Source organism: Chiloscyllium plagiosum, unplaced genomic scaffold (assembly GCF_037043375.1).
Source record: "Chiloscyllium plagiosum isolate Xiang-an unplaced genomic scaffold, Cpla_swu_hap1 HiC_scaffold_31, whole genome shotgun sequence".
In the NCBI taxonomy this organism is placed as follows: domain Eukaryota; kingdom Metazoa; phylum Chordata; class Chondrichthyes; order Orectolobiformes; family Hemiscylliidae; genus Chiloscyllium; species Chiloscyllium plagiosum.
In genome coordinates this window covers 32,152,619-32,296,797 of record NW_028270169.1, presented here as the reverse complement: position 1 = coordinate 32,296,797, position 144,179 = coordinate 32,152,619, and the positions used below count along the sequence as shown (strand labels likewise).

The 144,179-nt window shown below is 41.8% G+C and overlaps 2 protein-coding genes and 1 long non-coding RNA gene across 5 annotated transcripts in view; 2 read left to right on the top strand and 1 right to left on the bottom strand.

The window, feature by feature from the left end:
- The window catches only part of LOC122564217 (acrosin-like), a 15,193-nt gene extending 7,610 nt beyond the window's left edge, over positions 1-7,583 (top strand). The window contains exons 4-5 of the mRNA XM_043718913.2: positions 5,785-5,927; positions 7,190-7,583. Of these exons, the coding sequence (XP_043574848.2) occupies positions 5,785-5,927; positions 7,190-7,570 (524 nt within the window). The 3' untranslated portion in view covers positions 7,571-7,583. The remainder of the gene's footprint in view (positions 1-5,784; positions 5,928-7,189) is intronic.
- A 10,507-nt stretch (positions 7,584-18,090) lies between these two features.
- On the bottom strand, positions 18,091-57,284 carry asl (argininosuccinate lyase). Its single transcript, XM_043718575.2, has 16 exons — positions 57,049-57,284; positions 52,122-52,316; positions 50,092-50,175; positions 44,061-44,117; positions 40,970-41,067; positions 35,854-35,931; positions 34,760-34,837; positions 31,795-31,847; positions 30,166-30,228; positions 27,965-28,079; positions 26,171-26,255; positions 22,382-22,441; positions 21,415-21,498; positions 20,699-20,779; positions 19,523-19,629; positions 18,091-18,591 (listed from the first exon to the last, which is right to left on the bottom strand). The coding sequence occupies exons 1-16, from the start codon at positions 57,061-57,063 to the stop codon at positions 18,444-18,446; spliced, it is 1,401 nt and encodes a 466-aa protein (XP_043574510.1). The 5' UTR covers positions 57,064-57,284; the 3' UTR covers positions 18,091-18,443.
- A 23,735-nt stretch (positions 57,285-81,019) lies between these two features.
- On the top strand, positions 81,020-143,559 carry LOC122564071 (uncharacterized). 3 transcript variants are annotated; one of them, XR_006315807.2, is made up of 4 exons: positions 81,053-81,132; positions 95,341-95,449; positions 98,547-98,663; positions 140,319-143,559. It is a non-coding gene; the product is annotated as an uncharacterized LOC122564071 (long non-coding RNA). The 3 variants fall into 3 exon arrangements; XR_015752349.1 differs by lacking the exon at positions 98,547-98,663; XR_015752350.1 differs by lacking the exons at positions 95,341-95,449; positions 98,547-98,663 and having other exon boundaries at positions 81,020-81,132.
- The last annotated feature ends 620 nt before the right edge of the window (positions 143,560-144,179 follow it).

The following is a 144,179-nucleotide window of genomic DNA, read 5'->3' as shown; positions in this document are numbered from 1 at the left end:
CCAAAACAAACAGCGTACATCATAAACTCAGATCAGTGTTCCTCACAATGTTTCCACCGTTTAACTGCCGATGGATGGGCAGTTCAAGACAATTCTTTCTCTTTTTATTCTGCTCTGCTGGAGGGTGAAACTCTATTAATAGAGTCATACAACACGTAAACAGACCTTCGGTTCACCCAGTCTGTGCTGACCATAATCCCAACTACACTGACCAACTAAACTGGATATAAAATTAGTCTTTCCTGATTTGTATAATTAATACTGCAATTATGTATATATTTACATAATACATAATTGTACTTCATCTAATAGGAAAGGTAAGCTTTTTGGTTGACTACGTTATCATCTAATTTGCACTTAACTGCTTGTGCTTGGCCCATATCCTTCCAAATATTTCTTATTCATGTACTTATCCAATTGTCTTTTAAGTGGTGAATGTGAGTACAATTACAGTACTTAAAAGTCGTTTGGACAAGTACCTGAATAGGAAAGGTTTGGAGGGATTATGGGCTGGGAGCTGGCAGATGGGACTAGTTTATTTTGGGATTATGGTCAGCATGGACTGGTTGGACTGAAGGGCCTGTTTCCATGCTATGTGACTGTATGATATTGTAACTAACATGCATCCACCACTTCCTCTGGAAGTTCATTCCACACATGAACCACTCTCTGTGCCTTTCATGTCTTTTTAAAATCATTCTCCTCTAGCCTTAAAAATACACCCCCTCGTCCTGAAATCCACACCCTAGGGATTGCCATTCACATTGCCTATGCTTCTCGTGATTTGAATAACCTCTATAAGGTCATCTCTCCAGTGAAAAAACTCCCAACCTATCCAGCCTTTCCTTCTAACTTAATCTTTTATTTACAGAGTGGAATGAAGTCAGAAAATAGCTCCGCTGGTCTTCATTCACTGATTACCAAAACTAACTTTCTGTGATTGATCTTTTTTCAAATGTGAGGTTAATGGGGTCATGATGTTATATGACTATGTCTTTAAGTTGTAAGATTAGCTATAGTTTGGGACGATGCCTAAATTTCAGGGAAATGAAAGGAGTCAGTGACTTCTGTTGGGAGTCTGCCTGGTGATAAGGCTGGGGTTTTTAATTTGTTAAAATCATAAAGGGTTTGACTACACTATTGAGATGGAAGTGCTGGATTTTATCACCTCACAGGTGTTTTATTAATACACAATGAAGAGGCTCAAAGTCTCCTAAGTTCCAGAAAGGTGTTTTTGATATCAAGTTGGAAAATGTGGTGCTAGAACCTGTCCTTGTGTTTCTAAAATAAAAGACTACTGTGATCAGAGATAGCTAATCAGCTTTCTATGCAAGTAGAAATGTTAATAAAGTTCTTATTGAAGTGGGAAGTGGATAGAGAATGCTATTTTGAGATCAGGTTATTTGTTTCACTATAAACCCAAAATATCACAGACTGAAGGGAATAGCAATTTTTCCCTTAAATGATTTTCATGCAGAATTTGGGAGGGGGTGGTGGAGTTTTTGGTCAAATTGAAAACCAAGTTCATGTGGATTTCAAACCAGGTTAGAGGGCTCACCTAGCTGAAACTAGAGGAGAATTCCCTGGGAAATGGTCACTGGAAGATGGACTTGAGGAAGGACAAAGAACAGAAGTTAAACTCTAAGAAGCTGTAAAACAGTTTGGATTGGTTCCAAGAGAAGTGAAAATTTCCATTAACAACAAGACTAAGGTTTTTGCTTGCCAGTAAAGTAGACAAGAACAAATTCACTTTGGCAACTTCCATTTTAAACATCCAATGTAAAGAATGTAGTATTTAATTAATAGTGTTTGATACTGAGTCACTCATAATAATGTTCTTTTGAAGCATAAAATCTTGATGTGTCATCCTTTCAGTTTATAACAAAGTTAAAATTTCTGTTTAAACTGTTGCCAATCTCCATAGAGATCATAATAAAATCTGACTTTTAATGATGTGTGTACTATAGCAGAAAGAAAAAAAAGCCAGGTTCACTCTCTAAGAAAAACCTGTAATTTTTACCAGTAACTGGGAGAGTTATTGAGATTATTTTTTGCTACTTGGGTATTTACATTTGAGGAATATAGGAATCGTCCAGAACACCAGCCAACAACAGCTGCCTGCAACCCCCACACCCACATCAATCTTCATTAAGTTGATCAAATCCAGGAGGCAACTGGACCATTGACTCTGCAGGTTAAAGAAAAGAGAGAATTGAAGTGTACCTAGTGTTACCAAATTGCTGTATAGAAGTTATGAAGTGTAGATGAAAATAACTGCAATTGTGAAAACTTCACTGCACTCCTATCAGCATCTGGAACAAAGTGGAGGAAAAAATTAGTTACATTGTAGGCACGAGCAAAATCTGACTTCAAGGGACTGTGCAAATATTCACATTGACAAACCTGTTTATATGCAACATATTTATTCTATTTTTGTTACTTTTGGCAAAAAAGAAAGGAATTCAATGTCCATCACCAATTTTATTTGACATATTCCTTTAATTATGAAAATTGTAGTGGGAGATGATAACAACCAAACACTTAGAGTCATAGAGTCATAGAGATGTACAGCATGGAAACAGACCCTTCGGTCCAACCCGTCCATGCCGACCAGATATCCCAACCCAATCTAGTCCCATCTGCCAGCACCCTGCCCATATCACTTCAAACCCTTCCTATTCATATACCCATCCAAATGCCTCTTAAATGTTGCAATTGTACCAGCCTCCACCACATCCTCTGGCAGCTCATTCCATACACGTACCACCCTCTGCATGAAAAAGTTGCCCCTTAGGTCTTTTTTATATCTTTCCCCTCTCACGCTAAACCTATGCCCTCTAGTTCTGGACTCCTCAACCCCAGGGAAAAGACTTTGTCTATTTATCCTATCCATGCCCCTTATAATTTTGTAAACCTCTATAAGGTCACCCCTCAGCCTCTGACACTCCAGGGAAAACAGCCTCAGCCTCTCCCTGTATCTCAGATCCTCCAACGCTGGCAACATCCTTGTAAATCTTTTCTGAACCCTTTCAAGTTTCACAACATCTTTCCGATAGGAAGGAGACCAGAATTGCACGCAATATTCCAACAGTGGCCTAACCAATGTCCTGTATAGCCGCAACATGACCTCCCAACTCCTGTACTCAATACTCTGACCAATAAAGTAAAGCATACCAAACGCCTTCTTCACTAACCTATCTACCTGCGACTCCACTTTCAAGGAGCTATGAACCTGCGACTCCAAAGTCCCTTTGTTCAGCAACACTTCCCAGGACCTTACCATTAAGTGTATAAGTCCTGCTAAGATTTGCTTTCCCAAAATGCAGCACCTCGCATTTATCTGAATTAAACTCCATCTGCCACTTCTCAGCCCATTGGCCCATCTGGTCAAGATCCTGTTGTAATCTGAGGTAACCTTCTTCGCTGTCCACTACACCTCCAATTTTGGTGTCATCTGCAAACTTACTAACTGTACCTCTTATGCTCGCATCCAAATCATTTATGTTGTTCAACCTCTAAATAATTAGCATGTTTGATTCAGGAGAAAACTTATCAGAGGAGAAGAATTTGCATCGTGAAGATGGCCTTTAATGCCAAAGAATAATATTATGACAATAGAATGTCATGACAATGAAGAAGGTAGAGTTATACCAAAAGGAGGCAGTTACATGGATTTTTTTCTGTATTCTATATTCCTGTGAAATTATCCTGTGAAGCAGCGGCTCTAATCTAATTACATGGACCCACAACATTAGATCTGGTTGGATCAGTTGTTTCTTATTAGGGCTGATGTGGGAAGCGTGCTTCAATATGTTGACGCTTTGCCAAGATTGTTGACAAATTCTATGAATGGCCATGCCATGTACCCATGTACTATGCATGTGGAACTGCTACAGGTTGTCATGTTGACTTAGAGTAGCAAAACAGACAATGACATTGATTGATCTGTAGATATTGTGTCAGTTAACTCCAGTACATAAAGTTTGTTATTCTGGCATCACTTTTCTCTATGGAAGAAGAGTTATGCTATCTTTGAATGATCTTTGATGTGAATTATTATTTTGTAAATACCTCAAATACCTCTGGCAGATAGCCTCCAACACCTGAAGCAATTTAACAACCATTCAACTGGCTTCATGCCACTTGACATTATTTGGACATGTTTTTGAGGTTAACGGAGACAGCTTGATAGAGCTTCCTGGGATTGAAGTGCATGCCGAATATTTTAGCTGCTGTGCTGTATTGGAACTTCATGCAGTGTCTGTGCCAGGTCAACTATGCCACTAGATGGAGCAACTGCAGCTGTTCTGGCATCACAGTCAGTTATATCATGGAAATGACTTTCACTTACTTTTGAAATGGAAATACGGCAAAATCTGACAAACGGCATCTTCACTTACATCTGGCAACAAGCTGACACCAATCAGAAACCAGTTGGAGTTATCTGAATCCGAACACAACAAATATACCTGACCTAATAGCAATGAATGGTGGCAAATGGGAAAATGGAGATTAGTGAAACATTGACTGTCGTCGACAGAGATGAAATTGCTCACTGTACAGAAATGATTCCTGGAAGCTAAGAATATATTTCATTGAATGAAGTTAATACTGCAGACCAAAGAATGGCAAAAACATAACCTGACTTATACATCACAAATCAGAACAAAGATTTCAAAGCATCACAGATAATCCACACTGTGCGTAAAGGAAGACGAACCTGAACAATGACAAAGAAAAATATAATACAATAAGTAAAGATTGACAGCTGGTTTGCTTAATTGACATTAACATGAAAGAACTCCAGCTGCTCCTACAGGGAGATATAGTTCCTCAACACTTCAGCAGGCTTGTATGGCTATAGTTCAATTCCTTTATGAAATAATCACTTTTTACCACAAAGTTAATTTACCTAAATACATTTGTGCACGAGTTATCAATATTTCATCTGGAAATTATATCACTTTAAAGAGCTTTGTGTTTGAGTCCTGTAAGTAAATATTTTGAGTAATTTCCTCATTACACGCACAGGTGAATGTTCTCCATCTGGGCTAAGCTGCCCCATGGGAAGACAGTAAAGAGGAATTGATAAGGTGATGGGATGGGATATTCACTTATTTGATGAGCGGTGAACAGTGGACATACAGATAATCGAACATCCGTATCATGATGTTGAACCAGGAGGGGACACTGATTAGTATCTTTGGTTCATTATTGATCAGAAGCTTAAGTGGAGTGGCCTTTCAAATGTCAGAGAATGGAGGAAGCTGGAGATTTTTTTTCACTATTTACATGTTTCAAGGTGGAATCCTCACTATTTCCTTGTATGGGCATAGCTGCAACAACACTCAAGAAACTCAATATCACTCAAAGAAAGAAGTTAATTTGTTTAGTACTGCTCACACAGGAGACTCAATATCCATCATATACCACCCAGGGTGAATGTCATCAACAATTAGCAGAATCACATCTCTGCAGAAAACCATCAAGGCCAAAGCCAGATGTTCAGACAAATGAGACTTACATGGAAAGGGTTCTATGAATGTAGTGAACAGAGCAACAAAAAAACCTTAATTGCTATATATATAATGTCATCTTGAATTATGGAATTTTTGATGCTTTTGTTTTGTTTGATAGTCTGTTTTGGACAGTGAAAATGGAGGTGGAGGTTTTTTTTATCATATTGTAGGTAGATCATTCATTTATACTGCACCAATGCTAATTTTTGTTGGCATATGCAAAACGTTTTTCCACAAAAATGAACATATCCTTATTTTTGATTAGGTGCACCAGCACGTATACTTCAAGAGGCTGCAGTTAAATTGATTCCTTTGGAAACTTGTCAACAGGTCAATTGGTACGGCAGCCGCATAAACGATAAAATGATCTGTGCAGGTTTTGCAGGTGGAGGCATTGACGCCTGTCAGGTAAAGTCCAGTTTCCTCGGTTGATAATTTGAGAATACCATTTCATTGTATAACTGGAGCTCGATGTACACATACAGGCCACAAAATTCATTATATGTGATTAACCTGGCCCCATTTTGTTTTTCAAATGTAGGCAGAATGCAAACGTTGCGTTGCCTTTTATTCACATGATCGTAGCACACAGCCAGTGGCCAAGCTGCACACCTTTGCAGTTTGTATGGAATTCTGAGCAGCTTGCACAAGTTAAGCTGACCTGTACTGTGTAAAGCCAGCCAATAGCTCTTAAATGAGAGATGCATTTTACTTGGAACAGTGATACTAGAATGACGTTTTGCCTGGGATTGGCACAAGAATGATACTGCCCAGTACTGAGTGGCTTTTAAGCTTTTCTGAAACAGCAACAGAGGGTTTATTACAGCAGGCAGACTGGAGGAGAGCGTCCCTTCAGACAAACACTGTCAAGGCAGGGGGTGGGAGTGGATAGCCATCACAGTCAGTCCCAGCGAGGAGTGCTGCAAGAAGTTCACTGACATTACACAAGCAGTCAAGGTCAGTGAATACAGTTTCAAATGTCATAATAATTGCACCAGTAGCCTCGGCAGTCAGCTCCATGCAGCACATCTCCATCACTCACCTCACAACAATCTCCATTTCGGATTTCCACCCAAAATTCATAGCTGTGAAGGAGAAGCTGTGGAACTGGAGAATTGATATTGCATCCACATTGGTTACCACCCACTTCCGTAGGTGCTCACCAAATGGTTGCGCCTTCATCAAGGGGAAGTTGTTTGGATAAAGAAGATCTTGGCAAACTGTAACCGTCATGCTAGAGATGGCAGAATTCCTTTCAAAAGGTCTAGGCAGCAGGAATGTTTCTTTAAGCACTCCGGTCGTCTGCTCAATTAATATTTTGCGTGACATTATAAATCTTGTTTATGCTGTCTATATTGCAAATAAAAGCACCTGAATCTTAAAGTGCTGTAAGCTGCAGGGCTATGGGCCATGTGCAGGAAGATGGGATTGAAAAGGGCACCTGGGTGTCTTTTGGTTGGCATAGACAAGACAGGCCAAATAGCCCCCTTCTGTGCTGTGTCATTTCTATTGTTCTAAGGTAAATTAATGTTCAAATACTCAATTTTATTGCATTGTGCTTTCCTCCACATTGCGTATAAAATAAAACAAAATGCAAATATATAATGCCTTCTTTGTGCTTGCAAACAGGCAACATATAGTAATACGGGTCTGCCTTTATTTTTCCTTAGGGTGACAGTGGTGGACCCCTGTCATGTCAGCTTAAAGGTACAGATCGGTTTTACGTAGTTGGAGTTGTGAGCTGGGGACAAGGCTGTGCACAGCGCTTTAAGCCTGGTGTTTACACAAGTACAAGCACATACGGTGATTGGATTGAACAGAAAACAGGAATATTGATTTCCCAAAGTGAAGACTCTGGTGTGGAATTTGAAATTGACAATGGTGATGCAGGAACAGAGAGTTTAACAGGAAAACAGTCAGTGCCCCCGACTGTACCTAATGGTCTGGTGAAGCCGATCTCACTGGTGCGCAGAAACACACCAGGACGAGCAACTCCCCTTTTAAATTTGATTATTATTTCGTATCACTTTTATATTAGTTGTTGTTCCTGAATCAAAATCTTTCTTTCTTTAATTAAAACACTTTCCTTAAAGAGACAGACAATCCTTGGTAAAATTCATGAATGTATAAGGTTGCCAGATAAGTGGGTTGTAATATACTGAATAATGTGGAGAGTTTTGATACTTGTTGGAGCTGCACTCATACTTAGCTGACATGTACGTAGTACATGATTGACAGGCTTTGCAAAATTAGGAGATGAGTTATTTCTCTCAACTCCCAACATTTGACCTGCTTATGTTGCCACAGTGTTTTGATACTGTTTAATTAAAATTCTAATGATATAATGAATAGCAATGCCATTGAAATTCAAGGAGATGTGATTAAAGACTGTCTTGTTGGAGATGGTTATTGTCTGACATTGTGTGGCTCATTTGCTGTCTAGCAATCCTGAAGAATATTGTTGCTCCTCTGATGCATATGAAGATGGATTGCTTCATTATCTAAGTGTGACCAGACTCTGCAATTATGTTCAACATCCCCAATGCTGACCATTTGCTGGATGAGATGTCATTGTGAAGTCTGGGGAGATTTTAGACCGAAAACATTGTCCTGAAGAATTCTTGAAGCAATGTTCTGGGAGAGATTGACCTCCCATAAAACCACAATCATCCTCCTCTATGCTGTGGAGCGTGTACACCTGATTGCTACTGTGAAGCCTCTTTGAAACCAAATTTGGCCAAATGCTGCCTTGATGTCAAAGGTCAGTGTCAGGCTCAACATTCCTCTGGATCTTTTGTTCAAGGCTGTAATAAAGTCTGGAGTTGAGTGATTGTGGCAGAACTCAAACTGAGCATCAGTGAGCAAGTGCTGATTGACAGCATAGTCAAGGACATGCAATTTTCTGATAATTGAGAACAAACAGATGGGGCGATATTGGCTGGATTGAATTGGTCCAGATTTTTGTCGATTGGACACACTTGGGCAATTTTTCATGTTGTCAGATAGATAAGTGTTGTGGCCAAACTGGAACAGCTTGGTGAGAGGAATGGCTGGCCAGTTGTGGATTACAAATCCTCAGCACGACAGCTGGTGAGTCATTAGTGTCTGTAAGCTTTGCTTTGTCGAGTGCACTTAGCCATTTTGAAGGTAAGCAGTTGATCCTCATGTGTTGGACAAGGAGAATTCTTCCTCTGGGCCCCAAAGATCTTTCAATTAAGTCATCATGAAAGTTGGGAATAATGCATTTCTCACCTGTCCTCCAGAGTCTGTTTTCATTTCCATAAATCTCCAGGCTTTTAAGATGCAAGTTTGGCTTTACCTAACATCTGATGTGCTGTGGCTTTTGCAATTTTGGAGAGATTACTGGCATCATTCAATAAAAAGGCACTTTGTCTTTCTTTCATTTTGCATTTGAAAATGAGGAAGAGACTAATATAAATTTGTATTAAACTGGAACATGACAAGTTCACCAAAGGGTTTGAAAGCTCCTGTTGTTGTTTTTTGAGCAGTTTACTAATACTCGATACCTGTGTTATGTCAGACCTTTTGTTTACAAAATGCATGATCTATTCAGATTATACATATTATCATTTATTTGTATATTGCTCATACAATCTTTCAAATAAATCAAGACATTTCTATAATTTGAAGCCTACCAGCCATGGAGATGTGTCAGTGATGTGCTCACCATAATGTGCTCCTATATTTAATGTAATTAACATACCACCGAGGCCTTAGTATCTGAGTTTGGGAGGGCAGAGACAGCCTCTCTGCTTCCTTTTATAGAGGTCTGTGATTTTTTTTCCCTCTGAAGTGGAGGAGAAAGTGTTTGCTGGAAAGGCTTCACAGCAGAGCCTGTACAGATACTACTGTGCCTGAAGAAGACAAGAGGTGGAAGGAGTAGCACAATAAGGCTAAAGGGAAAACAGTACAACAGGTTGTATCATGCTTGGTTTAATGGGCCATAGGTATCTCAGCACACCTGTGACACTCTCCTGCATGCTCAAAAATCTCTTTGCAAAGGATGAGGAGAAAAATGTTGTGCACTGCATCGCCTATCTTAGCCCTTTCTGCCCTGAGACAAAGGGAGGGATTGAGAGAGATGGAAGTGGCTGGCATAGCTGTTGTGTTGGTGCAGTTAGGGAAAGCTGGTGAGTTACCCCAAGTGAGTGGGTAGGAAGTGCAGAGGCTTGCAGGGTTAATATTGGGGGGTGGAAGGGGATGAGGCGTTTGAGGGCAAATTGAGGGAAGATCTTTGTGCAACATGAGCCTTGATGAAGGGATATGCATTAGCCAAGTTTAAGCAAGTGTGAGGCATCCGAGAGAAGATGGTGGCACTTACCTTGTGAAGATAATTAATCTTGGGCATTTCTGAGTGTTCCTTCAGCCTGTGGACACTGCACGTAGTTACTACAGACCAGGCTGGCAAGGTCTGGCACTGATGTCTCCCTTAGGAAACAGGATGACCTTACTCCACACCACTCCATACATCAGGACCTCTAGTAATGTTCAAATTTGCCTTGTTGGCCGTTTCTGAGGCAATTCTTCCCACTGCCTTTATGGTAAAGGGCATTTCTTGGCTTATAGTGTTTGAACTGGTGCACAACTGGGATTTAAATATGATATTAATGTTGGGATACATAGGTATTCACTGTTACTGGGATATTCTATCTATTGCTGCTGAGCCTAAGATAGCGTGAATGGTGCTATCAAACATGGTGCATACTGAATGATGTGAACAGTGGAAAATGGTATGAGAAACTCACTAAAGTATACTGAGAGAAACCATCTATGAATTTAAATTTAACTGATTTTTGGGAAAACTTCCATCCCTGGTCGAAAAATTGGAGACCCACCATGCAGGAGTGAAGATAGGAAGCATGTGACAATGAAAAGATGGTAAATGTTTGGAACTCTCCTACAAACAGTGGTCGATAATAGAGTTGGTTCTGCTATAATGCACATTTCTTTAATGTGAATTGGCTATAAAACAATTTGAAGAATTTAGACCATTATTTACAGAATGTGAATTTTCCTTATCTGTATTGGTTGGAACGCAATTCTGGCCCCATTCATTTAAATGGTGCTGCTATTATGTAATATTCTTCTCGCTGAAACAGAACTATCAAAACCAATTGTACTCCAGCAGTTAATTTTAAAATTGAGATTGACGGATTGGTGTTAACCAGAAGTATTCCTAGGTTTGGACACTGACTGATATATGGAATCATCACCATCATACACCATCCCTTGATATTGAATGTTAGTCTCAAATACTTAAATGGCATATTTCTGTTCCTGTTAGTTCTTATAATCTTTATTTTCTTATTACTACAGAAATGTATACTGAAACATTGATTATCAAAAAATCTCTTTTATGCTTTGATTACTGTTGTGTTGTGAAGTTGAAGGCACGTACTATACCTTTTAAGGGAGAATGAATGCAGACACTTATCATGTGACTGACTGCAGGCTCAAAGTGGACTGGACAATTTGAAGGTGTCACATTTGAGCTGTAACTCAGATGCTGAGTTGTTTTCACACCAATTCTAATTCAACCAGTTTAAATTATGCCCTAAGATACTAAAACCCAATTGAATTTGAATTTTACTGTTTTGACAACATCAAACTAATGAGATGATCTGATGGTTTGGGGTATAAAAAGCAGGCATTCTGGACAGTTAGTTATAGAAAGAGCACCATCCGCCATTTGAACAACTGCCCGCAACCTTTCTCTCTGAAAGGTACTTGTTTCATATGAAACATCTGTGCAGCAGAAGACCGAAGATGACCCAGGGGAATCTACAAATAGACGAAGTTCAACACCCGAAATGACAACTGGCTTTGAAATTGATTTCCTGTAAATTTAATAGGAGCTTTATCAGGTCAGAGTATTGTTATAGAATGGGAGGTAGATAACAATTTTTTTAAGAGAAAGGTTTTCATTAGTAGATAGTTGTTCTTTAATGTTTTCTTTAAAGTTGTTATTTTTTTCCTTTTAATGGTGGAATTTGGGTAGTTTTCTGTAACTCATACTTTAACAGATTACGAGTTGAAGTGAGCTTTTCTGTGTTTGGTTTAATTAGCAGAAGGGTTTACCCCGTGTTGTAACAACATGAGGTGGATACTTCCAAAATGAAGCTCAACCCTGATAGCAGCAAGTGTTTTAATTTGTCAGATATTTAGCAAGGTGCACTAGCTCCAATTGTTAATAACATAAAGTTGACCAAAGCTTTGCACTGCTGCTTTTCATAGTTAAATATTTATCTAAATCTTAATTGGATAGTGTTTGGTGATATTTAAGTACTTATCCTATCAAGATTAGAATTAAAAGATTAAAACTAATCATTTCAAGATTTATCTGTTTAATGCCCAACCTTTCTTAGTCAACATATTTCCAGAGCAATTGCCAAACATATTGACCTGCTCCATTTAAGTTCACTAGTGTCAACATCAACAAAGAATTTAATAAATCAAGTTCCTATTTTCAACTGAGAAACATCTCTTTGTATCATCCAAATAATTGTTATGAAGCTGCATTATCATTAACTATCATTTTTGGATATTATTGGACTTGTATCCAGATCTTGAATTTTTTTTGTAAGAGTACTTTGGCTACAGAAATTATAATGTTGCCTTTACAAAGGACACACCTGTTTGACTGAAGTCGCCAAGTCTACGATATTTTCAAAGTGAGGTCACATGACACAGTTTGTAGGTGTCATAAAACTATTGGATTTGAACATAGTCAGAGGTAACTTGTTTAGTGCGACATCTCTCTCTTCCATGAAATCTCTCTCATCAAAGTTTGAGAGTTGTAAATGCACTGGAAAACCTCGTCATAAGTGGAACATTTGCAAAGGAGAATTTCAAGTCCAAACCACTGTCACCAGAAATGCAATTCAGCCAGCCATTACCATCCAGGAAAACACCCCATGTAAAATTGAGTTTAAATTACAATCAATTGCTGTAAAATACTTACGTACAATGATCAAGCAGGTGAAACAAAAATTATAACCTGTTTAATTGTGGTCAGTGTAATGCACTAATATCAATCCTGTCAACCCTACAAAGTCCTCCTCACTAATATCTGGGGGCTAGTGCTAACATTGGGAGAGGTGTCTCACAGACTAGTCAAGTAACAGCCTGATGTAGTGATACTCACGGAATTATATCTTACTGATAATGTCTCAGGCACCACCACCACCATCCTGCATATGTCCTGTCCCACCAGCAGGACCCAGCAAAGGTGGCAGCACAGCAGTATTCAGTTAGGGGCGAATTGCTCTGGGAGTCCTCAACACTGACTCTGGACTCCATGAGGTCTCATGGCTTCAAGTTAAACATGGGCAAAGAAACACCCTGAAGAAAGGCTTATGCCCAAAACGTCGATTCTCCTGCTCCTTGGATGCTGCCTGACCTGCTGCGCTTTTCCAGCATCTCAGCATCTGCAGTCCTCACTTTCTCCAAAGAAACACCCTACTCCAAAGAAATTACCACACACCATCCTCCCTCGGCTGATGAATCAGTACTCCCCCAGTTTGAACAACACTTGGAAGCTTTGAGGATGACAAGGTCACAAAATTGACTCTGGATGGGGGATTTCAATGTCCACCACCAGACATGGTTCAGTAGCAGCACTACTGATTGAGCTGGTCAGTCCTAAAGAATGCAGCTGCTATACTGGGTCTGCAGCAGGTGGTGAGGGAATGCGCATTAAGGAAAAGCATACTTGACCTCATCTTTACCAATGTACCAGCTGCAGATGCATCTGTCCATGACTGTACTGATAAGAGTGACCACCACAGTCCTTGTGGAGACAAAGTCCCAACTTCACTTTAGAATAACCTCCATCATGCTGTGTGGCACTAGACAGACTTCAAATACATCTAGCAACCTGTGCATCCAGGACACTCTGAGGGCCATCAACAGCAGCAGAATTGTGATCCAGCAAACCTGTAACCTCATGGCCCGGCATTATCCCCCATGCAGCCAGAGGGTCAACCCTAGCTCAATGGAGAGTGCAGGAGGGCATGCCAGGAACAGCTCTAGACACATCTGAAGATGTGGTGATAAAGTCAAACAGAGTCAGCATAACTTCATGAAAGAAAAAATCATTCCTTTTTAAATTCAAATTACAGTGTGATGGTGTGACCAGTGGAGGAGTGGAATAAGGAAAGGGATCAGTGCACCCTTCCTAACTCTGTTGTATTAATGGAATTTCAGAACTCAACTTGTGTAGATTACCAATGTGTCCAAGTTAATTTAGTCAGTGCATTTAATGTCCATACAAATTAAAAAAGGCAGTTAAAACTATATAATCTCTTAATAATATGACCAACCTGACAATTAACAGCGTGAAATTTAATTAATTACAAATGTTTCCAAATTATGGGCCTGGATTTTTGCTTCAGTGGTGTTGTGCCATCAGGAAAATTCCCAGCTTGCTGCATCCACCCCAGGAAAGGTGCTCCTAATAGCAGGATCTTTGTCCTGGGGTTTAAGGGAGGGTTAGGGAATTCCTGCATTCAGATTGGAGTTGGCCTCAGGGACCATTAAATGCCAAAGCAAGCCAATTCCCAAATACAACTTGGTCTGTAAGTATTCCTTCCAGTTGCTTTGTTAAATATTAGGCCCTTTGAACCTCACCCCTGAGCCATTCCTTATGCCGATACATGTCGACTCTTGTCAAACTATGTTCCCAGACACCATCATGGACCTCCCAATTCACTATGTCAAATTAGTGCCAACTCATAACTATCATGTCATCACTTTAAGAGGGAATATGGTAGCGAGTAAGCATGTAAAAAGAGTTAAGACAATGACTGCAGATGCTGGAAACCAGATTCTGGATTAGAGTGGTGCTGGAAAAGCACAGCAGTTCAGACAGCATCCAAGGAGCAGGAAAATCGACATTTTGGGCAAAAGCTCTTCATCAGGAATGAGTAAGTATGCAGGATGTAGAACATGTGACCAGCAGCCAGTGCACAATTGAGTTTGCAGAAGGTTGCGTAACGGTGTGTAGTTGAACTTTCCTATGAAAGTCAGTGAACCTCTGTGACAACTCCATCTACTCAGCAACCCTCTAGCACCTCTTGAAACAAGCAGTGTTTAGGATACCTGACCTTGTTTCAGATTGGTAAGCTTGTGGAAGCAAACACAATCACGATAATGTCCTCCCACCAACCCCTGTGATCCCATATTGGCACCAGATAGCCAAGTTAATGCCAATTCATCCCCCACACCCACCACCATATAGCCCTGTGCTAACCTAGTGCCACTCCTACTAAAACGTGCCTCCCCACACTTTACACTACCTCTTCCAGTATCCACAAAGGCAGGAGCCTCACTGACATGAAATACAATACACTAGTTATCTACTTCAGATATCACTATATTAAAAACCCTAATCCAAAAATCATTCAATATATTTACATCCATTCATATGCTTAATCCCTTTTATATAAAGAAAAATTAACTCCTCATCAAGGACACAAAATCCTTTAAAACCCTGTTTCAGCTGCCAATAACATGGTGAATATACAGCCCCCACCTCCTGACCACTCACCCATGATAATGAGGTGGTGTGGAAAGCAGCCAAGCTGTAATAATATGATTATTAACTATAAAGGTATAACTTGGGATATATTAAAAAACAGCTACTGAAACTGTACGCACTTTTTTAAAACTCAGTCACTGGCTTGCTACTTTCTCAATTTTTAAAGGGCAGGTTATTTAAATAACTTGACAGAGGTGATGGAGGAGAAGATCAAGGGGACTCAAAGCACAGAGTGTGGAAAGAAGTGTCTGGTGGGGCCATTACATTAGAGCTGGTAAGGTAAAAGGTGTACTGAGCTGTAAGTTACTGTATGCATTACCATCGATCAAAGAATTTTAAAGTGGATTGTACTGCTTGCACCCATGGTAAACTTCTAACAAGTTGCAAACAAACAGCTTATGCTCTTTTAGTTGGCAGGGGGGAATGCTGACCAATTCCATTGCTGGATCAGTGAAACACTGGGCTTCTTGTCCATTTCTGCCTCAAACTATACCTGGACCTTTATATCTTCCATTAGGGTTGACTCCAAGAGAGCAAAAGGGTCACAGTGCATGCTTAAACCTCCATTACAAGAAGACTAGAATCGGAAAGTCTCTTCTCTCACATCACAAATTACACTTTCACTGAGAGATTTCTTTTCTTATGGATGGTTTTCAACAATAAGTTAGATTAGTAAATAGGTGTAGGCAAAGTTGGAGGCAAATCTATTTAGGAGACAATTGACATAATCCATTCCACCAGTTATTGTTACGTTAAACATAAAGCTCGAAACTGATCCTAGAACAAGAGAGATAATTAATGTTTGTTCCATTAAAATCAAGATTAATATTAATATTTCTTTGTCACCCAAGTGTCTTCTTATTGAAAGGAAAATATATGGGTAACGTCATGGCAAAGGGAAAATTATTTGGAGCTTAGTTCAGGTTAAATAAATATTCTATCTGCCAATTCAGGTGCATTTAAAATCCCACAGTTCTGTTGAAGCAGCACAGGGCTTTTGTAGTGAAACTTCATCCATCAATGAACACCTCCAAAACACAAATCTCATTTTCTGGTGCAACTTTGATTTGTGTAAATGTACCTATAATATTAGCTAAATTTGAAAATTAACTCATAGGTTGTGATAGGATTTGAAAGACACTGGCTGAATGGAAGATATTGGTATGGTGGCTCACTGGTTAGCACTGCTGCCTCACAGTGCCAGGGACCTGGGTTTGATGCAGTCTTGGGTGACCATCTGTACGTAGTTTCCTGTTCTCCCTGTGTCTGCAGGGTTTCCACCAGGTACTCTGGATTGTGAGAAGAAACCAGATTTGGAGGTTAGGTGAAGTAGCTATGCTAAATTGGGAGAAAGTGAGGACTGCAGATGCTGGAGACCAGAGTTGAAAAAGTGGTGCTGGAAAAACACAGCAGGCCAGGCAGCATCCAAGGAGCAGGAGAATCGACGTTTTGGGCATAAGCCCTTCTTCAGGAATGAGGCTGGTGTGCCAAGCGGGCTGAGATAAAAGGTGGGGGGGGGGGGGGGGGAGGAGGGAATTTGGGGGGGGGGCGCTGGGAATACAATAGGTGGAAGGAGGTGAGGTTGAGGGTGATGGTGATAGGCTGGAGAGGGGGTGGGGGCGGAGAGATCGGGAAGAAGATTGCAGGTCAACAGGGTGGTGCTGAATCCGGGGGTTGGGACTGAGATAAGATGGGGGGAGGGGAAATGAGGAAGCTGGAGAAATCTATATTGATCCCGTGTGGTTGGAGGGTTCCTATGCAGAAGATGAGGCGCTCTTCCTCCATGCTAAATTGCCCATAGTGTCCAGAGATGTATAGGCTAGGTAAATTGCGATGATAAGTGTGGGGATAGGGTGGTGGTTCTTCGGAAGGTCAATGCAGACATAGTGGGCTGAGTGGCCTCTTTTTGCACTGGCAGCATTCTATGAAAACCATGTTTGTGAACAGCAATTTTGAGACTTCGTCCAACTGAACAATCTGCTGTGCAACTGTTACTAGTCCTTGACTTGGACCACAAATCCTCCTCGGATGGATAGTCAACCTGATCTCCAGTTTCTGTCAACGTAATTCTGAAATGGGTAACAAGACTTGAGAAAAACAGAGGTGGACTAAATAGATTTTGCTGTGAAATGGATCATTGGCCAAAAGACCTACACTGCCACCTGATAGAATGATTTGGAGGTGCCAGTGTTGGACTGGGTTGTGCAAAGTTAAAAGTCACAAAACACCAGGTTATAGTCCAACCAGGTTATGTGCTTCCAAATAAATCTGTTGGACTATAACCTGGTGCTGTGTAATTTTTAACCTGATAGAATGGTTTCAACAGAATCCAGGCAGAGATCAGGCATTAGGTCACCATGACACTATGTAGAGACTATATAGTTGGCCTTTCTTTTAAAAAAAAACAGATCAAATGGACCTACCTTTGTCTTTAAAATGCATTCACTGCAGCACTCAATAATGTTAAACGTATAAAAGGTTCTGTTTTTTTTTTATTTGCTCCAGGTGTTTTCCACTGCTTTGTGCTACACATTTGAATCCCCTGCTACTGATATTCTAGCATTTTAACCATAGAGAATAGGTATCCCTATAGCATAGATGGTGATCTTTCTCTCAGCAGTGAGGTAAACAGTAATATGACAAGAAATAAGAAAAGCTGGTTTGAAATTATTTTCAAAAGAAAGTGCAGATGGATTCCTGTAGCTGTCCTTGGTTACAATCTGTGTGAGGGTGCTTATCAATGCTTCAGTTTATATTAACTATTATACCCCGACTTGCCCATTGTGCCTATTGTAAAAACCATCCTCAAAATGAACAGGACATTGTTAACAGCAGCCCACATATAAAGCAGCATTCGAGCATTAAACCAGGATGGATATCTGCATTCTCAAAATGGTTAATAACTGCATCAGTTTGAGATTCATCGTTCACTCCCAATGGGCAATAATAGTTGGCTGAGCCAGAGATTAAGCTGGAAGTGCATGTCTGTGTAGCACACTGAAATCAGTCTCAGACTATCCCATCAAGGTTTATTTTGAGGAAGCTTTTATCATAGAGATCAATTATGAATGATACTAGAATACAGTAGCATAGTCTAATCTTTATCAATATAAACATGCCCCAGTTTAAATGTAGATTTCAGCTCAATCCATTGTCAATTATCAATACTCAATTTGACACTAAGGCCACAGCAACTTGCCAGCTCAATTTCACCTCAATTAAAAACATTTGCTATTTAGCAGCAGTTTCTCCCCCAGTAGAACTTTGCCCATATTTAATAGCTGGAAAGATTTGATGTACATCTGATACAAATTTCTTGGATGATCAAGTCATCTACTGCTGGCACAAACATGCTCTGTCTTCTTTTAAGTGCTCTGTCTTCCTTTTAGCCATGCTCTCAGTTGCTCGATCTGCGAAGTCACACTACTGCGTGCAGTGCCACCAGCTGCTGCATACTGCTCCACGCTGTTCTCGTAACTCCATACCTTTGACACATCGGTCTCAAACAGAGGGCTTTATAGAAAAATAACTCATTTTATCAAACACTTTTGTTTCAATATACAATGCAAAGTAACGTGAACCAAACACTTATGGCAAAAGCTCAACGCACGCTTGCCCTAAACCATCATTGGAATTACTCTAGATGGTCTCTTTCTGTTTAATTTCACACCTATATCCCCATTTTAAATGGCAAAATTATACTACAGTGGGCACACAAAGAACAGAGAGAATTCAAATGAATTGTAAAACTTTTCATTGAGTGTACAAAGATTTTCCAATATTGGAACAGCCTATTTTGTGCCTTAAATCTAAAATTATTTCCTTCCTTATTGTGATACTTACAAATAAATACAAAATAAGATCTTTAGCCAATAAACCTTAAGCTATGCTAATTGTTTGAAACAATACCAATTTATAGGTATAAAAGCACCATCGATATACTTTTCCCACAGTAGATCTAAATAAGTATTAGGAAAACTAATAAACAAGTTATCCCTTCGAATACAATGGAAAAGCATTCAGTTTGCTTTCAGGCATCCATTGTTTCTCGAATTGCAATGGTCAGATGCAAACAAGAAACATTGAAAATAGTTCATTTTTATCCTCTCCCTACTGATGGTGTTCCACCTTTTTCTCATCACTCCCGTACTTTCATACAAAATGTTTTCACCAGCACTGTTTCAGCCTATCCTGGACTTGCTGCTGCTCCTTCTCTGCCTAAAACAGCTGCACAGCATTAACTGCCTACCCACCCTTAGGCTACCCCATTCGCTCCTCACATTACCCTCTTACACATGTTTACTGTCTCCATTCTTTAATACCAAGGAATAATATTGAAGATGTTCTAACATGAACAGTGAACTCATTGGGACTTACTACTTTTCGATGTATTGATATCTATTCTTACCAATAAAGGCAAATTCAATAGATTGATAATGCATACCTAATGGTCTTCAAATCAGCCAAGGACAGATCTTTTACTTCAATACCTTTCTTTTCTGCCAAATAGACAGCTCTTCCAGAAGCACTGTGAGCGTCTCTAAATGGCATCTACAGTGAAACAAATGTAGTCAAGAATTCAGGTGTAATCACAAACATAACTAAAGGATATGCCCATGCGAGCAGGCACGTGTGCACATACACACACGTTTAAATAATTGGGGAATTTCTAACTATAAATGTACAATAATGTCACCATCACTTGTGGACTTTTTGTGGTATTTAACAAGACTAGGTAGCACACTTCCATTCAGAGTAACTTTAGAAACTAGAATAAGAGAGTGTTAACCAGCCTGAGCTGAAAATTCTGAATCATTGAAACCGATTAGATCCCTGTAATAATTTACTTAATGCATGATAAACAATCCATCTGAATCTGTATTTCTAGGGATTATTTTATGTAAAAACAAAGAGTTAGTAGATTTTAGTCTATATCACTCCTGAGGTACCATCAAATGGCGTGAGGAACAGAGGAATCTGTGTATTCAGAAAAGCCTAAAGGCATATGGAACATAGATGCACACACCAAGTTTGTTAATGGAATTGATAATATTTTAAAAATTTCTTAATTAAAATTGGCATGGAGTAACCCTTTTGAGAAAGAAATAACTTTGTGACTTGTGTATTTGTTAATTAGTCACAGTAATTATTCTAATGAAGTAGATTGGATATATTATAAGAGATTATGCAAACTAATCACAATCATCCTCAGTAAGAGGCTGATCAAATAGACAGTTCTGTGGAGTAGAACAGAGTTGTACAGCAAAGCAGCGAATCTTAATATTCAAATCAAAAACTGAGAGGCAACTACTCATTTTACTGTACTAGATATTCAGTGGCTCCTGATATAACAGCACGATGGTAAAACTAAGAGCTCTAAGCTGCGATGCATTAGCTGATTGTAAACAGAATTGTTTGGAATTGACCAATGCAAAGAGCAGATGAACTTAACTTTCTCAACATTGTTATTGACTGGTTTCCTTCCTAAACTGCAATGTCTTTCTTGCTCAAAGAATACCAATTGCTGGATGTAGACAGCTGCTAAATTCACTGAGTATCGCTTTTGGGCATTTAAAAAGGACACACAGCTTCAGCTTTCACATATCGAATAAATACTCACTTTCTTTCGAACCAAGTAATAGGCCAGATCAGTAGCTAGCATGTCTGAGCTCAAAGCCTTCCTCATGGCGTCTTCATGAACCTTCAAGGAAAAGTCGCATCATACACGATTAATGGAAGTATCTTCTCCAAGGGGTGAGGGGGTCAAAGGTTCCTCCCACACCATTCACATAAGATATTAGCCTCAAGTAAATTTGAAATGATGATTAAAAAACATTAGAACTAGAAGACTGTCAAGGACTTGATTAATATTCTCAACATAAGATGTTTGTTCCTGATTTCTAGAAATATTTAATAAAAAATTAAAATATTTTCCCAAGCATAATGTAGCACCTCGACAACAATGCCCAAAATACATGGGGTAGGGTGGGGGGCAAATGAGTCAGACAAGTCTGATATGATACAATATACATTTGGGGCAACCAAGGTTATTTAATAAGAGTCCATAATGTTGGTTGTGTTACATCAGCATTGGTAGAGGATTGGCTAACTAATAGTGGGGGGAGGGACAAGGGGGGACAATTTTAGGATGGCAACTTGTTACTGGTGGAGGGCCACAGGGATTACTGCAAGCACCACAATTTGTTTTTACTGTTTATGTTAATGACTTGGATAAGGGAAGTCAATGTACTATCGCCAAATTTGGGAATGACACAGAAATAGGTGGAAAGGCAAGTGTTGAGGATGACAGAAAGAGCAAAAGGAAGAGACCATTACCTTTAGTGTAGAGAATACACCTGATGCTACTTGCAGTACTGCAGTGACTGCATCAATGGCTTCAAACATTGCCTCCTTGTCTTCCTGTAAAAGACAACCAGATTCTTACAATTTTTAAAGGGGGAATTTCCTTCTGTACTTCTATCCTTCCTCATCCTAATTTCCTCCCCAGACTGGTCAATATATTGCTGATACACAGGAAATGGCTTTAAGCACAGCACAGGAGAGTGGAATTTGGGCTAGTGCCAAAATTGGGAGAGTTGTTTCACAGACAGTCATACACACTGAATCATACCTTACACACAATGGCTCAGGAAACACCATCACCATCCCTGGGTATGTCCTGTCCCACTAGTGTGACAAATCCATCAGAGGTGGCAGTGGTGTGATATCCATTTGCGGTGGGGTTGGCAGTTGCCCCAGGAGCCCACAACACTGACTCTGATCCTGGAAAGTTTCATGGCATCAGGTCAAACATGTGCAAGGAAAGCTTCTGCTAATTAGCATGTACTGCACCGCCCCACCACTGTCCACCATCAGCTGATGAATCAGTGCTCACCTCATGTTGAGCAGCACTTGGAGGAAACCCCGAGGGTGACAAGGATACAAAATGTACACCTGGATGGGGGATTTTAATGTCTACCCACCAAGGGTGACTCAACAGCAGCACTACTAATCGAGCTGGTCAAGTCCTAAAGGACCTAGTTGCTAGACTGGGTCTCCAGTATGTGGTGAGGGAACCAAGACAGAATCGGTCAAAGTTTGGTATTTAGAATATGAAAGAGCTCTATGAGATATTATGAAACATTTACCTAAAATATTTCTTTGACATTATATTTAAACACTAAATTTCATCTTTAAATATCACTGTAAAGTCCATATAGATATTGAAGAATTAAACCAAGTTATACAAATGTCTGCAACTTTACTGAAGTAGAGTGAATATCCTGAATCAGATCCTGTATACCTGCAAATCCTTATTGTATGTGCTTGGCAGTCCTTTAAGACTCATTAAAAATCCAGAGCACTGTAAAATAGAAAATAAAAAGTTCACTTCAATAGGAAACCAGATATGGGGATTGATGTCTTTCAAACGTTGTCATATTGAGTGAGTTGGTTGGATACAGATACACAAGGGCTGCTGGCAAATTATCAATTTTACCAGTGCACGTGATATCATCCAAATCAGTAAAAATTGCACTGAACCTTCAACTTATGCACTGGCGCTTTATTGAAAATGAAGCATTGCTGTGAGACAGAATCAACTAAAAACTTTCTTTACACAATTCGCAATTGCATCAGCCAAATCATTCATTGAGATGTCTCTTCAGCCAAGAATCTACAGCTGGTTACAGTGAGCCTAAGCTGGGACAGGCACTAACATGAGGAGAGATTGTGTTCATATAACAGCTGCTGAAAGTTTACACAAGAAGCAGATTCAGCTGTAATGCCTGTAGTGGATGAAGAGTCAGCCAATGCTCATTCCTATAGTTCATGTGAACCATGGACACTTGGGTATGGTATTGGAAGTCAAGGTTGCTATGAAACTGGAACTCAGCCAAGAGCATGGGGGTGGCAAATTTAAATTGTAGCTTTCAATAGGGAAATGGGTAATTATCTGATGAGTAAAAACAATCCAAGACCACGGGGAAAGGGTGGGGCAGTGGGACCAGCTGAAATGCTCTTGCAGGGAGTTGGTATGGACAGGGGGTTGAATAGCCTTTTTCTGTGCTGTAACCAATTTTCTATGCCTTGCTGCTGAATTCAAGTTCTAATGAAAGAAATTAAGTCCACATGAACCCACACAAATGCTGAGAGACAACAGTGCTGAGTCATGTAAACTTTGCAGATTGGAGTGAATGTATGTGGAAATAGTAAACATTCCCATGTCTGATTGTGACTAAACACACACGTGGTTTAGAATGTGCAGTGATTTCTCAATATCTTGGTGACTTCTCCTTTTAAAAAGGAATGCAATTTAGAAATTGAACCACTATATTTCATGAACAAATTCCTCTATGACACAAATACCTAAAGGGAAAGGTAAATGAGCTGTGAAAGAGATCAAAGGAAGTGGCTTTTAAGAATGCCAGAAATAGTAGTAAGCCTGAGGATGGGAACAATTTATAACCCAGCAAAGGAGAGCCAATGTCTCCTGAACCAGGAGAGCTTCAATCCAGAGTGTGGAAGGATATCACAATAGGTTATCTATAGATTCTGGAAAAGTTCCTGCTGAATCAAAACGTAGCAAATGTTACGCCACTAATTAAGAAAGTAGAAAGTGGAAGAGAAGAGAACTGTAGACCTGTCGGTTTTATGCTAATAGTGGACAAAAATTAAAAATCTATTATAAAGGATGTGGTAACTACTATTTAGAAAAGAATAACAAAATTGGACAGAGTCAACATGGATTTATGAAAGGGAAAGGGAAATCATGTTTGACAAATTGGAGCTTTTTGAGGATGTCATTTGCAGATAGAAAATAATCAAGAAAGCTAATGGATTCTGGCCTTTATATTTAGAGAACCGTATAAGAATGAAGAAGTTATGGTGCAGTTATGCAAAAACCCTCATTTGACCCCATTTAGAGTACTGTGAGCAATTCTGAGCACTACATCTTAGGAAGGACATAGTGATCTTGGGAGTAGGTTTACAAGAATGATACCTGGACTTCAGGGGTTCAGGTATGAAGACAGACTATACAAATTAGGCCGGATTTCTCTAGAATTTAGAAAGCTAAGGGGCTTTCTGATTGAAGTATTCAGGACATTAAACAGGAAAAGACAGGATAGACAAAGATAAATGATTTCCACTTGAACTAGGGGGGCAGTGATCTCAATTTTTAGACAGACTGTTCAGGAGAGATGTTAGAAAGCACTTCTGCACAAAGGGTGGTTGAGTTTGGAACTCTCTTCCATAGATATCAGCTGATGCTCAGTTGTACATTTTAAATCTGAGATAGTATCTTTGTTTAACAAAAGAAAACTAATGGATGTGGGCCAAAGGCCACTGTGGAGTTAGGCCACTGATCAGCCATGATCTTATTGAATGGTGGAACAAGTTCAAGAGGCTGAATGGTCTACTCCTGTTTTTGTTAATCTTCCTGTAGACAAAAACCAGTGGTTATGACGTATTTGGATTTTCAGAGGCTTTTGAGAAGATCCACACAGGTTAGTAAATAACACCACAAGAGATTGCAGCAGGTGGTGACATGTAATGATATGGATTAAAAATGAGTTAATGAAAGAAAGCAGACAGTAGGAATAAATTGATCATTCTCAGGATTGCAGGCTGTTACTCATGGAGTATCATAAGGGTCAGCGCTAAATCCACAATGGTTCACAGTCTATGTCAATTATTTGGACGTGGGACCAAGGGCAATACTTCCAAATTTGCTAATGACACCAAATTGAGTGAAAAGGTAAGAAGAGGCTGCAAGGAGACTTGAAGAGGACTTGGGCAGGATAAGTGAATGGGTTGGACCATGGCAGACAGAACATTATATCAGTAAGTCTGAAGTTATTCACTTTGGTAAGATTATACAGAAATGCAGAACATTTTTTACATGGTGGGAGGTTGGGAAGATCTGGTGTCCAAAAGGATCTGAACATTCTTGTCAATGAGTTACTAGCAGACAGGATGCAGGTGCAGCAAGTAATTAAGAAGGTAAATGCTCTGATGACATGAATACAGAAATAAAGATGTCTTGCTACTGTTGTACAGAGGCTTGGTGAGACCTGGATTACTGTGTACAGCTTTGATCTTTGAGTAAGGAAGGATATATGTGTCGGCAGCACAATGGCTCAGTGGTTAGCACTGCTGCCTTACAGCACCAGGGACCTGGGTTCAATTCCAGCCTTGGGTAACTGCCTGTGCGGAGTTTGCACATTCTCCCAGTGTCTGCGTGGGTTTCCTTCAGGTGCTCTGGTTTCCTCCCACAATCCAAAGGTATGCAAGTTAGGTGAACTGTCCGTGCTAAATTGCCCATAGTGTTCGGAGATGTGTAGGTTAGGTGCATTAGTCAAGGGTAAATTGTAGCATAATAGAGTAGGGGAATGGGTCTGGGTGGGTTACTCTTTGTAAGGTCGGTTGGACTTGTTGGGACGAAGGGCCTGTTTCCACACTGTAGGGATTCTATGATACTTACTACAGAGAGAAGGCAACAGAGATTCACCAAATTAACCCCTGGAATGACAGGACTGTCTGATAAGGGAACAGTGAGAAAACAGGATCTATATTCTTTAGAGTTTTGAAGAGTGAGAGTTGACCTCATTGAAACTAACAAAATTCTTAAGGGACACAACAAGGTGAATGTAGATAGGATGCTGGTGACATGAGAAACAGGCAACATAATCTCAGGATAAGGGGCAAGCCATTTAAGACTGGGATAATAGGAAGTTTCACATTCACAGTGATGAATCTTTGGAATCCTCTCCCCCAGAGCTGTGGAAGCAGAATCACTGAACAAGTTCAATAGAGAATGCAATAGGTTTCTGGAGACTAATGACATGAAGTAATATTATGGTAGTGCAGAAAAATAACACTGAGGAGATGATCAGCCTGATCTAGAATGGTAGGATAGATTCGATGGACTGAATGGTGCACACCAATTCCTATCTTTAGTTTGTATTTGAACCTGGTGTTGACATTTGAAAAGTGCAGCTCAGTTATAAATATGCATGGAGTCAGAGTGAAGAAACAGCTGAATGAATTAGGGGCCTCAATTAGGCGGTCACAGACATTCCAACATACTCACCCGTCCAAACACACGACCTGCCTTGCCTCGGATCAGTTCCAGACTGTCTGCATTCTTCTTCTGGGGCATCAGGCTACTCCCAGTGCTGAAAGCACATGAACATTTTTATAGCAAGTATTTAAAAAGTACCCAACCCAGCCACATAGACACACCTAAATGAACCTTCTAAAGGAAAGTGACAGAAGCCTTTCAGATAGTTTCATAACTAATCATATCGAGTGAATGCAACTTCCTCTAGAGGAGTATGCATACTCAACAACTACTTGAGGAATCAGTTCTCTAATATCACTGCCATAGCTTAGAAATTTGCCTCAAATCTAAAGCAGATAGGTAGAGCCAGTCAACATTCGAGCACTGAGTGCCCAATCTCCCAGTATAACACAGAGGGTAGCTCCTTTGCGTGCCCCGCACCCCCATTTCCCTACTGATCCTCTTCCTAGATTTCCTACAATGCAGATACAACTCAGCCCATCGTGTTGACATGGACCCTCTGAAGAACATCTCACTCAAACCCACACCTGCACTCTATCCTATAACCCTGCATTTAGCGAGGCTAATCCACCTAACCTGCACATCTTTGGACTGTGGGAAGAATCCAGAGCACCCAGAGGAAACCCACGCAGACATGGGGAGAGTGTGCAGAATGTCACCCAAGGCTGGAATCGAACCTGGGTCTCTGGGGTTGTGAGGTAGCCGTGCTAACCACTGAGCCACTGTGCCATTCTTATCAGCCATGTAATCCTCTGGAGCAGCCAGAACTGGAGTTCTACCCACCTACCTCAGCGGAACAGTGGGTGAAATACATGCATCCCCTTTAAAATTCTAAGTTCCTCTATCTGCCAGACACTAATGAAACACACAAAGCATTTAGACGCAACAGCTGAGGCAGGTACAGCTGACATGATCTACTTTGATGACACATCACCCTACCCAAGAGTTTCAAGACCCTCACAAAAGGCCAGCATCAATGGTAAATTCAAACATCTACGAAATATAAATTAGACTCAAGTGCAAATATTGAAACTGGGAATGAACTCTAGCCTCCTTGTTAGCTGTCGTAACAGTAACTTTTCAATGTTCCACTAGACTGACCAGAGTGACTAACTGAGCTAATGAAAAGAAAATCAACTACCTCTTCTTTTTCTGTATTAGTTTCTGTGTAAAGTCACAGTTTCACTTTACAGAAAAAAATCTTACAGGAAGGCAAACATCTACATTCAAACCAAAAGCATAACAGGAGAAATATCAAAACAGTTACCCAGAAAGAAATTCTATGAGAAATAAATGGCAGCAATTTTTATACCTTGAACAATGAGATGAAATAGATTCAGGCCTCAGATTGAAATGCTGTTATTTAAAAGACCACAAGATGTAGGAGGAGGCATGGGTAATTAACCCATCAAGTATGCCGTGCTATTCAATGACATAATGGGTGATCTGATAATCCTCAACTTCACTTTTCAGGCTTTTCCACATAACGTTTGATTTGCTGACAGATTTAAATCTGTGTCTCAGCCTTGAACAAACACAATTACCCTCATTATAGCCCTCTGCGCTCAAGAACTCCACAGATTCGCTAACCTCCGAGAGAAGAAATTCTTCCTCACCTGTGTCTTCAACGTGTGACCTATTAATGGATTTTCGTTTTGCACATTACCAGGACCTCTTTCTATAAACCGTAATCATAATTCTTCAACTGCCAAATGCACCCATGAAACGTTTACACATTTAATTCTAGATAAATTTTTTAGCAAACCCAAACGTTGGCATCAACAGAAAGTATGACTAAATTACCTATAGGCATCAGACAAGGTTATGAATCCAAATTCTTTGGTGCTGTAAATGATGAGATCCTCAGATACTTTGCTCAAGTGTATCAGACACAAGGTGCACCAGAAGAGAATCTCACCTTTAATTAATCAGAGGAAAGTATTAAGCGCAGAAACTATGAAAACACACACAAGTACAAATGCACACATGGACATTTTTGTTATGACATTATTTATTTCAAATATAATGGGACAAGTTATTGATATTTGTCTGAAAAAGGAAAAATGAGGAAAGGGCAAAGGTCCAGTTGAATGTTCCTGCAGGGAACCAGCAGTCACATGATGGGCCAAATGGCCTCTGCACTGTAGCCATTCAATAACTCTATTGTTCTATTCTGCTTCAGAGGCCTCATTGAATTTCCTCAGTTCCTATCTGACCAAAATTACATAAAAACACATTGATTTAAACACTGCAGATGCAGGAAATGAAATCAGAAAATTCTCGAAAGGCTCAGTAGGTCAGGTAGTATCTGTAAAGAGAACAGAGGTGCAGCCTGTCCTTCTACTGACTGTTTCCAATGCTTCAGTTCTCAACTTGCAGCCAATCGTGCAGTTAAGATAGATATCATTACAGGTCACAACATAGCTTTAAATGAAGGTCATTTAATCATTCTAGCTCATTCATGGAGACATGACCATCCCAGCCCCATCTTCCAACTGTTTGTGAAATAACACTGTCATTTTTGCTTCCACTACCATACTCAGAAGTTCAATTCACTGCTTGAAAAATACTAGTTAAAAAAAAAATCTGGTTTGTTGACTCCAGGCCTAGTGTGATTTGGTTGACTCTTCATTGTCTTCTGAAGTGACCCAGCAAGACACTTGGAGGGTAGTTAGGGATATGAAGTAAATACGGGGCCGTGCCAACAATTTTCACATGCCAAGAACAATTAAAATAACATAATCTTGCAAGACTTCTAAACTTGCCTTTTGTTAGTATATCAGTATTATTATGTTTTACAGATAGTTGATATCTTTCTGTATAAAATTCCCAAACAACAATCCTCACATGCCCTTCTTTTTTTTTTTAAATTAGCATTAGTACCAACAAGCCCCCATACAGAGAAATTTGCCAAAGAAAATTCCTCCCACTTCATATCTCTAGTAATACATCCACTTCATGCTTCTCCTGTAATTGAATCTTTATCATGCTCCATTATTCAGTTTCACATTCTGAATGCTTTCCTTTGACATGTTTAGTTATTGTAAACCTTCTAATCCCACAGAAATTGTTACTCAAAATCATCTAGTTCTCTTTTTGTCTAACTTGTCTCGTTTGAAATATTGGGCAGACTCGGAAGCCCATGATGATCTCTTGTGCACTTTCCACCAATCCCTGCTCCCATCATTGTTGGAGACCAAATTATATTTCCAACCTCTTTAATCATTAGAAGTCAACCATCACAAAGAACACCCAACCTGACAACACTCTCAGAAAGAACTCCCCCTCTTTCACCCTAACGTCAGGCAAAATTCATTTGATCCATTCCCATTCATAGACAGAAATGTTAAGTCACAAGACAATCATAAGATCATTTACCCCGTAAATAGCTAATTTAAGTTTTTAACTTTGTCCATCCCAGTCCAGCATCGGCACCTCCACATCATAAGGTTTTATTCATATTTAACATTTCAAAATATGAAGATAGACAAATAGAATATATATTATAGCAACAATCTACATTCATATAGTGTGTTTGATGGAGTAAGGTCCCACCATTGTTCAAGAGCATTCTTAACACTGGCACCAAGTCATAAAAATGAACTAGGACAGGTGCCCAACCATAAAGAGGTCGGTTTTAAGAAGAGTCTTGAAGGAGGAGTGAGAGGTCAAGAGTTTTAGGGAGAAAGGTTGAGATTTCATAGCCTTGGCAACTGAAGGACAACAGGTCAGAGGTGAAGGGTTGTAATTTAAGTCTGTGTAAAATCCAGACATGAAGGGTGTAAAATACTGGAGTCGTGAGACTGTAGAAGATTAAGGCTACCAGAAAGACTGAAGCCATACACAGTATTTGAAAACAAGAAACTTAAAAGTTAGTCAAAAGACAGCAACATCCATAAGAATTCCCAAAGGTTAATGGATCAGGTGATGCCACGTTACAAAATCAATTTACTCTTTATATACTCATTTACAAATTATTTACTTGGTGAAGTGACTGTACTTACAAACAAAGTCTCGTCCACTGGTTGCGTCCATGCTGTTCAAACTGATGGCATCGAACTGCAACTCTGAAAGTCAAACAAACAGATCAACAATTGGTTTAATGCAGTTTAATTCTCGATGGAAAAAAAACAAATTCATTGAAGATCCATTTTAAGCATTGTATATCTCTGACAAATTAGATGAGGAAGATGACACAACATATTGGGTTACTTCTCAAAATAATTGGCAGTCAGATGTGAGTCATTCTTCTCTCCATTGCCTGATTGCTTTGGGTAATCTGTAGCGGATAGCACGCAAACTTCCAGCCTAATTACTCAAGAATATTTAAATACCACTAGGTCAATTTAGGAAAGTCAATAATTTTATTTCATACAGTCATAGAGTCATAGAGTCACAGAGATGTACAGCACAGAAATAGACCATTCGGTCCAACCCGTCCATGCCGACCAGATATCCCAACCCAATCTAGTTAGGATCCTATTCATATACCTATCCAAATGCCTCTTAAATGTTGCAATTGTACCAGCCTCCACCACATCCTCTGGCAGCTTATTCCATACACGTACCACCCTCTGAGTGAAAACGTTGCCCCTTAGATCTCTTTTGTATCTTTCCCCTCTCACCCTAAACGTATGCCCTCTAGTTCTGGACTCTCCCACCCCAGGTAAAAGACTTTGTCTATCTATCCTATCCATACCCCTCATAATTTTGTAAACTTCTTTAAGATCACCCCTCAACCTCCGACGCTCCAGGGAAAGCAGCCCCAGCCTGTTCAGCCTCTCCCTATAGCTCAAATCCTCCAACCCTGGCAACATCCTTGTAAATCTTTTCTGAACCCTTTCAAGTTTCACAACATCTTTCCGATAGGAAGGAGACCAGAATTGCACACAATATTCCAACAGTGGCCTAACCAATGTCCTGTACAGCTGCAACATGATCTCCCAACTCCTGTACTCAATACCCTGACCAATAAAAGAAAGCATACCAAACGCCTTCTTCACTATCCTATCTACCTGTGACTCCACTTTCACGGGCTATGAACCTGCACTCCAAGGTCTCCTTGTTCAGCCACACTCCCTAGGACCTTACCATTAAGTGTATAAGTCCTGCTAAGATTTGCTTTCCCAAAATGTAGCATCTCGTATTTATCCGAATTAAACTCCATCTGCCACTTCTCAGCCCATTGGCCCATCTGGTCAAGACCCTGTTGTAATCTGAGGTAACCTTCTTCCATGTCCACTACACCTCCAATTTTGGTGTCACCTGCAAACTTACTAACTGTACCTCTTATGCTCACATCCAAACCATTTATGTAAATGACAAAAAGTAGAGGATCCAGCACCGATCCTTGTGGCACTCCACTGGTCACAGGCCTCCAGTCTGAAAAACAACCCTCCACCACCACCTTCTACCTTTGAGCCAGTTCTGTATCCAAATGGCTGGTTCTCCACGTATTCTGTGAAATCTAACCTTGCTAATCAGATTCCCATGGGGAACCTTGTCGAACGCCTTTCCTTGTCTTTGTTTTGCATTTCTTGAAGTTAAGTAAACTGGCTTAATTATCATAACTAATTAGCATAGTCCTGACCAATTACAAATACTTGAGCATTTTTATATGTTTGGAAACTTACCCTTAGAAAGGAATTCTCTGTCAATCGGAAAGGGGTTTCCAGCAATAGCACCACTAGGATTAAAACAATAGCTTTCAATAAATAGATTGTAAAACATTTCTAACATTGATGTAGTTATTGGACCACTGTTCTGGTTTGCTAGTGAGGAGATGAAATTATCACACGAAGAATTACTTTGAATCCCTACAAAATGCATTCATGTAAAAGAGATGAGAGATGACTTTCTTCACTATAAAACAGCAACATCTCTTGATTCCCCACTGGTATAATGAACAAGGCATTTGATTCATACCAAGTCATTCATGTGTCGTCCATCTGTCTGTGGTTTTCTATCAGTTCAGTGGATTGAGAGAGTTAATAGAGCTTTGTGTTTAAAAGATAATAACTTGATTTCAAAAAACTCAATGCAAGGCACCACATGACTAAACTTATTGCATTTCAAATAAAACACTCATCACAAAAATATGAAGACAGACATTTACTTTGTGTTTTCAAATGGGGAATAAGTGCCTGAACTTCTTGCCAGTCAACTTCAGAGGTACTTTTGAAAAAAATAGAACAGGAAACTAATCCCTGAATAATAGAATGATGGTTAACTCCCAATCTTAGTTTGGTTGGTTGACAATGAGGAACTAAGCTCTCAGTTTTGTGGCAAAGATCACCAATGCAACACTGAGGGACAAAGCAGAGAAAATTAAAGGAAAAAATGTACTTGGCATTCAAAAATACAACAATCCTGATGGTTTTATATTCAATATATCTGTGCATTACATAACTAATGGAAATTTTGCTAACCCTGCACATTGTTCTTTTTCAAATAATCTAATTCCCTTTTGAATCTAATTCAATTGAACTTCTCTCCAAGACACTCTCAGGCAATGCTTACCAAACCTGAATACGCGGGATTAGGGCTTTTCCTCATCTAATGTTTGCTTCTATTATTCATTATTTTAAGTACGTGTGGTCTCATTCTCAATTCCGTCTCTCTCAAGTGGGAATATTTTCTCTATAATTACTGTGTCAAGTTCCTCATGATCTTGAATACCTCAATCAAATTGCAACATAGCTTTCTCTTCTCCAAGAGATATCATCCCAACTTCTCGAATCAATCTTCATAACTGAAATTCCTTGTCCCTGGAACCATCTATGTAATCCTTTTCTGTATTTTCTCCACTCAGAACTGGATACAACATTCTAGCCAAAGCCAAACTAATGGTTTATGTAAGATTAGATTAGATTAGATTCCCTACAGTGTGGAAACAAGCCCTATGGCCCAACCAATCCACACCAACCCAGACTCATTTCCCTCTGAATAATGCACCTAACAATGGGCAATTTAGCATGCCCAATTCACCTGACCTGCACATCTTTGGACTGTGGGAAGAAACTGGAGCACCAGAGGAAACCCACGCAGACACGGGGAGAATGTGCAAACACCACACAGACAGTCACCCGAGGCTGGGATCGAACCTGAGACCCTGCTGCTGTGAGGCAGTAGTGCTAACCACTGAGTCACTGAGCCACCCGTAAATTCAATTTAAGTCCTCACTCAATGATCTTATTAATAAAGTCTAGGATGCTGTGTGCTTTATTAACTGTTCTTTCTACCTCTCCTACCATGTTTACTGACTTCTACATATATAGATCCAACTCACTCCAAGTCATTTTCGAGATGTACTAATCACTTCCTATTCATGTACCCATCCAGATGCCTTTTAAATGTTGTAATTGTACTAGTCTCCACAACTTCCTCTTCGCATATGGAATGAACTGCCAGAGGAAGTGGTGGAGGCTGATACAAGTACGGCATTTAAATGCATCTGTGATGGGTACATGAATAGGAAGGGTTTAAGGGGATATAGGTCAAATGCTAGAAAATGAGACTAAATTAATTTAGGATATTACTTGGCATGGATGAGTTGAACTGAAGGTTCTGTTGCCTTGCTTTACAACTCAATGACTCTTTATTTTACATAATCTCTCTGGGTTCCTACCAAAATGTATCTGCTCACACTTCTCCGCATAGAACTTGATCTGCCATCTACCTGTCCACTTACCAACTTATCCACATCCTCTGAAATTCTATACCATCTTCATCACAATTTACACAACTTATATGCACCAAGGTGTACATGATTAATTTTGTCAGGAAGATTAATGGGGTTGTAATGTTCAACACTGAGAAGGAAAGCAACAGTTACAAGATATTAATGGACTTGCTGAGTGAGGGTGTATTTGCTAAAGTAATTTTAGTATCGATAAATGCAGGATATGAATAATAAAGTTATATTTTACTTGGAAAATAATTTAAATGGGGTAGAACAGCAGAGATCATGGATCAAATACAGAAATCAGTAGAAGTAGCAATCAGGATAGACAAAGGCAAATCAACCTTCAGGATTTAGTTGTAGAACTGAAAGAGAGAGAGTCTACAATCACATTATATTGGAACTTGGTTAGACCTCAGTTGCATTTAAAAGGACACAGAGGCACTGGAGAGATTGTAAAAATATATTACAAGGATGATAGAAGTCATATCTATAACGAAAGAATTAATAGGTTATGTCTATTTTCTCTTGAAAAGTCTAAGGAGCAGTCTGACAGAGTTCTTTAAAATCACGAAAAAGAGTTTGAACCTTGAAGACACAGTGACAATATTCCCACTTGTGGGTTAAAGCAAAACTCAAGTTTACAGACAGTGTCCAAGAAATCAAAGCAGTGGTTTGGGCAAATAGTAAATGTGCATTTACAGGGTGCTAGGTAAGTTTAAAATAGAGAAGGATTAAAGGATTATGTTTAAGAGACAGATAAGGACAAACAAAAGTGAGGAGGTTTGAATAAAAAACCAATGCAGGTTAGGGTGAACAGACTTTTTCCTGCGCTGTACATTCGACATAATTGTATATATTATTTATCTCTCGAAGGTAATAAAAGGAAATAGATATATTATACATAAATATCGCACCTTCCCAATGGCAGGACATTGGTTCTTTTCCTAATTTCCTCAAGTCTCTCGGCATCACGAGACAAGGCAACAGCATGGCTAAAGCACAAAACAGAAATTATCTTTTCACAAAAGGTATCAACAAAATAACTTCTTACAGTTCTGTAGTCAACACCATAGTTCACTTATATTAATGTTTTTCTGAAAACTGGTGTTAACCATGATGGGTAACAGTATGCTGGTGCCAAATTAAAATCAGTTACATTACCGTAACACTTTCAAGATGCCTCACATTGATGCCAACTTCGATCACTGTCACGTCATGCAGCATCCCACCAACCACAGAGGAGCCAATCGTTCATTTTTAGCAGCGAATGCCAGAGATACTCCTATTGGTCAGCATGTCAGAAGAATTCACTACTCCTCTTGGAATAGTGTCACAAGATCTTCTTCCATGTATGTAGACAGGCAGAGTTTGATTGCACGTTTTGGCAGGGGCTTTTTAAAAAATATATACTCTTTATTGGAATATGGGTGTTGCTGACAAGGTCAGATTTTGTTGCTTATTACTAATTGCCCTTAAACTGTGCAGTTTGTTAGGCCATTTCAGAAGGCAGTACAGCTAAATGTGAATCACATTGCTCTGGGTCTGGACACTGATGTAGGTCAGACCGGGTAAGGATGACAGATTTCCTTGCCCAATGTCAAAGTAAGATTGCAACCACCTATTGCATAATCTTTAAACATTTTTATTCGGCTGACACCGAAGAAAATCCTAGCCTTCAAATTGGAAATAAAAACTAACTCCAACCATCCCTAAGTAACATTTACCCATGTCTCAGTTGAAATCACTGAACTTCACCTACCACTTTAAAAAAAGACCTGTAGTCTAATTCTAGCTGTTTCTTTACAAACCTCTGAACAGATCGTGTGATATTACAGAAGTCATTAGAAAGTAAGTGTTAATGCTGTGAAAGCACCACATAGTATGTGATGGTTTGATGACTTTTTTTTGTCTTAACAAAAATAACTGTGGACCTGATAAATATTCTCACTTGCCACGTGACTTCCAAGTTTCAGGTGTTTAATTTAACACCAACTAAAATAGTGATCACCTCAGAATCCAGTGACTCCATCGAATTGGCTGTGCTCTTTGCATATGAGTGTATCCAGGAAAAAGGATATCAATTTCCCTAATGGATAAAGGATACATTATTATTAACACATGGAACAGAAACTATTTTAAAAATTCAGTAACAGAATAATATGCTTGAGGGACAGACAGAAAAAGTAGTTGGCAATTAACAAAAGAAAAGAATTGAAATGAGCAGAGACAACCCATGAAGAGGGGAATCATTTAACTGTACATGACAGCCTGTGATAGACATTTCAATAAGGCAAGAAAAGGCTTAGAGATTTGAAACTGTTTCGTTGCAAATTTATTGTTTAACACAAACACCAGTTTCCACCTTTCCCTTTTAGACCATTTCCCTGTCCACAAGCTAACTCCTCACTTGGGAAGGTTCAGCTCTTTTTTTCCTTTTGTTAAAATCAAATCTGTTCAAAGATGTTATTACCTACTTTGGAGCAGGTGGGACTTGAACCCTTGCATTCTGGCTCAGAGGTACCATAACAGAGCCTTAAGAACCCAGCTCTTTTTAAAGAAATATCCACAAATATTTATTACACACAACCGAATGGCTTTTTCCCATCACCAAAACACATATGCCTAGGTGAGGAGCACAGCCTTCAATGCTGGGGCTACAGATATTTGCAATATACATTAATCTCTAACTTTCACCTGTTTGACATCCTCCAATTTTGAATTCCTTCCAACTTTGATTGATATTTGCTTTCTCCAATTCATTGGTGCCCCTCACAAAAACAGCATAATAATACCGTAAAGTTTTCCATTATAATACCAACAGAACTTTTATGGGTCTGCCTTCAGTTCAGAACACACTAATGTTAACAGAACTACCCTTACTGAAAAACACCACACCCCAATGTCATGGTCCATTGTCAGTATTTGTGGCCTCAGCACTGATCCCTGTGGCACTCTACTAGCTGCAAATTTCTATACAGGAAATTGCCTCTTTAACCTAACTCTGTCTTATAATAGTTAACCAATCCTCTACCAGTGCTAATATACTACACCCAACACATAGGCTCTTACCTTATTAAGTTGACAAACATGTGATACGTTGTTAAATGCTTCCTGAAAATCCAAATACATTGCAGTACATCAACAGCTTACAATTTATATATCCTGCTTGCTCCTTCCTCAGAGGTTCTAATGAAATGTTCAGGAACGATTTTCTCTTCAGAAGGCCATGCTGACTCTTTGATTCTACTATGCATTTCTATATGTTCTGCTCTTACATCCTTTATCATACTTGCTAAATATTTTCCAATAACAAATACTAAGCTTATTGGTGTATAATTTCCTGAATTTTGTCTCCTTCCATGTTTGAATTAAAAAAGTGATCCATGGGCACTTTTCCAATCCTCCAATTTTATAGAATCTAAGAAGTCTTGGAAGATTGCCATCAATGCATCCACTGTCTCTAGAGTTATTTCTTTTAATATCCTAAGATGTATCCCATCAGATCCAGGGGTTTATCGGTCTTTAACCCAACTAGTTACCCTGGTACTTTTTCTCTGGTGATAGCTGTTGTATTTGCTCTCCATTTTTTGCTCCTTGATAATTTAGAATTCTTGGAATGCTATTAGTGTCTTCTACAATGAAGACTGATATAAAATGTTCTTCAGTTCCTGACATTTTCTAGTTCCCCATTATTACTTCTACAGCCTCATTCTATATTCATACTTTTCCTCCTCTTTCTTTTCATACATTTGAAAAAGCTCTTGCTGCCTTTCTTGATATTACTTACAAATTGACATGCAAAGTCTATTTTCACCCTCTTTAATATTTTTCTGTGTTCTACTATTAACACTTTCCCATCTTGTCCAATAGCCTTTCCTGGCCATTTCCACTCCATGTCCTCCCTTCTTATAGTAAACCATGGTCACCAGGACCGAAATCTCCTTGGATGGTCTGATGGGATATTTCAACACTTTTTTTCTGATACCTCATTTTTAAGGGAAACTTTTTAACCAACATATAATGAACTTAGCTGGATTTAAAAAAAAAAGATGATTGTTGCTCCTAATGCTGGAGGTTGGTCATACAGCAGTGAAGACAATTTTGGGTTTTGGGCCATATCCCCTAAAGAGTGTTTTGTATGTATGACCCATGCCAGTATTGGTTGTAACTTACATTTCAACTGATCTGCCACTAATTTGTGTAACAGGTCATCAATTATTGCATGGCTTCTTTTACACAAGCCATTGCTGAATAGACTTTTTGCAGGAGTATGTATTACTATAAAATTTAAGTTTCTACACATCCCGAAATCCATCTTTCACATATTCATCGCCATTATTCACGAAGAATTTTGTAGTGATCAAGGTGTCTACTGTCCCACTTTCCTGTATCTTTGTCCACTATAGTTTTTCTGTCCATATTGTTGATCATCATGAATATGTTAAACCTACATGCCCTATCTACAAAAATGTAATAAAAGCTATTCCAATATTTGTCCCAGATCTTCAGATCCATTAAATTCCTAAGCTAAAGGTATACTTACAACTGGGTGAAGTGGTGTCTTTAATGCACATCACATTACAATGTGATTTATTCTACAAAAATCAGAATCCTTACAGTGTGGATGCAGGCCATTCAGCCCATCAAGTCAACACAGACCCTCTGAAGTGTAACCCACCAAATCCACCACCTACCCTATCCCTGCATTCCATGTGGCTAACCCACCTAGCCCACACATCCCATATTTGGACACTATGGATAATTTAGATTAGATTAGATAGATTAGATTATTTACAGTGTGGAAACAGGCCCTTCGGCCCAACAAGTCCACACCGACCCTCCGAAGAGCAACCCACCCAGACCCATTCCCCTACACTTAACACTACGGACAATTTAGCATGGCCAGTTCACCTAACCTGCACATCTTTGGACTGTGGGAGGAAACCGGAGCACCCAGAGGAAACACACGCAGACACGGGGAGAATGTGCAAAGACAGTTGCCTGAGGCGGGGATTGAACCTGTGTCCCTGGCACTGTGAGGCAGCAGTGTAATCCACTGAGCTACCATGTCTGGTTAGAAGGTTATTTTGCTCAGTCGCCTGGATGGTTGGTTGTGATACAGAGTTATGATAACTGCATGGGTTCAGCACCTGAATTGGCTGAGGTTACCATGAAGGATTCTCTTTCTCAAACTTTCCCTTTGCCTGAAATGTGGTGACCCTCAGGTTAAACCACCACCAGTCATCGCTCTCTAATTAGAGAGCAGGACTGCAGTTCAGTAAAACCATGATGACGTTACCGTTTACACCTCTGGAGCAGATTAGCCTTTAACCCTGGACACTACCAATCCATCACAAGAGCCCTTATAATCTAGCTCTTTTTTAAAAAAAATACCTCACTACAATACAAACTAAAACACATCAATTTACAAGCATAACTTACCAAGGGCAGAATAATAATTCTTCCTATAACTTTATATCATACAGTTTTTATCCTTGTCGACAAAATAGCCACTTACTGTTTAGGCTTAAACAGCACAGACACAAATTTTATTTTAACCTACCTGCTCAGACATATTGTGAGACATGTTATGACACACTTCTGGAGCAAGTGGGACTTGAAAACCCATGCCTGGTGGCCCAGAGATAGGTGCACTAGCAGTGCAAAGCCTAATGAACGTCACTTGTTATCAATCAACTCTGGAACTGTTCTGGTTTACTCTTAAAGGGACCTACATTTCTTACAGTGACAGTCTGTCTGGCCTTCACTATCCAAGTTTAATCACCCCCTTCAATAGTAAAATAATGGTTTGTTTGATGGTACAGCTCATTAAGTAGCAATTATTAAGAATCAAGGAAAAGGCAGGGAAGGTAAAATACACCAACAATCCCACTTCATATCATTACAGAATTATACAGTATGGGAACAGACCCTTTGGTCCAACTAATCCATGCCGACTACAATCCCGAACTAAACTGCATTTGACGCATCGACCTCCAAACATTTAGATAAGTACACAAGTAAGAAGTGTCTTTTAAGTGTTGTAATGGTACCACTTTCCACCACTTCCTCTGGAAGTTGCCCCTCATGTCTTTTTTAAATCTTTATCCTCTCACCTTAAAAGTATTCCCCAGTCTTGAAATTCCCCACCCTAGGGAAAAGACATCTGCCTTTCACCTTATCTACACCCCTCATGATTTTATAAACCTCTAGAAGGTCATCCTTCAACCTCCTACGCTCCAATGAAAAAAGTCCCAGCCTACCAAGACTCCCCTTATAACTCAAACCCTCCAATCCTAACAACATCCTGATAATCTTTTCTGAACCCTTTCCAGCTGAATTATTTCCTTTCTATACTAAGGCCTTCTGATGTAAGTGATGTACAGTAAAGGTAAAATGGAATGAAAATAAATAAAATAGGACTTAGTTTTGCTGACCTCAACAGCCCGAACCGTCTTCTGATTCTGAATAGGGTTTTACAGCAGTTGTTATTTTCCCTTAACTATAGGCAAAATAAAAGGGAAGTTGAAAAATAGTCACAGTCTTTGCTCCCGCTCATCAAAGTAACTCATGCAGGAAATGTGGGCACGCAAAGGGGACGGGAACACGTATGGCCCTGATTTGAATAATAATCTCATTTCATGGTCAACAGCCTTCCGAGAGCCAGTATCTGGGTTCATGCTGAAACAATATGGTCATTCAAGGGAGGTGTCAGACAGCTGCATACTCTAGAGCAGTTCATGGGCTCAGCACCTACTACACAGGAGCTTAGGGGCAAGTTCGAAAGATAAATCTGAAGAAAAATGGTGTCTGTGATTAACCCTAGCTATACTAGTGCCATACATCGTGACAGAATCATGATGCTGTAGCTAGATGGTCAACACACAAAGTGAACCACAATAGACAAAGCCCAAAAGTTTTACTTTGAGTAAGTATACATTCCCCATGGAAATCGGATTTTCTGCTCAGCTTGCATTACATGAAGGGTCTGTTTCCATGCTGTACATCTCTATGACTCTATGACATAGATTGAACAAATAATTTCAGATAAATTTGTTATCTGTGGATTACTTTTTAAAAATCCTTTACACTCTAACTGCAAAGAGACACAGAATAAAACTTACACAGCAGCCCTTTCAACCATTGTTTTAATCAACTGCAGCATGTGATCCATCAGAATGGAGATATTATCTCGTAGCCATAATCTCATATCAGTTACTACCTGTAAAAAAAAATTCATTGTGTTCGGTTAGGCATATACTATATTAGAATGGCAAATAGTGTGAAGTTCATTATCTGAATCCATCAACACACAGCCCAATGTGAGGTCAATGATGCAAAAAAATTGGTCTAATTAGCATCTTGGGAATTGCTGCAAAATCAACTGAAGTGGATTCTTTTCAAAAAGGCCTTCATCTCATACCAAAAGATAAACATTTCTAAATTGACATTTTATAGCTCATTGGCAAACGTATAAAATACGTCAACAGTATGCAAGCTATCATGGTAAAACTGCATCCAATTTAAGTTTTAAGTGAAGCTTACTTGCCTCAATTCACTAGAATTCACTCAAAATATTTCTTGCCACGTCTCTTTCAACAACTAGGATAATTAAAACTGAGCCAAAGAGAATAAATCACCTCAGGACGTAATCCATGGTCTTTGCTGAATTAAATGCTCTCAATTAAAATGTCATAGTTCACCACAGTATCCTTGTGAAGGAAATTGAAATTACCAATTATGTAAACAGTGAACTTGTAAAAGGTTTTCAAGGCCTTGGATAATACACTACTGGAATAATGTTTGGGATGACAGCCAGTTAATGTGGGAAATTAGAGAAGCTGAGATATTTCTCCTGAGAGCAGAGGTTGAGGAGTAATTTAACCAAGGCCTTCAAAATCACGAAGGGCTTAAATAGAGTAGATTAAGAGAAACGGTGTTAGTATTTTGTGGGTCAGACAAAGTTTAAAATATTGGTAAAAGAATTGGGGTCGTGGGGGGAAACAAGGAAAAATGCAAAGCCTTTATAACAATAAACGCAGTAATGTTATTCTTTGTTGTGTGAAGAGTCATATTGGACTCAAAAATGTTTCCTCTTTTAAAATCCACAGATGCTGCATTAAAAACTCAAATATGTCTGAAAAAGAAACACTTTTGTTCCTGTTAGAGTTCTAAGACTCCACATTCTAGTAATTTATTATTATTATGGATTTCTCCAATCTATCTACTTGAAAATCAATCTGAACTTGCTTTTCCTTTAACCTACCGTCAAAAGAGTGGTTTATAGGCTGTTAGGTCACTGATGTAAGTCATAATTTTGCTTCCCAGTCCAGTTTTTCAGGTGACTCTAAGGTTTTACCTCCCTTTTTCATGGGAACAAATCTGCTTTGGGTTACGATAATTGGCTGCTTCCAAACGTAACCCCTTAGATGCTCGGGCACATTTTGTTTTGTTGGTCTCATGGCCTTTATAAAACTCATTTTCACTATAACAAGCTGTAAAATGATTAGATTACGTGTGATGATCTTTTCTGCAGGATTCTGCTGTTTGGTGTACTGTATATATTTTCCTCGGTGGCTTTTCTTCACAAAAGTCTCAGCCTGGATATTTAACATGTGCTGTCTTTTTTTATTAAAGCTGTACCAGAGATCATGTGAAAAGTCAGTTTTCTGAATGTTTCTCCAGCCAGATACTTTCAGGTCTGCCTCTCAATCTTCACAACTGACATGATTTCTTTGGCAGTGTATCCTGAGCTAACACCATCTTTTGCCATAAAAGCAGAAAATGCTTCACAAAAAAATCATACTGGACTTGAAACATTATCTCTGTCTGTCTACTCTCTCTCTCCACAGATACTGCCAGACCTGCTCAGTTTCTCCTATATTTTTTGTTTTTAGGTCAGATTTCAAGCATCACAGTATTTTGCGCTAATTCCATATTTTGTCATGTGTTTATATGCGATGTAATAAATTGTGGATCCAGACAGACTGGTTGAGGCGAAGGCAAGTCAACAACTGTCTATAGGCTTATTGTTCAAAGTAACACTATTTACTAGACTTGTGTACTAAACATTATCAGATACAACAATCCTTTACTAGGCAGTGACTTAGGAAATTACTAAGCCTTTTTTTAAGTGTCTTCATGTTCACGTATTCTCTGCCTCGCCTTCAGGGAGTCACATATTCAAGTATGCTTCTTCCAGTAGTCTTTCCAGATAGCTTTAACTCCACCCATACTGTGGTATTTATACCCAGTTATGCGTACCTCTCTGACATCACAGCAACATTACTCAAAGCTCCTATTTCCATATACAACAGTCGTAATCTATAAGTATTATTGGTGCACAAGGTTTGTGTAGGGATTTGTAGCTCGGGTGCTGGTTGCAGTTGCTGTGGGTATGTTCGCCGAGCTGGGAATTTGGTGTGCAGACATTCCGTCCCCCGTCTAAGTGACAGCCTCAGTGCTGTGGAGCCTCCTGCGATGCGCTGCTATACTATGTCAATTGGAATTTATTTGGTTTTGTTCCAGCTGCTTCTGGTTGCTCGTTGCAGTGGTCAGTATACTGAGTCTAGGTCTGTGTGTTTGTTGATGGAGTCCGTGGATGAGTGTCAATCTTCAAGAAATTCTCCGGCTGTCCTCTGTTTGGCTTGTCCTATTATTGTTTACGATATCCCAGTTGAATTTTGTGGTTCTTGTTGTCCGTGTGTGTAGATACTAAGAACAGCTGGTCGTAGCGATTAGTGGCTAGGTGATATTCATGAATGTGTTTACAACTAGCAATCTGCATTCATGAACATCAACTAGCCACTAAACTAGCTGTCCTTAGTATCTATACACACGGACAACAAGGACCACAAATTGAACTGGAATAACACAAAAATGATCATAGGACAAGCCAAACAGAGGACAGCCAGAGAATTCCTAGAAGTTTGGCACTCATCCACGGACTCTATCAACAAACACATAGACCTAGACTCAGTATACTGACCACTGCAACGAGCAACCAAAAGTAATGGGAACAAAACCAAATAAATTCCAATTGACATAGTATAGCAGCGCTTCACAGGAGGCTCCACAGCACTGAGGCTGAGGCTGTCACCTAGACAGGGGACGGAATGTCTGCACACCAAATCCCCAGCTCGGCAAACATACCCACAGCAACTGCATTATTAGTGCACTGCAAGACATTATGGTGCTAACACAAATCCAATTTACCTGGTCATTCCTGCTTCGACCAGTATGCAATTTTCCTCCAGCTTCTCCAATCAATTCCTGAAAGTAAAAGAAAATCACACCAATGTTTTTTTTAAATCAGAATAGATCAGAAGACATTAATAATTTTTGTTGACATTATATGAGATCTGCAAATACAAATATGGCCCAGATTTTGCTCTAATATCAGTAGTCACACTATCAGGGCCCAATATTCCAAGGCAAATGAGACATTAACTTTGTCTAAGACGACAGCAACAGATAACAATAAACACTGCTGTCAGAGGTTCCCTGCTCTTCCACACGTTGCATTCACCAATAGAGTACGTACAAACATAACTTCAATGCAATGATCTTCTGAGCTTATGAATTGCTCTGAAATAGAAATAGCTGAGAAAAATTAAGTATAAAGCGTTCAGAAGCAAAGTTAATTGAAAACAGCATAATGAGGGATAATTACTGCTGAATAACATCTCAGGCCCGAAAATGTTAATCTTGTCAACATGAAATTTCATTCCTTGAGACAAATTTTTTTGCTGAAGATTTAGAAAATGATACATACTTATTATGTTTTCTATCAATCAGTCTTTTATCTTTCACTTAATATCAGTTAGAATGTCCCTTCCTTCCACGATTTTAAAATGGTAGCCCATTGTCTCCTGGTTGTACATGCCTACAGTTTTATGGTCTGGGCAGCATTATATTGTGGTCAGTTACAATCTCAGTTAATCTTCAAATACTTAACTACACTTGGCCAGTGGTCTGCAAATGTCAGCATCTGTCCACCCTCAGTATTAAGTCATAGAGTATTAGGCTTGCTTCCCCACCTCAACAAAAATACATCAAGAGGAGCATGTACTCAGTCTCCAGTGTCTGTTTCAGTGCGGTGGCTTCGACAGTGAATGTGTTAGTGCCAATTCAACCAGATTGAAGGTCATTGTGACATGCAGTGTGTGAACCAGGAGGTCTAAAATAAAATACCGTATTTTTAAAATATTCTTTCATGGAATGTGAGCATTGCTGATTGTGAAAAGTATTAATTGTCCTTGAGAAGGTCAGGGTGAGCCACCATCTTGAGTCATTGAGTGGCTTGCTCAGCCATTTCAGAAGCCATTTAAAATTCAACCCAATCACATTAGGCTGGAGCACTGTGGGTAGACTGAACCATTTAAGGATAATCTTAGCTTCATTTTCCATCCTAAATCTCCCAATTCTCTTTGTTTTGACCCCTCTACTGAATATGCATCACAGCTGAGTAGCTACAGAACTTTGGGATTAAAAAAAAATACAATCTCACAATCCTTTGCGTGATTGATTTTCTCATTGTCTCAGTCCCAAACAGTCTTTATTTTGAGACAATGATCACCTGGTTTTGGATTTCCACAGCCTGGGAAAACATTGTGGCGAAAGTGAGGACTGTAGATGCTGGAGATCAGAGTGGTGCTGGAAAAGCACAGCAGGTCAGGCAGCATCTGAGGAGCAGGAAAATCGATGTTTCGGGCAAATCCTGTGCTTTTCCATCAAGGAAAAGCTTTTGAAGGGCTTTTGCCCAAAACGTTGATTTTCCTGCTCCTCGGATGCTGCTTGAACTGCTGTGCTTTTCCAGCACCACTCTAATCTTGACTGGGAAAACATTGTCCCAAAATCAACCCATTCAACCATTTAAAATGTTTTAAAGGGTAATGTCCCCAATTTTACTTCCTCCAGAAATGGCCAATCAATGTTTCAAAAACAATCTCCTCATTTGCCCTTTGCCTGGGGAGCTCAGGTAATTTGCAGGTTTACAGAGTGTGTAAAAGAGCAGATATTCAGTAAATCAAGTCTTCACTCCCTTTGTACCTCTCTGTGGCTTGCAAGGGTTTCCTAAGATGTGAAATTATCTCTGTCCCTACAGCATGCCTGGACCCAACACTGCAATTTTTTTTTCCCCGAATTGGTAAGGAGTGCCATCAGCACTGCTCAATTTTTGTTGGAATCTTTTCCCAGCGTGGTGGGATACATGAGATCCCAGCAGTGACAGTAAGACTCAGGGTCCCCACTGACTCAAGTCCCTTGCAAGAGGTTTGAAAGGATCCAAAGAGGCTTAGCTTCCCTTCTTAACTAAGGATTTTCTGGGTATTGATCTCCATCAGTCACCAAAAGGCCCCAAACCTCCCAACCTCTACATTCGATGACAAAGTGGTGTTCCAATTTCTTTTGAATTTTTTAGGCTTAAAGCTGAGTCTGAATTTGGGTCTATGTTAGGAGTTTCCCTGGACCTTGTATGATGCCCAAGGGAGGAAAACCATGAGAAACAGGTTCCTCACAGGTGGAGTATAGTTCTGAGAAACCATTGGAAAAAGCTATCCAATTACAGGGAAACCTGTTATTCTTGTTGAAGACACTATGCTGCAATCTATGAACCTGTTAAAACAAGTTTTCCTAATTTTTAGAAATTCCTAAAAAAAAATACAAATTTCTCCCACTAATTGTATGCAGTTGAACAAGTGAACAAATGTTCTATTCTTGCGCAGACTTCTCTCTAAATCTTTCACAGTTTTCAAGACTGGAGAGAAAAGCATAAATGGCCAGGGGGCTGACAGCAGAAACAAATCAACCGGAGTCTTTTGTGCAACCTTCATCTCTTTCGTGTGTTATGATCTCTGTAAAATCTTTTAAATCAATTCAAACTTTAAGTTATTAACGAAAAGAATGAGAGGGCATGATCATTACTCTTAATATTTTTGCACTCAGACAAAAATAGTTGACTAAATACTCCTCTTTGTAGGCAACATATACTTTCAATAACACTAATTGGCTTTATGGTATTTGCGGATGATTTTTATGTTCTTGAAAGTAGATGACTAAAGACAAATTCTGGTGTGCAGCATGAAATCGTTCCTCGGCGAAGACTGTGGTGCTGGAAAAGCACAGCTAGTCAGGCAGCATCCATGCAGCAGGAGAATCAATGTTTCAGACATAAGCCCTTCATCAGGAATTCCTGTCACGAACTTGTCAGATCCTGTGCCTTTCCAACACCACACTCTTCGACTCTGATCTCCAGCGTCTGCAGTCCTCACTTTCTCAGAGATGAATTCTTTTCTGTCAGGTTTTATTAAAAATACGCTTGTTAAAAGATAACTTGTTCATTAACTCACCATGAGCCATTACCTTGGGAGATGTACTAGTGACTCTGTGTTGACATATGCATGAGGTTTATTTTAGATCTGTCACATATCATATGGTCTCGGGAATTCTAGCTAACAGACTTTACTTGTCCCATCTTTCAATATGTCCCTGTATCTCTGTTTTACTGTATGTGAGTGATAATCTTTGGACAATTTTGTTATGTTTTGGAGAGTTTCCTAAATCTACCACAATAGGAAAGCCTGCTCTGATGATTCTTTATTCCCCCGGCCAGACCAAATCTCCCCATGTCTGGAGAAGATGCCTCTCTGACTAAAGACCGTCTCCCTCCCAGAATTAGCTTGCAAAGTCATGCAACCTTTTCTGTCTGTTGACCACACACAACCTCTGCTGTGATAGTCATTGATCTGTAGAAGAGTCGGTATTCTGACCAAAAATAAAGGCTTCTTCAGCCCTCTGCCCCTAGGCCATGTGAAACACATTAATGCCACGCATAGGCAGAAATGCTAACAATTGATTCTTGATCCAAACTTTCTTTCATCTCAAAAAGAAACGGCTTATAGCACAATTGTGTTTAATGCAATACCAATTACACTTTCCTGAGGCTTTGAGAGACTTGATCCTGAACTTCTTGACTCCCCAAGACCAACCTGAGAACAACGATTAGGAGAAGGTGTCCCAGAAAGTCGGATTTTGATTCTGGTGAGGGCCCGTCTTGGTACACTGCCAATTTGTCAAGGCAACGAAGGCAAACCAAACAAAAAGCACTCCAACACACACGCCTCACAGCCTCGACTGAATTGACTCTTTTAAAGGGAAGGGCTCATGATATAAACCCATTCCATGTGTTTAATTTTCTTTAATCCCTAATGAAAAAACAAGCACTTGAATTCAAATCCCATTTCAAAGCATTTATAACCACTTGGAGTTGTAAATCAAACTGGCAGGAACTCTGGTGTGATAATGAATGATTGTGACATCAGTCATGCAGCATTTATCCTGCAATGATTGCCCTCAAACATATGTCAGAGGACAGCTTTTTTATTCAAATATTCAAAGATCAAAATGACAAATGCCGAGATGGTCCTCTTGAGAGTCCCAGTGAACTTGTCAGATCCAAAGTGTTTCCACACTCATATTTCAATATGCCTTTGAGCACTGGAGTGCTCCGAAAGGATGGTTCACAATCACTGAATTTGACATAGAACCATATCCAAAAAAGTGTAGCCTACCTTTCCAAAGCACTCTGACAACTTTAGACTCTCTCGTACCCGGTCCAAAGTATAGAATCAGATTATGCCCATCCGACTAACGAAAATCAGATCATCCTGAGGCAACTGCACTTTAATAGGTATAAGTGCCTCTCTGGACTCCAGATGTGCGAATTAGAACATACCTCTGTAAAAATAGTGGGTTTTATATTTGGGGGTGAGACTTCTGAATTTGGCTTCTCCGGCCAATTTTGTAGAGATGGAGAGGCTCTCCATCTGTGTGAAAGTTCAGGCCTCGAAGTTAGCTGGCTACAAGAACTCTACTGCTAATGTCACCAAGCATAAACAATTTTCACCTTCTTCTCAGTAAAACAATTCCAGCATTTAATCTCTAACAATCAAACCAGTTGGATCAACTATCAAGAAGACATAATTTATCTTACATTTAAACTACAGTCCCAAAAAAATTGTAAAAACCTTCAATTGCAATAGCAGTACCTTCAGAGTATTCAATCATAAAGATTTCTGCACTCTGTAGTCCCCAAACCCCTCAACTTTGTTACATGCCGTTCCCTTGTTAAAATCTTCCTTAAAGTGGAATGCTTTGATTCTTTCCCATAACTCATCATTCAAAACCTCATCAGCATTTTTCCTTTTGCTACTTTGAATGTTTAGCAGTGCCATATAAAGCATTACTAAATAACAATAACTAACAGCTGGTAGCACCTTAAATAAAAAAACTATTTACAAGCAAACTCCAGATCAATTTTGATTAATAAATATAGTCTTCCATTAAGTTACTTACTCATTAAGGTTAGTCAATATTTACATTATTCATGAAACAACTTGGGAGGCATAGAAACCAAACTATTCACAAAGCAAAAAAACTAAAAAAAAAATTAGCTTAAAATTCCCACTTTACAATCAGTAAAATGCCTAAAGTAAATACAGCATTTTGAAACAATTATTGACAAGGGGCTACCTTGGGAGCTTAAAAACAGATTAGAATGAGCAAATCAAGATAGTTAGGATTTATCCCTCACATACAGCAGATCCAATAAGAGCAATGTCCATTAGCTCAATCCAAGAATGATTAGTGATTACTGTATTTAATGATTAATTGCTACATAGATCAACAAATTTAAGTGCCAATCAATAACCTGTCATTGAGACTGTTTCTGATGCGTCAATTCTTTTCTTGTATTCCTTGCTATCCAAACATGAGATTAATTAATATCAAACTACATGTCCAGTTGATAACACAAACATACAGAACTGCGGATACTGGAAATCTGAAACATAAAACGAGTGCTAGAGAAATTCAGTAGGTTGGCGTAAACTGTACTGGGACAATCACAGTTAATTTGTCAAACCCAGTGACCTTTCGTCAGAATGGAGTTTCGAAACATTAATCGATTTTCCTCCCACTGCAAGATCTGTTGCGTTTCTCCAGCCCTCTCTTGTTTTTGGCCAGTTGATAAGAAAGTTATTCCACAGACTGACACTAAGATAATGGCATCGACTAGCAATGGATTTTGAACCAAATAGAATCAGAACATCAGGGAACGTAATTCAGCTCATCAAATCAACTTGCAATGCCAAACCTAAATTGGAATATTCCTGAGGTTGTCCTTTCACTTAGGCTTTCAAAAAAAACCTCACATTTTGAGAAAAATATACTTAGTGACCACTCTTACCTTTAGTCTTCGTTCATGGGCTGTATGAATGTCCTCATCTCCTTCTTTAATCTGGAAAGTTTCATTTTGCCATTCTTCATAAATCTATCAATTGGAAAGTAAAATCTTTCAGCTCCATTTGTGCAAAGGTAATCTCATCTCCTCCAGTGAGAATCAGAGTCGCAGCTTTCAGAAACATTGGCGTTTAGGCTTTGAAAGAAGATGAGCACTGCATTCTGCAACAAGTTTATTTAACAGATTTATGTAAGGCAGAAACTGGGATCGAGACCTTTAGTGCAGTGAAGGTTAAGAGAAGATTAAATGGCGGTGTTCAAAACAATGAAAAGTTCTGATGAAGTCAATGAGACACTCTTTCCTTCTGCAGGAATGTTGGTAATCAGAGGATGGATTTAAGATAATTAGCAAGACCAAAACAGAAAATTTAAGAAACATTTTTAAAAACATATATAAAGTTGATACAATTTGGAGTGCTCCAAGTGCAAGGGAGAACAAAGCAGATTCAATAGTAACTTCCATAAATAAATTAAAACACGAATCATATCTAAAGAGAAGGGGATTCAAACAGCAAGATTTTCCATCAGACCTAAAAAAATCTGCTAACTGAATTAGAGAGAGTCATAGAGATGTACAGCATGGAAACAGACCCTTCGGTCCAACCCATCCATGCCGACCAGATATCCCAAGCCAATCGAGTCCCACCTGCCAGCACCCAGCCCATATACCTCCAAATCCTTCCTATTCATATACCCATCCCAATGCCTCTTAAATGTTGCAATTGTACCAGCCTCCTCTGGCAGCTCATTCCATACACGTACCACTGTGTGTGTGAAAATGTTGCCCCTTAGATCTCTTTTATATCTTTTCCCTCTCAACCTAAACTTATGCACTCTAGTTCTGGACCCCCACCCCCCCACCCCCCCACCCCACGCTCCCCCCCCCCTCCCCTCCACCACCCCCTCCCCGCAAATCCCAGGGAAAAGACTTAGTCTATTTATCCTATCCATGTCCCTCATAATTTTATAAACCTCTATAAGGTTACCCTTCAGCCTCCAACGCTCCAGGGAAAACAGCCCCAGGCTTTTCAACTTCTCCCAATATCTCAGATCCTCCAACCCTGTATTCCAACAATGGCCTAACCAATGTCCTGTACAACCACAACATGACTTCCCAACTCCTGTACTCAATACTCTGACCAATAAAGGAAAGCATACCAAACGCCTTCTTCACTATCCTATCTACCTGCGACTCCACTTTCAAGGAGCTATGAACCTGCGACTCCAAAGTCCCTTTGTTCAGCAACACTCCCCAGGACCTTACCATTAAGTGTATAAGTCCTGCTAAGATTTGCTTTCCCAAAATGCAGCATCTCGCATTTATCTAAATTAAACTGCATCTGCCACTTCTCAGCCCACTGGCCCATCTGATAAGATCCCATTGTAATCTGAAGTAACCTTCTTCACTGTCCACTACACCTCCAATTTTGGTGTCATCTGCAAACTTACTAAGTACACCTCTTATGCTCACATCCAAATCATTTAGATAAACGATGAAACTTCAAAGCAGAATAACTCAGACTGCACCTCATCCATCTGCTTACTACATCCAAACTTCTTAATGATCAGATTCCTTACTCTGGCACGATGCCCTGGTTACTGGGTTTGATGATTCTTTGATTGAGACCACCACATGTTGCAGTGTATCAGGAGGTGAGACAGCCATTGTAGTTTAGTAGTCATTTGTGAGTGGTTTGAACAAACAGACTATCATGGAATGCCCCACTGGCATGCTCATCAGTCCAGCACTTTCCTGTCCATTGGAGGTCAACTATGAACTGTCAATCAGAAAATCCCAATCTACAATTTGCACATGAACACAAAAATAAAATTGAGTGAAACAAAACTCTGAGTGGTTTTACTTTCACAAGACTCTTCAATAACTGACTGTGGAGAGACTAAGAGACTACAGTTGAGTTAACGACAGGAGACCTCATCACTTTAATAGTTAGGTCAGTTCAATGCAAAGTTTCTTACCTTGTCCATCCCATTTAGAATTTGATCCATTTCCGTTTTCGTTACCAATCCAGCTTTTTCTAAAGCCTTTACGTAAGCTTTGCTTCCTTTAATATCTTCAGCCCACATTCGCTTATCATAAGATATGGAGGAATTAAACTTCTCCATAATCGGATCAACGGTTCCTACAAATCTTCCACCCCATAGTTTGGTTTCCTAGTGGAAATGAAAATCATTGGCATTTACTGCAAAGTTTGACTTGACTTGCATACCAAGAAATTCAATCCTGCTTTCTATTTATATGTTTGGGTTTCTTTGGGTTGGTGATGTTATTTCCTGTGGTGAAGTCACTTCCTGTTCCTTTTCTCAGGGGGTGGTAGATGGGATCTAACTCGATGTGTTTGTTGATAGAGTTCCGGTTGGAATGCCATGCTTCTAGGAATTCTTGTGCATGTTTTTGTTTGGCTTGTCCTAGGATGGATGTGTTGTCCTAGTCAAAGTGGTGTCCTTCCTCATCCATATGTGAGGATACTAGTGAGAGAGGGTCATGTCTTTTTGTGGCAAGTTGGTGTTCATGTAGCCTGGTGGCTAGTTTTCTGCCTGTTTGTCCAATGTAGTGTTTGTTACAGTCCTTGCACTGTATTTTGTAAATGACATGAGTTTTGCTCGTTGTCTGTATAGGATCTTTCAAGTTCATTAGCTGCTGTTTTAGTGTGTTGGTGCATTTGTGGGCTACCATGATGCCAAAGGGTCTGAGTAGTCTGGCAGTCATGTCCGAGATGTCTTTGATGTAGGGGAGAGTGGCTAGGGCTTTTGGATGTGCTTTGTCTGCTTGTTTGGGTTTGTTGCTGAGAAATCGGCAGACTGTGTTCATTGGGTACCCATTCTTTTTGAATATATGGTGTAGGTGATTTGCCTCTTCTCTGCACAGTTCCTTTGTGCTGCAGTGTGTATTGGCTCGTTGAAGTAATGTTCTGATGCAGTGGAAAGGACACCACTCCGACTGGGACAACACATCCATCCTAGGACAAGCCAAACAAAGACACACACGAGAATTCCTAGAAGCATGGCATTCCAACCGGAACTCTATCAACAAACACATCGAGTTAGATCGCATCTACCACCCCCTGAGAAAAGGAACAGGAAGTGACTTCACCACAGGAAATAACATCACCAACCCAAAGAAACCCAAACATATAAATAGAAAGCAGGATTTTTCAGCATTGCTTCGCCTGAGGTCCACTGAAGATGTTATGTATTTGGGTTACGAAACCTGGAAATGAACCTTCCAACTCAGCAAGCAAACCTATATCCAAAATACATTCACCATATTATATTGCTGAAACAATAAGGTATGATTACATGATAAATTGGAAATATATTCTGTTGAACTGTCCCAATATATTAATTCTAAAGATAAACTTCTAAACCCTCCTGGCAGCCTTAGTTGCTTTGTTCTACCCTTTAGAAACAGGTGAGACATATTTCTTTGCCCCTGACAGGGGTGTGTTTACATACAATGTCATAGCACCAACTGTCGGCTGGTTCCCTAGCTTCACACTGGGTCATTTTACTGGATGGGGAGGGAGTTAGGGGATCTCAATCAGTTAAAGGCCAATTGAGAGAGGTTGGTAGGGATTTTCCAAGTTCCAAGGGCAGCGGGGAATATGGTAGATGGCTGGAATTGGCTTCCATGCAGCAGGCCTTGGTGCAGGGAGGGGAAATCCTCAGAGAGGTCCAGCCAGTCTGCTGGCTTTCAGCTGGAGTCATGGGACACCGTATGGAAAGGTTTCCCCCAAACTCGCCAACAGTGGCTTCTTGGTTTTATTTTAACTTTGAGAAATGTTGGAGAAGGGCAACCTTCAATGGCGTGACCCCATCCTCACTTGCCTTTAAAGGCACCCTACTGATGGTTCCTATTGGCCCTCTGGCTTAGAGGACATGCCCACTATCCTTAACTGGTCAGCAGGCTTGTCCTCTGGTTCTTAATTAACCAATCCACGAGTAAAAATTCCCGGGGAGTTACTGTTCCCCCACACACTGCAACTGCCTAATTCCACCTTCCCCCCCAACCCCCTCTCCCCACAACTCTCCTTCCCCCTTCCCCACACTGGAGTCTGCCAGGAGGGGTCTGAATTCCATAGGAATGTGTTGGTGTTGACTGTTAGAATGGAAGCAGAAAGTATGTGTGAAGGTTCCACATGTTACTACATCAATTCACAGAATGAACTGGGAATGGAACACTTCAAGCCGACAAAAACAATTTTAAATTAAGTGTTTGTTATGTTGCTTCTCCTTCAGTATTCCAATGAAGTAAGGATCACAGACCTTTACTGCTTAAAAAAACATATAAAAAACATAAAATATATCCCCTTATAAAGAAGGTGTGCCTTATACAAATAACAACTGTTGAAATTCAATTAAGTCGTGCTGCATTTTGGGAAAGCATATCTTAGCAGGACTTATACACTTAATGGTAAGGTCCTAGGGAATGTTGCTGAACAAAGAGACCTTGGAGTGCAGGTTCATAGCTCCTTGAAAGTGGAGTCGCAGGTACATAGGATAATGAAGAAGGTTTAGATTAGATTAGATTACTTACAGTGTGGAAACAGGCCCTTCGGCCCAACAAGTCCACACCGACCTGCTGAAGCTCAACCCACCCAGACCCATTCCCCCACATTTACCTCTTCACCTAACACTACGGGCAATTTACCATGGCCAATTCACCTAACCTTCACATTTTTGGATTGTGGGAGGAAACCGGAGCACCCGGAGGAAACCCACGCAGACACGAGGAGAATGTGCAAACTCCACACAGAGAGTCGCCTGTGGCAGGAATTGAACCTGGGTCTCTGGCGCTGTGAGGCAGCAGTGCTGACCACTGTGCCACCGTGCCACCCACTAAGGTGTTTGGTATGCTTTCTTTTATTGGTCAGAGTATTAAGTACAGGAGTTGGGAGGTCACGTTGCAGCTGTACAGCACATTGGTTAGGCCACTGTTGGAATATTGCGTGCAATTCTGGTCTCCTTCCTATTGGAAAGATGTTGTGAAACTTGAAAGGGTTCAGAAAAGATTTACAAGGATGTTGCCAGCATTGGAGGATCTGAGCTACAGGGAGAGGCTGAACAGGCTGGGGCTGTTTTCCCTGGAGCGTCGGAGGCTGAGGGGTGACCTTATAGAGGTTTACAAAATTATGAGGGGCATGAATAGGATAAATAAACAAAGTCTTTTCCCTGGGGTCGGGGAGTCCAGAACTAGAGGGCATAGGTTTAGGGTGAGAGGGAAAAGATATAAAAGAGACCTAAGGGGCAACTGTTTCACACAGAGAGTGGTACATGTATGGAATGAGCTGCCAGAGGATGTGGTGGAGGCTGGTACAATTGCAACATTTAAGAGGCATTTGGATGGGTATATGAATAGGAAGGGTTTGGAGGGATATGGGCTGGGTGCTGGCAGGTGGGACTAGATTGGGTTGGGATGTCTGGTCAGCATCGATGTGTTGGACTGAAGGGTCTGTTTCCGTGCTGTACATCTCTATGACTGTATGCCTCCTGCTCATGATCAAGAATTACTTCAAGTTATTTTGTAACAATTTGAACTGATGCAGGAAATACACATCCCAGTTAAATATGTTTCAGAGGTTGGTTCAGCTCAGCAACATATGCAACTCTTTGTGGAACTGATGAAAATAACGTGCATTGCAACACACAGAAAAACACTTCATGACTGAGCAGATTTACCTCAAATTGCTAAATTGCATGTCAAATCCACACAGAGGAGAAAAGACAGGGTAAGTAAAGAACTTACACACAACTCTGCCATAAAAGACATCAATTGGCATTAACCAAACGTGCCAATACCCAGAGAGTGGGGGATAAAGTTAAGCATAAGGATGCCAAGATTAAAAGTAACCAACAGACACTTAAGTATCTGTCTCCTCTAGTGAAATACAGACTTTCATCCTGTAACCTCTCTCTGCTGTCCCATGTTAATAAGGGGTGTCTCAATCAAATGCTTTCATCGTGTTCTGAATGGAAACTATCATCCTGGCTAATAACGTTACATTGTACAAAAAGGAAAATGTCATCAGGATTTCACCCAGTTGTGAGAGCCCTCCAAATCACTTCAGTCCACGCTCCTCTACATTGGGGAGACTGGGTGCCTCCTAGCAGAGCGCTTTAGGGAACATCTCCGGGACACTCGCACCAATCAACCACACTGCCCTGTGGCCCAACATTTCAACTCCCCCTCCCACTCAGCCGAGGACATGGAGGTCCTGGGCCTCCTTCACCGCCACTCCCTCACCACCAGACGCCTGGAGGAAGAACGCCTCATCTTCTGCCTCGGAACACTTCAACCCCAAGGCATCAATGTGGACTTCAACAGTTTCCTCATTTTCCCCTTCCCCCACCTCACCCTAGTTCCAAACTTCCAGCTCAGCAGTGCCCCCATGACTTGTCCTACCGGCCTATCTTCTTTTCCACCTATCCACTCCACCCTCCTCTCTGACCTATCACCTTCATCCCCTCCCCCACTCACCTATTGTTCTCTATGCTACTTTCTCCCCACTCCCACCCTCCTCTAGCTTATCTCTCCACCTCTCAGGCTCTCAGCCTTTATTCCTGAAGGGCTTTTGCCCGGAACGTCGATTTTCCTGCTCCTTGGATGCTGCCTGAACTGCTGTGCTCTTCCAGCACCACTCTAATCTAGAATCTGGTTTCCAGCATCTGCAGTCATTGGTTTTACCCTGTGAGAACAGTTTGTTACTGCCCCTGCACCTTCCCGAGCCACCATTCACGAAATAAGAGGAAGCTAGGCAACAAAAAAAAAGCACAGATATATAACAGGGGGCAAAGGGAAAATCACAACAGCAGGAGACAACCTCCCCTTGACCTGTAACAGTGGAGCTAACTCTTGAATTTAAAACCACGATGAGTGAAACATTACCTTTGAACTGGCCATTTCGAACTCAAGGATTCAGCACAGTCGCAGATATGTTCACGCCTTCAGAAAAGGAGGTATGTCCTTGATCCGTCTGTGTTATAAACACGTATCAGTGTTTACACAGCCCCAGAATGTTCAGTTCAGCTCTGGACACCGATCTTTAGACGGGTTACAGCACTCTGTGAAACACACTGTCAGGGCTAACAGCTGCCTCTCTCTCTCTCTCTCTGTGAGTTCAATTCTAACCTGTTTCAGCTCAGAAACTCCCAGCTCCAGGAAGCGGAACGCAAATCTCTAACGGAGGCTGCTGGGACTCGTAGTCCACATTCAAACCTGTCACAATCATTCCGAACTGAATATAAAGCACTCACGTTTACCCAGCCCTGACACAAAATAAACCTGTCTCCGCTGACAGGCTCAGTGTGCGATGGTGTTCTCTGTGATGCTGAGCTCTGCGTTCGAAACTTTATTCACTTGAATTTAGGTTTATCTTACTTATAATGGGAGAATAGGATGAAGTCTTTACAGGAAGCATAGTGTAAGGCTGTATAGTCAAAGTAAATGTGGGTTTGTAATGGATATCATTGGCCAATCTATCTCCAGAAATGGAAATAGACATGTTGAGGAAGGGAACGGAACAATAAAAAAAACTGCAGATACCTTGGAATCCAAGGAAGAGGAACAGGAGGCTGGAAGAACACAGGAAGCCAGGCAGCATCAGGAAATGGAGAAATCAACATTTTGGGTGTAAGCCTTCTTCAGGACTGGGGGTGGGTGTCAAGGGAGCTGCAGATAAAGGGGGTGGCAGGGTAAGGGTGGTGAAGTAGTGATTTACCTGCACATCCACTAATATCATTTATTGTATCCGTTGCTCCTGATGCGGTCTCCTGTACATCGGGGAAACTGGATGCCTCCTAGCAGAGCGCTTTAGGGAACATCTCCGGGACACCCGCACCAATCAACCACACCGCCCTGTGGCCCAACATTTCAACTCTCCCTCCCACTCTGCCGAGGACATGGAAGTCCTGGGTCTCCTCCACTGCCGCTCCCTCACCACCAGACGCCTGGAGGAAGAATGCCTCATCTTCCGTCTCGGAACACTTCAACCCCAGGGCATCAATGTGGACTTCAACAGTTTCCTCATTTCCCCTTCCCCCACCTCACCCTAGTTCCAAACTTCCAGCTCAGCACTGTCCCCATGACGTGTCCGGATTTGTCCTACCTGCCTATCTCCTTTTCCACCTATCCACTCCACTCTCTCCTACCTGCCCTATCGCCTTCATCCCCTCCCCCACTCACCCATTGTACTCTATGCTACTTTCTCCCCACCCCCACCCCCTTCTAGCTTATCTCTCCACGCTTCAGGCTCTCTGCCTTTATTCCTGATGAAGGGCTTTTGCCCGAAACGTCAATTTCGCTGCTTCTTGGATGCTGTCTGAACTGCTGTGCTCTTCCAGCACCACTAATCCAGAAACTGGTTTCCAGCATCTGCAGTCATTGTTTTTACCTAGGTGAAGACAGGTAGAGAGTACAACCCAGTTGGTCGATGGGAGGAATGAAAGGATGGTTGGTGGCTGAACAGAAGTATTGGTAAGTGGAATTGTAGGGAGGGGAAGGGGCTGGGAAGGGAGTTGGGTGATGAGAGGGGAGGTTACTTGAAATTGGAGAACCTCACGATGAGTCCTCCGGGCTGTAGGCAGCCCAGGCAGAAGATGAGGTACTGTTCCTCCAATTTGTAGTTTGATTCACTGTGGCAGTGAAGGGGGCCAAGGATGGTCATATTGGAAAGGGAGTGGAAAGGGGAATTAAAATGGGCAGTGACTGGGAGATCCGATCAGCCCCTGTGGGCCTGGCTGAGATGTTCGGCAAACCATTTCCTAAGTTTATGTTTGGTCTCCTCGATGTAGAGAAGACTACATTGGGAGCACCTGATGCAGTAAACTATGTTGGAGGAGAGGACTGTTTGGTGTAGTTGACAAAAAGGTAGGTGTAGCTAGGACCCATACTAGTGCCCGTGGCCACCATCTGGATTTGGAGGGAATAGGAGGAGTCAAAGGAAAAGTTATTAAGGATGAGGCCTAGTTTGGTGAGGCGGAAGAGGGTATTGGGGGAGGGAGCCTGGATAGCTCTGTTGTAGAGAAAGAAGCTGAGGATCTTAAGGCCATCCTTGTGAAGTATGGACGTGTAGAAGGACTGCACATCCATGGTGAAGATAAAGCGCTGGGGCTGGGGAACTAGAAGTTACTGAAGAGGTGGAGAGCATGGTTGGTGTAGGTGGAAAGTGCCTGAACCAGGGAATGTTTTGTCATTCCTCTGGAGCAGGTCGAACTTGAACCCAGGCTTCCTGGCTCACAGCTATGGACATTACAGCACCACATAGGTTGAGCTCAGTATGAGCTAGATTTCGAGCAATAGGTACCCTACACTGGCATTAACAAAATACTTTCATATGAATCTTACAAGAACACCCTTATTTCACAGGTTAACTTATTGATTTTGTAGACCTCCCCTGAGTATAGCTGTCAATTGGCAGTGAATTAAGAGCAGTTGCAGGGAGGTTTTCATCCATTTCTATTTAACTTCACTTAAAAAGCAGGATCTGGATTCTGGTGAAAAGACAGTTTCTGGTGCTCTTGGGAGCCTCACGCTTGTGATTTGATAGTCAGATAGCTTTGGCAAACAGGGTTAAGGAGAATCCAAAGATTTTATAAGAACGTTAATTCCAAAAGAGTAAGTGGGGAGGACTAGAGCCCCTTAAAGATCATTGCGGCCTTCTATGTGTGGAAGCACAGGAGATGGGTGAGATACTAAATGAGAATTTTGCGTCAGTATTTACTGTGGAGAAGGATATAGAAGCTAGAAAACTTGGAGAAATAAATAGTGATATCTTGAAAAGTGTCCAGATTACAGAAGAGGAAGTGTTGGACATTTTAAAATACATAAAGGTGGATAAATCCCTGGCACCCCAGGTGTACCCGAAAACTCTGTGGGAAGCTAGGGAAGTGATTGGTGGGATTCTTACTGAGATATTTGTGGCATCGATAGTCACAGGTGAGGTGCCGGAAGACTGAAGGTTAGCTAACGTGATGCCACTATTCAAGAAAGGTGGTAAGGAAAAACCAGGGAACTATAAACCGGTGAGCCTGACAACAGTGGTGGGTAAGTTGTTGGTGGGGATTCTGAGGTACAGGATTTATGTGTATTTGGAAAGGCAAGGACTGATTAGGGATAGAAAACATGGCTTTGTGCATGGAAAATCATGGTTTCACTAACTATTGAATTTTCTGAAGAAGTGACAAAGGAGATTGATGAAGGCAGAGTGGGGAATGTTGTTTCTGTTGACTTCAGCAAGGCAGACTGGTTGGCAAGGTTAGATCGCATGGGATCCGGGGGAGCCAGACAATTGGATGCAAAATTGGCTTGAAGATAACGAGATAAAGGGTGGTAATAGAGGGCTGTCTTTCAGATTGGAAGCCTCTGTCCACTGCTTTTTGTCATTTATATAAATGATTTGGGTGTGAATGCAGGAGGTATGGTTACTAAGTTTTCAGTTGACACCAAAATAGGTGGTGTTGTGGACAGTGAAGACGATTATCTCAGAGAACAATGGGACATTGATCAGATGAGCTAATGGGCTAAAGAGTGGCAAATGGAGATTTCCTGCCCCACCAGACATATCTAGTCCTATCTCGACTCCACCTTTCCCCCTTGGTTCAGGCACTTTCCACCTACACCAACCATTGATCTCCAGCATCTGCAGACCTCACTTTCTCCTATCTCATGTCCCCCTTGTGCCCTTCTGATTTCAAGCTTAAGTATACTCCTACTGCCCTTATAATCCCTGAGGGATTCACACTATCCCAGCCATCTATACCTATCATCTTTTTCTTGATCAAAGCTTCAATTTGTCTAACCATCCAGCACCCATCCCTACACCGACCAGCCTTGCCTTTCACAATATCAGGAACATACTGTCTCTGAACTTCCGTCATCTCATTTTTAAAGGCCTCCCACATCCCAGCCATCCCTTTACCAGTGAACAGCCTGCCCCAACTAACTTTTGGAAGTCTCCATCTGATACCGTTATCATTGGCTAAAGTCCAATTTAGAATTTTAACTTTTTGATCAGTTCTATCCTTTTCCATAACTATTTTGAAACTGATATAATTATGATCATTTGCCCCAAAGTTCTTCCCCACTAACACCTCAGCCACTTGCCCTGCCTTATTTCCCAGCAGTAGGTCAAGTATTGCTCCTCTAGTAACTACATCCAGATATCGAATAACACTTAACAATTTCCTCCTGATGGAGAGAAATGTCAAAGAGTTCTGGGGATCACCATTCCGAACTCTTTTACCACAGAGGCCAGAAACGCTCTGAATCTAGATTTCACATGGGTCCCAGTTGCTGTGTTAAAGTGCAGCCCAAATGGGAGAAGTCAATGACACTCCCAGCTGAATACAGCATTTCAAAACATTTTGCGATCTAACGACATAGGTAGGAAGAGGGGTGGTGAGGTCATTCAGGAGCTCAGGGAGTTAGGCTGGAAGCTAAAAGCTAGGACGGACAGAGTCGTCATCTCTGGGTTGTTGCCGGTGCCACGCGACTGTGAGGCAAGGAATAGGGAGAGAGTGCAGTTGAACACGTGGCTGTAATGATGGTGTAGGAGGGAGGGCTTCAGGTATTTGGACAATTGGACTGCATTCTGGGGAAGGTGGGTCCTGTACAAGCAGGACGGGTTGCACCTGAACCAGAAGGGCACCAATATCCTGGGAGGTAGGTTTGCTAGCACTCTTCAGGGGGGTTTAAACTAATTTAGCAGGGGGATGGGATCCGGACTTGTAGTCCAGCAAGTAGGCTAGCTGTTTGTCAGGATGTCCAAGAATGTAGGGAGGCTGTGGAGAAGGTAGCACTGACAGGGAATACTTGCGGACACAGAGATGGGCTCAAGTGTGTATACTTCAACGCAAGGAGTATCAGAAATAAGGTGGGTGAACTTAAGGCGTGGATGGGTACTTGGGACTACGATGTTGTGGCCATCACGGAAACGTGGATAGAAGAGGGACAAGAATGGTTGTTGGAGGTTCCTGGTTACAGATGTTTCAGTAAGATTAGGGAGGGTGGTAAAAAAGGAGGGGGTGTGGCATTGCTAATTAGAAATGGTATAATGGCTGCAGAAAGGCAGTTCGAATGGGATCTGCCTTTGGAGGTAGTATGGACTGAAGTCAGAAATAGGAAAGGAGCAGTCACCTTGTTGGGTGTTTACTATAGGCCCCCCAATAGCAGCAGAGATGTGGAGAAACAGATTTCGGAAAGGTGCAGAGGCTACAGGGCAGTAGTCATGGGCGATTTCAACTTCCCAAATATTGATTGGAAGCTCTTTAGATCAAGTAGATTGGACGGGGCGGTGTTTGTGCAGTGTGTCCAGGAAGCTTTTCTAACTCAGTATGTAGATTATCCGACCAGAGGGGAGGCAATATTGGATTTGGTACTTGGTAACGAACCGGGACAAGTGATGGGCTTGTTAGTGTGTGAGCATTTTGGTGATGGTGACCACAATTCTGTGACTTTCACCTTGGTTATGGAGAGAGGTAGGTGCGTGCAACAGGGTAGGTTTTACAATTGGGGGAAGGGTAAATATGATGCTGCAAGACAGGATCTGAGGAGCATAAATTGGGAGCATAGGCGGGAAGGATGTCGTTGAAATGTGGAACTTTTTCAAGAAACAGATACGACGTGTTCTTGATATGTATGTATCTGTCAGGCAGGAAAGAGATGGTCGTGTGAGGGAACCTTGGTTGACGAGGGAGTTTGAATGTCTTGTAAAGAGGAAGAAGGAGGCTTACATAAAGTTGAGGAAACAAGGTTCAGACAGAGCGTTGGAGGGATACAGGATAGCCAGAAGGGAGCTGAAGAAAGGGATTAGGAGAGCTAAGAGAGGGCATGAAAAATCTTTGGCAGGTAGGATCAAGGATAACCCCAAGGCATTTTATGCGTATGTGAGAAACATGAGAATGACGAGAACGAGGGTAGGTCCGATCAAGGACAGTAGTGGGAGACTGTGTATTGAGTCGGAAGAGATAGGAGAGGTCTTGAATGAGTACTTTTCTTCAGTATTTACAAATGAGAGGGGCCGTATTGTTGAAGAGGAGAGTGTGAAACGGACTGGTAAGCTAGAGGAGATACTTGTTAGGCAGGAAGATGTTTTGAGCATTTTGAAAAACTTGAGGATAGACAAGTCCCCCGGGCCTGACGGGATATATCCTAGGATTATGTGGGAAGCAAGAGAGGAAATTGCAGAACCGTTGGCAATGATCTTTTCATCTTCACTGTCAATGGGGGTGGTGCCAGGGGACTGGAGAGTGGCGAATGTTGTGCCCTGTTCAAAAACAAAGGGAATAGGAATAACCCCGGGAATTACAGGCCAGTTAGTCTGACTTCGGTGGTAGGCAAAGTAATGGAATGGGTACTGAGGGATAGGATTTATGAGTATCTGGAAAGACACTGCTTGATTAGGGACAGCCAGCACGGATTTGTGAAGGGTAGGTCTTGCCTTACAAGTCTTATTGAATTCTTTGAGGAGGTGACCAAGCATGTGGATGAGGGTAGAGCAGTGGATGTAGTGTACATGGATTTTAGTAAGGCGTTTGATAAGGTTCCCCATGGTAGGCTTATGCGGAAAGTCAGGAGGCATGAGATAGTGGGAAGTTTGGCGAGTTGGATAGAGAACTGGCTAACCGGTCGAAGTCAGAGAGTGGTGGTAGATGGTAAATATTCAGCCTTGGGCCCAGTTACAAGTGGAGTTCCGCAGGGATCAGTTCTGGGTCCTCTGCTGTTTGTAATTTTTATTAATGACTTGGAAGAGGGAGTCGAAGGGTGGGTCAGTAAATTTGCAGACGATACGAAGTTTGGTGGAGTTGTGGATAGTGAGGAGGGCTGTTGTCGGCTGCAAAGGGACTTAGATATGATGCAAAGCTGGGCTGAGGAGTAGCAGATGGAGTTCAACCCTGTCAAGTGTGAGGTTGTCCATTTTGGAAAGACAAATAAGAATGCGGAATACAGGGTTAACGGTAGGGTTCTTAATAAGGTGGAGGAGCAGAGGGATCTTGGGGTCTATGTTCATAGATCTTTGAAAGTTGCCACTCAGGTGGATAGAGCTTGTAAGAAGGCCTATGGTGTATTAGCGTTCATTAGCAGAGGGATTGAATTCAAGAGTTGTGAGGTGATGTTGCAGCTGTATAGGACCTTGGTAAGGCCACATTTGGAGTACTGTGTGCAGTTCTGGTCGCCTCACTTTAGGAAAGATGTGGAAGCTTTGGAGAGGGTGCAGAGGAGATTTACCAGTATGTTGCCTGGAATGGAGAATAGGTCGTACGAGGATAGGTTGAGAGTGCTGGCCTTTTCTCATTGGAACGGCGAAGGATGAGGGGTGACTTGATAGAGGTTTATAAGATGATCAGGGGAATAGATAGAGTAGACAGTCAGAAACTTTTTCCCCGGGTACAACAGAGTGTTACAAGGGGACATAAATTTAAGCTGAAGGGTGGAAGGTATAGGGGGGATGTCAGGGGTAGGTTCTTTACCCAGAGAGTGGTGGGGGCATGGAATGCGCTGCCTGTGGGAGTGGCAGAGTCAGAATCATTGGTGACCTTTAAGCGGCAATTGGATAGGTACATGGATAGGTGCTTAAGCTTGGACAAATGTTCGGCACAACATCATGGGCCGAAGAGCCTGTTCTGTGCTGTATTCTTCTATCTTCTATGTTCTATGTTCTAATAATTACATGCAACATTGATGTCATTGTTTTTTCTTCAGGCCTAGGGACCTTACGATGTCAATAATCTACAATGTAGATTATACTCTTTTTCGGGCATTTTCCAAACTTACTTATCTCTAAGGGCTGTTTGAATTCTGTTATTCATAGTATTTATTGCTCTCATTATCAAATTCTATTACTCATTTTATATTTTTTACTGTCTAATCACAGGAGATACAACTAGATGCTAATTCCTATGAATTGCTGTAAAATTCATAACATCAGTTTTAATATAAAAATAGTTATATAGAGAGTTGTATTGTTGCACCTAATGTTAGAATTCTTTAGCTATCGGGTTGTGAGCAGCTTCTGTCCCACCTGACCTTGGATAGTAAACACTGCCCCTCTGTCTTGTAGCTGCACTCATTCTAGTCGCATGCTGTGTTTCCTGATGAAATTTACTGACCCCATTCAAAATATTCCTAAATTTGCAATTTTACCTCTTAAGACAACATCTATTCAATCAATAAGTCTGAAACTCAAACACTTTCACAGTTCAAGTAGCTTGTCTGAACTCTAGGTTTTTACAAGACACAACCTTGCCCTTCTTTTCATGACTATTTGTCTCTGTAATTAGGCGATCATGCTTTTCTTTTAATTCTTGCTAAATTATAAACTGTTCTCAGACATCGCTCATCAAATCTGCAGCTGTGGTACAGAACTCCCTGCATATTATTTGCAAAATTCTTTGTTCAAAATAGACCCTGTTACTGTGGATTTATCTACTTCTCAAAGACACTGTTGTGCTAATTTATGATCTCATTTTAATGAGGAACGAGGCAAGTTCATTTTGTTATCACAACTAAAAACCTCTGCTAAAATATATTCATGGGTGGCCATTTTGTGCCATCTTTGACCATGGGCTGCCCATCATCGCCCCGTCCAAGCCGTGAAGACTGTGACAGTCCAGGTCAATGTTTGGAACTTTAAAATTCTCTCCATTCTAACCCTATTATTCTTACAGATATCCGAGATCTCCTTACATATTTGCTTCTCAATTTCCTGCTGGCTATTGGTGAGCCTATAATACAATTTCAGCATGGTCATCATCCCTTTCTTATTTCTAAGTTTCATTCATATAACATCACTGGATGATCTCCAAGGAATATCCTTCCTAAGTACAGCCATAATGTTATCCCTAACCCAAAATGTCACTCCCTCTCCTCTCTTGCCTCCCTTTTTATCCTTCCTTAAGCATCTATTATCCCAGAACATTTAGCTTACAGTTTTGTCTAACCCTGAGCCACGTTCCTGTAATAGCTATGATATCCCAGTCCCACGTTCCCAACCATACCCTACGTTCATCTGCCTTAACTGTCTTATTAGTACTACCTTGTTCTCTGCCAAGCTCTTGTTGGCCTGTTTAACTTGTTATCCTTGTCTATTGTACCAGCCTCAGCCTTTTCCCTTTTCTTATTATTGCTATGGTTCCCACCCTCACCCCCTATAATAGTTTCAAGCCTCCCGAGTGGCACAGGCAAGTCACCCTGGAAGGATATTGGTTCCCCCTTCTAATTCAGATGGGACCTGTCCCTGTTATAAAGGTAATTTCCACCCTGACGCGATCCCATAGTACAAAAATGTGAATCCTTGCCCCCGCACCAGCTCTTCAGCCACACATTCATCTGCTCTATCCTCCTAGTCCTACTCTCACTAGCACATGGCACATTCAGATGTTACTACCCTCGAGGACCTGTTTTTCAACCTCCTGCCTAATTTCCTACATCCCCTCTGCAGAACCTTATCCCTTTCCCTAATGTGCTTCAATGTGCATAACGACCTCCTGCTGGTCAGTCTCCCCTTTCACAATATTCTGCAGCCTTTCTGAGACATACTTGGCACTGGACCAAGGAGGTAACACACCATCCTGATGTCTCACTGAGGCAGAAGCGTCTGTCTGTGCCCCAAAAAAGAGTCCCCTATTACAACGATCATTTGGAACCTGACATACCCTCATTACAGTACAGCAGTTAAGCTATCAGAAACCTGGCTGTCAGTATTATATTCCCCTGAGAGCCTCTCCCCAATAATATTCAAAATGCCATTCCTGTCTGAGATCCCACAGCAAGCAAACACGAAGAAAAACACGAGGCAGTGATAACAATCGTGTGCTTTGTTTTCTTTTCTTTTGACACTTTTATTTCTTATATATAATGTTTATTATGTTAAAAATACTTCTGTAAACAGATAAACTTATAAGTTAGAAGTATAAGCAGGCCACTCAGCCCATTGAACCTCTTCCTCTACAGAATAGAATCATGGTTGCACCATGTTCTCACCTATCTCTCATAACCTTACACTTCCTTGCTTATCAAGAATCTATCTACCTCTGCTTTCATAATATCCAATCTGCTCTGGGGACACAAGCACTTGAACAATGTGACCAACTCTTAGAGCAGCAGGTAATATGGCCAACTCGTGAGAGCTGTGCTCTCTGTGCAAGAGTTGGAAGCGTTCTGAAAATGGAATACTATGAAGCTACAGAAACTGCATCATGAGGAAACCCCCACAAAACAAGAGAAGGCAGAACTAACCTCTGGAGGTGTTGGCACAGAAATGTGCAGGAATATGTCAGCTGAAGGTGACTAAGCATTGGGAGTGGAGCTTGGAAACAGAATTTAACTCCCAGCCAAAATGTCAATCGGTTACAAGAACATAGGATCAATACAAGTGAAAAGAATAGCAACTTTAACACCGAGATGATCATCTCATTTCTTAATAGATAGTATTCAATATTGGTTGTAAGTGCTTGTAATTATCCACTTGCTTGAATAAATCATTTAATCATCTATCAGTCTGCATGAGTGAGTGTCATTTGGAAAAGCACACAGTGCACCTAAATCTTCTGGCTGTCCCACCTTTCCTGGGTCAGTCTGTCTCCTTTTTCCAGACTTCCATCCTTGCCCAATCTTCTTGAGTTATGCCCATTACATTTCAGCCTCCCTCAGTTATCCTCTGTGCCCTACGCAATTTAGACAACCCTTACCCAATCTCAGCTACTGCATGGCATCAACAAACCCTTCCCAAAGAGGACAAAGCAACAGTTACTCACTCCAAAGTCTTGCAAGTACAGTCTCCACCTGCATGCTTCTGATAAAATGGTTAGGGAAGGAACACTAGGACTGTGACTTACAATGATTGATTTAAAAGAGGGAAAGATAGAAAGGGGCTTGAATGGAGGATAAAATCATTTGAAACCATGTGGGCTAAATGTTTCAATGCTGTATATAACATGTCATCCCATGGTGTGTCGCTTCATTGTGCAAACTAGGAAGATGTCAAGGCAATTACAAGAAACATGTGCATTGTACCAGATATACTGCTCATTATAGACATCCTGGTAACACTTAAAGTTATATAATTGTGTTATAGAGCTTTTCTGTGGGAATCCATAACAACAATAAATGGGTACTCATGTGAATAGTTTTTGTAGATGTTTTCTAATCAACCTGTTCAAAGATGTTATGACACTTTAAACTTGAACCCAGGACTCCTGGCTCAGAGGCGGGGAATCTACCTCTGGACTGGAAAAGCCCCAATAAACTGAAGTCAACATAACTCAGGTCAGGGATGTGGTTGAGAAAGAGAGTCCTTCGTGGTAATCTCAGCTAGTGCATTAATCCAACTCACACTGCATTGTCACTTCACCTGATGAAGGAGCAGTGCTCTGAAAGCTTGTGATTTCAAATAAACCTGTTGGACTCTAACCTGGTGTTATGTGACTTCTGAAATTTTCTTAACAAATGTTTCAGTACATCCTAGCATTTTAAATGCTCGCTTGTGCTAATTTTATTTAAGAAAGATTGTGAGGTTTCTCACCTCAACTACCCTCCTAGGCAGTGCATTCCAGACGGAGGTGGGTACTGCACATGCTGGAGATTAAGGTCAAGATTAGAGTGCATTCCAGACCCTTACAGTAGCACATTATGGAATGGATAAGTGCTACAATACTCCACTCCTACTGAAGAGACTCATTTATCTGCTTTAACATTGCACTGCACCAACTATCAAATATGGCCTCACCCTACCAAAAAGCTTTTAGAAGGCGTATGGGCTTTTCATTAATTGATACATTCATTCTTGATTGTCAGAAAAAAGCCCATCTATTTCACTATTGTCCACCAGGGAAGGAAATCTACCGTTCTCACCTGGTCTGGCCTATATGAGACTCCAGACCCACAGCAATGTGGTTGACTCTCAACTGCCCTCCGAAATGACTTAGCAAACCATTCAGTTGTACCAATTGCTACAACGCCTCAAAGAAATGAAACCAGATGGAGCACCTGGCATCGACCCAGGCACTGGAAAAGACAACGGCAAAAACAGACCTGTCGACCCTGCAAAGTCCTCCTCACTAACATCTGGGGGCTAGTGCCAAACTTGAGAGAGCTATCTCACAGACTAGTAAAATGACAGCCTAACATAGTCATACTCACAGAATCATACCTAACAATGTCCCGGACACCATCATCATCATATGTCCTGTCTCACCGGCAAGACAGACCCAGTAGAGGTGGCAGCACAATGGTATACAGTTAGGAGAGAGTTGCTCTGTGAGTCCTCAACAATGACTCTGGACCCTATGAAGTCTCATGGCTTCAGGTTAAGTATGGGCAAGGAAACCTCCTGCTGACTACCAAGTACCATCTTCCGTCAACTGATGAATCGGTATTGCTCCATGTTGAACAATACTTCAAAGAACCACTGAGGATGGCAAGGTCACAAAATGTACTCGGAGTGGGGGATTTCAATAACCACCACCAAGGGTGGCTCGGCAGCAGTATTACTGATTGAGCTGGTTGGGTTCTAAAGGACATAGCTGCTAGACCGGATCTGCGGCAGGTGGCGAGGGAACTTACAAGAGAGAAAAAAATACTTAACCTCATTCTTACCGATTTGCCAGCTGCAGATGCATCTGTCCATGACGGTATCAGTAAGAGTGACCACTGCACAGTCCTTATGAACATGAAGTCCCGCCTTCACATTGAGAATAACCTCCAACATGTTACGTGGCACTATCACTGCGCTAAATGGAACAGACTTCAAACAGGTCCAGCAACTCAAGACTGGGTCATCAGGATCTGTGGGCCATCAACAGCAGCAGAATTGTGCTCCAGCACAATCTGTAACCTCCTGGCTCGGTATATCCCCCACTCAACCATTACCATCAAGCCAGGGGATCAACCCTGGTTCAATGGGGAGTGCAGGAGGGCAGGCCAGGAGCAGCAGCGGGCATAGCTGAAGGTGAGGTGTCAACCTGGTGAAGGCACCAGGACTACTTGCATGCCAAACAGCATAAGCAGCAATAGATAGAATTAAGTGACTCCCCCATCCAATGGATCAGATCTATGTTCTGCAGTCCCACTACGTCCAGTCGTGAATGGTGGTGGATGATTAAACAACTCAAATATCCCCGTCCTCAAGAGCCCAGCACATCAGTGCAAAAGATAAGGCTGAAGATTTCACAGCCATTTTCAGCCAGAAGTGCCAAGTGGATGATCCATCTCGGTATCTTCCACTGGTCCCCAGCATCACGGATACCATTCTTCAGCCAATTTGATTCACCCCACGTGATATCAAGAAGGTTGGAGGCACTGGATACTGCAAAGGCTACAGGCCCTGACAATATTCTGGCAATAGTACTGAAGACTTGTGCTCCAGAACTGCCCCTCTTCTCACCAAGCTGTTCCAGTAAAGTTACAACATTGGCATCTACCTGACAATGTGGAAAATTGCCCAGATATGTCCTGTACACAAAAAGCAGGACAAATCCAACCCAGCCAAATACCACTCCACATCAGTCTACTGTTGATCATCAATAAAGTGATGGAAGGTGTCATCAACAGTGCTATCAAGCAGCACCTGCTCAGCAATAACCTGCTCAGTGGCATCCAGTTTGGGTTCCAGCAGGACCACTCAGCTTCTGACCTCATTACGGCCTTACTTCAAAGGAGCTGAATTCCAGAGATGAGGTGAAAGTGACAGCCCTTGACATCAAGGCTGCATTCCACTTAGTGTGGCATCAAGGAGCCCTGGCAAAACTGGAATCAATGGGAATCCGGGGCAAACTCTCCGCTGGTTGGAGTCATACCTGGCACATAGGAAGATGGTTGTGGTTATTAGAGGTCAGTCATCTCAGCTCCAGGAATCTCTTCAAGACTTCCTCAGGTTAGTGTCCTAGGCCCAACCATCTTCAGCTCTTCATCAATGAACTTTCCTCCATCATAAGGTCAGAACTGGGTTTGTTCGCTGATGATTGCACACTGTTCAGCATCATTCACGACTCCTCAGGTACTGAAGCAGCCTGTGTCCAAATGCAACAAGTTCTGGACAATATCCAGAGTTGGGCTGACAAGTGGCAAGCAACATTTGTGCCACACAAATGCCAGCCTGTGACCAAGACCAATAAGAGACAATCTAGCCACTGCCCCTTGAAATTCAATGACGTTATCATCACTGAATCCCCCACTGTCAATGTTCTGGCAGAAATTCAACTGGACTGGTCAGAAGTTAGGAATACTGCAGCCATTAACACATCTCCTTACTCCTCAAATTCTGACCATCGTCTGCAAGGCACAAGTCAGGAGTGTGATGGAATACTCCTCACTTGCCTGAATGACTGCAGCTTCAGCAACACTCAAGAAGCTTGGCATCATCCAGGACAAAGCAGCCCTCTTGATTGGCAGTATATCCATAAGCTTTGAAAAATGTGGTGCTGGAAAAATACAGCAGGCCAGGCAGCATCCGAGGAGCAGGAGAATCCATAAGCATCCACTCCCTCCACCACCGACACTCAGTAGCAGCAGTGTGTACCATCTATAGGGTGTACTACAGAAATTTACCAAAGATTATCAGAGAGCACCTTCCAAACTCACCATTTCAATCTAGAAAGACAAGGGCTGCAGATATAATGGAACACCACCATATTCAAGGTGCCCTCCAAGCCACTCACTATCCTGACTTGGAAATATATTGCTGTTCCTTTACTGTCGCTGCATTAAAATCCTGGAATTCCCTTCCTAATGGCATTATGGGTCAATACACAGCAATGAACTATAATGGTTCAAGAAGACAGTTCACCACCACCTTCTCAAGAGCAACTAGGGATGGGCAATAAATGCTGGCCAGCCAGCAACACCCACATCCCACAAATGAATAAATAATCAAAATCATGCTTTTTAGATGTATATACAGGAATTTATATTTAATGCTCATTAAGATTTTCTAAGATTTTTCCAAAAGCTACACTGTCCCATTCTCCCTGGGCCAGCAGGTCATTAATTTTAACGAGATGAGATGGGACCCAGCCAAGCCAATATTCATCCAATTGGACGTCTGCATGAAGGAAGCAAAATTGACTCTGCTTTTTCCTTTTGTGTTGTTTCGACTCCTTTTTCTAAAAAAATTTAACCTATTTTTCTAAGACCTATTTTCATTACACACCTCTGGAGAAAATGGGATTATGAACCCAGGTTTCTTAGTCTGGGGTAGGGACACTACCACTGCACCACAAGTTTTTACACCATCTGGAAAACTTGTTAATACATTCACCCGAGGGTATTTCACTGTCATAGAAATAAGGATCATTTCTTGGGATTCCACATGACCTCTAGTGGTGAAATCATGATGTGAATCATTGTCATTTCCCTGCCACATTGTCCAACTCAAAGTGAACTCATTCACAACTTTAATGGTTTCAGTAAAATTGACTACAAGGAAATGAAGAGCGAGGTCATGGAGTAAATGTCTTTGCACAGTATCACACAATGGAATGTCTCATCATGGAGCACAGTTGCAACAGAGACAATCGCATCTTTTAAGCAACAGCACAATGAATATTTGAAGTAGAGGGCAATCTCAGAACAGTGTGTGTTCACTGATGTCCTGTATGCTCTAAACACTGGGCAGAACCTTCCCAGCCCTGAAAGAAATTGGGCTATGGTGAGAGACTCAGGAAAACTGTGTGAGATGTCCAGCATGGACGTTAGAGACAGAGAGAGGGAAAGTCATAATCATAGAGCTCAGAAAAGACCCTTCAGCCCTTCGAGTCTGTGCTGACCTATCTATACTAATCCTATTTTCCAGTATCAATCCAAGGGCTTGGGGACAGTCAGTCAATTCTTCGAGAATGTCAAGGTCACAGGGTCCATACTTCCACAATCTGGGGAGGGGGCCACGGTCAGTCCTATTGATCAAATGTGTGAAAGTCCAGAAGGTCAATTTAAGTCAGTCATGAAGCTGCATGGAGATCAGTCAGAGTTCTGGTCAAGTCCTCAGTCATAGCTGTCCATCTGAATCAATCAACGGGGGTGGTTTATTGTCAGTTGTCGGGGTTGGTCCACTGAATGTCAAGGGGCTGTCATTAAGGGACACGACTGCAGGACATAAGTATAGGGATTAGAGGCAGAATGTTGGAATGCAGATGGAACTGATATTGTGAAGGGGAAGCAACTAAATATATATGGGGAGATAACAGAGCATTGTGGAACAGAGCAGACTGGAGGGAAAGGGGTAATGCAGGAGGGAGAGTCATCGATAGACAGCAACAGCCTTGCTTCAGTGGGAGGACAGGACGCCACTTGATCTGGCACGTTTACTCAAACTGGGTGGGAGAGGTGATGGAAAAATATCCCGAGTGAGTGAGTTGGCAACATAGAGGGCATGCAGGGTTATGGTGTGAGGGAATTGGGGAGATGGGATTGAGTGAAGGAACATGTTGTATACATATGGCAGAGCATGAGACTTGATAGAAGATGGTTGCACTAACAGGGAGGGAGTGAGTGCGAGATAGCAAAGCAAAGATTGTGGGGCTCACCCTGGTGCCTTTCTTCCTGGGTTGCTGAACTTTTCTCCAGATAGTTGGGACTGCAGTGAGCCAGGTGGCAACACTGGACCAGGCTGGCAGGGCCATGGCCTTCTCTGCCAGTCTTTGGGAGAGAGGATGTTCATCCTCAGCACTGCCCTGTCCTTCAGGAGCTCCAGGCCCTTGCCTGCAAAGCAGATTGCCATTGCCCCTATACCTGCTATGTGTGGGGCAAGTTAACCAGGCAATGCAGGGCTGCTCTAGGCTGACAGCACCTGACTGGGTGCACAACAGCCCTTTACAGATGGCACCAGTGCCAAAATCCCAGGGTGTCCGGGCAGTGGAGACTACGTCTATGTGCAGTAACTGGGAGAATCAAGTGGGCATCAGGCAAGTGGGGTGCCGTAAGAGAGAAAGACCTAGTTAACGAGGTGCATTTGGGATAAGGGTGCAAGAACACTTACTAAAGTCTCACAAGAGGATACCCTCCATATTCTCCAGGAGAATAACGTTAGCCATTTTTTTGGTAAAATTCAGCCCTGCAGTTCTATAGTCCTTTGTGTTAGTTCAACAAAGGTTCAACCTGCTTTTGGAGACTGCCTTTTTGCTATAGAAACATAGGAAATAGGAGTAGGTCATTTGGCCTGTTGAAATAGCTTTGCTGTTCAATATGATCATGGCTAACCATCCGATTCAATACCCTGTTCCTGCTTTGATCCCATATCCTTTGGTCCTTTTAGTCCTAAAAACCAGACTGAACTTCATCTTGAAAACATTCATGTTTTGGCCTTTGCCAATTTTTTTGGCAGGAATTCCACAGGCTTACAATTTCCTGAGTGAAGGAATTTCTCCTCATCGTGGTCCTAAATGGCCTAACCTGGATCCTTAGTCTGTGACCCACGGTTCTAGACTCCTTGTTCTTCCTGCATTTATCCTGTCTAGTCCTGTTAGAATTTTATAGGTTTATGTGAGGTTCCCCCTCATTATTCTAAACTCTAGGTGGAATTGTCCTAATGAGCATAGTTTTCCTTCATACATCAGTTAATTGTTGCAAATGGCAAATGACAGGAGAAGCCCCATATTTTAAGCCATATACATGACTGTATCTTGAAACTGTGTGCAATGGCAGTGTTAGATTATAGCAGAGTAAAGCAGACACTGCCCCAAATTTATATAACAACTTCACCACAGTAAAAATCCTAGACCTGACAATTTGACTAAAACTGTCAAAACGGTTAGAGTTTATAGTAAAAAAAAATTGACATCTATTGTTAAAATTTACATCAGAACTTTAGAGGAGACCAAATGAAGGAGCTTTTGTAGTATAACGGTATGTCCCTTTCTCTGACCCAAAAGCTCCAGGTTCAATGTTTATTCCCAGACTTGATAACCAAAGAAGACACATTTGTAACATGGCCAATTGTTGACCTGTAAATCCTTCTAATGTACATTGGCAGGCAGGAAGAGCAGTGAGACTCTAATTTGCATCCTCAGATCAGTGGGGAAGGTTAATGATAGGAAGGGCATTTGACTATAAAACTACCTGCCAAATCCCAAAAATGCTGCTTGACGTCATACTGGCTAACCAACATTGTGGGCAACCCATGCAATATGGCAAAACTAACAGATGGTGTTAAGAGAAACGTTCTTGCAATTTTCAGTCTCTAGCTTTCACTACTATTCATTTCAGTTCTAAATTTGTAACTGGTTAGCTTCCAATACTCCGTGGGATCTTCCGTTTCTATTCATGTTGGGGTATGCGGTCAATTTTTTTTACTTGTTGTGCAGTTGTGGTTTGTGTTACAGCTAAATTATATCTCTCAGGAAAGAAGGGAGGGAAAAGGAGAAAGGGCATTGTTTAGATGTTATCGTCATCACATCCAGGCAGAAAAGAGCTGGCTGAGTGATCTCAAGTTTGCAAAAAATTAACATAAATTAAATCAAAACTTGCACTGATGTAACAAATAACGCCAAATGAAGTGGGCCAGATCAGTCATCATATTACAGAATCCCACTTGTTGGTAAGGATATTCATGGGATGTGGGCATTGATGGCTAGGCCAGTGTGTATTGTCCACTAAAAACTGCCCAGAGGACAGTTAAGCATAAATCATATTGCTGAGTCACATGTAGACCAGACCAGATAAGGATGGCAAATTTCCTTCCGTAAAGACATTAGTGATATACGTAGGTTTTTATAGCTGTGGTTATATGGTTACCATGAGGATAGCCTTTTATTTCAGAATTTCACCATCTGCCATGCTGCGATTTGAACATATGTCCCTAAAGCATTATTCTGGGGTTCCAGGTTACTAGTCCAGTGACCTTACCACCTCTTTATAATTTACCTAGATTTACAAAAGTGGGCTTGGCAATAAAACTTGCAAAAAATGACAAAAGTTTTTAACTTTGAAGCTTTTTCCAATGAGTAATCAGTAAAGACATTACAGTATAATGAGTTTTATTCATTTACACTGGACTGAATGAACTCCTAACTGCTCCAGTGACTGTATTTCCAGATTTACACAGGCTTGTACAACATAACCATGGACCAGCCATGATTTCTACAGGCATTTGCCATCCACTAACTGACTGGGAAGTCTGTGTAAACAAATGCTAGGTGAGGAAGGGCATGTTTGGTTTAGAATAATATTGTCTTCCATTGTTGAATAGCTTGTCAAAATCCACTGCCAAATCCTGCAAAGTAGTGTCTTGAATAATGTGCCAGAGCACAACTGGAAGCTCCAATGTAAGAATATATTTAAGAGCAAAAGGGAGAAAACAGACAATTAAAAATAATAAAATTAAATGTAGAATAACATTTATACTTTGTTAGATGTTGCTAAGGTATTTTACTTGATGCTTACCCTTGCATACATTACAAGCATAATCTATGGCTCATGACTGGAGTAAAGGTATTTCAGAATAACAGGAATTACTGTATTGCAGTATTTATATTATAATCATTTTGTAATCATTCTAGTGATAAAATAAATGACCTAAGTTATAAAGAACATTTTGTAGAGGTTAAGTCAAGGTTTTATAGATTGAAACTCGAGATCAAGCCATTGTTGATTTATTCATCTGACGACAATATTACATTTCACCAAGTGGGGACAGCATTGCACTTTCTGAAAATTTAAAGTAGTTCCTTGGCTGATTTGAGGCTAGTAACCCATCATTTTGCCATGCATTTGTGATTAGGAGTTAAAGGAAAACAGGTGTACACATTTGTAAAGAAACTTTCTAACATTAAAAAATTGAATTTCTGCTGATTCTGTTCATCTTCAAGGTACTTTTTTTTTCATTAGAACTCAGCATTTCACTGTAAGCGAGTGTTAGTGCTTCGCTATATAAAATAATCTACCAAATAGTATTCTTCATGTTATCCTTTTTCCCTGAATTCTCACTGGGTTGGAATGAGCCTAGGGTGGAATCTTCCTAGGTCGTGAACAACATTCTGCATGTTGGAAAAGTTAGGAAAATCATGTGAGCTCATCACCAAGGAACTTCTCAACGTCCAGAGTAAAAATGTCCCATTTCCTCACCAAGTGTTGATAATGAGGTGAGTTTCTTGCTAGTGAGTGGCAAGAAGCCTATTTCCATCAATTAACATCTCATTATTTGTTAACCTTCCCTCATTTCTATGCAGCTTTCCATTCTCCCACCCACCAGATAGAAATGAGACAGTGACAGTTCCCAACGTGAAAGTCTGAGTGGCTGCCTAGTAACTTCAGCTTGCTGCTTGTGTCTCCAGAACTCTTTCAGGGCACTCTCCATGGGTGTTAGTGCCAGTATTCCTTGTTCGTTGAACCTGGAATCTGATATGTGTCAATCTTACCTCATAATCAAAAACGATCTCTGACTCAGTTCTGCACAGTTTGGTACAGTAAATGATGGACATCGTTAGGTTGCAGTCTGTGGGCTTGGTTGATCAGGATTCCAATTGGGACAGTCATGGTCAAAGGGTCCATATCACTGCAGTGGGCCAAGGTCAGTCCTGCATGACCAGTGTAAACAGTCCAGGGACTAGCAGTACTTCAATCTGGAAGCTGCAAACAAATCAGTCAGGCATCTACTTACTCATCAGTCAGGGCTGTCCATGTGAGATTGTCAAGAAGGTTGGGGAATGGTCAGTCCTGGGGTCATCTGAATCAAAGTCAAGAGAGGGTTGTCAGGGGACATTGTTATGTTAAGGAAGAAGGTGAAATCAATGCTGGGTTTTGCAGACAGCAAGCTGGAAGGCAGAGGGAACAAGAATATTGGGGGTCAGGAGTTCGACACATGAAAGGGGTAGGTGATAGTGCATCGTAGGACATGTTACTGTGCCATGACGTGCTATTGGCGGTCACCATCACCATGACTTCAACAGGGCCACTGTGCAGCGCGATGGTGGGCAAGACTGGGATGTAGTGCTAGGCCTCTGCAGGTAATGATGATAGCTGGAGATGTACTTCCAGGTGGTTTGTCAGAAGGTGTGGAAGTTCAGTACTGATGGGAGGTGTGGGAGTGCCCAGAATCCAGAGACATGGAGGTTCAGGGGAGGCCCTCGATTACCAAGCTGAGGCTGTGACTCACTATGCGAACAGCGACCTGTGTTTCCTGCCATACTCACTGGACTGGAAAATACACACAGCAAATGGGAAATGGCTGAGACCACACCTGGAGTGGGCAGTGCCAGAAATCTTTTTTTTGCCTGAACATGGGCTCTACATGTAAAGGATGTGAGGCCATTTAAGGAGCAATTGCATTAATCAGGCACCTTCATAGTGCAGGCTGAAGCCATCTGTCATAAGGCATTGTGCGTGTGAAATATATGCAGTGTCTCACTGTGTAGGGTGCAAATGCTGGTCACAAGCAATCTTCACCATGTCACTGATCATTGCAGATTGAACATAGTCATCTCTGTGAAGCAAAGGTGACCTTCGAGCCACTTTTAAGGCCAAAGACAATCCAGGATCTGAAGGCTGCACTTTCCAATGCATTAGTATTTAAACTGATTCCCTCTCACCTTGAACTGTAAATCTTTGTCAACAAGTTCTTGTATGCAATGATGATTTTTATGGATGATGTGGGTCTGGGAGGACAAGATCTCATTGCTCACGCAGCACTTACAATCTCCCACTGTGCTTTTGTGATAAAACTGGAGCTGCATTCATTGATATAAAGTCTCTAGGTCAAACTTGCATGTAGAATCATTCCATGGCCCTCTATGCCCTACTATATGCTAACTGGTCTAGTGTGCATGATGTGAATGCAGACTGCTTGCATTACTAAGTACTTGTTCAGTACCTTACATTTCCCACACAGGTTTATTGTAAGCATGACTGATGGACAAGCATAGCAGGTGTTATCATCGCTGTTGCTGCAACCTAATGAAGGTGCAGAAAGATGGAACAGGAGCAGATGTTCCTGGAAACGCGGGAGCACTGCAGCATCGGGTGAAAAAAGCCAGACAGGATTAAATTAATACCCAGATCCAGGAGATGTGAGCAGGGGGCAGTGAACATTCACTGATTGCAAATCTGCTATTGTCCGAAAGGCAAGCAGTCCACTTCTGCTCTGAAAAGCAAACACAGTTTCTGTTTCTTGTTCAATTCTGCTGTTCCTGAATAAAAGTGAATGTTTGGAACCATTTGCAAACATCCCTCTATGTACTATGTCCCACATTGAGGCACAATAAGAGGCTCTGTGATAGGGACTGGGTTATAAAATGGGATGATGCTACTTTTGGGTAAACTAATTGGCTTGGGTCCTAAACGGTGATACATGTGAGAGTGTGCTAATGTATGTGCAAAGACATGGTGGCTATGCAACCTGGGTGCTTTGAGAGGCATGGATTTGTGGTTACCCTCCCCTGTCTAGTAAAGGGTTCAATGCTGGGCTTCAAACAGGGCAGCATCCCCATGAATCCTGGGAGGTCCCAGTTGTCATGAGTACATGGGAGATTTGATGAATGAGGCACCATAGAGAGGGGATGCATAGTTAACAAGGCAAGCTTTAGATGATAGCATGAGAAAACTCATTGGGATTTGCAGAGAGAAACCCTCCATGAAACTTGACTCAGCCGATTTCTGGTTGAATTCAGTCCCTAGTTCTTTTATACGACTTCATCAACACTAGATTGGTCATTCAGACCCAAAGTTTGAGCTACCTAGTTCCTATTTCTCCTTTACCCCCAGATCCTTTCTCAGTACATTTAGTCCGGTCCTGTATCTTCGATCTTTTCCTTTCTACTCAATGATTTGTGAAAAGGAAATAATTGTTTAGGTCATTCCTCAACATTTCCACAAATTCAAGCTGTTACTAGGCTCAGAATCCAGGGACTGTCACTGATCTTTTGGTTTCAGTACATTTTTTTCTTGAAATGTTCATTTTCTTTCGCAAAGGTGCCATTTCCCCTGGGGCTGCCAGCTGCAATTGGCTACCTTCAAGTAGTCATTCTTTTTTTGTAATGACCTTTGCTGTGAAAACATAGCTGCCTTACAACATGCCACAAGGATAAATATTTAGAAACTTTCTTAGTCCCTATGAGCAAAGAAAATATGGGTCACCAGTTCAGCTTTAATAAGGTTTTATAACTGGCAGTGTTGAGTGATGCTAAAACACCTTTAATAGTTAGCAGCAAATTTCAGTGACTGAATAAATCATTCTTGGATAATTGAAACCGACTGTAATTAGTTGATGCCATGACATCAGTGTTACTCTTTAATTTTCTAGAGCTTAGCACAAAAAAGTTCTTGTTTGGGTTGAACTTGACTTTGGTATGGGGCTTGGATTGTGTATAAGCTGAGAGGAATTATTTGTCTGCAATGCTATGGTTAACCACATCAGTAGGGTACACATTGCAAATAATTTGTGTTGTACTGTGAAGAAACTGAAGGCTATAATTCCCGCAGTTTGGGTCTATGTTGTTCAGCTTCCTCCCCCTGCTGGCAGAGTTGAGCACTGACCTGAGTCACCCAACCAGCCATTTGAGAATCAGGTTGTGCTGAACTCAGAATTTTGCAAAAAAAAAATCCTGTTTTAAACGAAGAGGCTTATTAAGTTTGCACATTATTTTGGGACCTAAATTCCAATTATAGACCGCTAGTTACTGGTAGGTACTTTTCAAAGATCTGGAGTGGAACTCAGCGACCTAGTTTGATTCTGGCATTAGTAACTTTGAGGCCGCAGAGCCCAGATTTTGTAGTGCTCATCTGGCAAATGGCAGCAGAAATGGGACAGAGATGTGCAATGTAGGCTCTTTGCCAGTTTAACATTCCGTCCTCTGCTATCCTTTCCAACGGTGAATGAAAGTGCCTGTCCATTTTTAGTCTGGCGCATCTAATGCTGTCTGACAGTCCATCCTCCTTCAGTTTTGTTTCACTTGCACTGATTCATTATCATGTGATTGTGATATGAGTATGAGGCTGCGAGGCAACATGGAAAGACCAAAATAGAATTGAACAGGCCTTGTTTCAAACTGAGTAAGTGTCGTTAAAATCTTATTTCATAGTTACTTGTCTTTTTTTGAACTTTTGACAGCTATTTTGTCAATTTCCTATGAGCATTTTGTACCCAACTTCCTTATAACAGACTGGCCTTCTCAATTTAATGTCTCAATGTGTTTTTATGTCTTAGCAGAAGAGGTACTGAGGCAACAGAGCAGACTGATAAGGCAGTACCCAAAATATATGACTGCCACAATTTGCACTGATATAGCGCCTCTATGAAATAAAAACCTCTAAAGGCTCATCACGGAAGCATTCTCAAACAAACTTTGACTCTGGGCTGCATCTGGAGATACTGAGATAGGTGCAGAACCAAACCCTTGGTAAAAAAGACAGGTTTTAATGGCATACCAAAAGAGAAAACGAGAAGTTTGTGGACAGAATTCCATTACGGCATGCATATCAATAATGGAGTAAAAGAAATCATAATAAGTCACAATTAGCAGAGTGCAGTTTCTTTTATACATTATAAACACAGAAAATGCTGAAGAAATTCAGTAGGTCTGGCAGCATTTAGGAAGAGAGAAACAGAGTTAATGTTTCAAGTCTGATATGACTCTTCTACTTCAATTTTTTTACATGTACATGGATGTGGATGTCTCTGGCTAGGTCAACATTTATTGCCCATCTGTGATTGCTGTTCAGAAGGTGGTAGTGAACTGTCTTTTGAACTGCTGCAGTCTTTGGGATGTAGAGACACTTACGATACTGTTAGGGAGGGAGCTGTAGAAATTTGGCCCAACGACATTGAAGGAATAGGGAAATATTTCCAAGTCAGGACAGTGTGTGGCTTGGAGGGGAAATTTGCTTGTATTTGCTGCTCTGTCCTTCTAGGTGGCAGACATTAAGAGTTTGGAAGGTGCTATTGTAGGAGTCTTGAGAAGCTTGTGCAGTGCACCATGTGGATGGTCCACACTGTAGCCACTGTGTATTGCTGGTGAAGGGAGTGAATGTGGAAGGTGTCAGTCAAGTTGGCTGCATTGACCTGGATGGTGTCAAGCTCTTTGAGTGATATTGGAGCTGCACTCACAGGCAAACAAGGAATACTCCACCATATTCCTGACTTATGCCTTGTAAGTAATGGACAGGCTTTTTTTGTGTTGGGGGAGTCAGGAGAGTTACTTATCTAAGAATTAGATTAGATTATATTTGGTTAGATTAGATTTCTTACAGTGTGGAAACAGGCCCTTTGGCCCAACCAGTCCACACCGACCGTCCGTAGAGTAACTCACCCAGACCCATTTCCCTCTGACTAAAGCACCTAACACTATGGGCAATTTAGCATGGCCAATTCACCTGACCTGCACATCTTCGGACTGTGGGAGGAAACCCATGCAGACATGGAGAGAATGTGCAAACTCCACACAGTCAGCCAAGGCTGGCATCGAACTTGGGATCCTGGTGTTGTGAGGCAGCAGTGCTAACCACTGAGCCACCATGCCACCCCTGCTTTTTGTGGCTACCATATTTATATGGCTGGAACAATTCAGTGTCTGGTAACTCGCAGAACGTTGAAAGTGAAGGAATCAGTGATTGTAACTGGAGATGGCGATTGTCTGGGATTTGTTTCGTGCCAATGTTACTTGCTACTTACCAGCCCAGTTCTGAATGTTGCCCAGGTCTTGCTGGATATGGACACTGGACCTAAGGCTCTATCCTGATGTCCATGGACTAAGATGGTTGACTTCCATCATCCACAAGCTATCTTCCTTTGTGAAAGGTCTTCCTCCTCCAATGGAGAGCTTTTCCACCAATCATCATTGACTTCAGTTATTTCAGTTAAATGGCTGGAAGAGATTTCAGAAATAGAGGATTGCATGATAATGGGGAGATTTGAACTCACCCACCAGCACAGCAGAGTATGAAACAGAGCCACTCCTATATGCATGTGACTGAACACCAATATCCATCAAGTGGGCTGCCTTGTCCTGGATGGTGTCAAGGGCTGTTCAGCGTTGTTGGAGCTCCAATACTGGGCAGTATTCCAATCACTTCTGACTTGTAGATGGTGAAAACAGATTCCTAGCTTCCGACCTGCTCTGTTAGCCATATTATTTGTTTCATTTAAGACTGAGATTAGGAAAAGTTTCTTCACCCAGAGAGTAGTGAGCTTGTGGAACTCTGTGCCGCTGAGAGTGATTGAGGCCAAAACATTGAATGTTTTCAAGGAGATGAATGTGCATTCTGTGGGACTAAAAGGATCAAAGGGATTGGAGCAAAGGTGGGAACAGGGTTCTGAGTTGAATGATCAGCGATAATCATATTGAATGGTGCAGTAGGATTGAAGGGCTAAATAGCCTACTTCCATTGCTATTTTCAGTGTTTCTATTCAGTTTCTGCTCAAGATGATACATGTGTTCCAATATGATTTAAGTGTCCACAATTATTTAATGCAGTCAGGCTATCACAACAAAATACACTTATGCAATTTGTAAATAGACTGTACTTTATAAAATACTGAATGCTAAAGAGATTTCTTTAAAGCAGCAAATCACCACCACTGTGACGAGGCACCAGGTCTGTTTAAAGATAAAACCGTATTGGTTATTTTCTAGTGATGTGTGTCAGTTCCATATGCTATGCATGGCATGTTATAATAATTATATCTATATTTATTAAGAGCACTGCTTTAGTAATTTAAGCATTCTTCAGATATACTTTAGTTTATACATATAGCTTTCAGCAGGTCATTGATCTACATTCATCATCATCGGTGGTCCCTCACAGATGATGATAACTCTCTTCCATTCTCAGGGTGAGTCGGTAGGTGGCTGTACAGACCAATGCAGTTACTGCAGGTTCTGTTACATTTGGGGCAGGTGGTGGTCACAGGAAGGGGTAGATGGGGCGTTGGTGTAGCACCACACTCCTTATGCTGTTTGCACCTGGCTTCCGCCTTTTCCCGATGGCCGGTCTCAAGGTGCTCAACACCTTCCGGATGCTCCTCCTTCTCTTCGGACGGTCTTGGTCCAGTGATTCCCAGGTATCTGGGAATGCTGCACTTTGCCAGTGAGGCCTTGAGGGTATCACTGAAGTTTATTAGATTACTTACAGTGTGGAAACAGGCCCTTCGGCCCAACAAGTCCACACCGCCCCGCCGAAGCGCAACCCACCCATACCCTTACATTTACCCCTTACCTAACACTACGGGGCAATTTAGCATGGCCAATTCACCTGACCTGCACATCTTTGGACTGTGGGAGGAAACCGGAGCACCCGGAGGAAACCCACGCAGACACGGGGAGAACATGCAAACTCCACACAGTCAGTCGCCTGAGGCAGGAACTGAACCCGGGTCTCGGGCGCTGTGAGGCAGCCGTGCTAACCACTGTGCCACCGTGCCGCCCATAAAGTGTTTCCTCTTTCCACCTGGGGCTTGCCTGCCATTTCGGAGCTGAGAGTAGAGCACCTGCTTGGGGAGTCTCGTGTCAGTCATACGGATAATATGCCCAACCCATCACAGCCAATCAAGGATGGTTGGTGACTCGATGCTGTGTGTGTGTTGGCCTGGTCAAGGACATTGGTGTTGGTACGTCTTTCTTCCCAGTGGATTTACAGGATCTTGTGCAGGTGGCGTAGGTGGTGCTGCTCCAGCACCTTAAGGTGTCTGCTGTAGACAGCCCACATGCCAGAGCCACACAGGAGGGTGCAAACCACCACAGCTCTGTAAACCATGATCTTGGTTTCGATCTGATGTTGTAGTCCTTGAACACTTGTTTTCTCAGGTGGCTGAGGATGCACTAGCATACTGGAGGCACTGCTAGATCGCTTCACCATTAGCTGCTTTGGCCAACAGGACACTCCCGAGATATAGGAAGTGGTCAACATTTTCTAAGGCCTCAACATGAACCTTGATGATCAAGGGTTTGCTCCACAATGCCAGGCCAGGTTGGTGGAGGACCCTCATCTTGCTCATGTTCAGGGTTAGACATATGCTCTCATATACCTCCGTAAATGTGTCTGAAGAATGTCCTCTGAGATGAAGGAAATTATTCAACTTCTGCCATCTACAAGCCAAAACCAAAGTCACCCTGAACAGTGTCATCGAGCTGCAATACGCAGATAATGCTTATGTGTGTGCAATCTCTGAGGATGTTCTGCATTATAAAATTAGTAGGCATATATCTTTTGTACCATGGACATAGAAGTCAATGAACTGAGGAATGGCAGATGGAGTTTAATTCAGATAAATGTGAGGTGCTGCATTTTGGAAAAGCAAATCTTAGCAGGACTTATACACTTAATGGTAAAGTCCTTGGGAGTTTTGCTGAACAAAGAGACCTTGGAATGCAGGTTCATAGCTCCTTGAAAGTAGAGTCGCAGCTAGATAGGATAGTGAGGAAGGTATTTGGTATGCTTTCCTTTATTGATCATAGTATTGAGTATAGGAGTTGAAAGGTCATGTTGTGGCTGTACAGGACATTGGTTCGGCTGCTTTTGGAATATTGCGTGCAATTCTGGTCTCCTTCCTATTGGAAGAATGTTGTAAAACTTGAAAGCGTTCAGAAAAGATTAACAAGGATGTTGCCAGAGTTGGAGGATTTGAGCTGTAGGAAGCAGCTAATAGGCTGTTTTCCCTGGAGTGTCGGAGGCTTGAGGGGTGACCTTATAGAGGTTTATAAAATCATGAGGGGCATGGATAGAGTAAACAGACAGTCTTTTCCCTGGAATGGGAGAGTCCAGAACTAGAGGGCATAGGTTTAGGGTGAGAGGGGAAAGATATAAAAGAGACCTAAGGAACAACTTTTTCACGCAGAGGGTGGTACACGTATGGAATAAGCTGCCAGAGGAAGTGGTGGAGTCTGGTACAATTACAACATTTAAGAGGCATCTGGATGGGTATATGAATAGGAAGGGTTTGGAGGGATATGGGTGAAGTGCTGGAAAATAGAATTAGATTAGATTAGGATATCTTGTCAGTTTGGACGAGTTGGACCGAAGGGTCTGTTTCTATGCTGTACATCTCTATGACTCTAAGTGAGCATCTTGAGATCAGGCAAATATATGCTGTGAAAGGTCTGATTGTTCATTTTAAACAGATCCAGCATCCTGATCAAAACTAAGAATTTATTGTGAAACTTAACTTAAAGGTGTTGGGCTTTAACATTAACATAAGTTGATCTATGGTTAGAAACAAAAAAAACCTGCAGATGCTGGAATCCAAATTAGACAGGCAGGAGGCTGGAATAACACAATAAGCCAGGCAGCATCAGGAGGTAGAGAAGCTCACGTTTCGGGTCCTGAAGAAGCATTACACCCAAAACGTCAACTTCTCTACCTCCTGATGCTGCATGGCTTGCTGTATTCTTCCAGCCTCCTGCTTATCTACCTAAGTGGATCTATGCCAACCTACCTTCACCACAGCCACTGCACAGCTAATAGCCCATAATGCCAATGCTACAAGAATAACTCTTGGTTATCTCTGAGAGTATCTTTAACAACAGACAGATGATTTTGAATTGATTCAGCAAGCAAATTGCAAAAGTTTTCATCCCAGAGTTAACAATCTTATCTCCTTCCCCATGGATTAACAACGGCAACAAGATTATCCGCTGTGATTGTATAGAGCTGCAAATTCTCCAAGATCTAATGGTCTTAGATTGCACCCAAGCGACCATTTTGCCTCTCTGTCTCATTTGGATATCTTTATTCAGGAATAAATCATATACTCTCATCATGGAGCTGATTTGCAGCAAACTTCAATTGCTGTCTTGTGATGCAGAGTGATGTCAAATGTGTGGGTTCCATTCGTGCACAGTCTTGAGTTGGTTTGAAGGTGCAACCTTCTCATACTTGCCCTTGCCAGTGTGTCTCTCAGGTTAAACTCACCACCAGCTGTCTCTCTCTCTCTCTATCTCTCTCTCCCTCTCTGTGGTGAGAGAGTAGGACTATAATGACTTCACTTAATTTATCTGCCTCTGGCAGCACCCCATTATGTTTACTATCCCAGGAACTGCCACAAAGTCTTTTTAATACTGTAGTTAATCATGCCAGCACTCTTTGACCCAGAATAAAAAGTCTCTCGATTTGTCTTTTGAATACAAGGCTTTCCACTTCAGTGATGGCTTACAGCAACTCTACATTTTCCCAATATGTTAAAATGGGCACCTAACTGCAGTTTCCATTCATTCATCAGTGTAATCACTGAGTACTGGCTGGTTGAAGGGATATTTCAGGTACTGTGATGAATTATAGTTCACTCCTGCAAGGTGATGCCTGGGTGCTAATGTTCAGAAGGTTTCCTAATGAAAGCAATGACAGAAGAAGGCCCCAATGGGCAGCACTGGGGTAAGCATAGGAGCACCAACCGACCTAAGAAGATGTAGATGATATCTTATTGTTGGCTACAAGACACATTTTATATGAGAATTTTTGCTTTATCACTATAACCCCTTCTCATTTTTGATGTGTCATCATCCTCAGACCCTTCTCTGTATCAAACACAGTTCCTACTCATGCTACCCAATGAGAGTAATTTCCAAAGCTTGACATGAACAACGTCTGGATCTTAATGAAAGCCTCAGCTGTATGCACCATTGCTGTTTAACCATATATCTCTCTCGCCATCAACATCCCAACCCCATCCTCCTCCCCTGCCAATGCCAGTGTGTTATGTGTGAACTCTTTACTCTACATCTAACCGGAGGGTGCTGAGTCATCACTCATTTGCATTCTGACAGTGGATTTCACAGTTGCCGTGAGCATACAAGATATCATGGAAGATCATCCCTGAGGATAAGCAAGAGGAAGAAATGTCCAGCCAGAGAGTACTGAGTTGTCACTTGTTTGCATTCTGGGAGTAGATTTCGCAGTCAGGGTGGATGTGGATGGTATTGTACAAGAACTTGCTATTAAGGAATGGTTAACCCCAAAGGTTTAGGGGTGGCATGGTGTTTAGCACTGCTGCCCCACAGTGCCAGGAGCTTGAGTTCTATGTCACCCTCATAGGGGATAATGGTGTTGAAGGTGGAGCTGTAGTCAATAAGCAGAAGTCTAACGTAGGGGTTCTTGTTGTCCAGATGTTCCAGAGATGGGTGCAGGGCTAGGGATATGGCATCCTTTGTAGACTGTTACTTCGGCAGGTAAATTGTAGAGGATCGAGGCAGGATGGGAGACAGGAGTTGATGTGGACCATGACCAGCCTCTCGAAGCACTTCATGATTATTGAGGTCAGAGCCACTGGGCAGTAGTCACTTAGGCACGTTGCAGATTAAACTGACGAATGGACTCTTTAGTCTCAAATAATGTTGATCTTGCTGACATTGATCTTGCGTAGTGCACACCCTGTGCCATGTAGCCTGTATGCCTCTGTCTAAATCCTTTTGCTCTGTACGTCATTGCTTACTATGATCCTTTGCTTTGCACAAAGCTTTTCACTGTACTTCGGTACATGTGACAATAAATCAATCAATCAGTAGACCTCAGCTGGAGTACAGAAGGACACACAAACAGTGTAGGTGCCATACTTTAGGAAGGGTGAGAACGCATTGGAGAGATTGCAGAAGAACCTTACAAAATTGGCTCTGGGAATAATAAGCTTTGGTTATTTTGAGAGATGAGATTATTCCCCTTTGGAGATTAGAATGCTTTGAGGAGACCTGGTGGAAATTTTCAAAATCTTGAGGAGTCAGAACAGAGTAGATAAGGAGAAACTATTGCCACTCATAACAGGATCATGAATCAGAGGGCCCAGATTATATTCTATTATTAAATAATATTTTATAGTGTATAGGTGTTAATTGGCAGTTATATCTCTGTATGCAACAATACATTTCTGGGATGCTAGATAAATATGAGGGAGAAAGGCCAAGATCGGTATGTCGATGGCGTTAGATGAAGAAGGATTGAAGGAGGTTCATTTGAAACATATGCACTGGCTGACATGTGGGGCTGATGGCCTACTTCTGTGCTCTGAATACTTTGTAGTAAGAACTTGCATTTATACGGTGCCTTTCATGTAATAGGATGTCCCAAAGCTCTTCATAAAAATGTATTCTGATGAAAACGAACAAAATTCTTGAAGTATATGCAAACATTTGAGGAAGGAGAATTTGAAGTAAGCTGGTGCACTTTTGACATTGTTGGACGCTGGGTTTGTTTGATGCTGAAGCTTCACATTTTTGGCCTCACTGTGACACTGGGATGACATCATCAATGCATTGTTTAATCTTTTAAAAACGTTTTTAAAAAATAACAAAGGAACATTGTCATTAATTAGAATTGTTTGCAATTGTTTGATCTCAAAAGGTGCACATATGGTGCAGTTTCCTCTTTGTCTTGGTATAAACAGAACATATCATTTCTTTTCCAATGCAGCATAGCAATATGCTAAGCTACTGACAACTGGTAATTTTCATTTTACCCAACATTAAAAAGGGCTCAATTACATTGGAATTACAGCCCAGTTTTTTTTATATAGACAAAATAAACTTATCTTTGTATCAGTTCTCCAGCATAAAAGGGAACATTTTAAAATTGATGTAAAAATATTTAAAAATAAACAGAATTGGACTCTCATGAATAGCCACTCTATATGTCTGGATTTAGACAGAAAGAGCCAGTTCAGGGAAGAAGATACAGTCATAGAGTCATAGAGATGTACAGCATGGAAACAGACCCTTCTGTCCAACTTGCTCATGCTGACCAGATATCCTAAATTAATCTCGTTCCATTTGCCAGCATTTGGCCCATATCCCTCTGTACCCTTCCTGTTCATATACCCATCCAGATGCCTTTTAAATGTTATTATTGTGCCAGCCTCCATCAATTCCTCTAACAGCTCATTCATACATGCATCACCCTTTGCGTGAAAAAGTTGCCCCTTAGGTCTCTTTTAAATCTTTCTCCGCTCACCTTAAATCTATGCTCTCTGGTTAACTTGAATGATTGCTTATCTTCCTATAAATTTTAAGGAAGAATTATTGAACAGCATCCATAAGGGAGAAATGCTTACCAATAATCCTTATTGAGTCAGAAATATCAAGTCCAGTTGCTGAGTTTGCATTCCTGCTTCTTCATGGCTGAGACTGTCTAATTGACCAACATGAATGAAGGGCCTTCCCCATCTGAATACTTACTTGGCAAAAAGAGCTAGTTTGAATCTAGATGCTCAAAGGTGAGAATGATTATTGCAATGATTTGTTTTCACGTGTCAAAGTCTCTCAGTGCAGTAAAGCATGCAGACTTTTCATTCTGAGTTCAATACAAAAGCATTAAAATCACAGAACACCACAGAAGGCCATTTGACCTGTCATGTCTGCAATAGCTCTTTGAAGAAACTGACATAGCCATGTCTTCACTAGTTGTCCATACTTCTAAGAATTCCTTATCTTTGAGTATCTGTTCCATTGATTTACAATCATAAAGTCATACAGGACATAAACAGACCTTATGGTCCAACCAGTCCATGCTGATCATAATCCCAAACTAAACTAATCCCATCTGCCTGCGCTTGGTCCATCTCCCTCCAAGCATTTTTTTATTCACATACTTATACAAATGTCTTTTAAACATTGTAACTGTACCTGCATCCATCACTGTCTCTATAAATTCATTCCACATTCAAACCACTAACGATGCAAATAAGTCATGTCTTTTTAAAATCTTTCGCCTCTCATTTTAAAGATATAGCCCTTAGTCTTGAAATCCTCAACCCGAGGAAAAATACCTTTGCTATTCACCTTGTCTACACCTCTCATGATTTTACAAACCTCTGAGAGGTTATTCTCAACTTCCTACACTATCAGCTCACCTCTTAACATTCTCCTTTCCAAATGAATCCTTCCTTATTTTGTCCAGAATCTCCTCACAACTGAAGTCCCTCACAGCAGGTAACATCCTGCTAACACTTTCAGAACAATGGATAGGGAAAAATGCAGCAAGAGTGACCGAGGGATTGTGTGCATGCGAACGGAAATCTGATGAGATGCTGACAAAAAGTCTTTCTGCAGTCAACAAAACAAAAAACAAAGAATTGCAGATGCCAGAAATTAGAAATTGCTGGAGAAATTCAGCAGGTCTAACAGCATCTGTGTAGAGAAAGCAGAGTTAACATTTTGGGTCCAGTGACCCTCCTTAAAACCTTCTGTATTGATGGGCTAACAACAGACTACATTTAGAATCAATTATAAGAAGCATATAGGTTTCAAGAATTCAATCTTGGTCATTTCCAGCTATAGTCCTATGTTCCTGGAGTAGAGATGACTTCCTGTTTTATTAATCTGAGTGTGACAATATGAAGTTGGCCCTATTCTTGTAAGTTAACAAGTCCGCTGTGTATAAACATACAGAGTCCACTGACTATGGACTGATTCTTACAATGTTTGCCAAACAGGGTCACAATGTCCAATAGTAGGATTTGGAGAAAGTGAGGTCTGCAGATGCTGGAGATCAGGGTCGAAAAGTGTGGTGCTGGTAATGCACAGCAGGTCAGGCAGCATCTGAGCAGCAGGAGAATCGATGTTTCGGGCATAAGCCTTCATCAGGAATGTTGTGGGTTGGGGGTGGGGCGGCGGTTGGTGGTGAAGGGGGCTGAGAGATAGTTAGGAGGGTAGGGGTGTGGTTGGGGTGAGGTAGCTGGGAAGGCAAAAGGTAGACAGTGCATTATCCTCTACCATTTCTGCCACCTACAATCAGACCCCACCACCAGAAACATATTTCCCTCCTCACCCCGATCAGCATTCCATAGAGACCATTCTCTCCGTGACTCCCTCGTTAGGTCCACACCCCCACCCCCACCAACCCACCCTCCCTTCCCGGCATCTTTCCTTTGCAAGAGGCGCCCACACCTCCCCCCCTCACCTCCATCCAAGGCCGTGAAGGATCCTTCCACATCTCGCAGAGATTTTCCTGCACATCCAAACACCTAATCCACTGTGTCCGTTGCTCTCAATTAGTCTCCTCTACACTGAGGAGACAGGATGCCAACTCAAGGAACGTTTCAGGGAACATCTCTGGGACAAATGCACCAAACAACATCACCGTCCTGTAGCTGACCACTCCAACTCCCCCTTCCATTTGCCAAGGACGTGCAAGATCTGGGCCTCTTCCACTGCCAAATTGAAGCCGCCTGACGCCCGGAGGAAGAACACCTCATTTTGCACCTTGGGACTCTCCAATCGCATGGTGTACCAATGTCGACTTCACCAGTTTCTTTATCTCCCCTCCTCCAACTTCGTCCCAGATCCAACCTTCCAACTCAACATCACACTCTCGAACTGTCTTGCCTGTCCATCTTCCTTCCCACCTATCAACTCCACACTCCCCATCGACCTATCATCATCACCACCCCACCTGCATCTTCCCAGCTACCTCACCCCCAACCTCCACCTTCCTAATTATTTCTCAACCCAATCCCCCTACCCAGCTAGCCCCCCATCCCCAACAACATTCCTGATGAAGGGCTTATGCGCAAAACTTCGATTCTCCTGCTGCTTTGATGCTACCTGACCTGCTGTGCTTTTCCAGCACCACGCTTTTCCAACAAGGATGGTAGGATTTGTAGTCTGGGGTAACTTATTGATGCAGTTTCTTTTATAATTCAACTCTCAACAGTTTTCTCAATCTTATCTCTACCTACAACGAATGTGCTTATATAAAACAAGGTGACTGAGCATGAGCCATTAAGAATAAAACTGCCTGCTCTCACAAACTGGAGATTTCTTAGCTGTCTTTGAATCACAAGCGAATTACTAGAGGTGTGTGCAGTGCTTAGCTGCTGGTGTCTAGTTGCGAGCAAAAGAATTGCATTCTCACACATCACTTATTTAAAACATTGCAATCCCAGAACCATGTTAGCAGCTCATTGACATGAATAAGGAACTTCATTTTTGTCTTTTCTCTTGAAGACAGTAACATTGGCCTTCTTAGGTCAAACTTGGTGACATTTTGGGTCAGTCTGATGAATAGCGGTTTTGCCTCTAAATCAGGAACATGTGTGTTGCAGATTTATTCCAGAAGTGAAGTGCAGAATTAAGACTGATATATTTGTGCCATACTAATTGATTAATTGATTGATTGTGATGTGTAGTGTTTACGAGCCGTACAGGCACTCCTTCGTACCTCCACTCTTTCACTTCCACCTGCCCCCGCACTGCTCCCCCCCAATCACCACCCACCATGCCACAACACCAGCTCCAGCTATCATCCCCAGAAACCTGAAAAGGGCAACAGCGCTTGGTTTCATGTTCTGTGCAGAAGCACTTCCAACACAACATTTATAAAAACTCAATCCACTTTCCTGGACAATAATTATCCTGCACTTGCATTGCACTTTTGAGGCACCCTTCAAGCATTCAATTGTGCTTGTTTAAGACAGGGTGTAACAGGAAATACCCTTTAAATCACAGCCACAAAGTGCATTTTCCATGTGCTTGGCTTGCTTCTGTCAACGGGCTCTGTCTGAGATAGTAACAGCCAATGCTTATATAAATACACTGACCTTGGGAGTTCACACATAGTTGGCAATGTGGAAATCAAGCAAGCAAATGTTTCAGTGTCAGGGCCAATAAGTGTTTTTTTTTAATCTATTGCACTATCGGAAAGGGTAGTGGGAGGGGAGGGGGGCTGTTGTGCTCCTCAGTATATATTTAATGAGTCTGTTATGACAGTGCTGCAAATTGTAAACTTCATCAAACACAACAAGTAACAAATAGCTTTTTAATAGACACAGGATTTAAAATTCTGAGCAACAAACCAGTTGATATATTTTATGAAAATTAACCAATGCTAATTAAATTAAAAGATGACTTTTATTTAAAACAAACCCACATGCTAACAATTCAGGACCCAGGGCAGAGGCAGAGCAACTTGATTTAATTCAGTGAGGGATACTTTTAAACCAGTGACTTTAACCAGAGAGGTCATCTAACAGTCAAGATAGGTTTCATAATATTAGTCTTACATCTTGAACAATTTAGCAATTGGGTCATGCAAGGCAAACCCATTCAAATGATCAAAGTAGGACTGAATTCTATGTGTGGCAAGCCTAAGAGAGAATTTTTAATTGATATAACAGCTCATACTTATCCTTGGGAACTCCTAAGAGTCTAAGAAACAATCTCCTTTGTACTCACTGAAATGTTCTGGGCTAATATTTAAGAGTTTCTAAAAGCTGAAAAGCTTCTGTTGCTATGATTTATGCCATGAATGCAATTTAGGAGCACACAAGTGATGCAGACTATTTTATCATCTTTCTCATAAGCAGCAACATAAAATTTTTTTACAAGCAATTTAGGGTGGCACAATGGTTCAGTGGTTAACACTGCAGCCTCACAGTGCTAGGGACCCCGATTCGATCCCAGACTTGGGCAACTGTCTGTGTGTAGTTTGCACGTTCTCCCTGTGTCTGTGTCAGTTGGCTCCAGTTTCCTCCCAAAATCCAAGGATGTGCATGGATTGGCCATGTTAAATTGCCCATGGTGTTAGGTGCATTAGTCAGGGGAAATATAGAGAAATAAAGGAATGGTTTTGGGTGGGTTACTCTTCAGAGGGTCGGTGTGGACTTGATGGGCCGAAGGGCCTGTTTCCAAATCAGAATGCTACACAAGAAGTAACAGGATCTTTACACTTTTTGTTTTGTTCAGGAGATGTGTGCAGGGCTGGTTAGGCCAGCATTCATTGCCCATTCCTAATTGCCCCAAAGACGGTGGGGGTGAGCATCCTTTGGCTCAAGCCTTAATATTGCCAGACTTTGCTGCTTCTGTATGGGAAGAATTGTGAATGGAACTCAATGCACAGCTCCAGTCTCTGCTGTCCTATTTCCACAGTAAGCCTCACAACCAACCCTGCCGAAAGGATGCTTTAGAGGGGCATTAGAATTGTGTCAATCTGGATATTTCGTACAAGACTGCCCTCAACAACCATGGCCACCCCAGCCATTGGGCACAGAGACCCATTCAGGGTAACAGCCTTCCCTTCTCAGTAGACATTAAACTAATTTGGTATCGCAGCGAGAGCAGTTGGGGACATGTTTTTGGTGGGTTGGGGGGCGGGGGTGCGGGGGTGTAAGAGGGTGGTTGTGGAGTTGAGAGATTCCTTTAGAGAGAGGCTCAGTTTTATGTAGAGTGATACCAACCTGTCCAATAGTGAGCATGAAATTTGGCGACCAATCCCATTACTCCCCTGTTTTACTGTGAACAACTTGTTGAGGGTTCTGAGCTGTTTAATGTCTCTTCTCTCATCCAGGTCTCTGCTTCAGACTATCAAGGCTATATTGAGCTCTGTCTACCTGCCCTCCATCATACCTTTCATAGTCTGGGGTTTCCGGATGTTTGTGACCTGATCAATATTCCAGGTGAAGTAAGGACATTGAAAATATCAGTGGTATTGGGGGTGGGCATATTAAAAATGTCTGGGCATCCTTGGAAAACATGTACGGTGACTCCTGTAAATAACACCATTACAATACCAGGAGCATTTGACCTTGATCCATGCACCCAAGGTCAATCAACCTGTATTGGATCCGAGAACTGCTTGAGTAGCAGGGAATTTGCATGTTCTTTTATCCACTTGCATCACCACGTTTTCTGAAAAATCATATGAACTGTCTCCATCTAGTTGGTATCAGGCCTTGTAGCCATCATTTTGCCAGATGAAGCAGAACTCCCATTTGATATGTCCTTGGGAAATGCCCTGTCACTGTTGGAGAAAAGGGTAGGGTATCAGCATAGATAAGAGGCTTGGAGGATCCTCTTGAGCATGTGCTAGATATCATTTGCCCAGATCAGTAATGCAAAAATAAAGCGCTACCACTAGTGTGGAACGAAACATTGAACCTGCTAATTACAGAACTGGCTAGCAACTGTGCCTTTTTGTGGTTGTCTACGTTTAGTCTCAAGCAGGGAGATATGTAATGGAACTTCCAGCAGCAGGTGGCGATGTTGAGGGAGGGCACCCAGAAAGAAAGTGAATGGACACTCTTTGGAGAAAACATGGTCTTTGGGGGAAGGAGGCCTTGGGGAGAAAGATCAGGCAATCAGAGGATTTCCTCAACCAGATGTTAGCTACAGATAATTAAGGTTTCTTCCATATTTAACCTTAACTTCCCTTCATGTTTGTAATTACCTGATGCCAGCAGAATAAAGAATCCCTGGTTTTGATATGAAGGGAACTGCTTGTCACCAGCCACTCGGGTGTTTCTTTTCTTCCTGGTAAACTGAATAAAGATTCGTGCACCTTGTAAAAAAGAAGAAAAAAATAAAGAATCCCTGTTTCATGATCTTTAGGCAACACCTATGTTCAAATCTCCAGTTTGAATTACATTACCTTGCACATGTGCTCCCAATTTGTCTCTAAGCTTTGTTGTTAAGTGCAGCTTGAGGAATCATTTGACTTGATATGTCTGAGTCATATCCAAATCTTACTTAATCTATTTTCAGTGATGTTCTCTCAGCAGTAAAGTCAAGACAGAACCCTTGGCTGATTTTGACTTCTCATCCAACTAGCTTGCCAAAAGCAGCTGTTCATATCCAACTACATGAAGGTGGTACTTTTGGACAATGTTGTCAAGCTTTTGACCAACAAGGATATTGGATGAATATCTCTTACTTGAGTATCATTAAGTTGGAAAGCCTAAATAAATACAAAGAACACTGTTACACTTAAGAACTGGAACCATTCCAGAACAGTGTGCTATAGGCTAAGTGACAGGAGAAATGACTTCTATCTGGTCATATCTCTTACCTGAAGTTGGTTATGTTTCATAAGTAGGTGGTGTTTCCCATGGCATGAAAATACATTTGTGTTGAGCATCTTTTTGGACAGCAATGCTTTATTCAGTCATAAGTCTTCTTAGATCAGTGAATAATTTAGGAATCTTTTCTGAAATTACTTTTGGATCATTGCTGTTAAATGTTCCTGATAAGATTAAAGTCAATACAAGCTTTTCTACTTAAAGAAGAAAATTCCTAATTATGTAGATCATGTATCTGTTGGAAATTGAGTTCGCCTTAAAATAGAAAACTTTGAGTTCAAATACTTAGTACTTCCTGTGAAGCGAACAATCACATTTCACTGTGATACCGTAGGCCTAAGTCTTCAGTAAAATTACAAAAGCAAAGTTCACAAGAATCATTGAGTTCAGGATGCTCCGTAGAACTGATATTAAAGGCTATTGTGCCCACACCACCTTATTATCAATTCAGTGTTTGGAAGAATAGGATGTTTTAGTCTGAGAAAGAAGGAAAACTAAGTTTCAAGTAGAGGTGGGCAAGAGAACAATGGTTATCCTGATATCATGAATTGTTGTCTCATGGTCATGGTCCAAAAGGATTCAGACAATGGATCGACACAGCATTTCCCTAGAAGGTGGATATATCAACGGTGCTTAAGGTAGGAAGGCAGCTCTAATCACTTGGCACCCCCTCGTAGATTGCAGTCCTAAACATGGAGCTGAAGAGGAGGTGGAGGAAGACCCAGGGAAGAGTTCCATAAAACTTTGGTTAAAGGGCAGGATGCTGCCTTCATTAGTTTAATGAAACCAAAACATTCCACACGAACAGTCTAGTGATTCTCTGATTTCAGTGAAACATCCTCAATTGTCAAGGTTGTTTTTTTTGTCTAACAAATATACCTAAACTGCTCCTACTTAACAAATGGAATAAATTGCTTACAAAGGGTTATCTGCCCTATGCTAAGTAATTGTGATTACAATCCTTCATCCAGCAGAGTGTTTCCAATATCTGCTTTCCTTTGTACTGGAGTGCTGTCTGAGATTTCTCTTTTATTGCATTGCTCTTGGGCTAAGTAACTGGGTTTCTATTGGTTACACACAATGCAGGTGATAACTATGGTTCATTGTCAGATAAATCTGTTACACTTGCTTCAGTGTCTATTTTAAAGCTGGTGACATGTCTGTTGAAACGTTTCTTTGCATTCTGGAATGATGTGTGATTAGGGTGAAAGATCTCAATAAGGAAACTTGCTGATTTTTCTTCTGGTGGAACTTCTTCAACTTAATTGATAGCTTAATGTGTGGAGGCTTTTCTTTTTGAATCTTTGAAAATCAAGGTTTATTCTGATATCTTCTCAGCATGTCCATTTTGTGCTGTGAAAGTAGTGCGCTTTTTTTTAGGACACTGTTCGTCCTTTAGTACTTTATAGCGACTCAATGCTAATAGGGTTCAATGGCCATCTTGCATTTTCCCTCCCAGTGTAGCTTCCCTTTTGACACAACTACCGTCATGTGCTTAAGGAAATGTATGCTTACCTGAGGTTTTCTGAACCAACAGTTTCCTTCAACTCTCAGGATCACTCTGTCCTGCTTATGGACCTGTGTTTGTCTCAATACCTGCATATATTCTAAAGTGAGGCCCTCCTTGGGTTGCAGAATATCTGATAGAGATTTATGAGTTCCACCTAAAATAATACATACTTTTATTTTTTGGTTTTAGGTCTCCTTATCTGCATCCTTCAAATGTAAAGGTCATGAATAAAATCATCTCCTGGTTCATGTTGTCTCTTGAACCCTCCACTGAACTTTACAGTTTCCAACATCTTATTGTTGCTCAGTGAGTGAAATGTTGTTAAAGCTTCTCAGACTTTTAAAAAAATTATTTGCCAACTTATTAACACCTTGCCTTTACATCATCTGCTACTGTTCTTGTGACTAAAGTAATGTGTTGACTTATTCAGCTTCAGATTTACTTTTTAAATTCCAAAGAAATGCTTTACCTCAAAATTCTTCTACAAAGTGCCCAGTTTGGAGTTTGCTTTTGGTCCCTCTGTTTGACTAAACCTCTCAGGTAGTGTAAATTAGGCTCCACTGCTAATTGACGTTTTTTATTACTTGAGGTTTTAGATCTTCCTTTCAGTATTGGAAATTTACCTGCACTGTTTAGCTTTGCGCTGAGCCCTGCCACAGTTACTAGTTTCTTCTGCTCAACTAGGTATGTCTTTCTTAAATTGTGCAAAACCAATGAAAAGTGCTTTATTTGTTTCAAGAATTTATTTACTTCCTGTTCCTGGATTATCAAAGTTTTGCAGTCACTGGTTGTTTCCTTTCTTCGTTTCAACCTTGTGGGGACGACATGTGCAATTGTGTTTATCACAGATCGGCTTCGTACATCTTTCAACGTACGATGCTCTTTCTAGGGAAATGGATTTCCCAGTACTGGAATCAGGTCCCCTGGTTGGGGAAGTCATGACTACCAAGTTAAAAATCACACAACACCAGATTATAATCCAACAGGTTTATTTGGAAGCACTTGCTTTCAGAGCACTGTTCCTTTGTCAGGGGGTTGTGGAGTATAAGATCATAAGACACAGAGTTTATAGCAAAAGTTTACAGTGTGATGTAACTGAAATTATATATTGAAAAAGACCTGGGTTGTTTGTAAAGTCTCTCATCTTTTAGAATGACCATGTTGGTTTCAGTTCTTTCATATGTAAATCCCAGAACTTTCTTAAAGTTACATTCTCAAGTGAACTTTAACAATAGGTGCCATGCTGGCCCAGATAATGCATTGAAGGTGTAAGGTGCTCTATGTGAGGCTGTCTGTGCTCCAATGTTCAGACTGATTCTAATCTAAAAAATGATTTTACAGAATCTTACATGGATTCATGCAGTTTTTGAGCAAAATAAAATGTAATTCTGCAAGTACAAATTCACCTCACTAACTTATATGTGGGTAAGTGTAGTGTGGGGAGCGGAGGGTTTGAGTGTTTGTGAGAGAGTGTGTGTATGTGTATGTGAGTGAGTGTGAGTGTAAAAGAGTATAAGTCTGTGAGAGGTGCGTGTGTTAGTGTGGGGGTGATGCCTCAGGGCATGGTACATTGGTGAGACTGAGCAAAGGCTACAGCATCGGATGAATGGACACAGCACAACATTCAACAGACAGGTGTGTTCCCTCCCAGTCGGGGAACACTTCAGTGGTCCAGGACAGCTGTTGTGCTCAGGAGCACTATGAGGGTGGCTATGGCTGCTATAGGAAAGACACCCACTTTGGGATCCTGTGGTCATTGAGTAATCAAAGCTACTGTGCAGCAATCTATTGTGGGGAAGTGGGCGGATTTCACAAGTGGGCGTTATAGGGTGATGAGTGAGTCACAGGACGATCAGCAGTAAGGGCAAGCATTCTAGGACCTCTCTTTCCTGATGTAGAGTCTCTAGATCAGACACTGCATGCCTTTTCCAGACATTTCATCACCGTACTAGGTTACATCTTCAGTAGGCCTCTGGGCGAAGCACTGCTGATAATTCACAGAGGAATTATGCAGAGCAGAGGAAAATCACCTGTATTCAAAAAGAATGGGCACCCAATGAGCACAGTCCACCGATTTCTCAGCAACAAACCCAAACAAGCAGACAAAGCACGTCCAGAAACCCTAGCCACTCTCCCCTACATCAAAGACATCTTGGAAATGACTACCAGACTACTTAGATCCCTTGGCATCATGGTAGCCCATAAACCTACCAACACACTAAAACAGCAGCTAATGAACTTGAAAGACCCTATATAGACAACAAGAAAAATGAATGTCATTTACAAAATACCATGCAAGGGCTGTAACAAACACTACATTGGACAAACAGGCAGAAAACTAGCCACCAGGCTACATGAACACCAACTAGCCACAAAACTTTATGACCCTCTGTCACTAGTATCCTTACATACATATAAGGAAGGACACCACTTCGACTGGGGCAACACTGCCATCTTAGAACAAATCAAACAGACACATGCACGAGAATTTCTAGAAGCATCGCATTCCAACTGGAACTCTATCAACAAACACATCGAGTTAGACTCCATCTACCACTCCTTGAGAAAAAGAACAGGACAGGAAATGACATCACCAACCCAAAGAAACCCAAACATATAGAGTGTAAATAGAAAGCAGAAATCATGTACAGTGCTTTGCCAGAGGCCCACTGAAGATGTTACCTAGTAGGGTGACGAAACGTCCGGAAATGAACTTCCCAGCTCAGTGAGTAAATCTACACCAAACTCCTGCTTTCTATTTATAAGTTTGGGTTTCTTTGGGTTGGTGATGCCATTTCCTATTCTTTTTCTCAAGAGATGGTAGATGGGGTCTAATTCGATGTATTTGTTGATGGATTTCATGTGTGTCACTGTTTGTCTATCAGCAAACACATTGAGTTAGACCCCATCTACCACCCCGGAGAAAAAGAACTGGAAATAACATCACCACAGGAAATGACATTAACATAGGAACCCAAACATATAAATAGGAAGCAGGAATTATCAGCAGTGCTTTGCCCAGAGGCCCACTGAAGATGTTACTTAGTATGGTTACGAAACGTCTGGAAATGAACCTTCCTGCTCAGCGAGCAAACCTACATCCAGAACCTCAACCTGAGCTACAAATCTTCTCAAAACACGCTACTTCATGCCTTTAATTGTGGGATCCCTAACTTCAGATCCCTCCCTTGCGACAAGCTGGTCACGTGATCTTAGTCGCCTTGCACACTGCATGACAACAGGTCCTCCTGCAGCTCTGTTAATACGTTTAATGGTGGAATGAAGCCCTCATGAAGTCATTATCTGCCAACTTCAATGCCTCAACTAGGAAAGCCTTCTGGTGAACTTAGTGTGAAAGCAACAGGGCTCAGGGATAATTAATGCCCTTCCCACCATTAGGTTTACTATCAGGGAGAGCGGAAGATTCCCCTCTTACCATCCTTTCAATATTTACTTGTTGACAGAAGACTTCTTGGCTCCCTCCTTTTCAATTTTACTCCCTTCAAAATGACGCACTCCTGATCTACACTTTCCAAAGGACAATCTAAAGTCAGAATTAAACATCTATCCATCCAGGCCTCAACCCCCTGCTGCTGGGAAGCTATCTATGATCCATGGCTGAAGCCTTGATTCAATGACATCAGGGCAGATATTAAACAAGGTCCATTTGATAGATGATGGGAGCAGAAAAGGGACATCCTTTCCCCTTCATTCTAACCAAGCTTTTGCCTGTTTTCAGTTGTGGAGTGAGAGGTGGTGGGGGGTGGGGGAGGAGTTGTTAGCCTGCCGGTTTGTGGTGAATTAGTCACTCTGTGTTGTTTAACTTTGGGATTTACTGCGGATGTTCTTTGGTTAATGTCAGACTCAAGTCAACTGTGATGTGTCTATGATTAAATTATTTGCTGTAAAATATGAAACAGAAAATGCTCAGTATGTCAGGCACCATTTGTGAAAAGTAAAATAAAGTTAATGTCTCAATTTTCAAATGCCCACAGGCGAGATTCATTTGCTTCTAAATGACACATGGGTCTCATTTCCTGTGAACAGACTGGGGAAGTTGGTCTTACAGTTTCCAATGTGGATTACGGTAAACTCATCCAGGCTGATGATAGAGCAACTGGAGCCAGTGCAGGGCCAATGAAAGAAATTCCATTTAATTTTGAGAACTGTTGAATTTCTTGGTGATCCTCACTAGAATATGTGCATTGTCTTAACCGGATGCCCTCAATGCAATACAGTTAACCTGCTGGCCATTTGAAAACTGCTCGGTCCCCTTGGCAAGGTGGTGGCAGACACCAAAATGGCTGCCACCTGCCTTTTCCAAGGATGCCTGAAACCCACCTCCTGAAGGCACTCAGTTCCACTAGTTTAGTGCTGAGCTTCCCTCCTCCTTAATAAGGGCATTTGTACTTACGAATAATACCCGAAGAGTGGGGCATTTAAGGAGCAGGGTCAGGATCCCAGGCCCATCCAGATGTTGTAATCCAGAGACCACATTTAAAATCTGGCCTAATGTTTCAGGTCAATTACCTCTCCTCAGAAATACGTTTACTTGGAAATACAATCCCATTCTTTATTTGAATTGCCACTTGAATTAAATGCACTCGTCAAAATGATAAAGGACTTCTTTCTTTCTGAGAATGGAGGCAGTTCTTGATACTTATATTGTGTTCAGTTCAGCCGGGAATGTGTTACATATTTCCTTTTGTTGTAAATGTTTTGATAAATAGAACTATTGTTAGAAATATTTTTTCACATTAGCATGTGCAACTTGTACATGCAGCGAATAGTAGCTCTTTCTATTAGCAAGGTTGAGAGGTCAAACTATTTGGAGACCCAATAACCCTAGATACTGGGACTAACATGCACTGGAGAAGGTGCAGAAAATATTCACAGGTATGATCCTGGGAATAAGGAACTTGAGTTACATGGATAATTCAGAGGAGTTGGGACCTTTCCCCTTGCAGAGCCGAAGCATGAGAGGAGATTCGATAAAGGTATTTGAATCCAAGAGGAGTCCAGATGCAGTAGATAAGGAGGCACAGTTCCCAGTCATGACAGGTTTGAGAATGAGATGGTACAGATTTAAGACAATTGACGAAAGACAGGAGGAGAAACTTCACACAGCAAGTAGTTAAGATCTGGAATTCACTGACTAAGAATGAAGTGGAGGGAGGTTCAATCGAAGTATTGAAGAGAGCATTGGATTACTCTTTGGAAAGGAAGGATATGCAGGGTTACAGGCAGAAGGCAGGGTAAGAATGGCAGCAGGATGCAGTAACCTTCCGAAGAGTCTGCACAGACGCAATGTGCTGACTGGCCTCCCTCTGCACTGTAATAATTCTGCGATTTTGTGAAAATGAATGTTTCTGGGAGAGAAAAAAAAAATTGCCCAGCTACTTCTGCTCTTAGCTTGCTTCTTTTAGTGCCTGTTCTCTGAAGTGGCCACTGAGGAACGAAGATAAGAAATCCCACTTATCTCCCTGACCTGTGCCCAGTACAAACGCAGTGAGGCCAAGACCCACAGCCAGAAATTCTGGGGCAATGTAAATGTGACAGAGAGTACTCTGACCTTTTGAACTGGGGAGTGGGTATTCAACCAAGCAAATGGTTAATAAAATCAATGCCATAAAGCCGTGCAAAATGGTAAAGATATATGTCAAATGCTTGTCCATATGTATTGTTTACAAATTTAAAACATTGGGTATGTTTTTCCAGCATGCCCCACAAAATTTTTGAGGTGAAACTTAGGCAAGTTAGGGCAAGGAAATGGTGGGGTATTTATGGCTGAGTGCATTAAAGCGTTACAAATTATGGAAATCTATCCCCTGTCACTATGATGTCGGACTGGAGCAGGGTGCCTTTCCCTCTCCAAAATCTCTGCAGTTTAACGTGGAAAATTTATATATAAAATAAATCAACATTTCGAGGTTGCAGCTATTTTCTAGTTTAATTCCCAAGGACTCTTCATGTCTACAATAGTCTGATAACTCATGCCTGGGTTAGAAGTCACACTATGTTGATAATAGATTAATTACTTATGACAACAGAAAACCCAGACTTTATGTTTTGCATTTAACGATATTAAAGGGACAAAGAGATCACCAAGGAAACCATACTATTACCAGTGAGAGGATGATCTGGAGGGAAGGGGTGTGTCTTCATAGACTTGTGTGTGTGCAGACAATGACGTCCTGGACCTTTGGGAATTCAGCCAGTGGCAGAGAAATAAAGGACTACAGTTCCCTTGTGTGCCGTTGGCGATGCAAGCCCAGCTTGCCCAGTAAAGGAGGCACTGTGTAGCAGTGCTGGAGATCTGCTCTCCGGACAGGTGGTCACGGGATGTGTGTCATAACACAGTCTGATGATAAACCTGTCTATCTTCCTGATACACCTCCGGCAGACGTTCATTGTGGGATCTTCCTAGTTATGCAGAACTGTCTGATAGTTTCAGTGTAGCAGATGCTGTGTGTTGAAAAGGTCTGTTGGATTCCTGGCATGGGTAAGAGTCACCCTCTCTCCGAGGCAGCAGATCTACCTCCAGGAGGCTCAAATGTCTGTGACCAGGGCCAGGGATGAAAATTATGGGCTCAGAGCTACTTCTGACACTAATGCCCTAGGCCCCAATGTAACTCCCACCCACCCAACCTTTCCAAAGCCCTCTCTTTGACTACCTGATAGGAATCATCTCAGTCTCAGGCATGTACAGGAAACTTATCATTGGCTTGCACTCCCTGTGTTGAGAGTATTCCCTCCTGTGAACTGGGATGCCATATCATCACCGTGTTATCTGGGCTGGCTAGTGGTTGTGAAGAAGGCGGCTCTTGGTGTGGCTAATGCTGCTCCTTGATCCTCCTCTGAGGCCCAAGGTTAGGCTGTATAGTGCTGATCTGAAGGTTAAACAGCTAAGGTGTGTAGAAGGGATTTCCATAAGCTTGTAAAACTTCTCCAAGACAGTGAAAGCACACTCTCAGTGCAAAATGTGTGGGGGTAAAGAAAAAATTCAGTTGAGCAAGGAAGCTGGGATCAGATCACTTTTGCCTATCACTTTCTCAGCCTGTCTTCTCATCTTATATTCCCCGATGAGTACCAGGAAACCCATGGACAGAGTTAAATTTGGATTCCCATATTGGAACAGTTGACATCTTTAAATAGCATTCCCACTTCCCCACAAGAGTTGCCCTTGAATTGCCGGTCATCAGTTTAAAAGCAGAAGGCATAAAGGTGCAGTGGTAGTGTATCTGTGGGCTAGGAGGTCAGCATTGCAGTCCCACCTGTTCTGGAGCTGGAAATGTGTTGCTGGAAAAGCGCAGCAGATCAGGCAGCATCCAGGGAACAGGAGAATCGACGTTTCGGTCATAAGCCCTTCTTCAGGAATGAGGAAAGTTTGTCCAGCAGGCTAAGATAAAAGGTAGGGAGGAGGGACTTGAGGGAGGGGCGTCGGAAATGTGATAGGTTGAAAGAGGTCAAGGTGAGGGTGATAGGTCAGACTGGGGTGGGGGCGGAGAGGTCGGAAGAAGATCTCAGGTTAGGCAGTGCTGAATTTGATGGATTTGACTGAGACAGGGTGGGGGGAGGGGAAATGAGGAAACTGGTGAAATCCGAGTTCATTCCTTGTGGTTGGAGGGTTCCTAGCCGGAAGATGAGGCGTTCTTCCTCCAACCGTCGTTTTGTTGTGGTCTGACAATGGAGGAGTCCAAAGACCTGCATATCCTTGGTGGAGTGGGAGGGGGAATTGAAATGTTGAGCTACAGGGTAGTTGGGTTGGTTGGTCCGGGTGTCCCAGAGGTGTTCTCTGAAACGCTCCGCAAGTAGCCAGCCTGTCTCCCCAATATAGAGGAGGCCACATCGGGTGCAGAGGATGCAGGTGAATCTGTGGCGGATATGGAAGTTTCCTTTGGGGCCTTGGAGGGAGGTGAGGGGGGAGGTGTGGGCGCAAGTCTTGCACCTCCTGCGGTTGCAGGGGAAGGTGCCGGGAGTGGAGGTTGGGTTGGTGGGGGGTGTGGATCTGACAAGGGAGTCACGGAGGGAGTGGTCTTTACGGAATGCTGATAGGGGAGGGGAGGGAAATATATCCTTGGTGGTGGGGTCCGTTTGGAGGTGGCGGAAATGACGGCGGATGATGCGCTGTACATGGAGATTGGTGGGGTGGTAGGTGAGGACCAGTGGGGTTCTGTCCTGGTGGCACCTGCTCTGGAGGTGTGTTATAGCATGAGCAGGTTGATTAAAATAACTAAAAGGGAAAGTTAGTTGCCACAGTGGCATTCTCAGCTGCTCCAATTTTCCATCTGTTCAGGTATTCATTCACATTCTCAGATTAGAATTCCCTTGGTACTTAAATTGTATATTGAATCCCTCTTTTTCACCCATCAATCGATAATCTAAAGAAACCTGGTAGTATGCGTTTGTAAAAGAGGTAAAAACGAGGTAAAAATTTACCTGGACCATCTCTGACACCTCCCTCCCCTTCCTGGACCTCTCCATCTCCATCAGTGACGACCAACTTGACACTGACATTTTCTACAAACCCACCGACTCCCACAGCTACCTGGATTACACCCCTTCCCACCCTCCCTCTTGCAAAATTGCCATCCCGTATTCCCAATTCCTCTGCCTCCGCCGTATCTGCTCCCAGGAGGACCAGTTCCACCACAGAACACACCAGATGGCCTCCTTCTTTAGAGACCACAATTTCCCTTCCCACGTGGTTAAAGATGCCCTCTAACGCATCTCGTCCACATCCCGCACCTCCGCCCTCAGACCCAACCCCTCCAACCGCAACAAGGACAGAACGCCCCTGGTGCTCACCTTCCACCCTACCAACCTTCGCATAAACCAAATCATCCGCCGACATTTCCGCACCTCCAAACAGACCCCACCACCAGGGATATATTTCCCTCCCCACCCCTCTCCGCCTTCCGCAAAGACCGTTCCCTCCGTGACTACCTGGTCAGGTCCACGCCCCCCTACGACCCACCCTCCCATCCTGGCACTTTCCCCTGCTACCGCAGGAACTGTAAAACCTGTGCCCAACCTCCTCCCTCACCTCCATCCAATGCCCTAAAGGAGCCTTCCACATCCATCAAAGTTTTACCTGCAAATCCACTAATATCATTTATTGTTGCTCCCGATGCGGTCCGCTCTACATTGGGGAGACTGGGCGCCTCCTAGCAGAGCGCTTTAGGGAACATCTCTGAGACACCCGCACCAATCAACCAAACCGCCCCTTGGCCCAACATTTCAACTCCCCCTCCCACTCTGCCGAGGATATGGAGGTGCTGGGCCTCCTCCACCGCCGCTCCCTCACCACCAGACACATGGAAAAAGAACGCCTCATCTTCCACCTCGGAACATTTCAACCCCAGGGCATCAATGTGGACTTCAACAGCTTCCTCATTTCCCCTTCCCCCACCTCATCCTAGTTTCTAACCTCCAGCTCAACACTGTCCCCTTGACCTGTCCGGACTTGTCTGACCTGCCCAGCTCCTTTTCTACCTATCCACTCCACCCTCTCCTCCCTGACCTATCACCTTCATCTCCTCCCCCACTGACCTATTGTACTCTATGCTACTCTATCCCCACCCCCACCCTCCTCTAGCTTATCTCTCCACGCTTCAGGCTCTCTGCCTTTATTCCTGATGAAGGGCTTTTGCCCGAAACGTTGATTTTGCCTGTCCTCAGATGCTGCCTGAATTGCTGTACTCTTCCAGCACCACTGATCCAGAGTATGCGTTTGTAGTTTGATTCATGTTTTCCCCTAGAGATAAAATAACATGCTATGTATGAGTTCTGGCAAAAGCAAGTCCTTGGCTACTTAGGGCTTCACCCTGAGAGCTGTTTCTCTTGGAATGCTAGTACTTTCCATTATCACAAATGGGGCAAGGAGGCAGTTCCCAACCATCTCAGACCCAACAGCAAGTGAACCCATATTGTTGACATCTTTCAGGACCATATGTTCAGTTCTAACCAACTGAGTTAACCAGCACCCACACAGAGACTTTATTCGAAGTTGGTGTCTTACTGTAGTGTTTTGTAACCTTTGAGCCCAGAACTGTAAACCATATGTGCCCACAATTAAGCAGGCTAAGAGAAATACTCAATAAGGAATGAAATAATAACATTGCGTTTTATTTTAACCCCTCCTTAAGGAGAGATATATTTGGCATCATATTTTCTTTTGGAATAATTGAACTGGTTAAAGATAAAAGGGAGGAAAAGGAGAAATAAAAGTGGAAATTAACATGGCTAAGAGACAAGAAGCAAAGAAGGAAGGAAGAAGAATAAGGAAGTTGAGCAGGTTGGAAGCAAATTTGTCAAATTGAGAAAGAGAATGGATGACAAGAGAGACTTTTTTGTCGTAGTATTAACAATGAGAATGTGTGAGAGACCTGCAAGATGGGTTTGTGAGGCGAGCTGTTGAAATGTTGTCACAACAACAACTGGACAGCCTTTCCTGCAGAGAGTTCCTTGGGTAGCTCTGCCAAATGGCTGCTGATGGGTGAAGCTGAAGTTCAAGCATCGGTCATAGAATTGCTTCAACTTCTCCCGAGACTGATTGCTTGCAATAATAATTTTGACAATTTTAATGTACCTTGCTCACAGTTTGAGCATTGTCACCTAAAAACTACAGAAATTAAGCTGTAAAGCACCAGGAATAATGTCAAATTCTTGAGGAATTATACCACTTGAGGTATTGTACAGCTTAGAGAGGTGGTGTTGTGTAGGACGACGAGGGTAATAAGAATCTGATAAATGACCACACAAAACTGTCAAGGCTTCTACAACTATTACTCCAATCCATACCTGGCCACTGACCAGTCATTTGGAACGAGATGAAGGATTCCTGCATTCTGGAATTATTTTGCTGTCACATGCTCTAACATTTGAATAATGGCGTAACAGATTTACTTCTTTACATCTTGACTAGTTTAACTTTTAAAAGTAAAGAAAGAAATCTAAAGTGCTTTGTCTCCCTGAGCATTTCAGAGAGGGGCATATCAGGTAGTGGAGGAAATGAGCAGCTGTGTATTATTTAAGGATTTTGCTGCTTTCATTCCAATTGGACAATGAGTGGAGGAACAGTCAAAAAGAGCTGAGTTCCTGTGGTGAGGTGAGAGTGACAGCCCTTGACACGAAGGTTATTTTTGACTGAGTGTGCCATCAAGGAGCCCTGGCAAATCCGAATCAATGAATATCAGGAGACAAATTCTCTGCTGGTTGGAGTCATACCTGGCATATAGGTTGTGGTTGTTGGAGGTCAGTCATCTCATTTTCAGAACATTTCTGCAGGTGTTCCCCAGGATCATGTCCAAGGCCCAATCATCTTCAGCTGCTTCATCAATGACCTCCCCTCCATCATAAGGTCAGAAGAAGGGATATTCATCTGTGATTGCACAGTTTTCAGCATTCATAGCTCCCCAGGGACTGAAACAGTCCATGTTCAAATGCAACAAAACCTTGACAATATCCTTGCTTTGGCTGACATGTGACAAGTATCATTTGCTTTGTTCAAATGCCAGGCACTGACCATCTCCAATAAGAGACAATCTAACCACTGCCTCTTCACATTCAATGATGTTATTATGATTGGATCCCTCCTATCTTGAATTATCATTGATCAGAAACTCACCTGGACTCACCATATAAATACAATGGCTACAAGAGCAAGTCAGAGGCTAGGAGTACTTCAATGAGTAATTCGACTCCCCAAAGCCTGTCCACCATCTACAATGCACCAATCAAGAGTGTGATGGAATACTCTCCATTTCCTTGGATGAATGCAGTTCCAAAAGCACTCAAGAAACTTATTACTTCAGGACAAAGCAGCCTGCTTGATTGGCATCGCATCCACCCTCTCCACCACCAATGCTCAGTAGCAGCAGTGTGTACTATGTACAGGATGCACTGCAGAAATTCACCAAGGCTAATTAGAGATTACCTTCCAAACCCACAACCACTTCCATGTAAAAGGACAGGACAGCAGACATATGGGAATACACCTGCAAGTTCCCCTCCAAGCCACTCAGCATCTTGACTTGGAATTATATTGCTGTTCCTTTACTGTCACTGGGTCACACTCTTTGATTTCCTTCCCTAACAGCATTGTGGATCTACCTATAACACATTGACAGCAACAGTTCAAGATGACAGCCCACCACCACCTTGTCAAGTGTAACTAGGAACGGGCAATAAATGCTGGCAAGCCAGCGACGCCCATGTCCCGCAAGCGAATCAACAAAAAGTCAAAGGTGAATAAGGAGGTGTGAAGGATTTTGTGGTCACTCATGGTCAGTGCTGGAAAGTAGAAGCCGTTGAGAAGGAGAACTGATGCTATATTGCGTTGGTGCAAAGTGTGAACTGAAATGAGGCTAATTTGGGGATGTCACTGAATTTCTTCTGGCTGTGAATTGGTTTGTGGGAATTGATGGAGATGATGCTGCCTGTCTAGGCCAAGTTCCTTACACAAGGTCCACACGGTTCCATCCATATTCTCAACCAAATCCTTCTTCTTCTGAACCGCTGTTGCCTCACCTTTTTTATTTCAGTCCTTAAATGTTATTGGAGGAGTGTGAAAACTAGGGACTTTAAGACAGTATCTTCAAACCTCTTTCTTCATAGTCACTTCACTGATAGCTCATGAGGTCTCTAATGGAGAAAGCAAACAGCACTGCAAGCCACTGTAAATACGAACTGAGGAAATGAATGACAATAGAATTATGTCTGTGTGCAGAATTCGTATTCCAATGCACATCCTGAAGGGACACAGAGACAGAGGAAAATGTAGGCCTTTAACTTAACATATAATTGTGACTTCATTAATGTCAAGATATGAAAACAAATGCTCAATTTCTGGACACAGCTGCGGTGTAAAAATAAGGAGCTGTAATCGGGCTGAAATGTTCAAGCAGCTTCATTTTTTGAACACGTGCCAAAATGTGCCCAGAAAACAGTTTGATTCTTGCTGCTAACCAACGCTGACTTTTTGCTCATAATTCCTGCAACCAACTGCATGAGATATAGATCAGAACAGTCAATGACAATCAATTACCATAGTCTCATCAATTTTTATTTTCGATTATTTTCAAATTTCTGCAAGTACGGAGCAAAGGACAAGCACCGAATGGATACACTTTATGGTTATATTGCTGGACTAGTATCCAAAGGCTACAATTAAGGATTTTAGGAGTGAGTTTCGGGTTTGAAACCATAATATTTAAAAACCCACTGTGATCTCCAGCATTTGTTTTTTTTTTCAGTACATATTCAAAAACCCAGTTGGAAACAACCTTATCCCAGCACTTCCAGATCTCACTGGGCTGGGATCAGAGGTAGGAAATCCTGTGGGTCTGTGAATAAATAATTTTAAAAATGAAATGGCTCCACCTGATAAAGGAGCAGTGCTCCTAAAGCTCGTGCTTCTAACTAAACCTGTTGGAATATAACCTGATGTTGTGTGATTTTTAACTGTGTACACCCCATCTCCAAATCATACATTAACGAACATTTGTCGTGATTAGCCAAGAGCTGAATTCCCCTCCTCACTTGTTCGTAACAATATTTAAAATATGGTGTTTTCTAAATTTTCTGCAACCGCACAAAAACAACACAAGTTGTATCAATTTTGTAAACATTTGTATCAGACTCCTGTGAATTGATAACTATATTCCTGGATATCCTCTTCATCAGCATTTATAACCTTCAAATGGCATTCAAAGAAATTAAAATTCAGAAAGGAATATCAAATGAAGCATACATGCCTTATTTCCTGATTAATAAATAATGCAAACATTTTTTTCTAAAATTATCCATCAATGTAATAAGATCTTGGGAATGATTGAGCGTGATGTTATCATATGAATATTTAAAATGCTCATATTAAATTTCTGGTTCTTCTATTTTCAAGGAGGTGCTAACCTGTTTACTATAAAAGGTTAAAGCTTCCATTAAGTAAAGGAGAGAGGAATTCAATATAGGTCCAGTGAATATGTGTGCAATAACATTGCTCTCAGCCATTTCCAGACTTTGGTAATCATAAAGATCCTGAAGGACACTTTGTGTTGACAGCTTCTGTGCAAGTTTATTCACATTGACACTGATTGTGAAATTAGGTAATTTGGAACATTTCATGTGTTTCAGTAAATTAAACAATTAGTCATTTAGCAATTAGTCAATAACTCTGCTATAAAGGGATACTTCTGCTTCTTTTATCTCATGTATTCTGCTGATTCATTTTCATCTTGATTACAAAGCCATACTATTTCCCTATCATCAACTTGAAATCACTTTAGCAAACAGTATTGAATGGTACCAGAGGGCAAAGAAAGCAAAGCAAATATTTGCTATGAGCATGAATTGGCAACATGATTCAGATCTTGTGGTGAAGTGTCATCTTGAATTGAAGGGAAAAACAAAGATGAGAGAGAACATGAACTGAGAGAGAGAGAGAGAGAGAGAGAGAATCCACATTTATATCAAGCCTTTCATGACTCCCAAAGCATTTTACAGCCAGCTAAGTAATTATGAAGTGTGGTGACTGCACCTAAAAGAATGTCATGTTAAATTTGGGAGAAAGGGATGAAGAAAGCTGGGGTGAATGTATAGGTTGGCAGGGGAATCGCTCATAGGGGAAAGAGTTCATCCATAATTTAATTATAAAACAACATAGAGTCATAGAGGTGTACAGCACGGAAACAGACCTTTCGGTCCAACCTGTCCACACCGACCAGATATCCCAACCCAATCTAGTCCCACCTGCCAGCACCCTGCCCATATCCCTCCAAACCCTTCCTATTCATATACCCATCCAAATGCCTCTTAAATGTTGCAACTGTACCAGCCTCCACCACATCCTCTGGCAGCTCATTCCATACCCGTACCACCCTCTGCGTGAAAATGTTGCCCCTTAGGTCTCTTTTATATCTTTCCCTTCTCACCTTAAACCTATACCCTCTATGTTCTGGACTCCCCGATCCCAGGGAAAAGACTTTGTCTATTTATCCTATCCGTGCCCCTCATAATTTTGTAAATCTCTATAAGGTCACCCCTCAGCCTCCGACGCTCCTGGGAAAACAGCCCCAGCCTGTTCAGCCTCTCCCTATAGCTCAAATCCTCCAACCCTGGCAACGTCCTTGTAAATCTTTTCTGAACCCTTTCAAGTTTCACAACATCTTTCCGATAGGAAGGAGACCAGAATTGCACACAATATTCCAACAGTGGCCTAACTAATGTTCTGTACAGCCGCAACATGACCTCCCAACTCCTATACGCAATACCCTGACCAATAAAGGAAAGCATACCAAACGCCTTCTTCACCATCCTATCTACCTGCGACTCCACTTTCAAGGAGCTATGAACCTGCACTCCAAGGTCTCTTAGTTCAGCAACACTCCCTAGGACCTTACCATTCAATGTATAAGTCCTGCTAACGTTGTGTTGTTGCACTGGGAATGCTGCCTCCTTGTGTGTAAAATAAACTGGGTATGTCCCAAGGTCAGGAGACAGGTTTTTATTTGCAAGAAGGTTATTCTACCTTTGAAAAAGTCAAAAGATGGCTTCAGCAAGGGTGTGCAACTATGGAGATGATGACAAGAAAACCTTCAAACAAGGATGAGCCTGAATAGAGCTCAGCAGCATCTTTAGTGCTGACAGCAGTGAACTGAAACTGGGCACAGGTGAAGGAAAACAGTCTGGCCTCAGCCAAGTTCCAAAGTATGTGCTCCATGAAAAAGCTGATGAAGTCACTTGGCTGGACATGTGTAATACATAGATTCATAGAACAGTACAGCTCAGGAATAGACCCTTCAGCCCATCATGTCTGTGCACATCCCTAAATAATCCCATCTGCCTGTATATAGTCCATATCCCTCTACTCCATGCCTGTTCAGGTGTCTGCCTAAATTCCTCTTAAATGTTGATATCGCATCTGCCAACATGTTCCAAGCACCTACCTCTCTCTTAAACATTCCCTCTCTCAGCTTAAACTTATGCCTCCTAGTATTTGACATTTCCATCCTGGGAAAAAGACTAACCATCCTCTCCATGTCTCTCATAATGTTATATTCTATCAAGTCACCCCTCAGCCTCCAATGCTCTTGTGAAAACAATCCAAGTTTGCCCAATCTTTCCTTATAGCTAATACATTCCATTTAAGACCATTTAAATGGTCATTGGATAAACATATTGGTGAAAATGGAATAGTGTAGGATAAATGAGCTTCAGGTTGTTTCCACAGGTTGGCACAACATCGAGAGCTGAAAGGCCTGTACTGCGCTGTAATGTTCTATGTTCTAACCCAAGCAATGCCCTAGTAAACCTCTTTTGCAGCTTGTCTAAAGCATCTGCCTTCTTCCTATAGTGTGGTGACCGGAACTGCACACAGTAATTTACAATGACTATTATCAGTTCCAATTTTAAAGCAGTTTTAAAATTAATAAGTACCAATATATGCCCAAAAACATTGCAATGCTCTGCAGGAAAGGAGAGCTTTACTTTTACAGACAATAACATATGGAGCAATTTCCCCAACATTTTCATCACACTGTTTTACAAGTACTTTTGAACAACTAACAAACTTGTTAAGATTGGTTCCAATACAGTATTGGATGGCAAGGTGACAAATGGTCCCATGCAGTATCTTCTTTTAATATTTCATAAGTAGTTTGCGAGGAATACGTTCAGCTTCACTGCTATCAACACTGTGGTCTGTTTCATTTCATGGTACCTACATTGACATATCCAGCACGACATTTGAGTGGCTTTATCAATGCTGATGGTCAGATGTGTAAGGTGCTATGTTTATGATAAACAGCTTTTTGAAAGCACTTTAAATTGATAATCCCATTTTGATTCACATGTAAATGGTGAATTTTAGACAGTAATCCAAATGCATCTTTTGATAAAATGCATCCTGGCGTTCTTATTTCAGCTTATACTATCAAAGGACCTCTCATACAGTATATTTCTATTTGATTTAATCATTTACATTTAGCTTGAAATGAATCAGTTGTCACAAGGCAACACCACTTTGTGTAGAAACAGCATTTACAGATGTTTTGAATTAAACGAGTACATGAACTAAAATTGGTGGAATAAAATTAATTCAGCCAGGCTACACTTAATAACTATGATAGAAAGGTCAAGGAAATGGATTGCAGTAGCAGTTTAAAGCTATTATTACAGAAAAAAGCAACTGTTACTGCTGAAGTGCAAATTTGAGAATGGTTCCACCCATCATTGTAATACAATTCCATGCTTCTTGCTGAATCTTTGTGGAAGGTGCTCAAATGCCTATAAGAAGACTTAGAAAACATATGCAGTAGGCACAGCCTGAGGTGCTATGGAAATTTTAGACTTAAACTTAAAAGCATATCTGAGGTATTCAGCCAAAAGCAAACCAAACTGTCACAACCTCTGACTCCATGTATAGTTTAACAAGCCAAGAAATGACTCCAAAGCATAGCTAACAAATCTGGATTCTGCACTGATGAAACAAAGACACCAATTATTCACTTTGTATCTATCTAGCCTTGTTCTTAACTGCAATTTTCATGATATTCTTGTGCCTGAATTTTGAAACATCTCTACCAGGATTGACGACCTTCCAGGAATCAAAGGTTAATCCTCTGGACAGAGATTGAGAAATAATTTTTAAAAAGCCATTGTGACTTTCTTTCAGAACTTGTATAAGCTATACAAAAATTGAAGATGAGAGAACAACTCTTGGACTGGACATATTATAGTGGGGAGCAAGAATGACGAAACTTCAGGGACAGTTTCCAACAAGAGTTAACAATCTTAATCTCAAGATTTATTGCCAAATCTTAATTCCATCGATCAGATATGTAGGGCGTGTATTCCAAAGACTGATGTATGTGATTCTGCAATTTAATAACATTTGCCGGTTAGTCCTGAATGTGTGAAGAATTACATTGTCAACCATTCGCTCACTCATTTCTCAAGATAATGGCTGTTCAATCAGAGTTAATATGCCTGCATCAAAATTAAAACTGTTAATTGTCTACCATTAATGGGTGAGTTCTCCATAGAAATACCTCTACCAATCAGAGTCCACTTGCCAATCAATCTCAGGCAATATACATGTTGATTTTCCTTTGAATTAGTATTCTTGTGAAATGTTGAAAAGCCTCAACAAAAAGTTTCATATTATTAAATGACAATCAGAAAGTTTAGATAGTGTTCACACAATTACTGATAGGCATAAATGAGGGGGGCATTTTGCCTTGATTACCCATCCAGAGCATCTCAACTTTATCCAAACCACAGCATTCAACTGTTTCTTAAATTATTCCAAGACTTTTCATCTACCACAGATCATTCTGTCTGAGACAAAACCCCTAATTCCAAGTATTCTGTCTCCCATCCTGTATATCACTCTGAGGTCACTCTAGTCATCATATTTCAAGTTTTAAAGGATCACAGATTTCTCCTTTAATACTGGAATACACATAAAACGTAACTATTCATTCAGTCTAGTTGGTGGTATCTCTGGAGAAATGAACACACCTCAATGTCCATCATCTGCAGTATTTTACTTTGCTAGGAACTGGTCACATTGCTATACTTTTTTCAAGAGTTAGGTGTCTCCCAGGAGTTTAACTAATGAAACCTGTGTATTAATACTGTAATCACCAACGATATCAAAAAAGACTGCTACATTGCATATATTTGGTTTTCAACAGAAATATGGTAATATATCCTTTGCATTGTTTTTGGCAGAGAGACCGCAGTCCTCATGCCAGCAATAATACAATGGAACTCGAGTCACCATGTAAAATGAAGACATTCGATTTCCTTTATTTGGGAACATGCATATGACCATCTGTTCCAACACAGTCATAATTCAAGCATTTCTTCCAGTGAAGTAAATTAAACTAATGAATAGAAATAAATGCAGCTTGCCCCAGACATACTTATTGATGTCTCTCTGTACTACAAAACCCCCACCACCTCTCATCCCCACCAACCCGAAAGTAAAACTGCTAGGATTCTGTAAACATTAATTCTTATATTTATTTACTGTCCAAATTGGAGGTTTTCTCTTCTGCAAAATGTCTTTAAATTGGTTTTGGATTAGTGGAGGATGGGCTGCTGGAATGGATTGTGCAGTTTAATGGTGACCTGTGTGAAAATTCTGCCAATTCCATATTTACACAATCACAGTGCAGCGACAGACTTCCTCTTTCCTATTTATGTGGTTCCTCATTCCTTTTAATCAACTTTTCTAACAACCGATCAGAAAATTATCACATCAGGACTCATCTCCGTACTTGATGGCAATTCTTAGCCGTCGGAAGGAGAGAAGGCCAGGCATTGGGCCTTGGGAGGAAAGGTTGGTCATTGACTGTGGGGCTGGAGATTGACCATTTGTCGATCGATAATTAGGATGGAAGCAGGCAATGAAAATAAGTCATCTTGACAACGGGGAAGATGGCACTTTTGGTGGGTGGGATGTGAGGTCAGACTGAAAGGAGGTTAAAACATTTAGCAAGGTTATGGTGGCTTGTCAAAGGGGAGTTATGTTGGCTATCACAGCTTCAGGATTCAATAGAGGCCAGAAAAAGAGACACAAAGATGAGGCAGTGAGGAGGTCAGGGAAAGCCCTCCTCTTCTTCCAGGCCCATATGAAACCAGCAGCTCATTGCCTCCAGGTTTCCAAATCCGGTGAAATCCATGCAGCAGGAGCATTTAAGTAGTGTCACCAATTGAATTATGAGTGCCCACCTGAAATAATAATTATATATCTTGTCTATCCACCCACATGCCTCAATATGCACCACATTATGCACATTGGCTTCAAGTGGACAGGGCCTGGGAAATGAATATTCAAGGCTATACGTGCTATCGTAAGGACAGACTGATAGGCAGAGGGGGTGGGATGGCCCTGGTAGAAAGACCCTCTTGGGAGTTATCTACAGGCCCCCAAACAGTAGTATGGATGTAGGGTGTAAGTTGAATAAGGAGCTGAAATTGGCCTGTCGCAAAGATATTACTACAGTTGTTATGGGGGATTTCAACATGCAGGTAGACTGGGAGAATCAGGATGGTATTGGACCTCAAGAAAGAGACTTTGTGGAGTGCCTCTGAGATGGATTCTTAGAAGAGCTGGTGCTGGAGCCTACCAAGGAGAAGGCAATTCTGGATTTGGTATTGTGCAACGAACCAGAATTGGTCAGGGACCTCGAAGTGAAGGAGCCATTAGGAGGTAGTGACCATAATACAATAAGCTTCAATCTGCAATTTGAAAGGGAGAGGGTACAATCGGTAGTGACAATATTTCAGTTGAATAAAGGGAACTATGGAGCTATGAGGGAGGAGCTGGCCAAAGTTCAATGGTGCAATACCTTAGCAGGGATGACAGTGGAGGAACAATGGCAGATATTTCTGGGTATAATGCAGAAGATGCAGGATCAGTTCATTCCAAAAAGGAAGAAAGATCCTATGAGGAGGCAGGGGTGGCCGTGGCTGACGAGGGATGTTAAGATACATATAAAGTCAAAAGAGAAAAAGTATAACATAGCAAAGATGAATGGGAAAACGGAGGACTGGGAAGCTGTTAAAGGACAACAGAGGATTACTAAGAAGGAAATACGCAGAGAAAAAATGAGGTCCGAAGGTAAACTGGCCAATAATATAAAGGAGGATAGTAAAAGTTTTTTTAGGTAAGTGAAAGGGAAAAAAATGATTAAGACTAAAATTGGGCCCTTGAAGATAGAAACAGGGGAATATATTACGGGGAACAAAGAAATGGCAGAAGAATTGAATTGGTACTTCAGATCTGTGTTCACTGGGGAAGACACAAGCAATCTCCCCGAGGTAACAGTGGCTGAAGGACCTGAACTGAAGGGAATTTATATTTGCCAGGAATTGGTGTTGGAGAGACTGTTAGGTCTGAAGGCTGATAAGTCCCGGGGCCTGATGGTCTACATCCCAGGGTACTAAAGGAGGTGGCTCTAGAAATCGTCGATGTGTTGGTGATTATTTTCAAGAGTTCGATAGATTCAGGATCAGTTCCTGCAGATTGGAGGGTGGCTAATGTTGTACCACTTTTTAAGAAAGGAGCAAGAGAGAAAGCAGGAAATTATAGACCAGTTAGTCTGACCTCAGTGGTGGGAAAGATGCTGGAGTTAATTATAAAGGATGAAATTACAACACATCTGGATAGCAGTAACAGGATAGGTTAGAGTCAGCATGGATTTATGAAGGGGAAATCATGCTTGACTAATCTTCTGGAATTTTTTGAGGATGTAACTCTGAAGATAGACAAGGGAGATCCGGTGGATGTAGTGTACCTTTGATAAAGTCCCACATAGGAGATTAGTGAGCAAAATTAGGTCACATGGTACTGAGGGCAAAATACTGACTTGAATTGAAAATTGGTTGGCTGACAGGAAACAAAGAGTAGTGATAAACAGCTCCCTTTTGGAATGGCAGGCAGTGACCAGTGGGGTACCACAGGGGTCAGTGCTGGGACCGCAGCTTTTTACAATATATATTAATGATATAGAAGATGGTATTAATAGTAACATTAGCAAATTTGTTGATGATACAAAGCTGGGTGGCAGGGTGAAATGTGAGGAGGATGTTAGGAGATTACAGGGTGACCTGGACAGGTTAGGTGAGTGGACAGATGCATGGTAGATGCAGTTTAATGTGGATAAATGTATGGTTATCCACTTTGGTGGCAAGAACAAGAAGGCAGATTACTACCTAAATGGAGTCAAGTTCGGTAAAGGGGCAGTGCAAAGAGATCTGGGTGTTCTTGTACACCAGTCAATGAAGGCAAGCATGCAGGTACAGCAGGTAGAGAAGAAGGCTAATAACATGCTGGCCTTCATAACAAGAGGGATTGAGTATAGAAGCAAAGAGGTTCTTCTGCAGCTGTACAGGGCCCTGGTGAGACCGCACCTGGAATATTGTGTGCAGTTCTGGTCTCCAAATTTGAGGAAAGACATTCTGGCTATTGAGGGAGTGCAGCGTAGGTTCACGAGGTCAATTCCTGGAATGGCGGAACTATCTTATGTTGAAAGATTGGAGCAACTGGGCTTGTATACCCTTGAGTTTAGAAGACTGAGAGGGGATCTGATTGAGATGTATAAGATTATAAAAGGATTGGACACAGTGGAGGCAGGAAACATGTTTCCCCTGATGGGTGAGTCCCGAACCAGAGGACACAGCTTAAAAATACGGGGTAGACCATTTAGGACAGAGATGAGGAGAAATTTCTTGATCCAGACAGTGGTGGGTGTGTGGAATGCTTTGCCCCAAAAGGCAGTGGAGGCCCAGTCTCTGGATTCGTTTAAGAAAGAGTTGGATAGAGCTCTCAAGGACAGTGGAATCAAGGGTTATGGAAATAAGGCAGGAACAGGATACTGATTGAGGATGATCAGCCATGATCATAATGAATAGTGGTGCAGGCTCAAAGGGCAGATTGGCCTACTCCTGCACCTATTGTCTATTGTCTATTAAGAAGGCACAGTGCCATTGTGACATGAGGAAATATGTTTCCCATATTTAAAGCTTTAAGCAATCCTGCCTCCACCCTTCATAAGGAAGGTGCATCTTGAAGGTGCTGTCTCTGGCATACGCTGTGTTGGTGCAGTTGCAAAATGGCCCCACTTGTTATTGAAAGGCTTCACCTCCATTCCCTACAAATAAAGTCAAAATATTACAGATGCTGTAAATCTGAAATAAAAACAGAAAATGCTGGAGAAACTTAGCAGGTCTGGCAGCATCTGTGGAGAGAGAAGCAGAGCTAAGGTGTTGATCTGATCTGACTCTTCTTCAGAACAAATAATCTGTTGCATAGCATTTTTATTAATTAACTCTTCACTACTAGAATGTGGGCATTACTGGTGAGGCCAATATTTATTGCCCATCCCTAATTGCCCTTACAAAAATGACAGTGAGGCGCCTTGTGGAATTGCTGCTAGCTGTGTGTTGTAGGTAAATCCAGAGTACCAGTAGGGAGAGGGTTCCAAACCCTTGACCCATTAACATTGAAGACACAGTGATATATTTCCAAGTCAGGATGGTGTGTACCCTAGAGGGGATGCTCCTCCCAGGCGTCTACTGCCCTTGTTCTTTTAGGCTCAGAGATTGTTGGTTTCGAAGATGCTGTCAAGTTAAATTGCTGCGTTGCAACTTGAAGATGGTACTCAGAAGAGCCACAGTATACTACTGGTAGAGGGAATGAAGTTTTAAAGTGATGAATGAGGTGTCAATCTGATGGGCCTTTATACTAGGTGGTGTCAGACTTCATGAGTGTTGTGGGACTGCTCTCATTTAGACCATTGGAGGCTTTCCTATCATACACCTGACTTGTGCTCATTAGATTATGTAAAAGATTTGAAACGTTAGGAGGCAAGACACCAATTATACATTACTTGATCTCTGACCTGCTCTTGTAATCACAGGAAATTTGTTTAATATTTTTGTTTGCTTTCTGGTCATTGGCAATCCGTGAGTTTAATTGGAGAATGAGGGTGGGGGAATTCAGCTATGATATTGTCATTGAATTTGAAAGGGAAGTGGTTAGACTCTTTCTTAATGGAGATGGCAGTTGTGTGGAACTGTGTAGCAGGCTTGTCACTTGTTAGCTTAAGCTCAAATGTCATCCAAGTCTTGCTGCCTATGGGAATGGACTTTATTGTCTAAGGGTGGTGGGTGTGTGGTATGCTCTGCCCCAGAAGGCAGTGGAGGCCCAGTCTCTGGATTCGTTTAAGAAAGAGTTGGATAGAGCTCTCAAGGATAGTGGAATCAAGGGTTATGGAGATAAGGCAGGAACAGGATACTGACTGAGGATGATCAGCCATGATCATAATGAATAGTAGTGCAGGCTCGAAGGGCAGAATGGCCTACTCCTGCACCTATTGTCTATTATCTATTGATTGTGAATGGAACTATGTGCTGTGTAATCACCAGTAAACATACACATCTCTAACCTTAGGCTGGAGGGAAGGTCATTGCTGTAAGTCCTGCAGTAATGCCAAGGGTTGAGATGATTGTGTTAGCTGGGGGACAATCTTCTATATTTGTGTTACAGTTAATCTATCTTCCAAATAATATTCAACCTAAGGAGAATTTGAAGATAGCAGAAAGTGAGGACTGCAGATGCTGGCAATCAGAGTCGAGAGTGTGCTGCTGGAAAAGCACAGCAGGTCAGGCAGCATTCCGTGGAGCAGAAGAATCAACGTTTCGGGCATAAGTCCTTTATCAAGAATTCTCTGATCCAAGATTCTTCTGCTCCTTGGATGCTGCCTGACCTGCTGTGCTTTTCCAGCACCACACTCTAGAATTTGAAGATACCATACCAAAATCCTGGAACTGTCCAGACCCCACAGTAAGCAAAAAGGCAATCAACATTCCCTACTGGAATCCAAAGGGACAGTCTAGCTCCAGTGTTTTGTGGGATGTTCACTTGTGATACAGATGAGCCGATGTATGGACAGTATTGTAAGGGAACTTTAATTGCTCCTCAGGCACAGATTCTCATCATACAACCTTCTAAACTCCATTGGAAATCCTTGATGCGCACCAGGTTCATGAATAGCAAAGCAGAAAAGAATTGTTAAGTTTTGTCCAGAAATCTCTCCAAAATGGTCATCATCCCAGAATCCCTTCTTGAGGATGCCAGACTTAGATCTGGATGTGACCAAAGAGCTCACTAACATTGTGCTGAAACTGGATTCTTTCTCCACTTGTAAGGAAGGTCATTGTCGAAACATGATGAATCTCATTATTTAGCCCAACAAGAACGATCAGGCTAAAGATGTTAATCTATATAATCTGTGAAAACAATACAGGGAAGGACAGGATATCGTGCCAGAGCCTGATGTTTGTTCAAGGTCTTTATCAGATCACGTTTGACTTTTGCTAATTTGAGCAAATTATTACAAATTACATATTTCATGCTCTTGAAAAAGTAATTATTTCAGGATAACTGTTAAGTTCACTGCTAACTGATTTTCATCACAATACATAAATAAATCAGACTCTCTGGCTGTAATTGCCACAGATTGTAATATCACACCCCACATCTCTGCTGTCTCTCTCACTCAAACACCACACCCATCAACACACACTTAACTCTTCCCACACATGAAGAGCATGAAGATGCATAAACTATAAAACCACCACAGTGTGGAAGCAGCTCACTCAGCCCACCAAGCCTACACTGACCCTCTGAAGGGCCCCTCACCCAGACTTATCCCATCCTGTTAACCCTGCAATTCCTATGGCTAATCCTCCTAGCCTGCACATTCCTACGGGTAGTTTAGAAATCAATCCATCTAACTTGCACATCTTTGGACTGTGGGAGGAAACTGGAGCACCCAAAGGAAATCCATGCAGACACGGGGAGAATGTGTAAACTCCACACAGACAGCCACCCAAGAGTGGAATTGAACCCACGTCCCTGGTTCTATGAGGCAGCAGTGCTAATCTCTGGGCCACCAGATCTCAGAGCCTTTGGCCAATAAGCACAGTAATGCCCCAAGAGGCATGGAGTGGTAGTCATCACCATGTTTCCACTTGATCGGCTCACCACCATTGAGGGACTTCACCAGCCATATAGCATACTACTTACAATAGCCAAATATGAGTACTATACACCAGAAGGAAAACCAGTTTAAAAATGATATTTAGAAATGATTGTAGAGAGATGAGGAAGAATTTCCTCTCTTAGGGTGGTCAATCTGTGGAAATCTTTATCACAGAGTGCTGTTGAGGGTGATTGTTGAGTACATACAAGTCTGGGATGGACAAATTTCTAAAAGTTAAAGGAATCAGGGGTGGTGGAGATATCTGGAGTTGAGGATCATGAGATCAGCCATGTTTTAATAATCCATATGAGCACTGTTTACTAGTGAGGACAGGCTCTTAAAATAGTTGTGTATATTATCCAAAATCTTCAACGAGGTGACACATTTGCTCCAACTAGCTCCCTGAAGTAAATCCAAAATGGCTCCTGAGAGAGGTGGCACATGACATTTTCATGGGTAATAATTAAAAAAGCAACTTATTCCAAATGATACTCTGACCAAGTCCAAGGTAGTAGCTGATTATTTTCCAGAGTGACTCTGCAGACTCCCCAGGCCAACTTCAGGGCTGCTACCATTTTCTTTGTAGTAGGTCAGAACTGAAGAAACAGTCCAGAATATAGTAACCAAACATTTGATCAAAGAGCCCAAGGCAATAGCAAGGTGATGAAGTTAACAAAATGTCCTTTTATTATTAACAAGGAGTCTGTTTGGATCAAAATCCATGACCATGTTTAAGAATCTCAAAACCAGCTTCCAGAGAATTCTACACCTTCAAGGATTTCTCTCTGCCTGGTGCAACATTTATTCTGAAACAAAAACAGAAATTGCTGGAGAAGCTCAGCAGGTCTGGTAGATCTGTGGAGAGAGAAACAGAGTTGACACTTCAGGTGCAGTGGCCCTTGTTCAGACTGGACCCAAAACTGGATCCAGGTTATCAGCAGATTAATCTCAGTAATCTCTAGAGCTAGTAATCTCAGCTAGGATTACACGACCAGTTACCAGGATATTCTATGATAAAGGTATGAGATAAATGCAAATTGGTGCGCTTTAATAAAAGACTTGGAACCATGTGAGGATCAAATCCAGAATCTTAAACCCAACTGATCAGCCTAATTGATCGAAGATGCTTTCATGCTGCTTTGTGTATCATGAAGTGATGAAGTGTGATTTTCTGGCACAGTGCAAGACCAGCCTGAAACGTTGACCTGTTAAGATAGCACAGAAAGGAGGTTTTTTTTTTCTGCATGCTATTGTGATTAGATCACATCAGTAGACTCATACGCTTGAATGCTTTAATTTCTATCCCAGGGATTTAGATCTGAAGAACTGCAGGAAGGAGTGTTTGTCTCAAAGCACTTCAAGCAGATAAGAAGCGCAAGGCTGAATTTCATGAGGAATGCCCAAGATTGAGTTGTGGCCAGTCTGGCTGTGCCAGGCAGTGGGACCCTGCGCTGGCATTCTGCTGCTGAAAATCAATGATGAAGCCAATGGAGAGGCTACTGCCAGGGCTGCCATCCAACTGAGGAGAACGGCCATCCTCACAATGCTGCTATCCTCAATCAGAGAGTGGGCAGTACAGCAGCCTCAGCAGCGTTGCTATTAGCTGGGGTGACTGGGGAGGCTGCAAAGTGAGGAAGACTTGTACCTCCATGGCAAGGTTTCCATTGTAGGTGGTAACCCTAAAAGGCTTTGTTAGCCAAAATGCGACAAAACCTATGAAGCTTACTCTATTAAAAGGTTAATCAGTTGGATGATGTCCTAAATGATTACTATGTATTCTGTAGAACTATGTGTATTTACATTGAGGGTTGCCACTCAGTTTAAGATGGACTGAACTGGTGATGCAATATGTCTCATTGTTCTGATTTAAAACAGACACAGGGCACTAGATGTGTGGTGTGCCATTTGTCAGCAAAGCAGTGTGGTTGAACCGAGAGATGCCAGTGCGGGTGTGTTGGTGGTGTTACAGTGTTGACATAGACATGGTCCAGCAGTTATGTTTTAGCTTTAAGAGTGGCTGATACCATCAGATGACCCCAGTCTGGCCTATGGAGCAGATGTTAAGGTGCTCCCCCCTCCTCACCATTGCAAACCACCAGAAGAATACCCTGTATTTACATTGCAGTCTCCTGTTGGAGGCATAGTCCATTTTGTGCGCAACTTCATTCTTCATAGGGAAAGTCATTGTTTCAACTGTTAATTAATAGATAACTATATTACTGAAGACCACCACCCCTCATACTAATAAGTTGCTGTAATGGCAAGAATATATCAGGAACCCTTCTCAATACCTTCCCTTGTCATATTGTCATCAATAAATTTGAAACATCCAGTCCACAGTGCTAATTCTATTCTCACCCTCCATTACTTACTGACCTTATATCTGACCTTCAGCAATGTGCTCTTTAACTGAATCCACCTTCAGTTAGTTTCAACACCAATATATTATCATGCTGAAGCTCTCAGGTTAAAACGCATGGAATCCAGAGGAGCTAGCCAATTGGACACAAAATTGGCTAGAAGGCAGGAGATAGAGGGTGGTGGTGGAGGGTTGTTTTTCAGACTGGAGGCCCCCTGACCAGCAGTGTTCCACAAGGATCAATGCTGAGTCCACTGCTGTTCATTTATATAAATGATTTGGATGTGAATATAGGAGGTATGGTTAGTAAGTTTGCAGATAGTACCAAAATAGATGGTGGAGTGGACAGTGAAAAGGGTTACCAGAGTACAATGGGATCTTGATCAAATGGGTCAAAGGGCCAACAAGTGACAGATCGAGTTTAATTAGATAAATGTGAGGTGTTGTATTTTGGGAAGGCAAATCAGGGCATGACTCATAAAGTTAATGGTAGGGCCCTGGGGGAGTGTTAACGAACAAAGAGACCAAGAGGTACAGGTGCATAGTCTCTCAAAAGTGGAATCGCAGGTAGACAGGGTAGTGAAGAAGGCATTTAGCATGCTTGCCTTCATTGGTCAGAGTTAAAAATCATACAACAGCAGGTTATAGTCCAACAGGTTTATGTGGAAGCACTAGCTTTTGGAGCGCTGCTCCTTTATCAGGTAGCTAGCAGGGCAGGACCATAAGACACAGAATTTATAGCACAAGATCACAGTGTCATGCAACTGATATGATATATTGAAAAAAACCTAGATTGCTCTGAAGACCTTCATCTTTTAGAATGGGTTGCAGTTTTTGATTAATTAATATGTAAATCCCAGAGCTTCTTTCAAGTCACATTCTTGAGATAACTTAAGGCTTTATGAGAAAAGGTGACATCTCAGCTCAGACAATGCATTAACAGTGTGAGATTAGATTTGGTCTGTATTCCAATCTTGAATCAGGCTGGTTCTACTTCCAAAATAGGAATTTATAAAAACTTCACATGTATTGACTGCCTGCAGATTATGTGCTTTTTGAGTAACATAGAATGTATCTGCAATTACAATTCTGCAAATGCAAATTTACCCATAGACTTTTATATGTGTGCGCGTGCATGCGAGGGAGAGAGGGAGAGAGAGAGAGTATGTTTGTGTGCGCGCGTGTGTGCTTGCTTGGTTGAGTGTGTGCGTGAGTCTGACAGAGTGTAAGTGTGTGCACATGGGTGTGAGTGTATATGTGTGAATTGGAGAGAGATCATGTGTATGAGAGAGGGTCTGCATGAGATTGTGATCATGTAAGTGTGTGTATGAGAGACTGTATAGCGCAGTGGCCTCACCTGAAGTGTGACATGAATCCCAGGTCCCAGTTGAGGCCATCCCCATGGGCCCTGAATATGGCTCTTAACCTCAGCTTGGCCACGTCACGTTGCTGCATATCCTGAAGGAGGACGGTCACCAGAAGATCCAAGGCCGAATGTCCCTGACCGCTGAAGTATTCGCCAACTGGGAGGGAACATCTCTATCTGGCGATTGTTGCCTGGTGTCCATTCATCTGTTGTCGTAGCATCTGCTTGGTCTCACCAAACTATAATCTTTCGCTATAAATTCTGCGTCTTATGATCCTGCCCCACTAGCTACCTGATGAAGGAGCAGCGCTCTGAAAGCTTGTACTTCAAAATAAACCTGTTGGACTATAACCTGGTGTTGTGTGATTTGTTAACTTTGTCCACCCCAGTCCAACACTGGCACCTCGTTGGTCAGTGCTTTGAGGATAGGAGTTGGGAATTCATGCTGCATATTGGTGAGCCCGCTTTTAGAATATTTCATTCAATTCAGTTCTGGTCTCCCTCCTATAGGAAAGATGTTGTTAAACATGGAAGGGTTCAGAAAAGATGTACAAAGATGTTGCTAGGATTGGAGGGTTTGAGCTGTAGGGAGAGACTGAATAGGTTGGGACGATTTTCCCTGGAGAAGCGGAAGCTGAGGGGGTTCATTATAAAAGTTTATAAAATCAAGAGGGACATGGATGTGAATAGCCAAGATCTTTTTTTCCTAGGGTAGGGGATTCCAAAACTAGACAGCATAGGTTTAAGGTGAGAGAAGAAAAATTTAAAAGGGATCTGAGGGTCAACTTTTTCACGCAGAGGGTAGTGTGTGTATGGAATGAGCTGCCAAAGGAAGTGGTGGAAGTGGATACAATTGTGTCATTTAGAAAGCATATGGATGGAATTAGAGGGATATGGGCCAAATGTTGCATATGGTACTAGTTCAGTTCAGGATAACTGGTCAGCATGGACAAGTTGGACCGAAGGGTCTGCTTCTGTGCTATATAACCCTATGACTCCATAACTCTCAGTTATTTCAGAGTTAGGATGAGCAAGCAGTTTGGAAAAGTGGTACCTTTCGTCGGTACAATAGCTCACCCCTTGAAATAGAAAGTGTGTTAAATGTGAAAAAATGAAAAGTAAAGGGATTGGTTGCTCTTAAATAAAAACAATAGACTTTCATTTCCAGTCCAATCACTGATAATGAAAATTAGATCGTTTCTGTAACGGATTGATGGTTCACAAAGCTGGCTTTGGAACCGCACTAAGTTGAAAAACTACTCTAAGAGTCCAATTTTAATAATTAAACCATTGTAATTCCTGTTTATCAAAACTAGTTTTGTTGATATATTTTTGAGCTGTTGTTGATTTGTTATATCGTTGAGACATTGAGGAGCCCAAGTGTGTACCTCACCCCGTCTATCCCCTCCCATCAACTGAAAAATGTATGAGAATAGAATAACATCCTTTCTCCACCCCATAAAGGCATTGTCTCATTAAACTTAATTACATAAACAACCTAATGAGAATTTTATCCCAAAGAGAAAAGCAACACTGTATGGTCATCATTCCGTAAATAGGCACTTCAATTATTCTTCAGCAGTTCCCTTCACATATTAAAAAATTTTTCGGCACATTAATTCAGACAGCTCCATTTCTCCCAGGAACTTATTTCCTACCGTCTCTCTGGACTACAAATCTTAGCTGTATGCTCACCAGTCTCAATATTATGGGAAGAAAGTGAGGTCTGCAGATGCTGGAGATCAGAGGCTGGAAATGTGTTGCTGGAAAAGCGCAGCAGGTCAGGCAGCATCCAGGGAACAGGAGAATCGACGTTTCGGGCATAAGCCCTTCTTAAGCCATTCCTGAAGAAGGGCTTATGCCCGAAACGTCGATTCTCCTGTTCCCTGGATGCTGCCTGACCTGCTGCGCTTTTCCAGCAACACATTTCCAGTCTCAATATTATACTTGTTAACTTGCACAGGTAGGAAATTAGAAGCTGGTTAATGCAGAAATAAAATGTCTGCTCCTGTCTTCAAACCACTCAAAATGCTGCTTAGGTTTCATTGGTGATATCACAATTGTGGTGCATAGGTAGTGACTCGTGATTAGATTAGATTAGCTACAGTGTGGAAACAGGCTCTTCGGCCCAACCAGTCCACACCGCCCCTCCGAAGAGAAACTCACCCAAACCCATTCCCCTACATTTACCCCTGACTAACACATCTAACACTGTGGGCAATTTAGCATGGCCGATTCACCTGACCTGCACATCTTTGGATTGTGGGAGGAAACCCACACAGACATGGGGAGAATATGCAAACTTTATACAGACAGGCAGGAATCAAACCCAGGACCCTGGTGCTGAGGCAGCAGTGCTAACCACTGAGCCACCGCGCCACCCTAACATGATCCCGCTATATATTTTCAAACCAGCTTGCTGCCAGTCTGTTATGTTGAACAGGCCTAGCTGCTAAAACTATAATGTCACTCACACATACTCCCCTGAACACCAACATGGCATCCTTGGTTAACGAGCTGAGAGGGGTTCAATGGGCAATTGGCAGAGCAGAAGCAAACCAGAAGATGGGCTGAAAGGAACCAACTTGCACATTTCTGGGTCCAAGTCTTTGAAATTAGTTTTTTTCCTTATAGCATACCTATTAGCTGAGCCACTGCAACATGTTGAAAACCGTGGATGAGTCCATTACCAACTAGAGTCGGATCTGGTTAATATTGGCAGTCTCTGGTGACCTGAAAGAAGTTAGGCTCATGACACCAGGAGATTGTGATACCGCTAGTAGTTTAACACTTAAACAAAATATTTACCCTTTTTATGAAGGTATCAGTACCAAGAAAGATGGGACATTTGGAAATTTATCCAGTCAAATAAGTAAAGGTCTGGACCTTGCCTCAGCAGTTAACCATCATGAGAAGGGGAGGTGGAGAAGTAACTTCAGTGCCAGGACTAGTATAAGAGATTATTTGGGTTTGGTAGTAATCAGTCCTTTGAGGAACAACCACAACAAAGCATATTCATCATAATTAGTTGAAAACTAAAATTCCTGTATAAAAAGGGATGAGCACATTGTCTTTAGACCAAATCAATATACAATAGCATCAAAGTACTTCCAAGAAACCAGGCAATTTAGAGCTTCAGGAATGCAGTGAATGCAAACCAGGCAGGGTCACGCTGGACTAAACCAAGACAGAATGCCTGTTACTTTTTGGTTAGTCTGTGCTATGGGCACTAGCGACCCGGGTTCGATTCCAGCCTTGGGCGAATGTATGGAGTTTGCATTTTCTCCCATATCTGCATGGTGCTTCGATTTCCCCCCCAGTCCAAAGGTGTCCACGTTAGGTGGATTGGCCATGCTAAATGCAAGGAAGGGGTGGGGCCTGGGACTGGGTAGAATGCTCTTCAGAGGGTCAGTACAGACTCAATGGGCCAAATGACCAATTTTTGTACTGTAAGGATTCCATGGTCCACTAAAAAGCATGCGTTATTATTGGGGTCACTGCAGCAGGAGGCGATCTTGGGGATTGGACACAGCATGCTGGGGTGCAAAGGATACGATTATGAAGGAGGGGGCAACTCAGTATATAAAGAAGATGACAGAATGTGGTACGGAAGGGAGTAATGCAGGAAGGGGGATATTAGTACCCAGCACTCCCTTCCTTGGATGGAAGAGGGTAGGTACATGAACAGTACCACTCTGTCAGGTATGTTAATGTACAATGTTTGGAGCTCAGGAGATAAAGTAGGGAGATAAAGAGTAGGCAAATGGGTGGATAAGAATATAGGGAGATTTAAAAGCCAATGTGAATTATGGAGAGTGTTACCAAGGTGAGAATGTGTATATTTGGATGTTCACTAAATACTTCCTTTAAAGTAAGATTACAATTGTTAGGTGGGTATTTTTAACTAGTGCAGACTCAATGGACTGAGGGGTCATTTTCTGTGCTATAGACCTGTATGAATAACATTAACTCCTCTGTTGCAATCTAATGGGGAAAAAAGGAGATGCTTTTGAATTTTGACTCGAACTTTTCCTCAGTGGTTCATGCAACTGACAGAGTTTTCACACAGGTAAAATATTGCTGATGTTGGATATCTGAAGTAAAAATGCTGGAAGGACTCAGCAGGTCAGGCAGCATGTTTGAAGAGAGAAGCAGAGTTGCTTCCCATTGATGAATTTCTGTCTTGGATGCAGTCAGTGAGCCAGATGCAAATTGTGTGCAAAGTTATGAAGGTTTGTATCTATTATATCTCATTCCTTCATAATGTTAATTGTCTCTATCAAATCACCCTTTAACCTCCCAAGCTGCCATGGAAAGGTGACATTTGAAGCAATGTTCCATAATGGCAGACTTGCAGGAAATGGATGGGCATTGACCCACAAATGGTGCTTGCTTACACTAGACATCCAATGCAACGTAGATGTCACTCCACTGACTCTACCCTCATTTGTGTGGTCAGTGGTGAAGAGAGTCAGTGGATGTGATCGCAGTCTAACTACATGGGTCTCTGTGAATATTTTGGCTTTGTTGACTGTTCACCTAGAACAGCTGAACCTGGATTTCTACTTTTAGATTTGGCATCAAAGGTATCATTTGGTTTGAGCGAACCTTTGTTTCAAGGTTTGCACACAAGAAAAGACTGAAAGTAGACTTTCAGAACAAAGTTTGACACAATGTTGCATGATGATTAATAGCTAACCAACAATGAGGTGAACCAAGGGATAGGTCCAGAGTGAAATGTTGATTGTCAAACTGTGAGGAATAAGCCTGCCAACTTTCTCAATTTTCTGACCCGTGATGAGTTCATCATTTTCCAAGAAAACCTCGCCACGGTCCAAAACCTCAAACTGTTCAGATAAAGTAACAATGAGTTCTTGCCTGTACAGGTTTAAATGCCAATGTGGGAGGATACAACTTTCCAGAAAATTCTCTGGTAAATTCTCTACTGTTGCTAATGGGGTAACTGGATAGCTAAAAGGGGAAATTGGTTGGCAGTTCAAATCTTATTTAAATTTTGGGTTTGGCAGACAAACAAGTCAGAAAGCCACTCTTCATGAAACATTTTTCTAACTGATTGATTGAGTGAGCCAAGTCTTGTTTAGGTGTGATTCAAAGATACAGCTTCCAGGAAGAGCCTTAGTCAAATATTAAATGCCTCCACACTTAAAGGGATAGGCATTGTGCTGTTGCAAACTGCCGCTGACACAATACTTCAAAGTCCCAGTCTTGGGTTAAAGGAGAATGTTTGCAAAGTTGCTTTTCAGTCCAGCTACAAGCTGGGGTTCGGAGGCCATTTTGTCTCTGTTACAAACATCACCTCCAAATGCTATTCCCCAGTCTGCTTCTCAGGCCTCAGCTCACCTGCTGCTGAATCTCACAGCTCTGACATGCCACCATCAACTTTCCTATTGCAATGTCCTGCTGCTTAACCCGACCCTAATTCTCCCTCCACTCAAAGTCTTAGCTCATGCAAGGAATCCACTGCCCAAATTTACCCCTACACCCAGACTCACAAACCTATCACTGTGACCATGAGGACTTGGCACCCAGCTCCTCAGTGCTCCTAATTTAACATTTTACGGCTTGTATTTAAATCTTTCCATGGACTCATCCTTCCCAACCTCCCTTAACATCCAATAAACAAAACACCATCCCAGAGTTTTCCAATCTTTTGTCTCTTTGTGCCATCAATCACTTTGGATATTCTTAATGGAATTCCCTACCTAAAACCTTGCAGCATTCCACAGCTTTCTCCATCTATATTATCTCTTATAAACCATTTCAACATCACCCCCTCCTAATATCCCCTTAAGTGGCTCAACATCTCTTTTGTTAATTATGTTCTATGAACTTCCTTGGTATACTGTGGTCTGCATAAACTGCATGTTGCTACGGCTATGAAGTACAAACTTGTAGGCCCCAGCTGCCAATGCCCAGCTGAAAAATGAAATATTTGTATAAACCCAAAAACCTCAGCAGGGATCATTTTCTGATTAAAGAGATGTTCTGTATACAGGGAGGTACAGATGTTTATAAGAAACACATGGCTGCGAACTGCAGAAGTGAATAAACTATTGTACGCTGATGGCTTTGATCCAGTGCTAATAATGCAAAAGATTTGTCTTATTGTATAAAAGTAATAATTATGTGCAATTTGGCATCAGATCCCATAAAGTGATTCTCAGGACATAATCAGACAAACCCTATTTTTTTAAAAAGTCTATTAACTGAAACAATTGAAAACTGAGCCCTGGCTACTTTTCTTATGAAGAAATATCAAGGGCTAATGACTCAAGCCAGTATTGCTGACTGAAAAGCAGTCACGCCTGCAAATGCTAGGGTCTGATGAAATGTGAAAGGAAACTACATGATAAAGTTCACTGGTATGATTTTGTTTTTCTATTATCATTGACAACACAAAATGAAAAGTTAGGCAATCCGTTCAGCTATTCATTAGTCCCCAACTACGATACCAATCCCTCATGAATCCGATTTGTGACAATGTCTGGAAATTACAAAGATTTGCTCTCCCTGACTCAATTTCACCTTCAGCACTCTGAAGTGGTACAGCTGATTGTGGTTTCTTCACCATACCTGGAGGTCAAGTTAATTCATAATATCTCTCAGGATATTTTGTGGAAATTTCTGAGCATTTTGAGGGACATTTGTGGAGGTTGGCAAACTCGAAGGGTGCATGGAACTCTGAGCAGGAATGGTTCAAGGCCTATGGCCAGAGGGGATTGGTGACTTGAAAACAATCTAGGACCCACTGGAGGGAAGATTACAGAATGTGGCTTGATGGTGCTGGGGGTTTGGTTTAGAATGTGTGGGGCCTGGTTGCCAACGGCCAATTGAGACCTAGTGATGGTGGGGAGATTGGGGCCTAGTTGGTGAGAAAGGAAAGGTGAGCCTCATAGAGAAGGTTGTTGTAGCATGGGTATTGTTATCATAGAAGCTCCTTAGGTAGGCAACCAGGTCTAGAAGATGGGTACGAGGCTATTTGTCCCATTATCAAATTTAACATTGCAACCTGTGTCCTGATGATTTGCCCAGCTTTTGGTGTCAGTGAAATGCAGAAACAGAATTGGTTGGAGATAGGTTTAGGTCGTCAGATAGATTGCTCACTCCACCCAGTCCAAACACAGCCAATGTTTTAAGTTAAAATTCACTATTGCAAATAAAAGTATGTTTTAAAATCCAAACCCTCAAAAGCATTCAGATCAATCTTCAAGATGTTTAATATTTTTTCTGGCAGTTTCTAGTAATATTTATGAGTATAATATTTAAATCTACAGCCTCAGAGAAGTTTCGATTCTGACAGCCCATACAGCCAAATTAGAATCATCATGAATTATCAACAACATAGAACACTTTGAGGCTCAAACATCAGCCTCAGTCACTGCTCTAACTTATTCCCCTGATAATGTCACTGGCACTCACCATTAGAATGGAAAGTCTAAAACATCCACAATAAAGAAATGGCAAAACTGATTCCAGGTTTTCTTAAAACCTGACTTTAAAAAAGTTTGAGGCTTTATAGGTATATGCATTTAAGAAATAATTTCTTGACTATATTCAATCTAATCCTTATAAGACTGATAATATGTCAATTTCAACCAGAAATATAAACTGAACCACTCTAAATCAATGTTGGCAGGATAAGGAACCTTTATTATTCTGGCTGGCAATGAGTGAATGACCTGGGTATGATTAGCATGTTATGGATATTATCTAAATTTTAATTTTGCATATGTTTGGTGTTATGGTTGAGCTCAATTTTCTTTCCTGCTTTTGATAATTATCCAGTGAATCCTCCAGGAAAGCTTGCATCTCTGGAACCCTGGTAATGAGAGAATCAGATCAACCTGTGAACAATAGGCACTTGTACATTGTACAATATATTGGAAGTCAACCAACCTTAGTGTCCTTGCTTGAATCCACGTGTCAAGGAAAGGAAGGAGAATGGGAAATAAAATTAGATTCAAGTTCCCTATTATTTTATTCCAAGGATGAATTCTATACCTTCATCTTTGAACTACAATTCATACCTTAACAGGTGAATTTCAGATGAGCTTGGCTGAAATTGAACTTTTAGCTTCTCTTCCATGAACTTTTATTGAAGTGTACCTCTGACTGACAAGCTGCTAAAGTCTGGTTACACCCAGCTACTGTTATGGCCTGTTGGGAACTTTACTACCAAATTCTGCTTAGGTCTCCAACTATGGAATTGCGGGATCATTAGCCTATTAGCTCAATTGCTTAAATATTAGCTCCAACAAATTCTGCATCACATCGGTGGCTAGTTGGTTCATAATAGCAAAATGATTCAGAACAGCTCAGAGTGGTTTGGGAAAGCATTTAAGTGATGGGCAAACTTAAAGGTATTATAAATGCAGTTAAAGAGATGTTCCCATTTCTAAAAAGTAGCCAAATATGGGAAGAAAGTAGAGGGAATAATTATAAGCGTATAATATTTTACTTATATATTTCAGCCTTTGTAAAGGTTAATTGCATGAGCAAAAATGCTTTGCAAAAATTCAGTTACTTGCATATAAACATGGAGATAGAGAAGTGATGAAGGGATGAGGTGGTACAACAGTCCCACCTCCTGTCCGACAGCTGGAGAAGTTAAAGCAGAGGAGAGCGAGGAAGAAGGAGGATGATGCTGGCTTACATCGCAAGGAAACATTCACATAGGACGGCATGTCAGCATCCCTGATGGAGCTGGCCATTACCCCCACTGGGAGTACTCAATAAAGGATAGCATCTGCAGGCAATCTAATAACAGAATGCAGAGCTCTACAACTGATGTCCTGTTTTACTCACAGTTGGTACAGCCAGTTCTACAAGTTTATGAGAACAGGAAGAAACTATAAGATCCAGAAATAACTTCAAAATATTCCTGGCAATTTTAATACAAAACCACTTGTATGTATATGATCAATTGCAGCTTATGTTTTAAGGTCCAATGTTTTAATAGTGTATATTAGGTATCCACATAACATTACTTAACACTGTATTTAATATAACTTAGTAGAAAGCTAGTGGATGCTTCTGATGCTGACAAGATTGATTGGTACACTATAATGGGTGCTACTGCTCTGTAAAGAATCTGAATTGAATTGAATTAGCTTTATTGTCAAGTACTCAAATTAGTACAGTGGAAATTTTTAAGTCGCCACTTAGGCACAAAGGTATTTAGGTATATCTTCTTCAGTTACAGATTATTCCTCTAAGCAATGTCACCCACACACAATGCCATAGTAGGTACAGAGTACTTAGGTACAATTCTAGCACTGATAGTTGGGTTACCCACTGCTATCTCCTGGCTTGTGTTAGTGTAGCCCTGCCATAGAAAGATTCTGCACCTTTGAAATTAGTTCTGATATTTTACTGTATCTTGCATTTGCTCTTCAATTTAATTACTTAAAACAAATTATTTATTCTCAGAATCATATGGGAAATGTATTTCAGAAATAAAGCAGAGCTTATGCTTCAAATCCAGTGACCCTTCTTCAGAACTGATTCTATCTCAGAAAGAGTTGGTACATATGCTGAAGATGGGGTGGGTAGATAAGCAGGAGGCCGGGAGAACATAGCAAGCTCAGGCAGTATCAGAAGGTGGAGAAATCATCGTCTTCAGGACTGGGGGTGGGAGTGAGGGAAACTGCAGATAAAGGGAGGGAGGTGGGGATGGGGGAGGCTTTTGGGTGGGGAAAAGGGTGGAGTGGTGAGGTAGGGATAGGTGAACACAGGTAGAGGGTACAACCAGATTAATCAATGGGAGGAATGAATCCAGTTGGTAGTTGGTAGTTGGTAGTTAAAGGTTAGTCAGAGGAATGGATGGTGGAGAGGGGTGTGCTGGGAAGGGAGTCAAGGTGGGGGAAGGGGAACAGAGGAAACGATAGATGCAGATAGAGCCCAGAGAGAGAAAAAAGTAATTGGACTGACAAAAGAATGAGTAAAGGTCAGCCTGGGAGAATCAGTAGCTGCTGATGGAGACCATTAGCGGCTAGGGTGGCACGGTGGCTCAGTGGTTAGCACTGCTGCCTCACAGCATCACGGTCCCCGGTTCGATTCCTGTCTGTGTGGAGTTTGCACATTCTCCCCATGTCTGCGTAGATTTCTTCCGGGTGCTCCAGTTTCCTCCCACAATCCAAAGATGTGCAGGTTAGGTGAATTTGCCATGCTAAATTGCTCATACTGCTAGGTGCATTGGTCAGAGGGAAATGGGTCTGGGTGGGTTACTCTTCGGAGGGTCGGTGTGGACTGATTGGGCCAAGGGCCTGTTTCTACACTGTAGGGAATCTAATCTAATCTAACAATGGGTGGATTGTGGTAGAAGCCTATGTGATGACAAGACCTGGGAGTGTGGGGGTGGGTAAAAGATAAGGAAGAAAGGGCTCAGGCCCTAAAGTTATTGAACGCGATAGTGAGTCCTGAAGGCTGCAGGGTCCCCAAATGGACAATGAAATGTTGTTCTTCCAATTTGCGCTGAGCTTTGCCTGAGACAGAGATGTTGGCCAGGGAACAGGGTGGTGTGTGGAGGGCAGAATGTAAGTGTTCCACAAAGCAATCACCCAGTCTGCTTTTTGTCTCCCCAGTGTAGAGGAAACCACATTGTGAGCAGAGAGTGCAGGAGACTAGATTGTGTGAAGTGCAAGTGAAATGTTGCTTCACCTGGAAGGTATGTCTGGGGCCTTGGGTACTGAAGAGGGAGGAAGTAAATGGGCAAGTCTTACACTTCTGCAATTGCATGGGAAGGTAGTCTGGGGGTATTGGAAGTTTTGGGAGTGAAGGAAAAGTAGACCTGGGTATCCCAGAGGAAATGGTCCTTGCAAAAGACTGACAAGGAAAGGGGGGAATATGTATCAGGTGGTGACATCCCACTGGAGACACCGGAAATGGTGACAAAGAATCCTCTGGATGTGGATGCTGGTGGGGTGGTAAATGAGGAAAGGGGGGACCCTAGCATTGAGGGAAGAGAACGGGTGAGTGCTGAAGTGCGGGAGATAGGTCAGAAATAATTGAGGGGATTATCAACCACAGTGGTGGGCAATCCTTGGCTGAGAAAAAAGTGGGCATTTTGAAGGTCCCATTGTAGAAGCTGGGATTATTGGAACAGATGTGATGGAAACAGAGAAATTTGGAGAATGGAATAGAGTCTTTACAGGAAGCAGGGTGTGAAGATGTATAGTCTACGTAACTGTGGAAGCCAGTGGTTTGTAGTGGACATTGGTGGCCAATCTATTCCCAGAATTGGAAACAGTAATGTTGAGCAAGGGAAAGGAGGAGTCAGAGATGGACCAGGTGAAGGTAAGAACAGGGTGGAAATTGGAAACAAAAATTGATAAACTTTTCCAATTCTGAATGAGAGAGGGAGAACACCGATGACATCATTGATGAACCAGAGAAAGAGATGCATGTGGGGCCATAGTAGGACAAGGAATGTTCCACGTACCACACAAGGGGATGGCATATTGAGGGCCCATCCATTTGACCTGAAGTAAGTGAAAAGAGTTAAAAGAGAAGTTGTTCAAAGTGAAGACAAGCTTGGCCAGGCGGAGAAGGGAGGGATGGGTACTTTATTGGGGTTGGTTCAGGCCTCTTTTCCTGGAAGGAGACTCAGATGTGGGATGGAAGAATCAGAGACCCCAACCCAATACTGCCTGCATTTACCTCCTCCCCAAAATCCACAACAAAGACTGTCTGGGCAGACCCACTGTTTCTGCTTGTACAGCCTGCTTCATTCCTTCCCCACTCTCCCCACACCCCCACGGCACCTTCTCATGCAATTGCAGAAGGTGTAATATCTGTCTGTTTATTTCTTCCCTCCTAACCAGCCAAGACCCCTAACATACCTACCAGTGAAGGAGCAATTTACTTGCATCTCAATCAACCTAGTTTAATGTATTCATCATTTTCAATGTGGTCTCCTCTACACTAAACGAAACGTACACAGGGCAACCACTTTATGGAACACCTATGTTCAGTTGCCTGCCAACTGAACACACCACCTTGTTCCATGGCCAACATCCCTGTCTCAGGCTTGCTGCAGTGCTCCAGCGAAGCTCAGTGCAAGCTGGAAAAACAGCACCTCATCTTCAACTGTCTGGATTCAATATCCAATTCAATAATGTTCCAGCTTGAGCATTTTTTCCATATCCTTTCGTCACTCTCTCCACTCCAGGTCCTATCATCACAGGGACTGCTACCACAAAGAATATATTATCAGCCAGTGATGGTCCCCATTAATAGCTATTGATTCTCCCAGGCTGACTTTTACCCATTCCTTTGTCTGACAACTATTGTTTTCTCGCTCTCTCTGGGCTCTCTCTGGGCTCCATCTCCACCCTATCTTTTTCTCATCCCCTTCCCCTGACCAACCTTTAGCATATATACCAATCTATAAGTAGCTATAATCAGTTCTGAATAACAATCACTGCACCCAAAATCCATGGACCTGCCAAAGTTTCTAGCGGCAAATTCTGTTTTATTGTTTCAGACCTCCAGCATCCACAGTTCTGTGGAGTTTTTGGAAACATTTTTTGTTGTAAAGTGAATGAGATAAATAGGCAAATGTGCTGTGAGCCCCACTGTAATCAAGTTTTTAAATATATTTATTTGCCTTATCTGTTTCCCTTCTTGTTTTTCTTTTTCTCAATAAATGCACACAGCACAGGAAACAAGTCCAGCACTTGAACACAACAAAAGGACATTCAGATAACAGCTACTCTATAAGAACAAATGAGCCATTATCTGGTATCCATCTCTTGGGTTGTCTGCACTAAATGTTTTAACACTGACTTGGCCATTCCACTGTAGCAAGCAGGCTAGTTACTGTGATGAATAACAATGTGTTGTGATCACAGAGAAAAACAAATCTATTAAAAAATAGCACAAAATATGCAACATCTTTGCAGCATTGACAATCATTGTGTGACTTTCTGATGACTCATCTTTCCTAATGTTAACTGTAGTTTCTTTAAATTTACTTGTTTGAAGCAAATCAGAATCCAGAACATTCTAATTGTAATCATCTTTTGAAAAGAAACCTACTTTCTGAGTATTAAATGGAATGATTTGGAGATGCAGGTGTTGGAATGGCATCATTTATCAGATGAATGAGACAGCGGGAATCCTTTCAAGGTGCCAGCAGTGATCCCAACGATCCCACTGCCGAACTGGAACAGTCATCACAGGGATCCGTACAGAAGCGACCAAAGAAGGAGTTAACTTGGACCCCACCGGAGTGCCGCAGCCCTGGGCTTGTATTATATGCTGAAGCTGTCAGGAAATACATAAATGCCAGATTCATCAGCCGCACCGACATGGTAGAGTAAAACATCACCCGTTCACAACATAACGCCATCCATGCTCTCAGAAGCAATCACAACATTGTCATCAAACTAGCAGATAAAGGAAGAGCCATCGTCAATCAGAATAGAACAGATTACTGCAAGGAAGTGTACTGACAGCTGAACAACCAGGAACACTACAGGCAACTACCAGCTGATTGGACCAAAGACCTAAACACATTGATCAGGACTTTGGATCCAGTCCTTCTACGCCCACATCCCAAATACCTCTCGCATAGGTGATTTCTACTGCCTTCCAAAGACACACAAAGCCAATACACCAGGATGTCCCATTACACCAGGCAATGGGATTCTTCGTGAGAACCTCTTAGGCTATGTTGAAGGCATCGTGAAACCCATCTTACAGGGGACCCCCAGCTTCTGTGGCAACACTACGGATTTCTGACAGAAACTCAGCACCAATGGACCAATCAAACCGGGAACATTCCTCGTCACAATGGACATTTCAGCACTCTACACCAGCATCCCCAAAAATGACAGCATCGCAGCAACAGCATCAGTACTCAACACCAACAACTACCAATCTCCGAACACCATTCTACAACTTTTCTGCTTTATCCTCGATCACAACGTCTTCACCTTTGACAACCAGTTCTTCATCCAGACACATGGAACAGCCATGGGGACCAAATTTGCACCCCAATATGTCAACATCTTCATTCACATGTTCGAACAAGACTTCTTCTCTATGCAGGATCTCCAACCAACACCATACACCAGGTACAATGATGACATTTTCTTCCTCTGGACCTATGGCGAACAGTCATTATGAAACTACACAGTGCTATCAATAAGTTTCATCCCACCATCAAACTCACCATGGACTACTCTCTACTATCTGTCTCATTCATGCATCTCCATCAAGGATGGACACCTCAGCACCTCACTCTACCACAAACCCACAGATAAGCTCACTTCTTCAGCTTCCACCCAACACATATTAAAACAGCCATCCCCTGTGGACAAGCCCTACGCATACATCGGATCTGTTCAGATGAGGAGGAACATGACTGACACCTGGAAGTACTCAAGAATGCCCTCATAAGAACAGGGTACGATGCTCAACTCATCGACCGCCAGTTCCGACATGCCACAGCAAGGAACCTCCTCAGGAGACAGACACGTGCTGCAACAGACAGGGTATCCTTCATTGTTCAGTACTTCCCAGGAGCTGAAAAACTACGCCATGTTCTTCGTGACCTGCAACACATTATCAATGAGGGTGAGCACCTCACCAAGATCTTCCTCCCACCTCCACTGCACACCTTTAAATAACCACGAAACTTTAAATAAACATTGTTCGTAGCAAACTGCTTGAGTTTCAGGACAACTCCATACAACCCATTCACGGTAGGCGCTGCAAGGCGTGTCAGAGTGTGGACGTGGATACTACCATTACGCGTGGGGACACCTCCCACCTTGTACATGGCAGGTACTCATGTGACTCATCCAACATTGTCTATCTTATACGTTGCAGGTAAGGATACCCTGAGGCATGGTACATTGGGGAAACCAAGCAGAGGCTACAACAACGGATGAATGGGCACCACACAACAATCAACAGACAGGCGTGTTCTCTCCCAGTTGGAGAATACTTCAGCAATCCAGGACATTCGATCTTGGACCTTCGGGTGACCATCCTCCAAGGCAGACTTCAGGATAGGCAGCAGAGGCTGACAGCTTAGTTCAGTACCCATATAGGGATGGCCTCAACCGGGACCTTGGGTTCATGTCACACTCCAGGTGACCCCATTGCACTACACACATAAACAGACACTTCTACATACACACACACACACACTCAGACACACACACACTCAGACACACACACAATCAGACACACATGCACTCAGACACAGATACACTCAGACAAACACACTCACACACACACACACTCAGACACAGACACACGCACACACAGGCACTCCTATACACGCACATGTTCCTACAGACATACGATTCCTACACTCACACATGCACCCTCTCACACACTTAGACCCCTTTATGTTCACACACACACATATATACAGTCTCTCTCACAGACACTCACAACCCCCACCCCACACACACACAAACCCACATTCACACATACACATATATATTTGTGGGGTGAGCTTGTACTTGCAGAATTACATTGTATTTTGCTCAAAAACTGCATGAATCCATATCAGGTTCTGTTAATTCATTTTTTAGATTAGAATCAGTCTAAACATTATGGCACAGACAGCAGCACACAGGGGGCTAACACTTTCAACACATTATCTGGGCAGACATCAATTGTTAAAGTTCACCTGAGAATGTAACTTTTAAAAAACGTTTTGCGATTTACATATGAAAGAAGTGAAACTAACATGGTCATTCTAACAGATGAGAGACTTAACAAACAATCAAGGTATTTTTCAATATATAATTTCAGTTACATCACACTGTAAACTTTTGCTATCAATTCTGTGTCTTACAACTGTGTATTTCACAACCACCCGATGAAGGAGCAGCGCTCTGAAAGCTAGTGCTTCCAATTAAACCTGCTGGACTATAATCTGGTGTTATATGATTTTTAACTAATTAAATGGAATGACCAGCCCCTTTCTGATGAGCTTGAAGATAAGTACACAAGTGGAAACGAAGTCAATAGTACAGCTTTTTTGCCAATGTGAAAAGATGAGGGACTGGGGAGACGGTACATACAGGGCATGAACAGAAGCTTCCAGACCATGGAGACAATAATGGAGGTTGCTGTCTCCTGTCTCATATGGTTTTGCTGATCTCAAAACCACCATCATGTCACCTTTCCCTCAGATAAGTACATCCATGGAGACGTTAGAATGGCGGTATTTGGAGCCACTTGCCTGATATTGTCCTCACTCAGGATAGTAACACTCTCTCCTTCCCCTATCAAAACGATATTCCAGTGAACCAGGAGATGCTCACAGAATCATAACACAGAGATACAACCAACAGTCTCTCCAGTGTGAGGAAACTGGGATGAGATAAGAGCCAACCAGGTTCAGTGGCCTTTTTATGAATCACGTGAAGTCAACTACCTCCTGTAATCCTGATCTATATTGTACAACTAGAAAAAGTGCTGGGATAATTGAAAAAAGGCATCTTTAGTAGCCAAGAAACAAAGAAAGAAATTGTATGTTAGGTGTGTGTCCT

What these genes read in the sequence shown, in the direction of transcription:
- asl (XM_043718575.2), bottom strand. An exon ending in GTCGAAGCAGGAATGACCAG is followed by an intron (nt 41,068 to 44,060) that starts GTAAATTGGATT and finishes TTTTTTTTACAG; the next exon opens with GTAGTAACTGATATGAGATT. An exon ending in ATGGTTGAAAGGGCTGCTGT is followed by an intron (nt 35,932 to 40,969) that starts GTAAGTTTTATT and finishes TTTATCCATTAG; the next exon opens with GGAAATTGATATCCTTTTTC.